The following is a 144,179-nucleotide window of genomic DNA, read 5'->3' on the forward strand; positions in this document are numbered from 1 at the left end:
AACCTGACTGACTCCTCATTACTGAAAACCCCCGATGAGAGGCTGTAGAGAGAGAGGAGAACAGTGATGGTGATGGTGACTGATTGGTAGTGAATTATTTTGAAGTCGCTCCACAGTTGCCATCTTGGATCTTGGCTGATCCAAAACAGGGCAAAGGGGCAAACCTAAGTCAAAGGACATTGTAACATGGCAATCTATGGAGACTGACTCACTCTAGTGGCCAGGAGAATAACTGCAGCTGCTGGTGAGGACAGTTTCACTAGAGCAATGTCGTTATTGAGGCTGTTGCTGTTGTATACTGGATGTCTGATGATCTGACCGAAGAGGAAGAACATTTAAAACAAAAACAAACCCTGTTTTTATGAAGAAGTGATAACAGTGAAACATGGCATTCTGACAAAATTACTGAGAAACATTAATCAAATAAAACACAATACATTATTTTAATCATTGAACGTTACCATTTTGGGAAGGAAAACTTTGTTCCTTCTTTATACTAAGCTCAATAAAAAGATTGCAATAAATAGAGTTTACCCTACCCTACATCAAAAACATAAATCTAATATTTCAAGAAGATAGTCATAATTAAAGTTATAAAATTGGATAGTTCCTGGAATCCGTATACTTTTTTATATTTAGTTGGTGAAAGAAGGGGGGCAATGATTAGTGAGCGTTAGAGCCACAATCCAGAATGGACCAAAAAAAAAAAAAAAAGAGTAGATTAAGAAGATGGCCCCAAGTGAGGAATAGCTTAGTAAACACCTTTCTCAGCAAAAGTCTGAAGAAGAAGAACATGGACAAGAGGCAAGAAGGGAAATACAAACCAACTGTATGTTGAACAGAGAGAATCAAAAGACACTGGCAAGTAAAGAAGAAACAAATGAATAGATGAATAAAGATTTTATTTGGTTTCAGGACAAATGAACCTCAAGGTATTCAGTCTATCAAATACACGAGAACATAAACTTTGTTGTTGTTATTTGACTTTATTCAGGAGGATTTATCCGACCTGACTGACTCATCATTCACTCATCAGAGGACGTAGAGAGAGAGGAGAACAGTGAGGATGACTCCGGTGGCTGGACTGACACTGGAGGAGGCCGAGAAGGTGACTGATTGGTAGTGAATTATTTTGAAGTCCACACTTGCTATCTTGGAAGTGCCCGACTCCGTCACTCAAACTCCTGGCAAGGCAAGGCAATTTTATTTGTATAGCCCGTTTTTACAAACAGTTTGTCTCAAAGGGCTTTACATGGCATCATAACAACATCCTCTGCCCTTAGACCCTCACATCAACTGAGGAAAAACTCCATGGAAAACCCTTTTAACAGGGAAAAATCGGAGAAACCTCACGGTGAGCAACAGAGGAGGGATCCCTCACCCAGGACGGACAGACGTGCAATAGATGTTGTTACAGACAAGAAAACAGTTTATAACAGAGAATATGGGAAGCATGAAAGTGTGTTGGCTGATCCAAAACAGGGCAAAGGGGCGAATAAGTTAAAGGACATTGTAACATGGCAATCTAATCTATGGAGACTGACTCACTCTAGTGGCCAGGAGAATAACTGCAGCTGCTGCTTCTGCTGTTGTATGGTTGATTATGGGTCACTGTGCAGCACTACTCATCAGGATTCAGACCTGATTATGTGTGGCCTCCGAGGTAAACCATCAAGACAACATGTGACAACTTTTTAATTCCTCTGTTTGGACAGTTTAGGTGTATGCTGTGTCAGCTCACCTGGCTAAACACTGAGTAGCCATCAAAACCCACTGGTTGTTAATGAAGGAGCCTCCACAGATAAATGAGCTTTCTACACTGGCCTGCCATGGCCACACTAATGAGCACATCAGGAGGATGGTCTGAGTTGCTTGGTGAACACCCTGTACAGCAGAAGCCTGAAGAGGAATAACATTTCAAACAAGAACAACCCTTGTTTATGAAGAAGTAATAACTGATTAATATAAACATGACATTCGGATAAAATTACTGAGAAACAGGATTGAAATAATAATAATATAAAACACAATGCATTATGTTAATCATTGAACTTTTAACCCATTTTTTGGGGGAAGGAGGACATTGCTCAATAAAAAGCTTGCAATAAAGAGAGTTACACTGAAGTTGAGGCTTTTTACATCAAAAATAAAATTCTAACATTTCAAGAAGATATTCATAATGTTATGAAAATAACTGGACAGTTCCCTGGATCCTTAAACTGTAATGTTGCACATTGCACTTGTTTTTTTTTTCAAGATTGTTCCTATTTCATGTTTGCTTATTTCTATATTTAGTTGGCAAAAGAATCGGACCAAAGATTAGTGAGTATTAGAGCCACAATCCAGGATGAACCAAAAAAGATCCATGAGTACATCAATAAGTTTTTTAAGTTAGTGAACCTTTCTCAGTAAAAGCCCGAAGAGGAAGAACATGGACAAGAGGCAAGAAGGGAAATACAAACCACCTGTGTATTTTGCAGAGAGAATCAAAAGACACCCGAAAGTAAAGAAGAAACAAATGAAAATATGTGTATAGATTTTATTTGGTTTCAGGACAAGGTATTCAGCCTATCAAATATACGAGAATATAAACTTTGTTGTTGTTATTTGACTTTATTCAGGAACATTTATCCGACCTGGCTGACTCATCATTAAACCTCCTATGAGAGGACGTAGAGAGAGAGCAGAACAGTGAGGAAGACTCCGGTGGCTGGACCGACACTGGAGGAGGCTGCTGTGATGAAGCCCGGCTGGTTGGTGGTGATCTGGCTCTTGATCCAATACTCATACTCTGACACTCTAGTGAAGCCTGATGGAGATTTGGGCATAGCACAGCCTTCTGCGTTTCCAAAAATCGTCACTCCACCCTGGATCCACCTGGAGCCATTTGTCGTCATCATGGGGCCGCCAGAGTCACCCTGCACAGGATCAACACAACAGTTAGAAAGACAAACTCAGATTTATAACTTGAGTAAATGTAGTGATACCATTGGATTCCTGCTATTTTACTAATAGACTAATACTAAGCTAACAGTACATGTTTACAATACTGTCTCAAAGGGAATATCCACACACTGGATTAAGGCTCCCATTTATTGGATAATTGCAAGGTTTCGACCAAACGTGGTCTTGAGGAAGACCACGTTTTGTCGAAACGTTGGGCACTTCCAAGATGGCGATCAGTAGATCAGTAGATACAGGCTCTCTCTCTTCGACCAAATGTGGTCTGTGCCTGAGGAAGACCACGTTTGGTCGAAACCTTGCAATTATCCAATAAATGGGAGCCTTAATCCAGTGTGCGGATATTCACTTTTTTCTTTTTCAATGATCCTATATGACTATCTGGCACTTGGCCTAAAATAGGCACTGGATGTGCGCACAACTACTCTGTTTTTCTACAATACTGTCTCAACCATGCAATAATCATTATTTATTATAATAAACCAAACAAACTCACTTTACAACACTGACAGGTAGCCGTCTTCACTACTAATTATGAATGTACTGTTAGCTTAGCATTCACCTTTCGACGGGTACTTTCTAAAGTTGCAGTGGGTTGAGCCTTCAGGGCCACCATATTTTGGGCGTCACTTTCAATAAACCAATCAGATTCCTTTTATAATGGTAAACTGCCAACAGAATGTGAAGCTAAGTGTTCAAGACGTGTGGTTATGTTACACAATACCCAATATATGATATACTTGATATGATTTGATATACATGATTTCAATTGGTACAATAATGTTTTGCATTTTCATTGTCACTCAGTACAGAAATATTAATCCCATATGAGCCAGTACACAGCCTTGGATCCTGGATCAGGATGTGTCTGGTTGTTCCCCAGTTGAGACCTTAATGTGAAGGTGACCACACCTCAACTTTGGAACGACCAGCCTGAAGAGACGAGGTAGCGTCACACTCTCATGATGCTGTCTTTCTTTATTATCTTTTTATTGTCTCCATATCATCCCTTTATTGCTTTTATTGTCTTTGTGTGAGTGCGTGTGTCCTTCTTATGGACTTCGATTTGTCCGTTGAAGCACATAATAATTCATTATTCTTATTATTATGGTGTCATAAAAAACAAGAGAAAAGCTTCCAGTCAAACTCACATTGCAGATGTCTTTCCCTCCTGATGCGCCAGCACAGATCATTTTGTCCGTGACTCCTGATCCGTAGAATTTCCTGCACTTACTGTTGGAGACAATGGGAAGTTGTACCTCCTGCAGCGGCTTGTTAGGAGGAAGAGGCACTGAGGAAGAGAAGAGATGTTAGTGTGAACAGAACATTAACTGAATGTTTGAGAAGAATCAAGTCCTAACATCTCACATTATGGGGTGATGTGACCCATTTTATCGAAGGAGAGAGCTTGGATCTACTGATCGCCATCTTGGAAGTGCCCTGACTCCTAACTCAAAGCTGCTCTAAAACAGGGCAAACAGGCCTATGAGGAGCTGAGACCTGGGTGCATGCTGGCTTGTAATAATAACAATAATACATTTTATTTGTTGGTGCCTTTCAAAGCACCGAAGGTCGCCTTACAGAGAAAAGAACAACAATAGAAAACAACAGCACAGATAACAGAAAACATTAGAGCAGTACAGTAGCAAAATAAAGTAACAAATAATTAACATGCAAAATGGATGGATAAACTATTGGGATTAAAGGGAGTCACTACCCATTGATATTGATTTAGATATTGATACTAACAGTGAGTCCGCAGGTCTCCCCAGCCGGTGACCCAGACCTTCTTCCCGTCCTTGAAGACGCTGTCAGCTGCTGCCAGACACACAGGTCTGATGTAGTTGGTGAATGTAACCGGTGAGGACAGTTTCACCAGGGCAATGTCGTTATTGAGGCTGTTGCTGCTGTATCCTGGATGTCTGATGATCAGGCTCACTGTGCGGCGCTGCTCATTAGGATTTGACCCTGATTGTGTGTGACGCCCGAGGTAAACCGTCACACCTACAGTGCTGGTGCTGAGAAAAACAACGAGACAACATATGACTACATTTTAATTCCTCTGTTTGGACAGGTGAGGTGTTTGATTGATGTGTCAGAGCTCACCCGCGGAAACACTGAGCGGCCGTCAGGACCCACTGGTTGTTGATGAGGGAGCCTCCACAGATATATACGCTTTCTACACTGACCTGCCATGGCCACGCCCCCTGAGCAGCATCCTGACCTCCTACGATCTTTGTGTTGAGCGGCGCGACGCCACAAACTGAAGGTAAAAGGTCAAAGTTCATGTGTGTTTGCAGCTTATCTGTGAAAACTGTGGTTTTATAATGATTGAATTAAACAACTGAGCCAAACTCACCATTTAACTGAGCGTTGATTCCTGTGGAAGAGACACAAGAAAAACACATAAATCAATAGAAATCACAGTATTATGTTTATGTTGTGTTTTTATTGGTATAATAAAAACTTCATTTCACATTCAGAGTTAATTTGTCAGATAAGAAAAGCACAATGTGTGGGGAAAAAAAATTCTAAATCCTATATTGATTTTCTTTCTTTTTTATTTATATTTATATATACTGTAACTAAATTAAATATAACTGCTCTGCAGAGGATTAAGTTTGCATAGTTTATGACCTTCATGTTGTAATATTAGATAATACGCCCAAGAACTTTACGACCACTTCCTGTTCTTCTCCAATGTCTAATCACATGAAACCTTTGTCCATGAAAAAGTGATAATCTAACATAATTCCTGCTGAACAGGGAATCAGTGTACATATAATATTGTGTACATATTTTTTCTTCATTATATCTGTCTTTATTTTTTAAAATAAATATTTAGTTGCTCATTTTTTGTACTTCTAATTATTTACCCGTCAAAATCCTTGTGTGTGTAATAACTTTGGAAATAAAATCTGAAATATCTGAAATCTGAAATAAAGGCATAGTTTAACAGGAACAAAGTCACAATTTAAAGTGAATTTAGTGTTAATTTAATGTTTTATGTTGATTTAGTGTAGAAAGTGAGTTGACTCTATTGATAAATACACAAACAACACAGTGGGGATAAAATCATTAATTATCTGACGTTATTAAATCTCTTCAGTTAAGATATTTTTCTTCTGTCGTCACTATAAAGCCAAATCAGCTGATCAACACTGATGCTCTGCTGAAACCAGGTCAATTTAATATTAATATATATATATATTTTTTTACAATATCTATTTATAATATGGAGCAGGCAGCGCTCACCTGTGAGTGTCGACACCAACAGCACGGCAGCACAAAGCAGCTTCACCTCCATGATGGAAACGTCTCCAGACTGAGTCGATGTTGATGGAGGAAGAGGTGACTAAATACCTGTACATATATATTCACCTGGCCCCACCCACAAACCACCAACTCTAACACTCTATCAATGATCCACTGACATCCCGTAAACGACTATATGCTGAATCTGATAAAATATTTTATGAGTTCTTTAATCCAGACTGAAACTCTCATAACTGTGTCTATATAAATAACACCATGATTAGTATCAGCATAGGAAAATCCAACTCCAACTTTGCAACATTAAAGTCAAATTTTAGCTCAACGTCATTTATACAATTTATTGTACATTGTGCATAGGAAATGATTCTATCAGCGTCTTTCAGGTTGCAACATCTTTGTTCCAGCTTATCAGTGAGTAAATGAATGTGTGACTATATATCAATGTTTAATGTTTATGGTGGCATCGTGTCGATGAGCAGAAGGTAATTCTTCATGTGAAATGAAACTCAGAGAAAAAGCTATGAGTTTCAATTCCTCCCTCAACAACCTAAGAAAACGAAACCTGAGCTAAGGAAACAAGAACGGCTGCTATAATATAATATAATATAATATAATATAATATAATATAATATAATATAATATAATTAGTTATGACCAAAAATGTTTACAGTACCTGGATGACATACTGTTTGACATACTTGCCAGTGTGAATGTATGTACATATCAAAATTCAGCGGCAAATATTTTGCATCAAAACCATTCATACCAGTGTTAATGCGAAAATGTGACAGAAGCGATAAATATTAAAGGGACAACGAGGAGTTTTGGAAAAGTGAAGCCTCTGGTACAATAATCCTACATTTCCCAGCTGGCAACGCTGGTTCACTCATTTGTCACATCACGCATCGACTTCTGCAATGCCCTCCTCACCGGACTCCCACCAAACTCATCAACAGACTGCAGATCATTCAGAACTCGGCCGCCCGGATCATCACCCGCACCAAATCATCTAACCACATCACCCCTGTTCTCATCCAACTTCACTGGCTCCCGGTACAATACCGCATCCAATTCACCTTATTCCACCCCACCCACTTCTACTTCCGGGTTTTGTCATTCGACTTCCGGGCTAACAAATTAGCATCGCTATCGCCGTTCAGCAGCAACCGACAGTGATAGCAGTAAAGCTGCTAAAAGTTTTAATATTTTTTCATGCGAGAAAGTCACCGTTAAATCCCCAGTCTGTGGTCAGTTTATCCAGATATCGCCTGTTAGGAAATTTGCTCCGACGTTTGTTTTATGAGAAAGAGGGAGCAGCAACCGGGAGCTAGTAGGCTACATTCATGCTACCAGAAGCTCACAGAAGAGCAGCGCTGCCTCAGGCTACGTATAGATAACACCACATTTACATAAATAAATAAACATTTTTACAATGAACCGATCAGTGTACATTAAAATTTGTTTTTTATTTAATTAACAGTGTTACAGTACACAGCAGAACCACTTTCTGGTTGTTATTTCATCAACTTAGCCAGGAGTTTCTCGCTGTGTAGCCAGGAATAGCGTGGTCCAGCGCCACTGGACTTTGGTCAGAAATGAGGAAATTAGAAAAAAATATCATCAATGTTTAAAACACAACAGAATTTACTGTTTTCTCCTCCCCACGTTACTGATCAAACTGCTGAGTAGCGGTTGACGATTCACAACAACGGCACTTCCTGTCTTCACCGGAAGTTAGATGACAAAATTATGTAAGATGGCGCCCCCCTGGTTCCGGTGGAAAATAAGGTGAATACAAAGTCCTTCTCTTCACCTACAAAGCTCTCCACAACCTTGCCCCCACTTACCTCTATGACCTCCTTCAAGAATACACTCCCCCCCCGCTCCCTCCGCTCAACCTCTGCTGGACTACTATCTATCCCTACATCACGCCTCAGTACAATGGGTGCCCGATCATTCAGCTGTTCAGCACCCAGGCTTTGGAACTCCCTCTCCCCACATATAAAACAGTAGGACACCATCACAACCTTCAAGTCACAACTCAAAGCTCACCTGTTCAAACTAGCATACCACTTTTTAATGATGCTTATGATTTTATACTCTGTAAGGTGACCTTGAGTGTCATGAAAGGCGCCTCTAAATTAAATGTATTATTATTATTATGTGAGCTGGGAACTAAATACAGCTGGCCCTGATTACCCAGTACCCCGGTCACAAGTGCTTCATGTGAATGCTGCTTATTCTCAGACAGCAGGGGGCATTCGGTGTAGTAGTTGAACCACTGAGGTCAGACATGTTTGTTTTTCCTGTCTACAAATGATGGAGAGACAAGTTCAATAAAATACCTTCTCTTTCAAGTAACAGTGTGGTTATTGAGAACCCACAACGAAAATAGTACAAGTTCAACATTGTGAGATCAACTATAGCTGCTAATGCTGCTCAGCTGTAGCACCGTGTGTTTTATAACAGCAGAAAAAAACAAAAATGGGGCCAACAGAGAATCCACTTGTTAAGGAGATCTTGTGTGTGTTTTATCAGTCCTTTATTGAGAGCATCTTAACATTTTCTTTTATTTGTTGGTTCGAAGGTCTTTCCGTCAAGGACAAGAACTGCCTCTACAATATTGTGAAGGTTCTCCAAGATAAACGGCATCTGCCAGAGAGACCTGTGCTCTCTGTGGGAGAGACAGGTGATTAATGGATAATTACCGTTTTTTACAATCTGGACCTTATTTCTATCATAAAATACAAACTCACTCTCACCAACTCACCAAAAGACACAGGAAAGTAAAGAAGAAACAAGTGAAAATATGATTACTGATTTTATTTAGTTTCAGGAAAAATGAACCTCAAGGTATTCAGCTAATATATGATCATCAAATATATAAGAGTATAAATTTGTTGTTGTTTGGGCTTTGATTTGTCTTCATTCAGGAGCATTTATCCGACCTGACTGACTCATCATTAAACCTCCTATGAGAGGACGTAGACAGAGAGCAGAACAGTGAGGATGACTCCGGTGGCTGGACCGACACTGGAGGAAGCTGCGGACGGTGAGGAAGGTCAGGAGGGTGGGGAGGGTGAGGAGGTTGAGGAGGGTGGGGAGGGTGGGGAGGGTGAGGAGGTTGAGGAGGGTGGGGAGGGTGGGGAGGGTGAGGAGGTTGAGGAGGGTGGGGAGGGTGAGGAGGTTGAGGAGGGTGGGGAGGGTGAGGAGGGTGAGGAGGTTGAGGAGGTTGAGGAGGGTGGGGAGGGTGGGGAGGGTGAGGAGGGTGGGGAGGTTGAGGAGGTTGAGGAGGTTGAGGAGGGTGGGGAGGTTGAGGAGGGTGGGGAGGGTGAGGAGGTTGAGGAGGGTGGGGAGGGTGGGGAGGTTGAGGAGGTTGAGGAGGGTGGGGAGGGTGAGGAGGGTGGGGAGGGTGGGGAGGTTGAGGAGGGTGAGGAGGGTGGGGAAGGTGGGGAAGGTGAGGAGGGTGAGGAGGGTGCGAAGGTGATGAAGCCCGGCTGGTTGGTGGTGATCTTGCTGTTGATCCAATACTCATACTGGGACACTCGGGCGAAGCCTGATGGAATATTGGGCAAAGCACAGCCTCTTGAGCATCCAAAACTCACCACTCCACCCTGGACCCACTTGGACCCACTTTTAGTCACCATGGGGCCGCCAGAGTCACCCTGCACAGGATTAACACGACGGTTATAGGGGAAGACAAACTCAGAATTAAAACTTCAGTAAAAGCTGTCAAAACCACCGTATTTCGGGCATGTGTGTTTTAGTAGGGCTGCAGGATGCAGGAAACAGCCTGTTGTGGTAATTTTACAATATGGGAGACAGGCAATATCTGTCAGTGACTTCAATATTTTTTATTGACATACTCCTGATACTATCTTTAAAAAAAAATCTTTCATCTATCTTTATTTTATTGTGTCCATGTCATCCTTTCATTGCTTTCATTGTTTTTGTCTGAGTGCTTGTGTCCTTGTGACATTTGGCTTGCCTATCAAAGCACTTCAGAATTGGTTATTGTTAGGTTATTATTATTAATAATAATATAATAGAATAATGTAGATATCATTCAATCAATCAATCAAATCTTTATAGACACAGACACAATATCTGGTCCATATTAACAAAGATACAAGATACAAAGAGGTGAAAAGGTTCCAGACAAACTCACATTGCAGGGGCCCTTCCCTCCAGAGGAGACGCCGGCACAGATCATGTTGTCTGTGATTATTCCATAGACTTTGTTGCACGCACTGTTGGAAACGACAGGAATTTCCACCTCCTGCAGCGGCTTATTAGAAGGAAGATTCTCTGATGGAGAGAAGAGATGCTTGTGTTAACAGAACATGAACCGAAGGTTTGAGAAGAACTAACCCCCAGAATTCCACTGGATACACTGGAGATAGCAGAGGAAACACTAAACAGACAAAGGAAAGGCTGAGCGACAGACTGAACTATGACTGATGTGGAAAGGCCATGGTGAAGAGATGATGTCCAGGGTTGGGCACTGTGAATATCGATAGGGAGGGAGTTCTGTAGGGTTGGAGCAGTCACACTGAAGGGGGGGTGAGAATGTAACACACTCAAACAATGTTACGTTGGTATATGACAGCCAGCCACCACCACGGCGAACAGAATGGATAGGAATAACATTTGCAGAGACCGAGTGAAATTTATCGGGATGCCTTATGAATGTAGCGGAGGCGTAGTAGTAGTCCGAGTGATTCGCTGACGTCCAGACAGAGCAAGAGAGGGGTATTTGAGCGCCATGCTGGCAGCGGCAGGTAGCAAGCTATGGTTGCTAGGGAGGGAGAGACTGGTGCTGAGGTCCCAGGAGAAGACACCTGCTTGCTAGCAGGGGTAGCTTGACAGCTAGGCTACAGACAGGCCGCTGATCCCAGAGAGGTTGAGCACCGCAATGTATTAGCAGCAGAGGTGGGAGAAAGTCCCTATGTTGCAAGTCCAAGTAGAGTCTCAAGTCTTTGCTCTCAAGCCTCGAGTAGAGTCTCAAGTCTTTGCTCTCAAGTCCCAAGTCAAGTCCAAGTCCTAAGATTTTTTTTTGAGTCCCAACCAAGTCCTAAGATTTTTGTTTTGAGTCCCAAACAAATCGATTATAATTACTGATACGTACAGATCATGACCACGCCTCAATTGTTAAGTTGTCTGTTTAGTCTGTTTATTTTTATTAATATTCTATTGTGATATGCTTTGTCAATATAAGCACTGCCTTCTCATGCCAATAAAGCTATTTAAAATTGACGTACAGTAACACGCCAGAAATCTTGCATGATCAAACGTGATCTGACGTACTCTGTTGATGGTAGCCATCAAAGATACTCTATTAAACCGTCTTTGGTAGCCATGGAGCCGTTAGCCACACTGGTTTGTTATGCTACGTGTGCTGCAGTCAGCTGCTTCTTTATTGGTTACATTAAATTTCATGTCACATTCCACGGAGCCGGTGACTCAGGATTGTCGGGTTCCCCACAAGCCGACTTTTGATCCAAACGGTCACGATTATCGGAGCCGACAATCGTAAATATTGAACATGTTTAATATTTACGATTGTCTTCGCCAACCGTTTTAGGAACCGATTGTCGGGAGAATTTAAATCTTAAAACACCACAATCCAGAACCAGAATCTCATAAGATAATCTTAAGAGCCTAAGATAATCGGGCGATTTTTGTCTTTGGTCGGAAGGGGGAAAATCGGGGCAAAATCAGCCCGATTATCTTTATGTGTGTGGTAGGCTTTAGTGTGTTGGCATTAATTATACAGCCAAGACTGATAAGGAGTGGGTTCTATAGGAATGTCTCTGGCTGATGTGACACTTTTTTAAATATTTTAATATTTGTGCTTGCTGCATGTGACTTCACTTGAATTCAAGTCAAGAGGGTTAAGTCCAAGTAGAGTCTCAAGTCTTTGGCATCAAGTCCCAAGTGAGTCTAAGTCTTTTTTTGATTTGATCAAGCAAGTCTTAGTCATCAAAATCGGGACTCGAGTCCAAGTCAAGTCTCAAGTCCCGAGTCCAAGTCCCCACCTCTGATTAGCAGAGAAGTACAATCTACAAGCTCTTGTAGTCAGATGAAAGTATGAAGTAGGGAACTTGAATTAAGTACAAAAACTTAATGAAAGCAAAACAAAACACAGTTAGACTGACCGGCTGAGAAGCACACTGAGAGGCCGATGCGCCTCTCCCACCTTGTGCTCTGAGAGAGAGAGCTGGGATCTACTGTACATTACCTGGATCCGACTGAGGTCAGGTCTGGACGTTAGACATTCAGGTCTGGTTCAGTTACTTTCACAGTAGGTAAATAAAGATGAACACAATATCTGCAATTGTTCTGGAGCCATTCAACAGTGGCCGTCTTGGATAAACTCCTGGCTGATGCAAAACAGGGCAAAGGGGCGGAGCCTGTGAGGAGCTGAGACTTTGGTGCATGAAGGCTCATGGCAAACTTGTCACTTATTTATATAATTTAGACAATAAACACTTGTAATGAGGGAAATTTTAGAGACCAAGGGTGTTTTTGTTAAAACATGTTTATTTCTGCTGTAAAGTTAAAGGGCAGACAACGAGGAGTTTGTATTTGGTTATAAAGAGTCTTATATTAATGTGGATGAATCTACGTTGCCACTTAATAATGGGTCCATTATCGATAAATATATTGTTTTGTCTCTATCGTTATTTTGTTATTATTATTAGTGGTGGAAATGCTGGGCGAGCAGGCGCGGACTCATGGGAATAATGCCGCCAATCGACGTTTATGGTCGGAACTACGATTTTATCTGATTGTCTTCCAACCTCCGACTTTCATTCCTGACGAATAAAAACATTCTTGGCAAATGTTTTCACTTTCGTCCATCTTGCGCCGCTCCAAGAATTTCACTGTGTGCGCAGAGGCTCATGGGAAATGTAGTGTGAAAACATAGCAATCTGTGGAGACTGTCTCACTCTAGTGGTCAGGAGATGAACTGCAGCTGCTGCTTCTCCATGTGTCAGTCACTACTCACTGATATTGATCTTGATACTTACCACCAGTCTGGAGTTTTCCCCAGCCGCTGACCCAGGTGTTGGTCCCGTCCTTGTAGACGCTGTCAGCTGCTGCCAGACACACAGGTCTGACGTAGTTGGTGAATGTAACCGGTGAGGACAGTTTCATCAGGGCGATGTCGTTATTGGTCGTGCTGCTGTCGTATTCTGGATGTCTGATGATCTGGATCACCGTGCGGCGCTGCTCATTAGGATTTGGGCCTGATAGTGTGTTACGTCCGAGGTAAACCATCACACCTACAGTGCTGGCACTGAGAACGACAACAAGACAACATGTGACTACATTTTATTCCTCTGTTTGGACAGGTGAGGTGTATGATGTATCAGAGCTCACCTGCGGAGACAGTGAGCGGCCGTCATGACCCACTGGTTGTTGATGAGGGAGCCTCCACAGCTGAACTTAAATACACCCATGACTGTGTTAATGCTGGCCTGCCATGGCCACGCCCCCTCAGCAGCATCCTGACCTCCTACGATCCTTGTGTTGAGCGGCGCGGTGCCACAAACTGAAGGTAAAAGGTCAAAGTTCATGTGTGTTTGCAGCTCATCTTTGAAAAATCTCAACATGAATTGAACTGATTAAATCTTTTAGGGATAACTCTACATTATCCCGCTTACAGGACACGGCATACAAGTGAAATCATTAAACTGAGAGATAATGTTGATCAAAATACGACTTTTATCTATTCATAAATTACATCATTTAGCAAATCTGCAAGTCCGGTCACTTCTCTGCTGTTTGCTAAGCCTCCTCCCAGTCGTGTGCATTTGTTTTCAATGAAGCCTTTGATAATCAATCAGTGGATCGATGGATTATCATATACAGTATGTTACCATGCGTGTATTTGTTTATTTGTATCTGTCATAAACAAGAGATTACAGGTTACAGTGGCAGTGCCACAGGGATGCGAGCTGTGACACTGATCTGATCGCAGGTTTGGTTTAGTGCTGTGGAAGGCAGAGAGCCTCCACTCTCCCTGTAATAAGCTACAAGTCATTCATCTAACATCACAATTAGTCTGAAGCTGCAACGGTGATGACAGTCTGTTATACAGAAATAACCAACCATAACACAGTGATCGACCAATCAGAGTGCAGCATACAAAAAAGATGTGTAATACAATGATTTAACAAACCTCTGCGGAGCCACCGCGTCACTTTCCACCTGATGTTTTAATTATTCAAACCTGAATTGAGAAATTAAACTGAACTGAGGAAAAACAACTGAGCCAAACTCACCGTCAGACTGAGCATCGATTCCTGTGGAAGAGACACAAGAAATAAATATGGATCAATAGAAATCACAGTATTATAGAAGATGCCTATATGGTATATGTTTTTATTGGTATAAAAACATAATTTCACATTCAGAGTAAATTCTCAGGTAAGAAAAGCACAATTTTATGCTTCTGTTACAGAAAAAATATACAAAACAAATACTGTATATACTGTACTACTTTTTTTTAACCTTTATTTAACCAGATAAAAGCCCATTGAGATCAGGATCTCTTTCGCAAGTGTGACCTGGCCAAAAACGTCTACAAATACAGCGGGGAAAATAAGTATTGAACGCATCAACATTTTTCTCACAAAACATATTTCTAATCGAGCTGTTGACATTACATTTTCACCAGATGTCTGCAATAACCCAAGTAATACATACATACAAAGAAATTCAAACATTTATGTCTATAAATTAAATAATGTGATCAGCTCATTAACATGCTGCTTTTCTTTAAATTCCTGCTCTTTTCTCTAAATTACCGTGTGAATTGTTGTAAAATACAATTTATTAATCAGTCAACACCAGATTTAGACTGTTGCAGTATAAATGGCTGATGAGAATCTATATTACGGCAGTTAAATTGAATAAATACAATAGGAATATCCCAGATACATGTACAAAATGGCAATGCAGTGAGATAAAATCTTTTTGGGAAGAGGAGGTTAAAAGAGCAATAGAAGAAATGATTTCGAAAAACATTCCAATCCTGCGTTCTTTGTCTTTAGTCTTTACCCAAATAAATACAACAAAAGTGAACGAATAATTATAGATATGTGTTTTGGAAGAAGATCAGCAGACCAAGTGTTATGTATTGAGTGAAACAGATGCTGACAACCTTTCCTTTGGAGAGAGTGACATACGAAAAGGAAGAGATATGGAAACCGTTTAATGTGTTTGTTAATGGCATCAATGTAGCAAATGACAATGAAGAGGAATAAGTAGTCATGTAAACCTTGTAAGAGGATTAATGAGTTCAAATACCCGCAATTGTATTAAGCCCTTAAATCAGGGATCCCCAATAGGCAGCCCGTGGGCCACATCCGGCCCGCGAGAGCTAAACATCTGGCCCGCACCGAACATCTGGCCCGCACCGAATGCAGTAATATTCAGAAATGCAAACTCATCTTTCGGCGAGGTGCTCGCGCACACACACACGCACATAAAGCGCCTGTTGCGCTGTTATTTTGACCTCACCCCACACCGTACATTTGATGCAGTTAAGAGCGCGTGAAAACAACAATAACAAACTGCACATGATAACATCATACAAGCACTCTGTGTTAACTATGAGCAAATCAACATCTGCACAGGAGAGCGCCACAGCTGCATCCCTGCAAGTTACATGGAACTTAGCTAAAGCTCAAAAGCCCTTTGCTGATGCTGACTTGATTAAAAAGTGTGCAATAGACATGGCTGGAGAGGTTTTAAGTCACGATGAGAAAAACAAGAAGACTGTTGTGGAGCTATTAAAGCAGGTGCCATTGTCGGCTAATACGGCAACAAGAAGAGTGGAAGTTTTAGCAGAGGAGTGTTTTTACAGTCTACTCACTGATTTAAAGACAGCAGAAGCCATATCACTTGCAATAGATTCGTCCTGTGACTGGACCGATATGGAACAATTAGCTGTGTTTGTGAGGTTCTGTGATGGGAAAACTTTCTGGGAAGAGCTCCTTAGTTTACTCCCTCTATGGGCGCACAACTGGGGAAATCATCTTTAATGAGCTGATGCAGTTCCTCGAGAAGAACGGGTTGGATGTGCGTAAAATCGTGTCCGTGGTCACCGATGGGGCTCCGTCTATGGTTGGACCACACAAGGGCTTGGTAAGAAGACTTGCCACCGTTAACCCAGCGCTCCTGACATTTCATTGCATAATTCATAAATCTGTGCTGTGCGCTAAACTGTGTGGGGAAATAGATACGGTGACCAGACTGGTTAATTTTGTTCGGGAGAGTTCTAGTCTGCAACATCGCCTTCTCAGAACATTCCTGGAGGAAATGTCAGCGGAACATCAGGATCTCTTGCTGCATAACGATGTACGCTGGCTGAGTAAAGGCCGCGTGTTGGAAAGAGTGTGTGACCTGCGCGATGAGCTTGCGTCATTTCTATCCAGCTTGCAGAGCCAAAAAGCGCCGGAATTCCAGCTGTTTTTAAGTGACGACAAGTTGATGGCACGTGTGTTTTTTTTGTGCGACATTATGTCTCATTTTAATCAGCTTAATCTGCAGTTACAAGGCAGAAATCACACTGTCGCAGACGTGTACGAGGCGGTTGATGCTTTCCAGTCAAAGCTGAAACTTTTGGAGAGGGACATTAAAGGGAGAAAATTACACTTCCTGCGACTGCGGGAGCATTGCGAGAAGACAAAAAAGAGAGAGGATGCTGCAATGAAGGATTTTGTGACCAGGCTGGCAGAAAACTTCAAAGAAAGATTTGAAAGCTCCCCTAAACTCTCAGGTGACATCCTTCTCTTCCTGAGACAGCCATTCTGCGTGTCCGCCGACGGCCAGTGGACTACAGAAGCCAAAAGACTGCTGCCTTCCATAGATGAGGCATCCCTTCAGATGGAGGTCTTGGAGATGGGAACGTCTGATTTGCTCAAAGTGCAACACCGAGATGTTGCAGAGAGTGACTTTTGGCTCAATGTGGCTCCCCAGGCTCGATTTAAAAACACGTGAGCTATTGCAATGCTCCTACTCACGAAGTTCCCCTCCACATACATATGCGAGTCATCATTTTCGTCAATGAACTCCCTTAAGACCCACAGAAACAGACTATCCAACGCACATCTTGGAGAGTGCCTCAGGATTGCTACAACAGAATGCAGGCCCGACATCCGAGGGATTACTGCCTCCCGTCGCTCTCACTTCTCTCACTGAATGGTATGGAATATCTTTTTTTTTTTTATTATTATAATTTTTTTCAAAATATTGTTCATAGATAGATGTGTTTTTATGACATGTGACATATTTTAAAAGAGCCAATCTGACAGACTCTCTCTCTCTCTCTGTCTGTGTGTGTGTCTGTATGTTTGTGTGTCTCTGTGTTCATTCTCTGACAGGGAGCTGGTGAGTTGCAGGACTGGATATGGTTCCTCAGAGCTCTTTACTAATAAGACTAGGAACACAGGTTTGAAATGTGTGTTTTTGTGTTTGTGTTTGGGACTTTTTACAGATGAGTTCATACTTGACTCTGCACTAATGTTGATGATATGCAGAAATGTTTCATGTCAAATGTATCTTAACACTGTTATGCTCCTTTCCTGTTGTGTGCCACAACAATAATTGTTTTGAATATTTTTGAATATTTTGAATATCAAAATAAATTCCACACACCTCTCATTGTCTTCCTTTATGTTAGGCCTCTATTGTTGGTGGTTGTGTCAATGTAAGAACATGGTAACAATGGCTTTGGACTAATTATTTTTCAGGAGTAGATTTTTGTGTGAACTTGTGTGAGAATCTCAGATCTAAATTATTACCTCTGCAATGCACTACTAATAATAGTAATTTAAAAAATGATAGCAGCAGCAGCAACAACAACATTATCTGTATATAAGTCAACTTTTATTGGTGCACTGGAAAAAAAACCTGGACCTGGCCCTTGGCTTGGAATATTTCACATACTTTGGCCCTTGGGGAAAACTAATTGGGGAACCCTGCCTTAAAGTATGCATAAACTGATGCTGTATACCTATGCATGTTTCACATTTCTACTGTATGCTCTTTGCAATTCTGATTTGTTCACAGCATCGTGCAAAAGAAAAATATACTACAGTCGTCTATTTACAACAAACATAAGCGAGCGCTGCCAGAGGCCACGCCCCGCCTCCGGGCAGCACCTCCAGCACCTCCCCTGCCCCTTTCCCCAGAAAAAGCGCACCAGAAGACGGGGAAAACGCAGCGGGGTGCTTGTCAGACTCAAGGCTTATCTGGCTGCCTTTTCTTCCTTCCTGATCGGCATACGCACGGGACCTGCTCCTCCTGCCCGGCTCTCAACCTGGCGTTGGATCCGCCCCATCTGTCCGGAGCTATCGCCTCCGCTCTCACCGGTGACTGGAACCTCGATCCCCGCTCTGCTGTCAGCTGTCCTGGACTCTGTCGCTCCTCTCAGATTAAAGCGCACCAAACCATCTAGTCGGCCATGGTTAAACGGAGAGACCCGTGCCCTCAGGCGCGCATGTAGGCGCGCTGAAAGAAAATGGAAAAAAGACAGACTGCTTGCCGACATATTCTCCATTGCTGCCTGTTTGACTACCAGAGAGCGGTCAAAACTGCCAAAGCGGCCTACTTCTCTGCCATAGTCTCCAACAACAGCCACAAGCCCCAGGTTTTGTTTAATGTTCTTAACTCCCTCATTAACCCTTGTGATGTCCCATCCCTTGTGCCAGTGCCTTCCCTCTGCTACCACTTCTTCCAATCTTCTCAGGGAAGTTTTTGATTCGGTTGGTGACAGTATCCGACTGCTGATCAACACCAGTCTCAGATCAGGCTGTGTCCCCGTGGCCTTTAAGCATGCTGTGGTCAAACCTCTAATCAAAAAGAAAAATCTTGATCCCTCCATCCTTTCCAACTAGGCCCATATCTCAGCTCCCCTACTTATCCAAGATCTTAGAGAGAGCAGTATATGATCAACTTCTCTCTTTTTTAACCCAGCACAACATTTATGAAAAGTTTCAGTCTGGCTTCAAACCTAGACATAGTACTGAAACTGCCCTGCTGAGAGTTTTTAACGATTTGATTTTAGCTGTAGATTCAGGTAATTCTGTCATCCTGGTACTTTTAGACTTGTCAGCCGCCTTCGATACAGTTGACCACACGATCCTGCTCCACCGCCTCGAGCAGTCCGTGGGTATTACAGGCTCTGCCCTTGGCTGGTTCAGGTCTTATCTGACCAATCAGACTTTTTCAGTGCAATCAGGTCACTTTTCCTCTCCCTCAGCCCCACTGACCCGCGGTGTCCCCCAAGGGTCCGTTTTGGGCCCTGTTCTTTTTCTGTTATATATGCTGCCCTTCGGGGACGTTTTCAGTAAGCATAAGATCCCCTTTCACTGTTTCGCTGATGACGTCCAGATTTATTTGTCCACTTAGGTCCTTAAGCAAGGACGTTCTGCAACCGCTACTCGACTGTCTGAGTGACATCAAGTCTTGGATGAGCTCAAATTTTTTAAATCTCAATGAGTCCAAGACGGAGGTTATCTTGTTTGGAGGCAACACGTCCCCGGACAGCTCCGCAGATTTCCTGAGTCCCTTGAACCCTAAAATTCAATCCTCTGTAAATAACCTTGGGGTGGTCTTCGACAGCCAATTTAAACTAGCTAAACAGACCAGTGCTGTCGTTAAAACTAGCTTCTTCCAGCTACGTCTTTTAGCCAAGACCAAGTCTTATTTCTCTGCCGCAGACTTCAAAAGGGTGATCGATGCCTTCATAACCACTCGACTAGATTACTGTAATTCACTGTATGTTGGTCTGGATCAGTCCTCCCTTAACCGTCTGCAGCTTGTCCAGAACGCCGCCGCCCGCCTATTCACTGGCAAGAAAGAATGTGACCACATCACGCCAGTCCTAGCGTCCCTTCACGGGCTTCCGGTCAGTTTCCGCATTGATTTTAAACTTATTTTAAAAAATTGTTTTTAAAGCCCTTAATAGTCTGGCCCCACTGTACCTCTCCGAGCTCCTTGTGCGCCACACCCCAACCAGAACCCTAAGGTCGTCTGACCAGCTGCTTCTGGTGTTGCTAAAAAACAGACTTAAACTGTAACTGTAAACAATATTACTGTGTTCTGTAAATCATTCTTGCACATCCAGATGTTCCTGTCTGTCTGGCCACATGTTTTCATCTACATCACTCTGTAAATTGTAACGATTGAAACAGATTCAATATTCCCAAAGACATTGTCATCCTCACTTTGTATCTCTCTCAACCTTATGTCATTGTTTGCAATCACCGTTGCACAAATGGCTTCTTCTTATTGCAGAGTAAAAAGGGCTCAGTCTCCTCCAGCTCTGTGAGGTTGTCTTGTAATCCTATGTGATGCAGAGTAAAATTACTGTACAGTGCATATACTGCATCAACCCATATTACTGTAAAAGTGCTTCCCACTTTTAAAATGCTGTTCAGTACCGTACTGGAAAGATGGCAATTCTTTACTGTAAGTAGGTTGCTGTAATACACTACAATATAGTAAATCTGTACTGAATTAAAGCTGTAAGTCTAAATGTAAAAAGTAAAAAGTTCTTGTCCCACTGTAAGTTTACAGTAATGCCTGACACAATGACAGTAGTGCAGTGCAGATTGTTTAGTGCTGAATTACTGTCCAATACCATATTGTACTGTACATACCTGTTCTCCCTGAAATATTTGAATAATTGAATTCACAGTGCTTCTCCCAACATTTAAAATTAGTTTGACAGATTTTGACAACTAGTTCAACAATTTGTTATGTAATGACTCAAGCAATGAAATGAGGACTATTAGTTTTATAGGGAACTATTCAACATTCATAAGTATAGTTCATTTTGACATAAGCAAATGATAATGTTATAAAACAGCAGAGAACTGTATGAAAGCATCTGATACATGTCCAAAAGCTTTTGCAATTTGTTCAGAGGAAGGGGAAACTGCTACTATGATGAGCACAAATGACTAAATATTGTGGAGGTTGAACTAATAGTTATGAGAACTTTCATTCTGATCTGAGAAAAGCACCAAAGCGATTGAGAAAAACTGTAATATGGAGCAGGCAGGGCTCACCTGTGAGTGTTGACACCAACACCAACAGCACGGCAGCACAAAGCAGCTTCACCTCCATGATGGAAACGTCTTCAGACTGAGTTGATACCGAAAGTGACGGTACCTGTTATTTATTTAAATACCAAACCTGGCCCCGCCCTGAAAACCACCAACTGTATTTATTTAATGACGCTCTATCAATGACCCACTGACATTTTATATTATTAAGTACAATGCCCCCCCTTTTGGGTAAAATGTATAATCATCTTATTAGTGGGTTTAAGCTTGTGTGGGAAAGAGACTTGGGAATAACCTATGAGGAAGAAGAATGGAGCAGGATGACTGGGGAGATGCTAAGCCCAATGAGAGATGCCAGGTCCAAACTCATATTCCATAGACCAGGGTTCCCCAATTAGTTTTCCCCAAGGGCCAAAGTATGTGAAATATTCCAAGCCAAGGGCCAGGTCCGGGTTTTTTTTCCAGTGCGCCAATAAAAGTTGACTTATATACAGATAATGTTGTTGTTGCTGCTGCTGCTATCATTTTTTAAATTACTATTATTAGTAGTGCATTGCAGAGGTAATAATTTAGATCAGTGATTCTCACACAAGTTCACAAAAAAATCTACTCCTGAAAAATAATTAGTCCAAAGCCATTGTTACCATGTTCTTACATTGACACAACCACCAACAATAGAGGCCTAACATAAAGGAAGACAGAGGTGTGCGGAATTTATTTTGATATTCAAAATATTCAAAAATATTCAAAACAATTATTGTTGTGGCACACAACAGGAAAGGAGCATAACAGTGTTAAAGCAGATAACAGCGGCACGGCCGTTTCGGCTAATGCTGTGTTCAAGGCAGGCTTTTGAAACCGTAAGTTACAGCTTCAAGTCACAACTACGACTTGGTAGCGTTCCAGGTAACCCGTAGCTCGTGTTTTTACCGTCCTGTTGTCTGTGAAAGTTCCCTATAACGGCCACTCGTAACTTCCGACCCGTGAACTCGTACCAGATCGAACTGGTATGACTTCACAGGAAGGAAAAACACAAAGTACGAGTTTCCTTGAACGCACCATGAGTTAGCAGCCCCCGCCCTTGTCAGGCATCAATTGGTCCTCGTGCTACGTCACCACATTCACGCGCATCCCTTGGCTGCACACACAGCCCTTCATGCCGTGCTCTCCCCTCATTGGATAACACTTGTATCCCACAAGGAAAATTTTCTCCTCGGGTTACAGCAGAGCAGAGTGACGGAGAGACTCGTGTTTAGGCTGAAATACTTCATGTAAGTGATTGCTGACGGAAAATAGGACTATTTAGGACTTATATTAACAAAAACATTCCACTGATATCTGCTTTAAGATACATTTGACATGAAACATTTCTGCATATCATCAACATTAGTGCAGACTCAAGTATGAACTCATCTGTAAAATATCCAAACAGCTCACAAACACAAAAACACACATTTCAAACCTGTGTTCCTAGTCTTATTAGTAAAGAGCTCTGAGGAACCATATCCAGTCCTGCAACTCACCAGCTCCCTGTCAGAGAATGAACACAGAGACACACAAACAAACAGACACACACACAGACAGAGAGAGTCTGTCAGATTGGCTTTTAACATATGTCACATGTCATAAAAACACATCTATCTATGAACAATATTTTGAAAAAAAAAAAAAAAAAAAAGATATTCCATACCATTCAGTGAGAGAAGTGAGAGCGACGGGAGGCAGTAATCCCTCGGATGTCGGGCCTGCATTCTGTTGTAGCAATCCTGAGGCACTCTCCAAGATGTGTGTTGGATAGTCTGTTTCTGTGGGTCTTAAAGGGATAGTTCACCCTAGAATGATATTTCGCTCATTATCTACTCACCCTCATGTTGACTAAGGGCTGGAAGAAGTTTCAGAGTCCTCCGTCCCTTCTCTGAGTAACAGGGGGTCTTAGCGTAGCAGTGCATTTCAAGGCAACGGTTGTAAAGGGACACCAGAGCTCTTCGTAAAAAAACACACACAAAAAAACATCCAAATACCTCCATGATGCTCGTATGTAATGTCCGTCTTGTGCTGAAGCCCCAAATTGCGTAATTGTCCCGAAAAAAATTAAATAAGTCCACATTCCAAGCATGTTTGTAGCATTAGCTCTGTGTCTGTTGTCCGGTCTTCCGCTGCCAGCGCGCATGCGCAACCAGACTCGAGTCGGTCTCAGTGCGAACCTTGCGCATGCGCGCTGGCAGCGGAAGACCGGACAACAGACACAGAGCTAATGCTACAAACATGCTTGGAATGTGGACTTATTTAATTTTTTTCGGGACAATTACGCAATTTGGGGCTTCAGCACAAGACGGACATTACATACGAGCATCATGGAGGTATTTGGATGTTTTTTTGTGTGTTTTTTTTTACGAAGAGCTCTGGTGTCCCTTTACAACCGTTGCCTTGAAATGCACTGCTACGCTAAGACCCCCTGTAACTCAGAGAAGGGACGGAGGACTCTGAAACTTCTTCCAGCGAAATATCATTCTAGGGTGAACTATCCCTTTAAGGGAGTTCATTGACGAAAATGATGACTCGCATATGTATGTGGAGGGAACCATCGTGAGTAGGAGCATTGCAATAGCTCGTGTGTTTTTAAATCGAGCCTGGGGAGCCACATTGAGCCAAAAGTCATTCACTGCAACATCTCGGTGTTGCACTTTGAGCAAATCAGACGTTCCCATCTCCAAGACCTCCATCTGAAGGGATGCCTCATCTATGGAAGGCAGCAGTCTTTTGGCTTCTGTAGTCCACTGGCCGTCGGCGGACACGCAGAATGGCTGTCTCAGGAAGAGAAGGATGTCACCTGAGAGTTTAGGGGAGCTTTCAAATCTTTCTTTGAAGTTTTCTGCCAGCCTGGTCACGAAATCCTTCATTGCAGCATCCTCTCTCTTTTTTGTCTTCTCGCAATGCTCCCGCAGTCGCAGGAAGTGTAATTTTCTCCCTTTAATGTCCCTCTCCAAAAGTTTCAGCTTTGACTGGAAAGCATCAACCGCCTCGTACACGTCTGCGACAGTGTGACTTCTGCCTTGTAACTGCAGATTAAGCTGATTCAAATGAGACATAATGTCGCACAAAAAAAACACACGTGCCATCAACTTGTCGTCACTTAAAAACAGCTGGAATTCCGGCGCTTTTTGGCTCTGCAAGCTGGATAGAAATGACGCAAGCTCATCGCGCAGGTCACACACTCTTTCCAACACGCGGCCTTTACTCAGCCAGCGTACATCGTTATGCAGCAAGAGATCCTGATGTTCCGCTGACATTTCCTCCAGGAATGTTCTGAGAAGGCGATGTTGCAGACTAGAACTCTCCCGAACAAAATTAACCAGTCTGGTCACCGTATCTATTTCCCCACACAGTTTAGCGCACAGCACAGATTTATGAATTATGCAATGAAATGTCAGGAGCGCTGGGTTAAAGGACAATTCCAGGCGAATTCAACTCGGGGGTGTATTTTCATATCATTTTAGGTCTAAAAGAAGGAATCTGAAGATTTTCAGTTTAATCGCTCCTGTTTTGCGGTAGTTGCGTCTGTCCCCGCATCGCTACGGCAGCAATGAATGGGAGTGGATGTAAGTTCCGCTGTTTAGGCTGTTTACATCCCTCAAAGCCGCAATTTTTTTCCACAGACAGCATCAGATGGCTACTCAAACATGCACCGAGAAGTTTATTTACTTCAAGCAAGCCGACATGTTTGTAAAAGTCGATCTAATTCAAAGTCTCCCGGAGTCTCGCGCGAGCCCGAAGTTGCAGTGCTGGTGTGTTCAGGTGCAGTAGGAGCTACCGCTTGTGTCATAAACACAGGAATATCAACTCTTTACTTGCTTCAAGTGTACATTTTTTTCCACAGACAGCGTCAGGTGGCTACTCAAAGATGCGCCGAGAAGTTTTTTTTCCTTGAAGCAAGTAAAGAGTTGATATTCCTGTGTTTATGACACAAACGGTAGCTTTTCCCACTGCACCTGAACACACCGAGCACGGCAACTGGGTCTCGCGCGAGACTCCGGGAGACTTTGAATTAGATCGACTTTTACAAACATGTCGGCTTGCTTGAAGTAAATAAACTTCTCGGTGCATGTTTGAGTCTCCGTCTGACGCTGTCTGTGGAAAAAAATTGCGGCTTTGAGGGCTGTAAACAGCCTAAACAGCAGAACTTACATCCACTCCCATTCATCGCTGCCGTGGCGATGCGCGGACAGACGCAACTACCGCAAAACAGGAGCGATTAAACTGAAAATCTTCAGATTCATTCTTTTAGACCTAAAATGATATGAAAATACACCCCCGAGTTGAATTCGCCTGGAATTGTCCTTTAACGGTGGCAAGTCTGCTTACCAAGCCCTTGTGTGGTCCAACCATAGACGGAGCCCCATCGGTGACCACGGACACGATTTTACGCACATCCAACCCGTTCTTCTCGAGGAACTGCATCAGCTCATTAAAGATGATTTCCCCAGTTGTGCGCCCAGGTAGAGGGAGTAAACTAAGGAGCTCTTCCCAGAAAGTTTTCCCATCACAGAACCTCACAAACACAGCTAATTGTTCCATATCGGTCCGGTCGGTTACATGCTGCCACTCCGACATATCGCCATTCCGACATTCTACTATTCAGACATGTCACCATTCAGACATACCACCATTCCGACATGAAAACGTCCTGCCATTCCGACAGTTTCGTCCCGCCATTCCGACAAGGCTTTTTTTTTTTTTTTCATGTTTTAAGACATGTGTACAGATGTGATACAGTCAGTGGAAGCTTAATAAATAAACACAAACACAAAGTCTCGCCATGTACAATCACACACTCCGATGTCAGTTTGTAACAATTTCCCTTACAATAAGGATATAAGGGGAACTGGCACAACGCAGTCCTGCTGCAGGCGGATCTAGGATCGCGCTACTGGTGCGTCCAGGGAAGCAATAATCAAAGTCGCTACTTAGTCTGAGTCTCTGTATTTCACTGAACTCAAAACGTGCCCATCACAGGCGGCATATAGTAAACAATTAGGCTTCACACAGATCAACAGAACCCGAAAGACCTCCTCCCTCCCACTGTCCATTAAGTCCGAGTGGGAATGAGTGTGTGTGTGTGGGTGTGTGTGTGTGTGTGTGTGTGTGTGTGTGCGCGCGTGCGTGCGTGCGTGTGTGAGTTGACGCGTGGTGAGGGTGAGTGAGAGAGAGTTTGTTTGTCCTACTGTCCACACGGGAGAGACGCCGCGGCTCCGCCGAGGTGACCACCAGTCCTCTCCCTCATCCCGCTTGGCTGAGAACGGGTTGTGAGGTGTCCAAACGGGCCTTTATGATCCACAGGGTAATCCACTGGGAAAAATAATCCACTATGCCGCCTCTCCTCCCCTCTCACCACGTCACTTCTCCATTTAAACCCTCGGTCCCACTAATGCACTTTTACGCATTACGCACACAACTTACAGCAAAAAAGAAACATTCATTCATTCATTAAAGGTCCGCACGTCCCCGTGCGCAAACCACAAGGATAATTGATCATTTCCCTGGCCTAATACACAATGAAAAAAGCCTGCAGCAAACCTGCAAAACTACCCCAGCTCCAATAGACTATGGCCAGGCAAAACCCAGTGGATCACTACAAGTTGTTGCAACTTTTGGGAATTTATTCCTGGTAAAAAGGCTTATAAACATGGACCAGGACGGCTCCATAATACGCACAAAAATCCAAAGGAAACGAAAAGTAAGTTTTAAAAAAATAGCAACAGCACGAAGTAGTCAAAATATGTGTTTTACGCATGCCTCTGTGCGTCTGCAGATCAAATTGTCTATAATTAAACTTGGAGCCAGACCCGGCCAGGCTACAGGAGAGATCAAAAATATGCAGGGGTCCAGGACCCCCATGAGAACCACTGATCCTGTTGAACGTACTGTAACCACTGTGATACAATAAAAAACAACATCACTGATGTTGAGATCCGCTCGTGTGGATCTCCCCCGGGTCGGGAGGCAAGACACAAAGTGGAGGAGGCGAAGGTTGAATCAAATAAGTATTTAATCGCAGTCTGCAGAGAGCGGAGATCATACAGCACACAAAGACAGTGTTACCAGGAAGAGCTGAGCATGATCTGATCTGTGTATGTTTCTGTTCAGTCTGACACACTGTGGGTTTGGTCCCTCCCAGCGTGCAAGGCCTGTACTACTGTGATTGGTCTATGTGAGCTCTGACGTGTGCTGATGTGCAGGCCTATGGTCACATGATCTACAGATGTTACTGGTTCAAAATTGCGGGGTTTGTCCTGCAATGCAAGATCGTGTGAACGCGTGTCTTTTCACCACAACTGTTTTCCTCTAGGTGGCAGCACCGTACTAAATACTGCTCAGACGTTTTGGGGACAATGATGGCACGTCACACAATGTAGCCGCGATTAGGAGTGGCGCTGTTCATGATACAGAATACAAGAGGATGAAAGGAGAACTAGCTGCAGACAGTAAATAATATAGTAGCCTAGTTTTTCAATGACAAAATGTAACGACGGCAGCTACAGTAGACCAGCGGCGCCGGATTCATTTTAGAGGTGGGGGGCCATGGAGGTTGGGTTGTTACGGGGCATAGATTTACACACTCACTGTCGGTGCAATAGTCATTTGTAGTGTCCGGTCGTGATGCGTAATACCAGCACAATGCATGCGTAATCCCCCTCCGCCAGCATCTCCCAGACCGTCATGCCTACCGTAACTTCTCAAAAAAAAGAAGAAAAAAAAAAGAAAGCCCTATACTCCGGTCTCCTGTGCTGGTCTGGCTGCAGGTTTAAGTAAATAAAATGTTGTGAATACACCTCTTAAAGCCCGTTTGAGCAGTTTCTATAAACTGCTAGGTTCTCAACGACCCGACCCGGTCCGATCCAGGTGTTGAAGCCTGGACCTGATGCAGCCGGACTCACGAGCAGTCTCTCAGCTGGACCACGGCAAAAATAAAAAAATAAAAGAAGCCCGTGGTCCGACCTGACCCAATTTTTAATCAGAATTTTAATAATAGAAAACATAATTTGTGAATTTGAGATCTCTAAAATATTAGTAATGTTACTTCTACCATGCATTTAGTTTTTCTGTAGGTAAATTAATCATCATGGATCAAGCAGAAAATCAGCCTTTGTAAAAGCCGAAGTAACAGTTTACAGTATGAGCACTCAGGTCTGTGGCGCATCAGTCTGCAGCGGCTACTTTTCACCTCTTTTCTTGTCATTCATGTTTTAATAATAGGAACAATGCTTAAGGTCAACGTCTGCTTAGACAGACGTTTGGACTTTATGTAGCTAAATAACTTTGTCTCAGTCCGTGACTGTGCTCGCTTCATAAAGACAGCTGTTATAGACCACTCGGGCCAGCTGTGGCCACAGGAGTTATTACAATGTTTCCATTTTGTTGTTTTCTGCGTCTCTTCTTTTTCTCACAAGTTATGGTTTTTACTGGCAAAACGAGCCAGTTAGAAATGAATAAAGGAAAAGAAAAAATAATATCCAGGAGACTTTGTCCCGTCCTCAGGACGTGCGCGAGGGAGGATCAGCTGGTGGCTCAGGTTTGGTGATGTCATGGCTGTCAGCTGCACATCTGTCAGCAGGTCCGCTTGACCGCTCCACACACACTTCACAAACTTTAGGAATAAGCTAGATGGTGATTTTGTAAACAGACAGTGACATGCTGGAAATAAGCAGACACCATACTCGCCCTAGTTAATATTGATTATTGAATTACTGTACGTAACGTCATAAATCTCTCGCCGCTGTAGTCCGGTTCATCACCTGGCATGTACGTCATCTCCAGGTGAAACGACTGTAACAACTGTAAAACACCTGGAATTGAAAATAACTAAAGGCATATCACCAAAGCTGAACTAGCCTAGGCTATTAACACTTAAGGTTAAATTAATTCATCTTTTCCTCGCATTTTTTCAAAGTAAACTTCCCTTCGCTCACCGGCAGAGCAGAAGTTGCACTTTCTGAGATGGTGCACTTGGTCAGAGACGAGACATTCTAATATTGATTAATTAGGAAGGACTTTGACTTGGTCCACAGTGTTTGTGGATGAAGCCTACAGGATGAGAAGGTGACGAAGGTGAAGGTGACTAATAAGCGGAGGGAGGACGACGGAAGCCGGAGAAGCTTCGTTCAGCTGTGCATTCACGTGGGCATAAATAACTTTCCCTCGATAGAAGACGCGGCCGATACAAAGTCGATAGGTTTCATTCATCCATTTTTTGACAGACAACACAAACAGCCAGTGATAATGAGAGTGGTGACACCGTCAGCCATGCAGCCGGCCTGGACTTTTTATTCTTAATTATGAAGGATCATCTGCGCAAGGCAAAGATGATAGCATCAACAAAACACGGCGTAACACACGCGGCTGTATGGGACAGGCTTTTATTTAATTCAGAACAAACTGCTTAGCAAAAATGGAAAATATAGTCTAGAATAATTGATCTGTTGTTTGGCCACTGTTTGAAAATAACCCGAATTATGAGCAAATAATCTGATCCAGAGCAGCAGTCATAATCAGACTTCTTCTAAATAAACCTAAACATTCAATAACTGGGTCAGGTCGGACCATGGGATTCTTTTTTCTCTTCTTCTTCACAGGAGAAAATGAGGTGCGCTGCGCTCACGGACGCGTTGATGTTTTGTGATTTATCTGCTGCCTTGACTCTGCCCTTGACGTTATGTAAACAAACATTTTTATCATGTGATCAACAACTCACATGTCTATTCTCTTAGTTACATAGGCTATAATTTAACACATATGTTGGATGATCGCGCTGTTTTATAACTTTAAACGTATGTTGTTATTTGTCTCAAACGTCCCACCTATGCGGGTCGTTTGAGACACAGAGGAGGGACGGTTGAAACAGCGTTTTAAACAGAAACTACTGTCATTAGGCTACTCCCGTTATGAAGCTTATCTGTGAAACGTGCGCTGCTCAGAGATGGGCAGAACGGTCCCACTTGCTTTCTCCGTTGGTGGAGATCTCCCACACAGTAAAAGATTTAGGCAACACATTCTTCCAGCTGGCTGTTTTTCTTCCAGTTACAGAAAGTAGCCTATGTGCAAAGTACCTTATGAGACACATTAACATCTGTATTCATATAACGCCCATCGAAACAGCTGATTTACATGTCGGCCGTTAACACATGGCGATTGGCCATTCACGCGGCTTTGTTCTTGGCCAATCAGCTTATAAGCACATGGCTAATTATCAGCTTTCAACCAATCGCACTGTTTTAATGTGTGTGTGAAAGTTATTTTCTTTAGTTCATTTTCGTTTCTTTTGGATTTTTTTTACAACAATGTATCAATATAATATTGTTTTCGTTTCATTTCGTTATAAAAATCAATCCCTTTTCTTTGAAACAATGAGATTGAGCAGCTAAAAACCAGACCAGTTCAACTGTAGCGATTTTCATACTAGTGTACTCGTTATTGCCAAAATGTCACATAATTTCTCACAATATAAATAGGTCAAATAAATATTTTTGTCCCGTGCGTAATTGTCAAGATCCGCATTTCGATTAAACTCGCCTTTCTTCTTCTGTACGAGTTGTTGGACGACTGCATTTTCATTTCATTTACTTATTTCCCTGTCCTAAGTCATGTTTATGGATACACAGTTGAACATATTGTCATTTTCCCCTCGGCATTTTCCCCTCACTTTGCTGAATATCTGTTGATTCATGTCATAAACACGAACATTAAAAATATGTGGTGTTTATTAAAAATACATGTTGTTCATTCAAATCGGTTGTTGTTCATTGCAAAACAGTTAGGCTATTAATTTGGTGATTTATATACAGATATTGATCACACTATGTGACCACAATCACTACGCACGGTGGGGTGAGGGACATTTGAAACAGCTGTATCAATCGTCCCTGCAGCGACTACTGACACTTCAACCTGTTTTGCCCCTAAACTTCAAAACTATGACATTGCATAGTTTAGGACATCTGTTGTTAGGTCATATTATTATTGCATGAAACACACAATACAACTTTTGATCACAAAAAAACTACCGCACCTAACATTTTACTTTCCGTAGGCCTACAATAGTTTCTGTGATTTAGGCAGGGTATACAGTAGTTAGTTCTAGTTTAATAGCCTAGAGTTTAAGCTGTGGATTACTGCACAGATCACTGAGTCATCCGCCTGTCGTCCTCCGTTCTCACAGATGCCACCTGGTGGTTGTTTTGGCACATTGAGGCTTTTCATTAAAACCTCTTGTCTCGCCAAAGAAAAAAATGCCTGAGTCTCGCGTGGACCACGCGTGAAGTCCGCAATTTTGAACCAGTAACATCTGTATGTGTAGTGAAATTCTGTGTGTAACTATCTTAAGGTCATGGTGACTCTCAGTTCTGCTCTTTCTGATACATTCTGTTATGCACATGTCATTTTGTAACATAGCTATTATTATTCACAATCCCCCTTTTGATCTCTGAACAGAGATCACACAAACGAATAGAAAAACATCTCAAACAACCTCAAAACCAACACCACATATAAGGCACTCTGTGAAACTGAGCTGCAAGCAAAAAATCAACACTCATTCACTTTATTATTCCATTCAGATATATCACAGACCCCTTGGTAGAGCTGCACATGCTATCTGTGAGGGTGGCTAGCACCAACATAATTATCATGAACGAAATAAGGCAGTGCGGCTACATGTACGTCTAATTACTTTGGCACAATAGCAAAAAACAGTGTGGAAGACTTGAGTGAGGAGTCACACGTCCTTCTCAAACGTGAAACATGGAAAGGTCAGTATATGCAGTTTGATGGGTGCGTTCACACGAGTTATCATTGGAGATGCTGCGTTTGTGGGGAAAGGAAACATTGTGTCCCCCTTTTTGAGTGGAGTGCAGTGATGTAGACCATTCGCATAAGGCAAATATCAGCGTAACTGTGGCTAATGAGAAAATACTGAGTCTCAACAGAGGTTTATATTTCCCATACAGTAACATTGTGGCAAGCTTTTAATACTTTCTGTGATCTGAGAATCTCTACAAGATCTCTGGTGGGTTTACCCCAGAGACAGCTTCAAACCTGCTGTTCAACACAATAAAGTGTATCACACAACTCTTTAGCAATATGCCTAGAACTTTTAAAACATAGTAAGGTAAAATATGACAAGAAGATAAAATGTACCCATCAAGATGTAATGCTATAGGTATTATAATGTAGTTGTTCCTGTGGTGTACAGGTGGTGGAGACCCCAAGCAAAAACCAACATTACCACAAACCAACAGATGATGAAGAAGGTGAGCGGCATGTTCTCCTGGGCGCCTCGACGATCCTGGTTGGTGGTTTGGCACACCACTTGTTGGAGAGGAACGCTATTTCACTTCCTCCCTAGGGGTATTGGTTAGACTACCTCACCCTTTTGCCACCAGGGGATTATTCTGCCCCTTGTTGATCGGTGGGCTTTGCTCCTTTGTTCTGCTCACGCAGCGTTTCTTGGATTTCCCCCAGGGTTCTGGCGGGGGCTTCAGCTGCTGCACATTGGCTCCAGTGGAACCACGTGTCTCCTTTGCCGTTCAGCCGAACGGCGTGTGAGGTGCGCTCCTTTACCTGGAACGGACCTGTCCAGCGTGGCTCTGTCCACTTTCTCTTGGTCACTTTCAGCAGTACCCACTCGGAGTCGGGAGTTGTTGTTGTTTCTCCTCCAGTGTTTTCACCAACCTGCTTTGCGTATTCTGAAACAAGAGTCTGCAGAGCATGAAAGTACTGTTTTGGGGTTAGAGACTGATCATTCAAAGTTAACCCCACGAGCTTTGTTTGTGGCCCTGGAAACATTCTTCCAGTAGATAACTCGAATGGGGTGAACCTTGTACTCTGATTCACTGAGCTACGTACCAACATAAGTGCCAGTGGGAGTGCATCCAGCCAGTTCATCTTGGTCTGGGCACAGATTTTAGCTATTTTACTTTTAAGGGTCTGATTCATCCTTTCAACCTTTCCCTGAGACTGGGGATGATATACAGACCCAAATTTGTGTTTGAGTCCCAGTACCTCCTCCACCTTCTGTAGATCATGGTTTTTAAAGTGTGTGCCATTGTCAGACCTAATTCGTTCCGGAAAACCATGTCTTGGAATGTACTGATTAATGAGGAACTTTATCACCATCTTACTGTCTTCCCTCCTTGTGGGAAGAACCTCTGGCCAACCTGTATATGCATCAACACATACTAACATATATCTACAACCTTGAACCGAGTTTACCATATCTGTGTAATCTATGATAATTTCTCTCCCTGCTTTTGTTTCCAGAGGGTAACGTCCAGGGTGGGGTCTGACCGTTGGTCTGGCGTTGTACATCATACATTCAGGACAAGTATTTACATGATATTTACACATTTGCTTCATAAAAGGATGCCACCAATTTTCCAAATTTCTCACCATCTGTGCTGCTCCGACATGCCCCACCCCATGTGCCTCTTTTAGTGCTATTTCTCTGATTCCTGGCGGTAAAATGATCCTTCCATCAGGACCTCGCCACAAACCTTCTGTTTCTGTGCAACCCCTACTTTTCCACATAGATTTCTCTTGTGGTGAGGCTTTTCTTTGCTCAGTTTTTATATGTTCGATTTCAGCATGTTCATTTGTGTCTGTGTCAATGTCTTTCTCTGGACAGATCATCATCATATTATGTACATTAATACTTTCCTCTCTCCCCCTTTTTTCTGGAACAACACCCCGTTAACACAGTGTGGTGTTCCAGAAACATCAAGGTAGAAAGTGCTGGAGTAGTGGGGCATACGCGAGTACGTCAGCTGTCTACCGCGATAGGTGAATGAGAAGATGTCTCTGCAATCTTCAGCTAGAGGAAGACAGAAAAAAGCATTAGCCAGGTCAATGCAGGTGAACCACTGGTGCCGGGGGTCAAGATTGGTGAGAGCAACGTAGGGGTTTGGGACAGGTGTCGTAGCGGTACGTAATGCACTATTAATGGAACGCAGGTCGTGAACCATCCGATATTTGCCGGTACCTTTCTTTTCCGTAGGTAAGATGGGTGTGTTCCATTGAGAGTGTGAGTCAATCAACACCCCCTTTTTGTACAACCCCTCAATGGTGTCTGCAATACCGAGTTCGGTCTGTAGTTTATGCGGATATTGAGGAAGCCAGATTGGATCCGTGGTGTTCAAAGAAAATGTGACAGGTGGGCAGTCTACCAAACCCACATCAGTGGGACCAGTGGCCCACAGAGAGTTTGGGAGAGAGTCCAACATGGCGGCGGAATCTGGGTGATCTGTCTTTTCACGGCCGTGGTGGCGGGAGATCTGAACATGTTCAATGAGTGCCTGATCTGTGCAAGAAACCTGTATTTTATATGTTTTAGCAGTAGAGGAATACATTATTTGTGGCGTCAGCTGTTTCCAATCTGTCTGTTGTTTTGCAGTTTTTACAATAGAACCTAATTCTTTAGCTTGGTGGTCAGGATGGAGAGCGAGGGAGACATGTGGTGCTGCCTCATCCTCCATCATGTACCATTGTAACTGTGCAGGTAGTAGGTTAACACTGGCTACTACACCTATGGGAGCAACATAGATGCTGTCTGTGGCTATACTCCAATCAGTACCCTCTATCTGACTGCTGAACTGTTCTTCATACCACTCTGTGTTTTGTCTATCATAAAACAATGTAACATGCGGAGGATCAGGAGGGGCCACGTAGGGGTGTAGCTGGGCTATCCAGGGCCTCCATTGTAGGTAGGCCGACAGGATCCCACCATGCTCTCGTGTTTCACTATGTAGTAAGCCCCAGTAGATGTCTGCCGCCATGTCCACTACTGGAGACATGAGGTATTGTCCAGACAGAGCAGTGTTGGTGCTGTTGCAGTTCATCTGGGTACCATCAGGGAACGAGACAGTTAGACCATCAGGGGAGCATAGAATGTTAGCTCCCAGTCTGGTCAACAAATCTCGGCCCAGTAGGTTTGAAGGGACATCAGGAGAGACCACGAAGGGGTGCAGCACAGTCTGGTTCCCCAGCTGCGTGGTAAGAGGCTTGGTATATGGCAGAGTAGTAGGAACCCCAGAGAAACCCATGACTGTGATGACTTCAGATGAGAGCAAGTTCTTTTGTACAGTCTGTATAGTGGAGACAGTAGCACCTGTATCCACTAAAAATGGCTGGCAACACTGGTTCTGCCGTTAAGTGTTGGTCAGGACTTCTCTGTGGGGTGTGTCACTCTTCAAATAGCTGGGGGAACTGCCCAGTAGCTCCCCCTGTGGTGGGTTGGGGATCATGTCTACCCCTGCCTCCTCTGTTTTGAAAGCCTCCCCTCTGCTGACGGCCGCCCCTTTGCTGGTTGTCATTGTTTTGTGGACATTCCCTCGCCCAGTGGGACGGATCTCCACATAGGAAACAAGCAAGGTCTCTTCTCTGTGACCTCCCCCTGTAAGCTCCTCTCAGGCCCCCACCCCGTGAGCCTCCCCTTCCCCTACGCATGTTATTACCTCCCTTATGGTGCGGCTGTGACTCCCACGGGGGAATAGGATTCATGTCAGGAAAAACAAAATGATCATCCCATTACGGTCCCTGTGCTGACTGCATCATTACTTTAACTTGCTCCTTTTTCTTTTTCTTATCATTGACGTCATCCCTGGCCTTGGCTAGTTGCAGTTTAAGTAGCTGAGCTTGGAGGTCAGAATGTTCTTCTTTGTCTTTCTGTGTCTTATCTTGTGCGATAGTGAGGTGGTGTATGAGATGCTTCTCCCACTTACAGGAGTCGCAGCCTAGCATGTCAGGGTTATTTTTCATGGTGTTTTGCACAGACTCAGGGAGGCCGTTCAATACAGCCTGTCGGTACCACTCATACTGTCTATCTGTGGGTGATGGCTCTGCTCCTAGTCTGCGGCTAAGAGGAAAGTACTGTCTGGGTCGTCCTTCTGCTTTATTCCAAAACAACTGGGGATGAACAGCCCACAAACAAGAGTTACACATGTACCGTATCTAAACTACACATGTACATCCTGAACGCCCAATTCGTCTTGGGGCACTGTTCTGCCTCCAATAGCACCTTCTGCTCTCGTTCTACTTCTGCTCTGTCTACCCTATCTTGAAACGGTGGGGGCTGTGAACCGGCTGATGACGCCTGGGAGGGTGCAATCGATGCTGGGTAGACGGCGGTGGGTGCAGCCGACGCGGTGATGGACGGTGGAGACGAGTTAAAGGCGGAGGTAAAGACGGAGGGCGGAGCCGACTGTGTGTGTAATGGCGCAGCCGGTGGATGGGCGGACGTGAAGGGGTTAGTGTGTACGGCCTGGTGTGCATGCAACTCAGCAGTGGGGTATAACTGGGCCGTCCCCGTGCGTTGTTGGTCGGCGTCATCTAACTCGTCTTCTAATGTGGGCCCACCTACGGGCATAATATGCATGGTGCCTTTACCAATCCTATATGTGGGAAACATGCCAGGTGGGTTTAGTGCATATGGGGGTGGACATGTGGGCGAGCATGAGAGGGTGTCAGGTGCAGTTACCATTTTGGAGGGAGTTGGACTCCTGTGTTTGTGTTTCATCCCTTGCCAGCAGATAGCCAACTCAGACCAACCTCGACACTCCTCCTCCCACGCGTCCTCCTCCTTTTTCCACCCATTCCTGTGAAACCAATTTGCTGTCTTTCCCTGCTCTACAGCCTCTTTCTTTTTTCTGTTGCTGCTTTTACTTTAGCTACTAAGAGAGTATGTAAAGGTTCTTTATGTTGCAATGTTTTCCCCATATCAGTGATTAATGTATGCATCTTTTGTTTGGCTCTTTCAATCTTCTTTTCTCTACTGCCCTGTTTTGTGAGGGCGCCTAGGGCGTCTGCAGTGGTGTCTACTTGGACTAAGAGGGTCTGCCAGGGACCCCAACCACTGTCATCCATTTCTCTATCAAATTCTCCATCCATATTTTATCTAGACTCTGAGCTCCACAGCTGGCACGTTTGCAGGGAATGAAGTGATAGCTGCGTTAGCCCCTTGCAAATCCTCAGGAGACAAGCTTCTAGATCACTCTATAGTGACCCGGTCTCACTCTGGGTGTTCTAATCACAAGGATTTTGCAAAGTTTACACTCATACCCCACACCGTTTATCAACTGGGTGTTTTAGCCTCCAAAGCGCACAGCTGGGCCGCAGAGTGGCTTTTACGCACTCGCTGCCCTAAACAACAGTGAACTGGTGACGTTTGTTAACACCGCTAGGTTACCCCGCCACTGAGACCATACACTGCTGACGCTGAGCGAAATGGATATTCACACAACGAGTTTTCTCAGAGTCTTATTCTTCCCCACCCATATATTGCTCACAATAACTCCAACAACACAGACAAGTTAGAACTTTTTCATAGAAAAAATAAATTTCAGCGCTTTCACAAAGGTATATCAAACTGTGCATGCTTCAGAAGTATTTGTAAGAAATTATTTTGTTTTTCCTACGGGCCTCGCACCCTTTAATTTTAGACAGACAGACGTGCTTGGTTTGGAAGCCTGTTCTTCCTCCCCGGGCCTTTCACCCTTACCGCAATAATTTAACCAATAGATAATTTAAGTATCTTCCCATAAGATACTAAGGCCTTCAACCTAGTTTAAATGTTAAATGTACTCTCAGGAGACAGTATTTAACAAGTAGTATTTAGGGACCTCACCCCCGGGCCTCCAACCCAGCCGCGGTATCAACCGCTCCTGGACCCCGTCGGGCCGTCAGGTGGAGTTACGCCACTCTCAAGGTTTTATCGTCTGCTGTTTTATGTCTTTACCTTTGTCTTTAAGTTTTAAAATACTTTTCTGATTCTTTTGCTACTTTACTTACATGTACATTGGACAGGACACAGTTCTAGTGATAGTCAATATGCAGAATTCGTTATAACAGGTTTTCTGCGTACCTTTTATGTGCCGGCTTGTGTCCTTATCCTCTGTCCATGAAGAAAAGCTTTTTTAGGTCGAATGGTCCATCCACTTGTTCTTTTCTCCCTTTATCACGGGACGAGCCCCCATTTGTTGAGATCCGCTCGTGTGGATCTCCCCCGGGTCGGGAGGCAAGACACAAAGTGGAGGAGGCGAAGGTTGAATCAAATAAGTATTTAATCGCAGTCTGCAGAGAGCGGAGATCATACAGCACACAAAGACAGTGTTACCAGGAAGAGCTGAGCATGATCTGATCTGTGTATGTTTCTGTTCAGTCTGACACACTGTGGGTTTGGTCCCTCCCAGCGTGCAAGGCCTGTACTACTGTGATTGGTCTATGTGAGCTCTGACGTGTGCTGATGTGCAGGCCTATGGTCACATGATCTATGTGTAGTGAAATTCTGTGTGTAACTATCTTAAGGTCATGGTGACTCTCAGTTCTGCTCTTTCTGATACATTCTGTTATGCACATGTCATTTTGTAACATAGCTATTATTATTCACACTGATCTGATTCACCGGCGTAGCGGTCCCTCTCTCCATTAACTCTCTAGCTCTCTCGACCACAGCTGCAAACTAAGTAGCACAGTGCCAATAATAATAATAATAATAATAATAATAATGCATTTTATAATCGAGATGGGATGTGACAAGGGCGTTGACCAGAGTCAAAGTGCTGTTAGAGGAGAGAGATGGGCAGGCAGGGACGCGGTGATCATTATTAACCTACACATTTAATGACCTTATGTCGGAATGGCGGGACGTTTCCAAAAAAGGAAAGTACCGCCATTCCGACAATGGAAACAAAAATTGTCGGAGTGGTGGGACGTTTTCAATTAATGGAAGTGCCGCCATTACGACAATTAGACGTCAATGTCGGAGTGGCGGTATGTCGGAATGACCCGCGGATACCGGTCCGGTCACAGGACGAATCTATTGCAAGTGATATGGCTTCTGCTGTCTTTAAATCAGTGAGTAGACTGTAAAAACACTCCTCCGCTAAAACTTCCACTCTTCTTGTTGCCGTATTAGCCGACAATGGCACCTGCTTTAATAGCTCCACAACAGTCTTCTTGTTTTTCTCATCGTGACTTAAAACCTCTCCAGCCATGTCTATTGCACACTTTTTAATCAAGTCAGCATCAGCAAAGGGCTTTTGAGCTTTAGCTAAGTTCCATGTAACTTGCAGGGATGCAGCTGTGGCGCTCTCCTGTGCAGATGTTGATTTGCTCATAGTTAACACAGAGTGCTTGTATGATGTTATCATGTTCGCAATTTTTTGTTTGCGTTGCTCCGACTTTGCAGGGTAGTTTGCAGTGAAACTTGCTTAATGCATTGTGTTGAAATGCCGTTTCAGATTTTCTGCTTTGCAGACAGCTACAGTCTGCATGTGAGGCATGTTGGCTTAGAATTGGCGTGGTCAGGCAAAATGAAACAAAAATTATCAGTCCAGTCAGTTTTAAACTGTCTGTTTTCTTGGTCAACTTTCCGCTTTTTACAGGCCATGTTGTTCTTTGTTTCTTCATAGTCTGACTTACTTTGATATGCCCGGGGATGGCAGGCTGGCGCTGCTTAATCAATGTGCATGTGCAGTTTGTTTTTGTTTTCGCGCGCTCTAACTGCATCAAATGTACGGTGTGGGGTGAGGTCAAAATAACAGCGCAACAGGCGCTTTATGTGCGTTTGTGTGTGCGCGAGCACCTCGCCAAAAGATGAGTTTGCATTTCTGAATATTACTGCATTCGGTGCGGGCCAGATGTTTAGCCCGCGGGCCGCCTATTGGGGATCCCTGCCATAGACTATACTGGACACCAGTGAGGATGAATAGACTTGAGTCAAACCTGTGCTGGCGCTGGAAAAAAGATAAAGGAGACCTTCTCCACAAGTTCCTTTACTGCCCCAACTATGCTGCCTACTGGCAAACGAGACATTAAATGAGAAAAAAGCACAGTGGCTAAAGATAGCACTTAGCACTGCTAAAAGAGTTATATTAAGGCATTGGGCAGGAAAAAATAAATAATTGGGAGAGGGGGGAGGGTTGCTGGTCTTAGTTATTTTGTGTGATGTGTATTTGTTAACACAAAACTAATAAAAAGTAAAATAGGAAAGAAAAAGAAAAAATATCCACTGACATCCCCCTATAGACAGACAGACAGACAGACAGACAGACAGACAGACAGATAGATACTTTTATTGTCATTTTCACAACAATCTACTTAGGAGCTATAAAGTTCAATTCAAAGTGGGGTGAGTGCAGCCGACGATATTTTAAACCATTTTTTGGGGGGGAAGGAGGATTTTGTTCCTTGCAATAAAGAAAGTTATGCTGAAGTGGATCCTTAAACTGTGATGTTGCACATTGCACTATTTCACATTTAGTTGGCGAAAGAAGGGAACCAAAGATTAGTGAGCAATTAGAGCCACAATCCAGGATGAACCAAAAGAACATGGACAAGAGGCAAGAAGGGAAACACAAACCAACTGTGTGTTTTGCAGAGAGAATCACAAGACTTTGGATAGTAAGGAGAAACTGAAAACTTAAAGTATGAATGTAGATTTTATTTAGTTTCAGGACAAATGAACCTCAAGCCTATCAAATATATGACAGTATAAATTTGTTGTTGTTTTAGCTAAATTCAGGAGCATTTATCCGACCTGACTGTCTGCTCATTAAACTTCCTATGAGAGGATGTAGAGAGAGAGCAGAACAGTGAGGATGACCCTGGTGGCTGGACCAACACTGGAGGAAGCTGCGGTGATGAAGCCCGGCTGGTTGGTGGTGATGTGGCTCTTGATCCAGGACTCATACTGGGACACTCGAGTGTAAACTCCTGGAATATTGGGCGAAGCACAGCCTCTTGAGCTTCGAAAACTCACCACTCCACCCTGGACCGACCTGGAGCCACTTTTAGTCACCATGGGGCCGCCATAGTCACCCTGCACAGGATTAACACAACGGTTAAAATTGGTGATACCACTTAATTACTGTGATTTATTTTAAAATTACCGTGGCCCTGAGAGCTCAACTGACTGTAACTTCAAGCTATTTGCTGGAACTGTCACTATATTCTGATAGTCGGACATTTCATGGGTAATTTAGGACAAAATCCAACTCCTCTGACTCTACCTACAGCCTGTAATCATATCTGCCGAAATCCGACCGACCAACGGTTCTCCTCCAGTCAGGTAGAGGGAGCAGGAGGAGCAGCCAATCGCAACTCCTACACATGTAGAAAGTGAAAGTAAAGTCCATGACAGTCGGACATTTCAAGATGGTACACACAGTCAGCTCTAGAGTTCTCAACGGGCCTGAAAATTACAACCCGAACCGACCCGACCTGCGGGCTTTTAAGCCCGAATCCGACGGAGCCCGACAAAAAAAAAAGAGCGGCGTGCTTTCTTTGCTTTGAGCGGGTGGTGCCGCGGCCGGTGACGCAGCACTCGTCTTCTGGCCCCTCCGGTACCAGCTCGCAAACAGGCGGGACTTAACGTACTGTTGTAGGCTGCATTTGCCCTTTGATCAGTGGGCAGCGGGCACAATTGATTACATTTCCGCCACGGGAACGGTGTGCCTCTGTGGAGATTTATCCACCAACCAGTGCGCAGCTGTTGACGCACCGCAGCTGCGGATCGTCGGCATTTTCTGGCAGTAAAGTTTCAGTTGTTCTGCCCACAGCAGCACAAGATGCAGAGTTGGATATTCGTCTGAGACTCACACATGAACAAACAACAATTTGCACCAAAAAACCCCCCTCAGAGTGTGGGCGGGGGTAGAAACTATCGATTGAGACAAAAAAACGTTCTGACACCAGGCTTTTAACATGTTTACTGAGGATGTAAAATCATTAACATGGGGGTCTATGGAGAATGCTGCTTTCTGACACCAGCCCCCAGAGGAAGCCGAGGGGATTGCAGTTTTTTGAACACGGAAGTGAGCTTCACTTCTCAGACCGACAACTGCCCCCTTGGGCCCAACTCGTTGAGAACTCTAGTCAGCTCCCTCTTTTCACCTCTGTCAGCCCCCCCCCCCTCCCTCCACACACAAGAAGAGTGTGTTTCATGGTGAGAGAGACATGAGATCTTGGAGATTTTGGAGTCTCCGGTTGCTATGGATACGGTACGTCTTTTGCGGGTGCGTTTATGGCTACTTTGTGTGTGTGCACCTGCACGTGTGTGTGTCTGTGTGTGCCTGTGTGTGTGTGGGGTGCTTGGCAGAGGTTCATAAAGAGACCTGATGGAGTATTGTATTGAAATTTCCCACCAAGTCGCGGAGTTTACTTTCACTTTCATCAACTTCGGCTACCAACTGGAGCTTTAAAGAACACACGCAACGACCCAGTTGAAGGTTAAGCTAACGGCACTTAGCAATTGACAGGCAGGCACAAACGTAAAAGAGTGAAAAACACACGTCGCCGGGCCGGGAAAAACTCAATAATGAGACGACAGAAGACCCGACGCCTGCCAACAAGAAGAAAGCTGTTCTAAAAGAAAAACCACAAGTCCTGTTTAAATTACGGGTTCATTGCAACAGGTGATTCACATGCTCCAAGCTCCACTGTGTGTAATACAATGTGCGGGACCCAGCTGGCTCTCTGCCGCTTCATCATTTCGCAGAAAATTTACCCTGTGTTCTGGATTTAAGCAGAATATCCTGAGATCGCCACAAAAGCACGGAAAACCTGCTTCCATTACAAACATATTATGTTTGTGAAACTGAGTTTTCTGCAGCCCCAGCAGCAAAACGAGATGACAGAGTAGACAGGAACCGAGATGACAGACGGAGCATCACCCCCGGATGACTGACATTATTATTGTGATCCTATATTATGGTGAGTTGTAACAAAGAACGTAAACGTAAAAGAAAACTATGTGAACGTCTGGTCCTGTTCATACGGACATGCACACAAATTTACATTTTAGAAAACATTTTTACATATAAAACAAATGTACAAGTCCTGAAACACATTTACATTACAGAAAGTAAATTAACAAGAAACTAATCACTTTTACAAACCATTACCGGTACAGGCAACGACTACAGCTAGGAGACTGGCCACGGCGCAGGTACCAGTAGTGACGGCGGTGCCCGCAACCGGGACCACTGATACAGGTAAAGGTAATAGTGGTGACCGTTATGGCACCGGTACCGGTGCTGCCGTCATTACCGTTGCCGGTACTGGCAGCAGCACCGATCGCTGTCCATCTTGGGTCACCATGAACTCCATCAAGAGGTGAAAAGCTTCCAGACAGACTCACATAGCAGGTGCCCATCCCTCCTGAGGAGACGCCGGCACAGATCATGTTGTCTGTGATTCCTCCATAGACTTTGTTGCACTCACTGTTGGAAACAACAGGAACTTCCACCTCCTGCAGCGGCGTATTAGGAGGAGGAGGCGCTGAGGAAGAGAAAAGATGTGAGTCATTTCATTTATTTATTTATTGAGTTGGGACAATGCACATTCATCAACATTGATGCGTTAAGCATCAGTGTAAATGCGCTGGACTTAGCATGACTGCTAAATTTCAGCCGAGTCCCAAAGCAGGTTCCTAGACAGCATAAACAACTTGAAAGACTTGAAAACCACGCAATGGACAATTACAAATTAACATTAACTGAAGGTTTGAGAAAAAATAAGTCCTAACTTAGACATGTTTGTTTGCATCAATCTGATCAGATTTGTTGTGATAAGTAACTACAGGTTGCCGTAGTGACGTCACGACGTGGCGTATACGTGAGGACGTTTGTACGTGCCTGTGTTATGCTCAGTTATAGTCCATGAGCCAAGACCCCAAAATTGGCCTCCCGCAATCGAACGGGTGGGCAATTTCTAGTTTGTTTTTTTGACTTGGTAGACATCTCTAGTGAACAGTTTGGCATGATAACCATTGCAAACAGGTAGCTTAGTGGTGGTTATCATGTGTTGAATAGGTGGACCGGTAGAGTGGAAACTTGAAAACTGTGTATAGCGCTTGTTCGGTATTATGCTGTTTGTTGACCACTCAGGGTGCCTAAATCACTTCAAGGATGTTTTTCCCTTTTATCAAGACCCTACTATTAATAATAATAGACTCACCTCAGGAATATGTGAATCAAAATGTGATAAAAAATTAGAACATACATGAAATAGCCAACGTTTTTAGAGTGTTTTACTTTTCATGCAATAACAAGAACAAACAAACATTTTTTTTACATAATTAAAATCAACTAAAGAGCTTGCTCCTCCTGTCACAAATAATGTGGAGCATACTGTCAGAACAGTATTTCAAGTGTCCCTCTGTCAACGACCTACGCCTGGCCAACAGCCTTAATGAGTTCTACTGCCGCTTAGAAAGACAATGGGACAGACCTGATATCCCCCACACCTCCGACCACCAGCCATCGATCAGCAACAGCTCCTCCACACCTGGATCACCTACACAGCCCCACACCCCAGTACCACCCTCCCCCACACCTCTCACGCCTCTCTCCATCATACAAATCAAATCAAATCAAAGAAGGAGAGGTGAAGAGACTGTTTAAACGGCTGAACCCCTGCAAAGCTGCAGGCCCAAACTCTAGCCATGTTCCTACTAAAATCAGCGGGTCAACGCAGGTTTTTTAAATGTGGGTCGACCCGCTAACAATCGGCTTTGGCTCCTTTCCCATTGACCAAAATGAGCCGGGTCTGTCTGTCTAACCCCCGCATAAACCAGTCGCCCCGCTTTCATTCGCAGTGTGAGAAACACCGTGTCATGCCCCAGCCACCCGCCACGGAGGACAGCGAGTCTGCCGCGGCCGCCTTATGATGCACATCCGCGGCACAACATGTCAGTTAAACAGACTGTCGCTTCTTTTTCTTCAATCTTTTTTGGTCAGTGTTCTTTGATCTTTTGATCAAATCCCAGTCTTGAATGCAAGCAGAGTTTCGCGACTGGTGCGATGATGTGGCGTCACGTAACGCCCAATGTCATATAAATTAGCAGGTTGAGCCGGGTCTGGTGTTCCCACTGCAAGCCGATCAGAGCCGGGCCGATTTAAGGCGATTTTAACCCGCGTCTCTTGCCGAGTCATTTGACGCGGGTCGACGGGGGAGCATACATCAGCCCGACTGCCCAAAAGTGCTACAGTGTTAAGGTTAGGTTTAGGGTAAGGTTGAGGGTTAGGGCTACTTAAGTCAGAGAAATGGGAGGTCGGACTAATGGACGCAAAAATAAAGAAATGTATGGTCGGAGAAATGGGTAGTCAGACAGATGTCCCGGGTTGACGCGGGTCGGTGCGCCTTTCTCTCTGCCACTAAAAGCCGATTGTTTCTGGGTTTAAACTGGTTTTTTGGCCAGTGGGAAAGGAGTATAAGTCTCCCCCTCCACCCTGAAGCACTGAGCCAATCAGCTGTCTCCGGTGTTCACACACATTTTTAACACCTCACTGGAGACCTGTCATTTGCCAGCTTGCTTCAAGGCCTCAGCCATTGCTCCAGTTCCCAAAAAGACAAGGCTCACAGGCCTTAATGACTACAGACCCGTTACTCTGACTTCTGTGGTCATGAAGACTTTTGAGTGCCTCGTCTTGACCCACCTTACATTACAGTTCACCTACAGAGCCAACAGATCTGTAGATGATGCTGTAAACATGGCCCTCCACTAGCACCTGAACTCCCCAGGATCCTACGCCAGGATACAGTTTGTGGAGTTCAGCTCTGCCTTCAATACGATCATCCCAGCTCTACTCCGTGACAAGCTCTCCCAGCTTAATGTGCCTGACTCCATGTGCAGGTGGATTACGGACTTCCTGACAGACAGACGGCAGTTGGTGAGGCTGGGGAAGCATGTCTCTGACACCCAGACCATCAGCACTGGATCCCCTCAAGGGATTTCTCCTCTGCTGTTCTCCCTGTACACCAACAGCTGCACATCTGGACACCAGTCTGTCAAGCTCCTGAAATTTGCTGACACCACCCTCATCGGCCTCATCTCTGATGGGGACGAGTCGGCCTACAGGAGCGAGACGGACCCTCTGGTGTCCTGGTGCAGCATGAACAACCTGGAGCTGAACGCTCTGAAGACAGTGTAGATGATAGTGGACTTCAGAAAGGACCAAGCTGCCATCCCCCCTGTCATCCTCTGTGACTCTACAGCGACCCTGGTTGAGTCCTTCTTCTTCCTGGGCACCACCATCTCCCAGGAGCTCAAATGGGAGCAGAACATCAGCTCCCTCACCAAGAAGGCTCAGCAGAGGATATACTTCCTGCTGCAACTGAAGAAGTTTCACCTTCCTGTGAAGATGCTGGTGAACTTCTACACTGCCACCATTGAATCCATCTTCACATCCTCCATGACAGTCTGGTGTGCTGCAGCTCCTGCCAGAGACAAGGCCAAACTGCAGCGTGTCATTCACTCTGCCCAGAGGACGATCGACTGCAGCCTCCCATCTCTTCAAGAGCTGTACATCTCCAGGACCCGGAGACCAGAGCCAGAATTGCTGATGACCCCTCTCACCCTGGACACAAAATCTTCCAGTCCCACCCCTCTGGCAAAAGGCTCTGGTCCATCCGGACCAGGACCTCACACCACAAGAACAGTTTCTTCGTCTCTGCAGTCAGCCTAATGAACAATGCCCCAGTTCCCCCTAAATAACCCTAAACCTATGGATGTAACATGCTATAATGTTAATGTCATCTTTACTCACTACATCTTAGCCTTCTTAACCTTGGATGTATATATAAACCATTAAAAATGTTCCCTGTATAGACCTTTTCAGAGAGTATAAACAAAGACAGGTGTGGCTCATTAGAAAACGCTCTGGTACACTAAATGGAATAGAGCCTTAATTAGTATCCTTGGTAACACCTGTATTTGTTTATACTCTCTGAAAAGGTCTATAATATGATTTCACAAAAGTCCTCTGCTACTTCCAGCTAACAGCAGTATTAAAGCTGATTTTCCCCCTCGCTCCCTCATGCACCTAGTGGAATTAGCGCCAACTAGTGGTGCAAACAAATATTATCTGCAGGGCCTTTCTGCAACTGCAAAGGTGCTCTAAATCATCAGTAGTGGCACACAAATTATGAAATGTGCAACATCGGAGAATGGCCATAATTGGTGTATATATGGCATTTTTATGGTCAAAATAGTGAATGCATGATAAATATTGTTAAGCTACTCTTGTGCAAAGGTTATCATACCAATTAATAATATGGACATATATAGGAATAATAAAATAGCAACAAAAATTTGCCCACCCTTTCGATTGCGATTGGTGGTCTGGCTCATGGACTATTAGCAGTATAATGAAGCCAGTGAATAAACCAGCTCTATATCAGCACAACGGTTTGGTTCCTCTTTTATTAACATCGACACATGACAAGATTAATAATTAAAATCCACAAATCCCAGAACAGGATGAAAGCAAACACAGACACTGAATGCATCACAGTTCCCTTAAAGGCCGTTACAGATCTGTGAGGTGTAGAGACTGAATGTGAGGATGGAGGCCTGGATGGTTCAACGTAGCAGCAGATCTGAGACCAGATCTGAGACCTGGGAGCTGGAATCTACCGTACATTACGTGTTGGGTTCAGGTCCTGTTCAGTTACTATCACAGATTGTAAATAAAGATGGACGTAAACTCTGATTATTTTGAAGTCGTTCCACAGTGGCCATCTTGGGAGTGCCTGACTCCGCCCCCTAACTCCTGGCTGATCCAAACCAGGGCAATGAGGCTGCTCCAAGTTTCAGTCACTACTCATTGATATTATATAGATACTTACCGCCAGTCTCGAGTTTTCCCCAGCCGGTGACCCAGGTGTTCGTCCCGTCCTCGTAGACGCTGTCAGCTGCTGCCAGACACACAGGTTTGATGTAGTCGTTGAATGTAACCGGTGAGGACAGTTTCACCAGGGCGATGTCGTTATTGAACGTGCTGCTGCTGTATTGTGGATGTTTGATGATCTGGCTCACTGTGCGGCTCTGCTCATTAGGATTTGACCCTGATTGTGTGTGACGTCCGAGGTAAACCATCACACCTACAGTGCTGGTGCTGACAAAAACACGACAACATTACTACTTTTTTATTCCCCTGTTTACCCAGGTGAGCTCTGACACATCATACACCTCACCTGTCCAAACAGTGAGAGGCCGTCAGGACCCACTGGTCGTTGATGAGGGAGCCTCCACAGAACCCTCTGTTTGTTATTACACTGGCCTGCCATGGCCACGCCCCCTCAGCAGCATCCTGACCTCCTACGATCCTTGTGTTGAGCGGCGCAATGCCACAAACTGTGAAGTAAAGGGTCAAAGTTCATGTGTGTTTGCAGCTTATCTGTGAAAAATCTCAACATGAATTCAGTTTAAAATCTTTTATAATGATTGAACAAACCTCTGTGGAGACATCGAGTCACTGTCCACCTGATGTGTTTTAATTATTCAAACCTGAACTGAGAAATTAAACAACTGAACTAAACTCACCGTCTGACTGAGCGTCGATTCCTGTGGAAGAGACACAAGAAAAACACCACAGATCAATAGAAATCACAGCATTATAACACCACTCACTACAATATATTGTTGACACTTGATGATGTTTGACAGGTCCAGTTGTTATCTTGTATATTCTTCTGACTTCTTTTCATACTAATAGTCCCATAAAACATGTCACTACAGTATGTATTGTACAATGGGTAATTGTGCATACATACATGAATGAAAATGAAATGTAGGCTTATGTAGGTTACTCAGGTTTTAACTCTCTGGACCCCAGATACCACTGCCTGTTGATTCTATTGTTGGAAAAATACACAAGTCATGCTCTGGACTCCAAGCAACAATGTGTGGCCATCTTCATCGACCTGGCTAAGGCCTTTGACAACGTAGTAAACAAACAGCTTTTGACCGGGTCTATGGTGTTGAAGGCAGAACTAAAATCCATGAAAAGGGTGCGGGTGTAGGTGTTGGGTGTGTCCAGGTGCTGGAGTGAGCTGTGAAGGGCCAGGTTGACTGCATCTTCCACAGATCTGTTAGAGCGATATGCAAATTGGTGAGTGTCCAGTAGGGGGGAGGTGAGAACTTTCAGGTGGGAGAGAATGATGCGTTCAAATGTTTTCATAATTATAGATGTGAGGGTGATGGGGCGGTATTCATTGAGGCAGGAGATTTTGTTGGATTTTCGCCTAAATTCCATCGGTCCTTCAAACAGCTCGTTAGCCTGGTTCGATAGCTAACTCACCAGACGCTCCCAATTTGTGAAATCTGACTGCATCTCGTCGCAACCCCTTTTTCATCTCAAAAGGTGTCCCACAGGGCTCAATCTTAGCCCCATACCAGTCCTTTTCTCAATATACATAAACGACATCCTCTCCTCTCCTCTCCTCTCCTCTCCTCTCCTCTCCTCTCCTCTCCTCTCAGCACATTTTGAACTGTCATTATCATTATCTGTTGTACTTTGTAGTTTGGCCTTGGTGTCTCGCACTCTCTGTGTTTCCACAGATCCACCGGAGCTCCATCTCTCTGCACCAGCCGGCGCCTGCATCGTCCCCTGCCTACCTTTCCCCTGCTGTTAGACCGGCCTCCCCTCCCTTCCCATGGACCAGTCTGCCACCCAGTCCTCCCATTAAGCTGGCCAGCTCTCCCTGCCTCTCCTCCCACCGGAAGCTGCCTCCATCAGCTCTCCTTAACTTTTCCATGTTTCGCACATTCTGTGTCATAAACTGTAAACAGTTTTCTTGTCTGTAACAACATCTATTGCACGTCTGTCCGTCCTGGGTGAGGGATCCCTCCTCTGTTGCTCACCCTGAGGTTTCTCCAATTTTTCCCTGTTAAAAGGGTTTCCATGGAGTTTTTCCTCAGTGGATGTGAGGGTCTAAGGGCAGAGAATGTTGTTGCGATGCCATGTGAAGCCCTTTGAGACAAACTGTAAAAACGGGCTATACAAATAAAATTGCCTTGCCTTGCCATAGTTAAATCAGCTGGCAACTCATCTATTCACCTTTATGCCGACGACACAGTGCTCCATGCCAGTGGCCGCTCCCCTGACATCACTCTGGAAACACTCCAACAGAGCTTTCAATCCATACAGGCTGGCTTCTCTGCCCTCGGCCTAGCCATAAACTCCAGCAAAACCAAGGTCATGTGGTTTGGTCGTAAGTGTGCCGCACAAGATGGTACCATTCTGGCCACTGATGGCCAAAAACTTGATTTGGTATCCTCCTATAAATATCTGGGAGTCTGGATTGACAGCAGCCTGTCTTTCACCGAGCACTTGTCCTCTCTGCAGTCAAAAGCAGAGCCAGCACTCACGTGTTGTCCGCCAACCTGGCATACGGTGTTCAACGTGCATTCGCCACCACACTCCCCTCCAGCCACTCCAAACCTACACAGACTGACCCGTCCGCTGCTGATTGATTAGATTAGATTAGATTAGATTAGAAAACTTTATTGATCCCCAAGGGGAAACTGCTTGGGGGATGTCCCCCTGGTCCCTGTTCCTATGCATTCAGTTCCACCTCTGATCACATCATACACAATACTGGACTCGGACCTTCTGTTTTCATTAACAACTCACCAATTCCTATCATCATCACTGAACGTAAGCAAACCAGACCACACCATGTTCACTCTGTAAACTTTAATAACCTTAAACCTCTCCCAAAACATCAACAATCCGTAGGTCACCTGTCACCATCAATATGGCACTTTTAAATGTTCGTTCCCTTTTAAACAAATTGTTTATTATCAATGACCTGATTTTAGATAAAAAGGTTGACTGTTTATTTATAACTGAAACGTGGCTGGGCACAGACGCGCCAATTATTCTCACTGAGGCCTCCCCACCTAATTTTAACTTTTAACAGTGAAAGTGAAGATTATGAGTGGAGATGATCTTTCCAAGAGGCAGTAGATAAAGGGTAAAAAGAAGAGGGCCGAGTATGGAACCCTGTGGGACCCCACATGAGAGGGGGGCACGGGAGGATGAAAGGTCTCCAATCATAACAGAGAAAGACCTGTTTCTGAGGTATGAGGAGAACCATTCCAGTACTGGACCCTGAATGCCCACGTGGTTGGACAGACGGGAGATGAGAATGGAGTGATCAACTGTATCAAATGCTGCTGTAAGGTCTAGGAGGACTATCATGGGATTTTTATTGTCAGCTGAAAGGAGGATATCGTTATGGATTTTAAGTAGAGCTGACTCAGTACTATGGTGGGATCTAAAACCAGATTGAAATTTTTCAAAGATGGCATTGTTTTCCAGAAAAGATTGTAACTGAATAAAAACAACTTTCTCGAAGACCTTGGATAAAAAAGACAGGTGAGAAACGGGCCTAAAATTAGATAAAATTGAGGGATCCAGGTGAGGTTTCTTAAGAAGGGGTCTGACCACGGCATGTTTAAAAACATCTGGGACGGTATCTGAGCTAAGAAACACGTTTATAAAAACAAAAAAAAAGTATGAAAAACCTCTTTCAGCACCTTAGCAGGGACAATGTCTGAGGGACAGTTGGTCGCCTTTAGCTTTTGCATGATCTCAAAGAGGAGGGGAAGGGAAACAGGGTCAAAATGATTAAAGACAGCAGTCGGGAGCACAGAGGCAGAATTCAGCCCATTATCTGCGACGTCGGTGTTAGCAGTCATTTTTTCCCGAACAGAAACAATTTTGCCAACAAAGACTTTTAAAAACTCTTCACATGTTGCTGTTGAAGCATCCGTGGGGCTACTAGCGGATGGATTAATAACAGAGTTTATGGTACTGAATAATACTCTTGGACGATTGCTGCTCGTAGAGATGAGTCTGGACAGATAAAGTGATTTTGCGTCTCTCATAGTTCTTTGATAAGTAGCTAACTTGTCCCTCCAGATACCCAGCAAAATGGGAGATTTGTGCTTCTTTCATTTCCGTTCTGCCCGTCTACAGTCTTGCCTAAGAGCACGGGTGTAATCATTCAGCCACGGATCAGCCTTGGACTTTGAGGATTTTATCCTTACAGGAGCTACAGAGTCAAGAATTAAAGTACAGGTAGAGTGGAAGGAGGTGATGAAACAGTCAGGAGAGGCAGGATAAAACAGGTTGTCTAAGGTAGTGGGATCACTATTTTGAAATGCTGATGCAAAGTCACTAGCAGTGGATGAGGTGACAATGCGGCGACGGCTAGGAGGTAAGAGGGGCTTAGTTGCAGGAGATGGCACTATTAGGTAGAAGAGTATGGGAAGATGGTCGGAGAGGGGAGTGACACTGATTTCTTTGACTGACACCGCAAGACCATAGGTGATTATTAAATCCAGTGTGTGACCAAGGTTATGCGTTGGTCAGGCCACTAATTGAGTGAGATCAAAAGAATCTAAAAGATTTCTGAATTCATTTCCCAATTGATTGGCTGAGCAGCAGACATGTATATTAAAATCTCCGCAGATTAGGATCTTGTCAGATTTTGGTAAAAACTCTGCTAAAAACTCGTAAAATTCAGAAATAAGATTCTGGTTTGCCTTAGGAGGACGGTAGATAATGGCACACAGGATGGGACAGTTACTATCTAACACGAAGACCTGGAGCTCAAAACTAGAGTAAGTATTTGTTGTGATTAATCTGCATTTGAATTTATTTTTGAACACAGAGGCTACACCACCAGCTCGGCCTATGGCTCGTGGACAGCTGAAAAAAGAGCAGCTAGGAGGGAGGAGCTCAGAAAAGGCACTGACATCACCTTCGGTTAGCAGCAAAAAATCCAAAGTGTGAGCAGAAAAAAAGTCTCCTCAGCCCCCCCCGGCTGGTTCAGTTGTTATCAGTCATGCGTTCAATACTGCGTGCTGGAGGTTGCCAGACAGTACGCGGCTGCCCAGCCTGTTTGGATGGATACCATCACCCTGGTAACGTCCACCATGAACCAGTGAACACCATGGAGACTGAATGTCTCTGTCTGGTGGCGAACATCAGCTGGGCTTGGTGGGGGGCCTATGGCAGTGCTTCGCCGCGCTGCTGTGGGCCCCTCGCTGGCCTGTAGCTGGGTGGACGCCAGCCACATGTTTTTAAGATCAATTTTATTTGTGTGTGTGTGTGTGTATGTGCTGGGGTTGGGGCCTTGGGTGCGATAGGGCGGGATGGGGGTTGTTTTTAAAACATGTAAAGCACTTTGTGCTACATTTTTAATGTATGAAAAGTGCTTTAAAAATAAAGTTATTATTATTATTATGCCAGACTCAGCTTTCTCTACCAAAACCGCTCCTCGTTCACTGCCTCTGCCAAACGCTCCCTGGTCCAGCTTACTGTACAACCACACGGCGATGTCATCTACAGATCCGACTGCAAAGGAGCACTCGAACGGCTCAATTCCTTTTGTGTCACTGTTGTCATATGTGCTTTTATTGTCTATATTTTACTGTTATACTCCCCCTCTCCCTTTGCCCCTTAGGAGGTCTTTCACCTCCTGCATCACCCCCCCCTCCGGCCCTTTCCCCTGCTGTTAGACCGGCCTCCCCTCCCTTCCTATGAACCAGTCTGCCACCCAGTCCTCCCATTAAGCTGGTCTGCTCTCCTTGCCTCCCTTGCCTACCAGAAGCTTCCTCCTTCAGCTGTTGTTAACATTTCCATATTGCCCACATTCTGTGTCATAAACTATAAACTGTTTTCTTGTCTGTAACAACATCTATGTCCCGTCTGTCCGTCCTGGGTGATGATCCCTCCTCTGTTGCTCACCCTGAGGTTTCTCCAATTTTTCCCCATTAAAGGGTTTTCCATGGAGTTTTTCCTCAGTGGATGTGAGGGTCTAAGGACAGAGGATGTTGTTACGATGCCATGTGAAGCCCTTTGAAACAAACTGTTTGTAAAAACGGGCTATACAAATAAAATTGCCTTGCCTTGCCTCCTACCAGGCCATTGCCCAAATAAGAATGTATTCTTCGCAATTTCTGCAAAGGTTTACTACTACTACTACTACTACTACTACAAATGGCACAATGGGAATAAAATAATGAATTTTCTTAAAGGTATATTGTGTAACAATTCCTCCCATCTAGCGTTGCGGTTGTATATCGCAAGTAACTCAGTCGTATTTTTCATGCTGCATTCACGTGAAATTGCAGGTAACGGCATAAACAAGCCTCTATGTAAACAAGTGGTCCGTCAGCACGAGGCAAAACAATACACGTGACAATATGTTGTCATGGCGATGTGGTATTGTTGATGAATGAAAAACGTACTTTTGAACGAAATAATCGATTTTCGTGAATAGATAACAGGAGAACTTACACAATGTCCCTTTAAGTTATTCACTCTGTTAAATAATAAATAATAAAGACAAATCAGCTGATCATCACTGATGCTCTGCTGAGACCAGGTTGATTTAATAATATTTTTTACAATATTTACTTATAATATGGAGCAGGCAGAGCTCACCTTTGAGTGTCGACACCAGCATCAACAGCACGGCAGCACAAAGCAGCTTCACCTCCATGATGGAAACGTCTCCAGACTGAGTTGATGCCAAGTGTGAACTGTTATTTAAATACCAAACCTGGCCGTGCCCATTAACCATCAACTCTATTAATGATCCACTGACTTCCAGTGAGCAACTAAATGCTGAATCTGTGTCAGAGCCATTTTTATTGTCCCTAGACACATTTTATTAAGTTTATTAATCCAGACTGTAACTTTTATAACTGTTTAAAAAAAAACTCCAACTTTGCTACATTTAAAGGGACAACGAGGAGTTTTGGAAAGCAAAGTGTTTTCACACTACATTTCCCATGAGCCTCCACGCGCACGGTGAAATTCTTGTACCGGCACAAGATGGATGTCTTGCCAAGAATTTTAATAATAAATTAAATAATAACAAACTATTTATTTAGTTATTTCCTCTCTCATCCATGGCTGAATATGTGCTAATTTATATTTTTCAATATAAATTAAATAATCTATACCTCTAACGCAGTGGTTCTCAAACTTTTTTACATCAAGGACAAAATTTCGAAGCAAACACTAAAAATATACAAATATTTGTTCTGAGACTTAACTCATTGAGTGCCAACCACGTAATTTCTCGTTTTTCGTTCCCATGCGTTGAGTGCCAAAAACGAGATTTTACGTTTTTTGCTCTTTTTTTTTAAATTATGAAACTAGAGACTTTAACACACCTTATGTGTAAATTTGGGGACTCTACCACGAGCAGAACTGAAATAGATGACGATCAAAGTCTCATGACAGCTCATGACCAGCTCATGACCCCCCCCCCAAATCACAGTTGGTTTTGTGAATAGAACAACAATTGTTGTATATATTTATCTTATACGAGCCCTTTGATCCAGAAATGCGAGTGTCAGAAGAGCGACAGCCACAAACAGAGCACCTTTCATAAAAGACGCTCTATCTCCTTTTCTAGAAAAAAAGGAGGGATTTTGGTGAAACCCAGCCATGTTTAGCTTGACTTTTCTCAGGAACGGAGGCACGTAGAAACAAACGGTTTGTGGCCATTTGAAGCAGAAATTTTCACCTTTCAAATGAGCCACAGTATGTGTTGGTGGCAATAATATAGAATACACTGTGGCTCTACAAAAATCGTCAAAAATGGCCTAAATTGCCGGTACACTTGACTAAAACTTTGGAAAGGAGCGCAGCACTCAATGAGTTTAAGAACTTTACTTTTTTAGTCAATGTGCATTCAAATTAGAGCCAATGGCGTGAATTTGTGGAAATACTGTAGAGAAATTTCTGGAAATAGTTATTTCTTAAAATATGGTCCTCGTCCCTACGTCACCACTTTCATGCGCATCCCTTGGCTGCACACACAGCCCTTCATGCCGTTCTCTCTCCTCATTGGATAAAGGTTGTAGGATACAAGACTTTTTCTCCTCGGCTCAGAGCAGAGCAGAGGGACTGACAGACCCGTGTTTCGGTCCAAACACTCTATGTAAGTGATTGCTGTGGGAAGATATAACTGTTTAAGACTTATATTGACACAAAGATATTGCTTACTTCTGCTTTAACACTGTTCTCTAGAGAAAACAGCTCATCACACTGTTAGGTTTATATGTTGTTTAATGTAACTAACAGAGATGGGGACTCGAGTTTGCGACTCGAACTCGAGTCGCACTTAAGTCGCACCCACAGAGACTTCAGACTTGACTTGGACTCGTGCCCTAAAGACTTCAGACTCGACTCGGACTCGTGTTTTGAGACTCGTGAACAATCATTATTTTTTTTGGCTCGTGCCTCCCTCCTGACAGGACGACCGACGACCTTTTTTTTAATTTGCCGTTAACACACCAGTAGCGGAGCAGCGCCACATGACCGGTAACGTTATTCAGATGGAGGTTAGATCTTCATATTGAACTCCTTCAGAGTGCAACCAAACACCAGTGTCTAAAGAGAGAGGAACAGCAGAGCTCCTCTGACAGCGCAGTCAGCTGCTGTGGGTGAACTGGCTTTTTATTTTTATTTATTTTTTTAATAGCGGCACCGTCCGTAGCCTACTACATGTGAGGTACAACGTCCGTTTGTTGTCAGACCTTCCTTCACGGGGACTAGCTACTGCATAACTGGCACATATCAGGCTACTGTAGGCTAAATCCTCCTGTTTATTTATGTTTTTGCTGTGAAATATGACTGCAGGCACGTATGGAAGTCTGGACGTGTCGACACGCCCCCATGAGTTGACGGAGCTAATTAAAAAAAATAATAACAACCAGTTCTTCTCTCAGAAACATGTGGTTCCAGAAAGGTTTTGCTGCACATAAAGATGTGAGCTATACCATCCAGATTCCAGATCTTATGACCTATAATTAACAGCCTAAATCATTTTCCATGTTGTTCATCTGGGTTTTCTGAATTCAACAAAGCAAAAAAAAAGAGAAAAGGCCAGTGCAGAGGGGCAGAGCAGCCTTGATTCTTTCTTGACTCAGAATACAGTTTCCTTTAAAGGAAAGCTTTCATTGTGTGTTTTCTTCATATTGCATTGCAATATCCTGTCTAAAGTGATCATATAATAAACAACTTATCAATACTGTATAGATAAAGGAGTGATAATAACCTACAGTAAATGCTTTGAATTTCTTAGATATAGCTGTGCAGTATCCTCCTTAGTAAAGGGTCATTACAACCAGAGGAGACAGGAGACTTTTATTTTTTAGAGACTTGAGACTTGACTTGGACTCGTGACCAAAGACTTGAGACTTGATGAAGTCTCACCCCTCAAAGACTTGAGACTTGACTCGGACTCGTGACCATAGACTTCAGACTTGACTTGGACTTGCAAAAAAAGACTTGTGAACATCTCTGGTTAACTAATATTTGCATCACATCATGGTTCTCTCCGTCTTCATGACTTTGTATGAGTTTTTATCACCACTGTTACTGGAGTTTATACAATAAATCTACCTCACAGTTTTTATCAGCGTCTCTCAGGTCAGAACATTTTTGTTCCATCTTATCAGTGAGTAAATAAATGAATGCGTGACTGTTGATCAATGTTTAAAGGGACATTGTGTAACTTCTCCTGTTATCTATTCAGGAAAATCGATTATTTCGTTCAAAAGTATGTTTTTCATTAATCAGTATTATACCATGGTCTGGGTGAATCCTCGATTCTGATTGGCTGCTGGGTGTCCATTAAAAAGTGATAATGGACACCCATAAAGATGTTCCGGTAAAATTGCCTGATTACGTTCTAAATATTACTGCGCTGGCTCAAACGCTTGTTGGTAACCACGGCAACGCAGCAACGGACACTTGGACCATAACAACTTTATTTTTTTCAGCGCATCACGGCACTGGAGTCTGTAAACACACCAGCGGTAAGAAGTGCACTGGACCTCTGAAAAACTTTGTGTCACGTAACATTTAAGCCGTCACCTCACCTCCCTTCACTGATCAACTACCAGGCTGTGGCAGAGTCACCATGGCAACACGCTGCGGTCACAGCAGGTCCCTCTTTTTTTTTTCTTTTATCGCCGACGAGAGTTATTAAATAGTCCGCTCGGCTCAGCCACTTAAAGACGTGTGATTTTAACGGTAAAAACAAAACAACAGTAAACGTAATTGATTTAATATGTTTTTATCTCGTAAGTGACCATGGTATAAGCGGGATAATGCCCTTCGAGGTGTCCGATTATCAGAAATTAATGGACTTTGCGTCGGACGGTTCACGCCTCTGCGTCATCCATTAATTTCTGATAATGGACACCTCGTCGGGCATTATCCCTTACTTAATCCCCCCCATCAACTGAACTGAAGTGTTCTGGTAAGCTCTGAATGGGCTCCTTGTACAGCTGCACTACTTCCTGAACTTGATGCTGCTCCTTTGTTTCCTGTCTTACATTAACAGACAGACTGATTAATCCAGGTGTGTCTGAGGAGTCACGATGGTCAGACACACCTGGATTAATCAGTCTGTCTGTTAATGTACGGCTGTTGTGAACCAGCCGTTGTGAACAGGGCTGTTCAGAGAGGATGAAAAGAGCTGTGACGTTTGATCCTTGGGGGATTTTTTTGACCAAAGCAGGTCACAGACATGTCTTTAAGACACCTGGGAACTATTTTAAAGGGATAGTTCACCCTAGAATGATATTTCGCTCATTATCTACTCACCCTCATGTTGACTAAGGGCTGGAAGAATTCTCAGAGTCCACCGTCCCTTCTCTGAGTTACAGGGGGTCTTGGTGTAGCAGTGCATGTCCATATAACGGTTGCAAAGGGACACCAGAGCTCTTCGTAAAAAAACACACACAAAAAAACATCCAAATACCTCCATGATGCTCGTATGTAATGTCCGTCTTGTGCTGAAGCCCCAAATTGCGTAATTGTCCCGAAAAAAATTAAATAAGTCTATATTTTAAGCATTTTTGTAGCGGAAGCTTCTCGAAGCTCCTCTTCCTGGTCCGTCCAAATGCTTGGAATGTGGACTTATTTAATTTTTTTCGGGACAATTACGCAATTTGGGGCTTCAGCACAAGACGGACATTACATACGAGCATCATGGAGGTATTTGGATGTTTTTTTGTGTGTGTTTTTTTACGAAGAGCTCTGGTGTCCCTTTGCAACCGTTATATGGACATGCACTGCTACGCCAAGACCCCCTGTAACTCAGAGAAGGGACGGTGGACTCTGAAACTTCTTCCAGCCCTTAGTCAACATGAGGGTGAGTAGATAATGAGCGAAATATCATTCTAGGGTGAACTATCCCTTTAATTTGTGGAAAAGCGACAGAATATGTCTCCTTTAAACATTTCATTTTAATATTTCACCCATTCATTATAGACGTGTGTTTACTGTTCAGTCTCCTCTCTGTCTCTCTTTCTCAGTGTCCTTTCAAATCCTGTTCGAGCCTAAGGGTGTTGGGTTTTGTGGTATGCAAACTATACCTTTTCCTCTTAAAAATGCACAAATTGATATTTATAGTTTTACCCATAAGATGGTAAAACTGAGTATTTTTGTAAGAGAGGCAAATATAAACCTTAAACTGTGTGTTTTGAAGAGAGAATCAAAAGACACCGGAAAGTAAAGAAGAAACAAATGAAAATATGATTACTGATTTTATTTAGTTTCAGGAAAAATGAACCTCAAGGTATTCAGCCTGTCAAATATAGGAGAGTATAAATTTGATTTGTCTGCATTCAGGAGCATTTATCCGACCTGGCTGACTCATCATTGAACCTCCTATGAGAGGACGTAGACAGAGAGCAGAACAGTGAGGATGACTCCGGTGGCTGGACCGACACTGGAGGAGGCTGCTGTGACGAAGCCCGGCTGGTTGGTGGTGATGTGGCTCTTGATCCAGGACTCATACTCGGACACCCGGGTGAAGACTGATGGAATTTCAGGCAAAGCACAGTCAGTGCTTAGAAGAGGCATCACCACTCCACCCTGGACCCACCTGGACCCACTTTTAGTCATCATGGGGCCGCCAGAGTCATCCTGCACAGGATTAACACGACGGTTATTAAAGGAAGACAAACTCAGATTTATAACTTCAGTAAAAGTGGTGATACCACTCGATTCCTGTGTTTTATTCTAAAATTACAGTGGCCCTGAGGGTTTAACTCACTGTAGCTTAAGAAAACACATGCAAAGACCCAGTTAAAGCTGAAGACTGAGGTTAAGCTAACTGCATTAGCCCTTTACCCATAATAATATACCTCAAACATTCGGAAAATACTGCAGTACTTAGTCTACTCCATAGTGATAGAAAAAAATATATATAATTATTATTATTAATAATAATAGAATAGAATAATCAATCAATCAATCAATCAATCAATCAATCAATCAATCAATCAATCAATCAATCAATCAATCAATCAATCAATCAATCAATCAATCAATCAATCAATCAATCAAATCTTTACTGCAGACACAATAATTAAAAGGTTCCAGACAAACTCACATGGCAGATGCCCTTCCCTCCAGAGGAGACGCCGGCACAGATCATGTTGTCTGTGATTATTCCATAGAGTTTGTTGCACTCACTGTTGGAAACGACAGACATTTCCACTTCCTGCAGCTTATTAGGAGGAAGAGGCACTGACGAAGAGAAGAGATGTTAGTGTTATTAACAGAACACGAACTGAAGGTTTGAGAAGAACTAACGTCCAGAATTGTGGCCCCTAATTTTAGGAGTGCAAGCAGAAAATTTAGGGGTGCACACCGAAATTGACTTGCAGTTGCAAGTAAATTTTCATATTTCCTCTAATTTTCACTGTATTACTGATAAATATTTTGATAAATGCAGAAACTAAAATGTTTTTAATTCACATTTAATTGTGCAACAGTTTTAATAATAAATAATAATAGACAAGTTATAGCCTACAGCTTAAATACTAAAAATATGTTAATGTTTGTAAATGTTTAAGTAGTCTCGCTTGCCAGACCCTCGTCCAGAGAAGAAAGGTCTGGCTGCTCCGCCTATGATTCTGCGATCTGAGAAAAAAATGCTCCGGCCGTTTGAAATTCTTTCAACCAGTCACAATCGTTGCGGTCGGTGCCATAGCAACGGTGCGCTTGCAAAATATTGCCGGTTGGAAACTGGATTTGGGTCCGCGGTGTAACGACGGTCGCCAGCCGTTGACGGATATGTCTTCTTCTGTTCGGTTCATGACACGGATGTATAATAGATCCATGGTTTGGTTCCAGTTGTTGTTTGTTGATGTTTCCCTTGACCGGGCGGACTGGGAAAGTGAAAGTCCGCCGGGTGGCTCGTTAGGGCCAATCAGAGGCTAATCGCAGCAACACACTTCGAGGACGTGCTTGTGAAAAGAGGGGGAGATCATAGACTTTAAAAAGAATGGACGTAGCACCCATGTAGGCTACTGCGCCATCTTGGATTTTAGATCAGCTGAGACCGAGCTCAGTGGATGTGGCAATCAGCTGTTGCAGCGCAAGTGTATGTTTAACGGCAAAAAAAAAAAAGAGCGATCGCACCCGCGAGCGTTGTAATCTCATTGTGTATTCGGTTAATGAGCGTCGGTTATCGGTCGGAAAGAAAATTCTAAATGTGCATCCCTAATTGGGAGTCCATGGTCCAGTCCATGTACAGTAGGTATATTTATATAAGCTACTGTGCCACACATTGGCGAGTTTATTACATAATGCACCAAATTATTATATTTTCTTCATTAAAAAAGTGCAACACCAGCAATTTGTGATAACTGATGCAAAATGTAACAACCTATTACAAAATGCGGCAAAGTTTATTACATATTGCGTTCAAGATTTTTATAACAAAATTAGATTATTACAAAATGCGGCATTATTACAAGCCTCAAAACACGTGTGCCAGACGCACAGAGGCATGCATAAAACACAAATTTTGACCAATTCATGCTGTTTAGTTGCTTTTTTAGTTAACTTTAATTTGTTTTGGATTTTTTCGCGTATTATGGAGCCGTTTTGGTCCATGTTTGTAAGCCTTTTTTTCCTGGATTAAATTTTCTAAAGCTGCAACAAGTGGCGTCAGAGTGTGTGATTGAAAACCAACACGGTCTGTTTCCCGCTTTCCTCCTTCGGATGCTTTGTGAGACTTTGTGTTTATTAAGCTTTCACTGACTGCATCACATCTGTACACATGTTTTAAAACATGAAAAATTCATGAACAGGAGCCAGACCCTCAATGCGCTTTTGACTAGACTGTGGGGCCGTCAAAATGATCTAGATCTGGAGCCACTCAACAGTTGCCATCTTGGAAGTGTCTGACTCTGCCCACTAACTCCTGGCTGATGCAAAACAGGGCAAAGGGGCGGAGCCTGTGAGGAGCTGAGACTTTGGTGTATGAAGGCTCGTGGTAAACATAGGACTGACTTGCCTGTCACTCAAAGAGGCCACGCCCGTAATTACATAATTTAGACAATAAACACTTGTCATGAGGGAAATTTTAGAGACCACTGATATTGATCTTGATACTTACCACCAGTCTGGAGGTATCCCCAGCCGCTGACCCAGACCTTCTTCTCGTCCTCGTAGACGCTGTCAGCTGCTGCCAGACACACAGGTCTGATGTAGTCGTTGAATGTAACCGGTGAGGACAGTTTCATCAGGGCGATGTCGTTATAGAAGCCGTGATAAGATAGAGGATGTCTGATGACCTGGGTCACTGTGCGGTTCTGCTCATTAGGATTTGACCCTGATTGTGTGTGACGCCCGAGGTAAACCGTCACATCAGAAGTGCTGTTGCTGAGAAAAACAACGAGACAACATGTGACTACTTTTTATTCCTCTGTTTGGACAGGTGAGGTGTTTGATGTGTCAGAGCTCACCTAAACAAACAGTAAGCGGACGTCAGGACCCACTGGTCGTTGATGAGGGAGCCTCCACAGATGAAACTATTGGATATGTGAATGCTGGCCTGCCATGGCCACGCCCCCTCAGCAGCATCCTGACCTCCTACGATCCTGGTGTTGAGCGGCACGGTGCCACAAACTGAAGGTAAAAGGTCAAAGTTCATGTGTGTTTGCAGCTTTTCTGTGAAAAATCTCAACATGAACTAAAACAGCAGCGCTGTGGAAGTTACAAGTCATTTATAAGAACGCTGAGGACGGCTGACTGTCGAAACGCGTCCGTTTTCTCGCTGCTGTGCAGTTTCATGAATTTAAAGTGTTAAACTTATAGTGAGTGCTGTCAAAAACTTTTTTGTACTCAGTTTACTTTTCTTATACTTGGAGTTGAGCACGCCGAGTCTGCTGATTACCAAGTCATTTATCTAACATCACAATTAGTACGAAGCTGTTTAATGAAGGTAAGAATGAAACATAAGGTAAATATCCTGAATAAACTGAGCCAAACTCACCGTCAGACTGAGCGTCAGTTCCTGTGGAAGAGACACAAGAAATAATTATAGCTGCTGTGCAGCGATGGGTCGGGTCCAGGCTATTTTTTGGCAAATTTAGGCAAATTCTGAGCAACAAACAGGAGAATAGGAAGACAGAACAGTTGACCTTATAATGTTCATTTTGCACCAGTTGAGGATTGAACCCACAACCTCTAGAACCAAAGACCATTATCTATCGTATTGAGCTAATTGACAGGTAGCAGCTCAACAATGGCTTCACAAAATGAGTAAGTCTGTAAAAAGAGCACTGAAAAATCAGTTTCTGAGGTAAAATTCTGATATGTATTTGTCAAACATCATCCACTATGACTCTAAGATTTTGTATATTTGTTTCCCCAAAGACCATCTGGTATATTTATGTGTTATCATCAACTCCCTTGTTGGTCTTGAACCCACAACCTCTGACAACCAAGAAACAGCACCGAACTCACTGAGCTAATTGTCCAGAAGTGAAACGTGCTGTATGTTGTCTCAAATAGACTCAGGGAGTCAAAGCCAGGAAGCAGGTGTCAAGGCAGATTTAAAAAATGGTCAAAATGTACATATACCACGGCCTGTCGTGATGTATTGCTTAAGTACACCACAAATAAACTGACGCCCTGGGTTATTCCAAATCCTACTCAACAACCTCAGTTGTGGGACACCACCACCAGCCGACTCCACTGCAGTTTTTGAACAACCTCACTTTAATAGGATGGCGTATTCTTAAAGGGATAGTTCACCCAAAATTCAAATTTCACTCATTATCTACTCTCCCACATGTGGACTAAGGGCTGGGAGAAGTTTCAGAGTCCTCCGTGGCTTCTCTGAGTTACAGGGGGTCTCGGCGTAGCAGTGCATGTCCATATAACGGTTGCAAATGGATACCAACTGTCTTCGTCACAAAAAAACACACCAAAAAAACATCCAAATACCTCCATGCTGCTCGTATGTAATGTCCGTCTTGTATTGAAGCCCCGAAATGCAAAATTGTTCCGATGTTTGTAGCGGAAGAGGATGGACCCTGGTCTGTCCAAATTGGACAAACCGGGAAGAGAAGCTTCTGCTACAAAACAAGCTTGAAATATAGACTTATTTAATTTTTTTCGGGCCAATTTCGCATTTCAGGCTTCAATACAAGACGGACATTACATACGAGCAGCATGGAGGTATTTGGATGTTTTTTGGTGTGTCTTTTTGTTACGAAGACAGTTGGTATCCATTTGCAACGTTATATGGACATGCACTGCTACGCCGAGACCCCCTGTAACTCAGAGAAGCCACGGAGGACTCTGAAACTTCTCCCAGCCCTTAGTCCAGAAATTTCAATTTTGGGTGAACTATCCCTTTAACTATTTCCTGATCTTGTTTAATTTTTATACTATATACTTTATTTATTTCTCACGACCACGCAAGTGGTATGGAGCACAAACAATAAAACAGTACAAATAATCAGACATAGCAAGAGGCAGTGGGGGCTGTACATACTTTGTACATACATCTCTGACCAGGACAGAGCAGAAACTATCACTTAAACAGAGGAAGAACACATTTCAGAAAAGCACCTAGCTTATAAATAACTTTTCTTTTATCAGACTGTAATAACAAAATTAGTTTAAACATAGATGGGCGACAAACATAGTATTTAGGGAGGTATTTTTCTCTTAGATATACAATACATGTGTTCTTGCATTCAAACAATGCAAAACAATTATTTTAACATTTTTTTCATTGTCCGTCCTGGGTGAGGGATCCCTCCTCTGTTGCTCACCCTGAGGTTTCTCCGATTTTTCCCTGTTAAAAGGGTTTTCCATGGAGTTTTTCCTCAGTCGATGTGAGGGTCTAAGGACAGAGGATGTTGTTACGATGCCATGTGAAGCCCTTTGAGACAAACTGTTGGTAAAAACGGGCTATACAAATAAAATTGCTTTGCCTTACTTCAAAATCCTTGTGGGTGTAATAACTTGGTACTGTAGTAAAATCTGCTCTGATTATGAAAAAAAGAGGTAGGCTAGTCTAACAAGAGTAAAGTTACAATTTAAAGAGAATGGAGTGTTAATTTTAATGTTTTGTGTTGATTCAGTGTATAAAGTGAGTCAATTATATTGTTAGATAAATACACAAACAGTACTGTGGGAATAAAATAATGAATTATCTGAGGTTATTCACTCTGTTCAGATATTTTTCCTCTGTCGTTACTATAAAGACAAATCAACTGATCAACACCGATGCTCTGCTGAGACCAGGTTGATTTAATATTAATATTTTTTACAATATCTATTTATAATATGGAGCAGGCAGAGCTCACCTGTGAGTGTCGACACCAACACCAACAGCACGGCAGCACAAAGCAGCTTCACCTCCATGATGGAAACGTCTCCAGACTGAGTTGATACCGAAAGGAGAAATGAGGGTCACTGTTTTTAAATACCTCTACATATTAACTTACCTGAACAAACCTGGTCCTGCCCACAAACCACTAACTCTAATCATTTATGACACTCTATCAATGATCCACTCACATCCTGTAAATGACTATATGCTGAATCTGCTATTACTGTATATTACGGATGTTTTTATGAGTTCATTAATCCAGACCAAAACTTTTATAACTGTGTCTATATAAGTTACACCATGATTAGTATCAGCGTAGGAAAATCCAACTCCAACTTTGCAACATTAAAGTCAAATTTTATTTATAGCTCGATGTCATTTATACAACTTATTGTACATTATGCATAGAAAACAATTCTTAGAAAACACAGCACTTGGTTGAAGATTAAATCGGCAGTTTTTTAAAGTTCCTAAATATTTCCCTTCAAATCAAAATTGTGTCGTATGATGAAAGGGATAGTTCACTCAAAATTGAAATTTCATCTACTCCCCCTCATGTGGACTAAGGGCTGGGAGAAGTTTCAGAGTCCTCCGTGGCTTCTCTGAGTTACAGGGGGTCTCGGCGTAGCAGTGCATGTCCATATGACGGTTGCAAATGGATACCAACTGTCTTCGTAACAAAAAGACACACCAAAAAACATCCAAATACCTCCATGCTGCTCGTAGGTTATGTCCGTCTTGTATTGAAGCCCCGAAATGCGAAATTGTCCCGAAAAAAATTAAATAAGTCTATGTCCAAAGGCGCAAATCTCCAGGAAGAGAAGCTTCCACTACAAAACAAGCTTGAAAAATAGACCTATTAAATTTTTTTCAGAACAATTTCGCATTTCGGGGCTTCAATACAAGACGGACATTACATACGAGCAGCATGGAGGTATTTGGATGTTTTTTGGTGTGTCTTTTTGTTACGAAGAAAAGTGGTATCCATTTGCAACCGTCATATAGACATGCAGTGCTGCACGGAGCCCCGCTGTAATGCTGCGTTCACATGGAGTCCGGTAAACGGCAGACGGCATGCTGGACTCCATGTTAGTGGACGAGAGAACGACGGTAAAACTTGGGGGAGCACGGCAAAAAAATACTGTGCACGGCAACGGCAAACAGCAATGCCGTCCCGAGTTCAAATATTTTAACTTTTGCCGTCCGCCGCAACGGTAAACTCAACCGAACGTGACGTGTGAGTACGAGTATGTTGACATTGTCATAGCAACATGGTGAGGCGTCTTGCAGTCGTGCCGTGCCGTCCGACAGTTTGTTTGTTTTTACCGTTCCGTCCAGCGGCATTTGCCGTTTACCGGACTCCATGTGAACGCAGCATAACTCAGAGAAGCCACGGAGGACTCTGAAACTTCTCCCAGCCCTTAGTCCACATGAAAAAACAAGAAAAAGTTGGGGACCCCCTTGAAACCTCTCAAGGACCCTCAAGGACTTTGAGAACCAATGCTCAACAGACCGGAAGAGACAAACTGACCTGAGGCCTGTTTGAAGTGGCGCACACACATGTCCATGGTGGCGATGCGGCTGCTGAGCGTCTTGGTGCCTGACACACAGAGAGAGAGTTCAATAGAGAATCAATTAATCGATCAATCTCATCAATCAATCAAGGTCAAGGTCAAGGTTTCTTTATTAATACCAGCTGGTATCAATCAATCAATCAATCAATCAATCAATCGATAGATCGATCCAACTCCCTGATCATCAGACCAGACCTGCTACGTAGGCGTGAAGACCCTGGATCTCGATGACCTGCTGACCCAGAGTGTGGCGGCCGGGGGGGAGACCCATCGCCGCGATCGCATCCGTCACCAAGGTACTGTGTTTTCCCAATGACATGGTGTCTGATGTTTCAAAAAAGATCCTGAAGATTGTTGCTGAGCATCCAACATTGAAATCGCTCATCATACACACAGGAGCCCCTGATGTTGTGAAGCAACAATCAGAGCTATTAAAACGAGACTTCATGGAACTGATAAACAAAGTTCAGTGTTTGAATACTGAGGTGTTTTTCAGTGGACCTCTGCCAACAGTTCGGCGAGGAGATGAGAGATTCAGCAGGCTGATGATGCTGAACAGATGGCTTAAAGATACATGTACTGCTCAATCACTGAACTTTATTGACAACTTCAACATCTTTTGGGAACGCAGGCACCTCTTTAAGGCAGATGGATTTAGCCTTAACAAGTCAGGAGTACAGCTGCTAAGTGCCAACATCTTTTACTTTTTGCGTCAGGCACCAGCAGTCTCTGTCAAGGACAAGAGACAAAACAATCCAAAACAGCAGATAAGACGGCACTCTGGTGAGGGCGCTGAGATAAGGATTGACAACGGAGGACAGCAGACTCAGAAAGAACCTGCAACGTCATCATCTGCACCCCAGCAACTGGATTATCCACCAGCCCCAACAACGTCATCATCTGCACCCCAACAAGTGGATTATCCACCAGCCCCAACAACGTCATCATCTTCACCCCAACAAGTGGATTATACACCAGCCCCAACAACGGCATCATCTTCACCCCAACAAGTGGATTATACACCAGCCCCAACAACGGCATCATCTGCACCCCAACAAGTGGATTATCCACCAGCCCCAACAACGTCATCATCTGCACCCCAGCAACTGGATTATACACCAGCCCCAACAACGTCATCATCTTCACCCCAACAAGTGGATTATACACCAGCCCCAACAACGGCATCATCTGCACCCCAACAAGTGGATCATCCACCAGCCCCATCAACACAACACAAGGAGTCTCCCTTAGCCCCAAAGGGGGAGTCTCCCCCGGCCCCAACAGGAGACTCCCAACATTCAACCCCCCGAACCCCATCCAGCCCCCAACTCTCTTCATCTAGTCCTGACTCCCCATTTCTGGATTTCCCTGACAGGATGAAGAGCTTTCTCACTAGTGGAATCCAACTAACACCACGCCAGGGTCTCATATTTTCCCCAATTAACCCCCCACATCGTCCACCCCCTCGCATTCCACCACGTCAGAAACAACCCTCGACCAAAAGTCACCGAGCCCCCCCACTTCCTCTGAATCATCATATCATTGAATCTGAATGATATGTGCCGGGTCCAGGCTGCAATACTGATATCAAGAATGTTCTTTCCCAGGAAAAGTCAGGGCCCTATGGAGTTCAGGCAGCTTTCTCAATCCCTGTGGTGACGGGTAACAGAAAAGTGATCAAACTGGTGAGAAATAAAAAGGGTTCAATTAAATCTACCAATCTAGTGAGTATAGCTTGTCAACCTCGAAACTCACCAGTGTCTCCTGTTATCTCCACAAGGTTAGCTCTACTTAATATCAGATCACTAGCCAACAAATCCTTGTTAGTAAATGACATCATTATCACCTATAATCTAGACTTCTTACTTCTTAGTGAAACATGGCTGACTGAATGTAGCTGTGCTACCATTCTCAATGAGGCTGCACCAACAAATTTCAGTTTTATGAATAAGTGTCGAAGTGGTAAGAAAGGCGGGGGAGTTGCTGCCATTTTTAAATCTGTATTTCAGTGCAAGTGTGGCAATACGAGGGAGTACTTCTATTATGTTATATACTAAATTTGTCGCCAACAACGCCACCTTGGGTTAGGGCCCAAGGACCCGTACTAAAGGTCAACTATCACCTATCAAAGGACACTCAGGTTCGTTCACTCAGGGAGGGTAGGAGACGGAGTTCAATGATCACATACAAAAGTTTATTTAAAATTGATGACAAGGTTTGCAAAAAGGAAATTAATAAACAGGAGGCCCAGGAGAAGGGGATTGCAGGCTGAGGCTTACCGGCCGGAGGAGGGGTCAAAAGGGGGAAGGTGAAGCCAAAAGAAAAGGGAGAGCACCCCACTCACACAGCAAAAACGTGATGTGCACACAAAATAAATCTTGAACGGGGGTCACACACACACGGGGATCACCACCACCCAGGAGGACCACCACCACCACCGTCGGCCTTCAGCTCTAGGAGGGGGAAAGGAAAACACAATTAAGAGGGCTCTGTCAAACAAATCAATGATAAACTAATACAAATAAATTCCAAATGAAAACTAAATGAAGAAATTATACCATCAATCACATAACACATAACCAAAACAATATAACCAACCCTTGTCTACCTCCACATTCACACACACATACGCAGTCCAGGTGAGTGGCTGAAAGTCCAGGTAGAGCCCGTAGCAGCGCACACGAGCGGCAGCCAAACACACACATACACCAACCGGCACCACGCGCAGTAGCAGCGGGAGCAGGGTCAGTAACAGGAAGGAAGTCGGTCAGTAGGCCGACAGGACCCCGAACCAAGCCAAAGCAGCAAGGAGGGCAGAAACATAGTAGCAGCAGACTGGCAGCGAAGCAGCGGTAGCATGTAGCCGTGGCTAACTATCCATGACGGATAGTGCTCTTCTTACTCAGCTTTAGCGTCCAAAAACCCCGGTTCAGTCCGGTCACTTAACGTCCCCTCCAAAGAGGGAGAGGGGTGAAGAGGGTCGGCGTGGCGGGGGGAGTAGGCCACCACGCGCCATACAACCGGCCGGCTGTTAGAGGGAGAGGAGCGAAAAGACACTTAGCACCTGGCTTACAGCGATTAAAAACAGAAACTCTCAGTGACTCACCTACGCGCCGGTTGGCGGCAGTTAACGACCCATTATGTCGCCTCGACCGCGGCGGAGATGCCGGATCTATTAAGGAGTTACGGTTTGAATTAAATTAAAACAACGCTCACAATGTACACAAACAGCACGCTAAAGTGTGCCTACCTGTGCTCTGCTGGGAGCAGCCATGCAACGACCTGTCAGTGGGCGGGCCGAAGAAGCAGGAAGCGAGAGGTCAGGAGGAGGGACACGGCCTACTTTTATACTCTAGGCTTGAGCAACGATTGGCTACAAGCTAAAAAGGAGTGTCGGTGTAGCAGAACCCTGTGTTCAATATAACAGTGGTGCCTCATACCACTACAATCCATCCCACCCATTTTCATCGTCGACCCGACGATGCTCTTTAAATAAAAATCTAAAACCACGATGCCCTTTAAGCAAGGATCTCGACTCTAAAACCACAGTTTAAAGAAAGCGAGACAGCAATTGAATGGACGGCCGAGGGCCCAGGCTAAACAACCAGCAGCCCACACGCCGGCAAAGTCCTACCACCGAGTTCGACTACGAGCTCAAGTGGCCAAGGTATGGGACTGGCAGTCCATTGGTCGCCTGAAGCTGAAGCCAATGGCAAGATTGAAGTTTCTCTCCGTCCTAAGTCTCAAATGTTGCCGGAAAAAGCCTTCTCTGACAGTGGACACATAAAACTCATTAACGCAAGGGAGAACTCTTGAAAGATCTCCCCACTTTGCTGTCGCGTCAAAAAAACGCCTCTTTATTTCTTCAACCACCTCTCCCTCTGAATTTCTTAAAGACTATAAGCTCTGAGCACTAATACTACGGCTACTGCTACAAAAAAACAAAAACAATGGACTCACCGCTGGTTCGCCTTAAGCTGCAGTTCATTCACACACAGGCAATCACAAGCAATCTGAAAACCAAAAAAAGAGAACATAGAACACACGTCTCCACCTCCACTGAGTATATCCTGCCGACAACGCCAAGTGTGGCAATACGAGGGTGTACTTCTATTATGTTATATACTAAATTTGTCGCCAACAACGCCACCTTGGGTTAGGGCCCAAGGACCCGTACTAAAGGTCAACTATCACCTATCAAAGGACACTCAGGTTCGTTCACTCAGGGAGGGTAGGAGACGGAGTTCAATGATCACATACAAAAGTTTATTTAAAATTGATGACAAGGTTTGCAAAAAGGAAATTAATAAACAGGAGGCCCAGGAGAAGGGGATTGCAGGCTGAGGCTTACCGGCCGGAGGAGGGGTCAAAAGGGGGAAGGTGAAGCCAAAAGAAAAGGGAGAGCACCCCACTCACACAGCAAAAACGTGATGTGCACACAAAATAAATCTTGAACGGGGGTCACACACACGGGGATCACCACCACCCAGGAGGACCACCACCACCACCGTCGGCCTTCAGCTCTAGGAGGGGGAAAGGAAAACACAATTAAGAGGGCTCTGTCAAACAAATCAATGATAAACTAATACAAATAAATTCCAAATGAAAACTAAATGAAGAAATTATACCATCAATCACATAACACATAACCAAAACAATATAACCAACCCTTGTCTACCTCCACATTCACACACACATACGCAGTCCAGGTGAGTGGCTGAAAGTCCAGGTAGAGCCCGTAGCAGCGCACACGAGCGGCAGCCAAACACACACATACACCAACCGGCACCACGCGCAGTAGCAGCGGGAGCAGGGTCAGTAACAGGAAGGAAGTCGGTCAGTAGGCCGACAGGACCCCGAACCAAGCCAAAGCAGCAAGGAGGGCAGAAACATAGTAGCAGCAGACTGGCAGCGAAGCAGCGGTAGCATGTAGCCGTGGCTAAATATCCATGACGGATAGTGCTCTTCTTACTCAGCTTTAGCGTCCAAAAACCCCGGTTCAGTCCGGTCACTTAACGTCCCCTCCAAAGAGGGAGAGGGGTGAAGAGGGTCGGCGTGGCGGGGGGAGTAGGCCACCACGCGCCATACAACCGGCCGGCTGTTAGAGGGAGAGGAGCGAAAAGACACTTAGCACCTGGCTTACAGCGATTAAAAACAGAAACTCTCAGTGACTCACCTACGCGCCGGTCGGCGGCAGTTAACGACCCATTATGTCGCCTCGACCGCGGCGGAGATGCCGGATCTATTAAGGAGTTACGGTTTGAATTAAATTAAAACAACGCTCACAATGTACACAAACAGCACGCTAAAGTGTGCCTACCTGTGCTCTGCTGGGAGCAGCCATGCAACGACCTGTCAGTGGGCGGGCCGAAGAAGCAGGAAGCGAGAGGTCAGGAGGAGGGACACGGCCTACTTTTATACTCTAGGCTTGAGCAACGATTGGCTACAAGCTAAAAAGGAGTGTCGGTGTAGCAGAACCCTGTGTTCAATATAACAGTGGTGCCTCATACCACTACACAAGGAAACTATATTTGGTGATTTTAGCTCTTTTGAATATCTCTGTTTTTTAGTAAAGGGTGATCCAAAAGTTCTCTTCCTAATTATTTACAGACCACCAAGATACCCAGGAAAATTCTTTGATGAGTTTGCCGAACTGCTGTCAGTTATCTGCACTGACTACAACTTTTTTATCATAACAGGGGATTTTAACATTCACATAGACAATAACATGGACACAAATGCCAAAGAACTTTGCTCTCTTCTTGACACTTTTGGCCTCTCCCAACATGTGAAAGGGCCCACACACACCCGAGGCCACACTCTGGATCTGGTTATCTGTAGAGGTGTTGACATTACTTCTGTTGATATCAAGGACTTGGCTCTTTCTGATCATTTCTGTGTGTTCTTTGACTTACAGATAACTCCGGACATGCAGTTACCCTCTGTATCTGTTAAGAAAAGGTTCATAAATGAGAATACCAGTGTTAAGTTTATGGAGGCTATAGTCATGTCACCAACTGTGAGTGCAGAGACAGTTGATGAACTCCTGGATAATTTCAACTGCAAAATCTCAAATGTCATTGATACCATTGCACCTATTAAAACTAAGATGACCTTGGCCAGACAGAGAACACCATGGAGGAACACTTTGATGGTAAAGGCTCTGAAAACAGAATGCAGGAAAGCTGAGCGTAAATGGAGAAAAACTAAACTTCAAATCCACCATGACCTCTACAAACAAAGTCTTTGTAATTTTAACCATGGGCTATTCAAGGCTAGACAGCAACACTTTACTGAAATGATTAATAAGAATATCAACAACACTCGTGCTCTGTTTGCTATGGTTAATAAGCTTACAACCCCCCCAAAAGAGATAGTTTCAGAACTCTTTTCCACAGAAAAATGCAATGAATTTGCTTACTTCAATGAAAAAATCAAATCCATAAGGCTAAATATCAACACAAATCAGCAAAATAATACAATGATGCAATCCCTAAAATCACCTAGGAATAAATCAACTGTAATGTCAGAGTTTAATACAGTTGACCAAAAAACCTTAGAAGAAACAGTTCAGCATCTTAAAACATCGACATGTTGTCTTGACACAATACCATCTGACTTTTTTAAAACTATTATAAGCTCTGTCCAAACAGATCTGCAGCAAATAATAAATTGCTCACTTCAATCAGGCACGTTTCCTAAACCCCTGAAAGTAGCTGCCATCAAGCCGCTCTTAAAAAAGAGAACATTGGATACTACCATTTTAACCAATTACAGACCCATCTCAAATCTTCCCTTTATAGCCAAGATCGTTGAGAAAGTGGTTTTTAATCAACTCAGCAACTTCTTAAACTCCAGTGGACTCTTTGACAAATTTCAATCAGGCTTCCGACCTCACCACAGTACAGAAACAGCTCTTATTAGAGTGTTAAATGACATAAGGTTGAACACTGACTCAGGCAAGGTGTCAGTTCTGGTCCTGTTGGATCTCAGTGCTGCGTTTGACACTGTGGATCACAGTATACTGCTGGACAGGTTGGAAACCTGGGCAGGACTCAGCGGGACAGTCCTAAAATGGTTCAGGTCCTACTTAGAGGAACGGAGTTATTTTGTGACCATTGGTAGTTATCAATCCGATCGAGTGGCTATGACATGTGGAGTTCCTCAGGGGTCAGTCCTTGGACCCCTTCTGTTCAACCTGTATATGCTGCCTTTGGGTCAAATTCTACAGAACTCTAATGTCAACTATCATAGTTATGCAGATGACACACAGATATATCTCACACTGTCTCCAGATGACTGCAGTCCAATAGAGTCATTATGTCACTGTTTAGAGCAAGTCAAAAATTGGATGAGCCAAAATTTCCTTCAGTTAAATCAAGAAAAAACTGAGGTCATTGTTTTTGGAAATAAAGAGAAGAGGGTTGCTGTCAGTAAACACCTTGAGTCACTGTCTTTAGAAACTAAAGACCAAGTCCGAAACCTCGGCGTGCCGTCAGATCTGACCTTCAACAGCCATATCAAATCAGTCACCAAATCAGCCTTTTATCAACTTAAGAACATATCCAGAATTAAGGGTTTTATGTCCCAAACTGATCAGGAGAAGCTGGTTCATGCTTTTATCTCCAGTAGACTTGACTACTGTAACGGTCTTCTGACTGGTTTCCCCCAAAAAAGTATCAAACAGCTGCAGCTCATTCAGAACGCTGCAGCTCGAGTTTTAACCAGAACAAGAGATCAGATCACATCACCCCGGTTCTTAAGACCCTACACTGGCTCCCAGTCAGCTACAGAATAGATTTTAAAGTTCTGCTCCTGGTTTACAAATCACTGAATGGTTTAGGTCCAGAATACATGAATGACATGTTAGTAGAGTATAAACCCAGTCGAGCTCTGAGATCTACTGACTCAGGTCAGATAGTGGAGCTCAGAGTTCAGACCAGACATGGTGAAGCAGCATTTAGCTGTTATGCTGCTCACAAGTGGAACAAACTACCAGCAGAACTGAGATCAGCCCCAACTGTCAGCACTTTTAAATCCAGGTTAAAAACATTTCTCTTTTCACGTGCTTATAGCTGAGAACTTTAAACTTATCTATTTTTTTTTCTTTTACTTTTATTTGCTCTTGCTTTTAACTCTGTTTTTAGTGTTTGTTTTTATTCTGTCTTATGCTTCTTTTTTTAATGTTTTGTCTTTATGTAAAGCACATTGAGTTGCCTTGGTATGAAATGCGCTATATAAATAAAGATGCCTTGCCTTGCCTTGCCTTGCCTTACCAGAACCAGACCTGGAAGTTCAACCACGACACGACGACACGACGACACGGTTCTGATCAGCAGATCAGATTTTACTAATATTTGCATCACATCATGTTTTTTTCAATTTTTATGACCACTGTCACCACACTGTTACCGGAGCTAATACAATAAATCTACCTCACAGGTTTTATCAGCGTCTCTCAGGTCGAATCTTCTTTGTTCCAGCTTATCAGTGAGTAAATAAATTAATGTGTGACTGTTGATCAATGTTTAATGTTTATGGTTTATGTGAAATGAAATGAAACTCAGAGGACAAGCTCTGAGTTTCAGTTCCTTCCTCAACAACCAGAGAAAACTAAACCTATTATAGATTATAATAATGTACTACTTTTAGTCGATTTCGCTGTGTTTACGGAGATTTTTATCAAAACGTTTTTGGTGAAGCTGCGTTTTCGTGTGGACAGACGGCCTGAAAACAAGATGACCGCTCGCATAAAAACATAAAAACATAAAAAAAACATTCCTTAGTGTTAATCATCACCGGGGTGGGCTCATGGATGTATTATATTAACGGGTGGGCTCGGTGTGCGATGCGCAGAGCAGCCAGGTTGGTGTGGATCCCGTCCGCGATCATCCCGTAGAAGACGGTCCGACCGGCGGGAACCTGGTTGCTGGGCAACAGGCCCACGATCCCGGGGTCCCGGTGGTGGAACTGGGTCAGAACCAGAACAAATAATCTTTATTTACACTGATCCATGTAGGCTGTTCTCCACTGATTCTGTTTTATTTGTAAAAAGGTGCTACGTAAAAAAGGTTTGTATTATCATGGTTATTATTTTAAAAAACTTCTGTTTTAATTTGCCTCTGTATTTATCTACCTTCATATTAAACCCCTTTTTCATTATTACATATAGCTGCTGGTTTAAATCATTTCCTATTTTCATTTAATCCGTTAGTCATGTTTGTTTGTTGTGATATTTTAGATAGATAGATAGATAGATAGATAGATAGATAGATAGATAGATAGATAGATAGATAGATAGATAGATAGATAGATAGATAGATAGATAGATAGATAGATAGATAGATAGTGTAGGAGAATAAATGATGCAAATCGTATCACAATCAATCAATCAATTTGTTTATTTCGGGCATGTCAATTTAAATCATCATCATCACACTTCATCTTAGTTCTTTTTCTTTTTGCTTTTTTTTTTTTTTTTTTACATTTTGATATAACATTCTTTTACTTATGATATTTTGACATCACATGTTACAGCAGTAATTTAATTTAATTTCCTTTATTTGTTTAAGAGGGACAGTGTACATCAATGAACATTTTAAAAAAATAAAATGTAAATGCACCCAATTATAGCCAAAAGGCTAATTTCCGTTGGCAGTCCCCCTGCCTGATGGAGCATGGCAATAAAACATAAAACAAAGGTATATAAAAAGTTACATTAAGACACATTAAGACAGATATATATCACACAGATATATATCACACAGATATATATCACACAGATATATATCACACATATCACAGATCGCTACACAACAATACACCTTATCCCCCACCCCTCCGACCCACATGCACGTACGCACCTATAACACTTAACACATTACAGTTTCAAATATACATTAACAGGTAACAGTACCACAGTATCAGTACGCAGTACCACAGTATTAGTACACAGTTACACAGTGTTGGTGCATTAAAAGTGATCACATGCCTGGTTGGCTCTAAGCCATAACTTCAGGCGGCCCTTAAAAGTAGACAGAGTAGGGCACTCCTTTATGGGCAAAGGTAGTGTGTTCCAAACCGTAGCTCCCATCGTAGACAGGGCATTTCGACCGAAAGAGGTCTTCCTGTACGGAACCACACAGTCCCTGTTAGTGATTGACCTGGTGGTCCTTGTTTGTTTAAATGCAATGAACTCTTTAAGTGGAGATGGCGCCAGGCCATGAAGTACTTTATATATTAGGCATGCAGAGGAGAATTTACAAAAATTAGAAAAACTCAGCAATTTATATTTCACTAGAATATTACAATGATGGTAAGATACCGTTTTTTTGTCTAAGATTTTGAGTGCTTTTTTGTACAGAAGCTCAACTGGTTTCAGGATAGTAGATCCGGTCATAGACCAGCTGGTGATACAGTAGCTTAAATGAGAAAAAATCATAGAGTGCAGAAACATCAAAGCGGCTGCTTGTGACAACGAACCTCTGATTTGCTTAAAGTTGCTAAGGTGATATTTAATTTTTTTTGATAACGTTTTAACATGATTTTTAAATGAAAGTTTAGAGTCTATAACCACACCTAAATATTTGAATTCACTAACAACCTCCAACTCGTCAGTACCCAAAAAAACCCCTGAGCGAGAAGGCATGGAAGAAGCAGATTGCTTCGACAGAAATAGACAAACAGTTTTTTTTGCATTCAGAATAAGACATGAACTTGTAAGCCATGTTTGTATGTGTGTAAGTGCTGTAGAAAGCACCCGTGCTGCCTCCTCAGGATTTTTAGCTTTAGTAAAAATTACCGCATCATCAGCATAGAGCTGAACGTCCACATTTAGACAGAAATCGGGTAAATCATTAATATACAGTGTGAATAAAATGGGCCCCAGTATGGACCCTTGGGGGACCCCTACTGGACAACCCAAAAAAGAGGAGCTGGCACCGGCCACCACAGTTCGTTGTTCTCTATGTGACAGGTATGAGTCAAACCAGAGTATGAGTAGGTAGTATACAGAGCTGAAGTTTAGCTCTAGACAGTACATACAGATTACGTGTGTGTTTGCACATGTGTCCATATTTGTCCGTCATGAGTGAACAACAGTCTCATCTTGTAGCCTGACATGTCACAAAGTCACAGAATGGTCCAATTGACAGAGAGCAAAGTCCAGTGTACTGATTATTTGTTGGGATGGTGTGAGAGCCCTTTTATGCCATCACCTCATGTTCTTAAGGCACCATTAGGATTGCGAAACCCAGGACACCTGAGATTTGAACCAGGTTACCATGACCATACAATATTGGGAAATACACCACACACATAGTGATAAGAGCCAAGTTACGTGACCAAAGGTCCAAGATAAATGATATTGAGCAGCCCCCCCCCCCCCCCTTTTCCCTTCTGGGTTACAGAAGTCTGGTAAACAGGATAGCACACACACACACATAGCCTGGGTTTGGTATAAAAAGCCATGTCACTCTTTGAATTGTTGAAAGATATCTCGACCCTACGCTGGTTACGGTGCCGTGTTGGAATAAAGAGATCCCCATCTGATACCGGTGTCTCGATCGTCTGATTCCTCTTTTGATGCACCTCTTTCTGCCACAACGATACATAGATAAGAATATAAAGAACAAACTAGTAAAATAGTAAAATATAAAGAACAAACATAAAATAGCAATAGCTAAAAAAATGTAATGTACAAAAGTATATACAAGAAATTAGCATATATTAGCAGTAAAGACAGTAAATATTATTTTTAGTATTAGTTGTATTTGTAGTATTATCTTAATAAAAATCTCTTTGTGGTAAAGCTGGTTCACTTTAACTCTCTGCTTCATTTAAAGAGGTCATAGGTCAGAAAAAGGTGTGTGTGTGCGTGCGCTCATTCATTAGGCCTCAACCTCCTGTACAGACTAATCACTAGACACAAACAGCCCCATATAGATTTATACAAACAGTGACAATCCACCATGGATACATTTTATCATTATTATTATTATTATTATTATTATTATTATATCACATAATATGACCTGGTTCAGTAGATTGGCTCCTGATCTGCTGTGACCAGCTCCATGTTGTGTTCGTGTGTTCAATAAATTCTGCCTCGTCTTTTCATCACATCAGTAAAATCTGAGCATGTTTTATATTTTCTACGTTTTGTTTTGTTGTTAATGCCAACACTTTTAATGAACAAGTGTTTGTGAGGAACTTCATGATCTTCTGATCAATTTGTGACTTGTGGTGGGTTCAAGGCCCGTCTTTGTTCTATACAACAAAATGTTTATTATTGGTTAATGGGTAAAGAGTTGTTGGTTTTGCAGGACTAGAGATAAGACAACATGAGTCTCAACAGTCTCATTTAGTTTTGTTTGACTGACAGGGATCAATTATTCATCTCTGAGGTTGTTGTTGATCATATGTCCGTCCACCCTCCACTGTGCTCATATAAGGGGCGAAACGTCTTCTAGACAAAAACTAAAAAAAAGTCCAGTTGACTTGATTCAATTGCAAACGCAACATAAACAGTATTGCTTCAAAAATGCACCCATAAGATTACCCATAAGAAACAAATGAAAATATGATTACTGATTTTATTTAGTTTTAGGAAAAATGAACCTCAAGGTATTCAGCCTATCAAATATAGGAGAGTATAAATTTGTTGTTGCTTTGGCTTTGGTTTGTCTTTATTCAGGAGCATTTATCCGACTTGACTGACTCATCATTAAACCTCCTATGAGAGGACGTAGACAGAGAGCAGAACAGTGAGGATGACTCCGGTGGCTGGACCGACACTGGAGGAAGCTGAGAAGGTGATGAAGCCCGGCGGGTTGGTGGTGATCTTGCTGTCGATCCAGGACTCATACTGGGACACTCGGGTGTAGACTCCCGGAGCATTGGGATCACCACAGCTGTTGTTCTTTCCAAAACTCACCACTCCACCCTGGATCCACCTGGAGCCATATGTAGCCATCAAGGGGCCGCCAGAGTCACCCTGCACAGGATCAACAGATAAACAAGATGGTTAGTAGAGGGAGACAAACTCTATAGATTTATAACTTAAGTAAAAGTAGTGATACCACTTGATTCCTGTGATTTATTCTAAAATTAAAACTATCCCTTATGTGTTAGGTGGCAATCAACTCATTTTACTCATACTCTGCGGTGTGACATGTCTCCCAAATGATCTCTACAGGTAATAAATATTTGTATAGATATATCTAAGTCCACTGGGGGGAGCTAATATTATACAAATAGGTCAGATGTAACCTGACCCTTTCATCCAATCCCATGCCATTATGAGCGGCGTTGCCCACCGGTTAGGTTACTGGGGGGAGGTACTGTTGTTGTTTCTCAATGTCATCTCTGATGTGAGATCCGACATTGTGGGCTTCCCTATTCTACATATAGGCTGTATATCAGACCTCAGGTCAGAGATGAGATTTACAGTATGTTGCATTGACATGGAATCCAGCAGACAGCAAACCGGATGTCATGTTAGCAGACGAGAGAACGATGGGTAAAACTTGGCCATAGCAAAAGTTGCAGTGAGTTGAGCCCTCGGGGTCACCGTTTTTTGGGCATGTGTTTTAGTAGGGCTGCAGGATATGCAGTAAACAACTATTAACTAACTATTGTGGTAAATTTTGGCCGATACAAGGAAATGTCAGTGACTTATTTCAACATTTTTATTGACATACTTTTACTAGTGATGTTCGATACCACAAATTTGCTTTCCGATCCGATACTGAGTAAAATTCAGGCTGGTATCGGCGATACCGATCCGATACCGATACTTTGTGCAAATGCACCTGATGTGCCTGGTAAATCTAATAAAATAAAAAAAGTACTGTATTTCAAGTCATAGCTTCCTAAGGATGCAAGACTTCAGAGTAACGTCTTTATTTTAAACTATGAACTATGTAGTGGCCTCGTTTAGAATATAGCCGAAAATAGTGTTTCAAACACTAAAAAAATAACATAAGTAAAATAGTAAAACCATGAATGAAATAAGAAAAATGATAAACAAACATATTTTTTTTAATTCATGCATTTATAATATTATTCATAATTTTCCCACAGATATTCCAGACTTCATCTTCACTGTTTGTGGTACTGAAATAGCTCCACACCTGACTCCTTTCCGCTCCGCCATCGACTCTACACAGACTTTGTGAGCAGCTGCATGCCGCTGTGCTCACACGTTACGCACTTAGGTGGAAGAAGAAGTAGTTCCTAGCCTACCAACCGTGTGTCATTTAAACAAGATCTGAATAGTTTAGTTACTTTCCATGTTAATGATGCATAACCACAAATGACTGAAGTATCAAAAGTATCGATATTTTCATTTGAGTATCGATTCTAGAGCATACAGACCTGGTATCGGAAGTATCGATATTTCAGTATCGATCTGCACATCACTAACTTTTACGACCTTTTTTTTTATTGTCTTCATCTTTTTATTGTCTCCATGTTGTCCTTTTATTGCTTATTGTTTTTGTCTGAATGCATATGTCCTTATGACCTTTGATTTGTCTGTCAAAGCATTTAAGAATTAGTTATTGTTATTATTATTACAATGGTACAAAGAGGTGAAAAGCTTCCAGACAGACTCACATTGCAGGTGCCCTTCCATCCTGAGGAGACGCCGGCACAGATCATGTTAGCTGTGATTACTCCGTAGACTTCGTTGCACTCACTGTTGGAAACGATGTGAATTTCCACCTCCTGCAATGGCTTGTTATCAGGAAGAGGTACTGGTGAAGAGAAGAGATGTGAGTGTTAACAGAACATTAACTGAAGGTTTGAGAAGAACCAAGTCCTAATTTCTGGGAGATATGTTTGTTTGCATCAAACTAAACAGATTAATAATTGAAATCCACAAATCCCAGAACAGGATGAAAACAGACACTGAATGCATCACAGTTCCCTTAAGGCCGTTACAGATCTGTGAGGTGTAGAGACTGAATGTGAGGATGGAGGCCTGGATGGTTCAACGTAGCAGCAGACCTAGATCTGAGACCTGGGGTGACCTGATCCTCTTTATGAAGCAGAGAGCTGGAATCTACCGTACGTTACCTGTTGGGTTCAGGTCTGATTCAGTTACTATCACAGATTGTAAACAAAGATGGACGTAAACTCTGATTATTTTGAAGTCGTTCCACAGTGGCCATCTTGGGAGTGCCTGACCCCCCCCCCCCTAACTCCTGGCTGATCCAAACCAGGGCAATGAGGCTGCTCCAAGTTTCAGTCACTACTCATTGATATTATATAGATACTCACTGTCAGTCTGGATGTCTCCCCAGCCGGTGACCCAGACATTCGTCCCGTCCTTGAAGACGCTGTCAGCTGCTGCCAGACACACAGGTCTGATGTAGTTGGTGAATGTAATGGGTGAGGACAGTTTCACCAGGGCGATGTCGTTATTGTTCGTCTTGCTGTTGTATTGTGGATGTTTGATGATCTTGTTCACTGTGCAGCTCTGCTCATTAGGATGTGGGCCTGCTTGTGTGTGACGACCGAGGTAAACCGTCACACCTACAGTGCTGTCGCTGAGAAAAACAACAAGACAACATGTAATTTTTTTTTGTGATTTCATTTTAATCCCTCTGTTTACCCAGGTGAGCTCTGACACATCATACACCTCACCTGTCAAAACAGTGAGCGGCCGTCAGGACCCACTGGTTGTTGATGAGGGAGCCTCCACAGTGGAACTCATATTCACCCTCGACTATGTAAATGCTGACCTGCCATGGCCACGCCCCCTCAGCAGCATCCTGACCTCCTACGATCCTGGTGTTGGGCGGCTTGATGCCACAAACTGTGAGGTAAAGGGTCAAAGTTCATGTTTGTTTGCAGCTTATCCTTAGAAAAATCTCAATATGAACTGAAAAGATGAAATCTTTTATAATGATTTAACAAACCTCTGTGGAGCCACCGCGTCACTCTCCACCTGATGTGTTTTAATTATTCAAACCTGAACTAAAATAACTGAGCCAAACTCACCGTCTGACTGAGCATCGATTCCTGTGGAAGAGACACAAGAAATAAATATGGATCAATAGAAATCACAGTATTATGACACCACTCACTACAATATATTGTTGACACTTGATGATGTTTGACAGGTCAGTTGAAAACTGGGAGGGGAGGGAGGCAGGGGGATGGGATTATGTTTATAAAAGTTGTTTGGATGCTACTGTATGTTTCACTCACAGAGGTTCAATAAAAAAAAGTTCTTCACAAAAAAAGAAAAGAAATCACAGTATTATAGAAGATACCTTTATCATTTCACATTCAGAGTAAAATCTCAGATAAGAAAGCACAATTTTATGCTGTTAGATAAACAATTCATTTCTGTACCCCCATCTTAGAGGTCAGACATTTGTGATTTTTCACAGACTAGTACAGTAAGTAGCTTTGGGTGTTTTGCAATTTGTAAGAATAGAAGAGTTTAATGACATTTTCACACTAGGACCACCAGAAAACATCCATCCCAATGGCCTACATCAAACAACAAGTAGTAGTGCATTTCACTCAGACACTGGCAAAGGAAATTAATGCATATTATGCACACAAAAGTTAATTAATGCACACAAATGCACACTTAATGCTTTGTCACTAATGGACAATAGAAATAAGCTGCATGTCCAACTTTTTATATTGCTATAGGTATTGAAATCGTTAACAGCTGCGTTCATTCTCCTTCTAACACAACTCTGCAGGCTTCCGTAGTGGCCATATAATCCGAGCTAAACAAGACTTTAGGAGGAACATGTGAGACTTGAAACATATTATTCAACTCCTATTTAACAGTTATAGACTTTGAATATATTGAATATTAATTTTGAATAATATTTGCTCAAGGAAATGTATAGTCAACTGATACACTTTAACAAATTAAACTAGGATCAGGAAGAGAAATTGTTAATAAAAAGAACCTATTATTGGTAAGTTAAGTCTCTATTGCAGTAATGCAGTTATAAAGCAGAAGTAAGTGGTCCGGTCGTTTTCGCTAATGCTGCGTTCCAGGCAGGCTTTTGAAATCGTAAATTACAGCTTCAAGTCACAACTTACGACTTTGTAGCGTTTCAGGCAACCCACTCGTGTTTTTCCGACCTGTTTTACCGGTGAAAGTCACTATAACGGCCACTCGTAACTTCTGACCCGTGAACTCGTACCAGATCGAACTGGTACGACTTCACGGTCGGAAAAATACGAGTTTCCTTGAACGCACCATAACAGTCCTCGTCCCTACGTCACCACATTCACGGCGTTCCTTGGCTGCACACACAGCCCTGCATGCCGTTCTCTCTCCTCATTGGATAAAAACTGTAGGATACGATAAATGTTTTCTCCTCGGCTCAGAGCAGAGCAGAGTGACTGAGAGACCCGTGTTTCAGACCAAACACTCTATGTAAGTGATTGCTGTCGGAAGATATAACTATTTAAGACTTATATTAACACAAATATATCACTTACTTCTGCTTTAAGTCTTATTGAAGGATGCTCTCGTGCTGCACCCCGCGGCGCACATGGAAAACACCGTGTCCTGTGAAAAGCGCTTTATGGTGGGGTGGCATGAAGCGTGAGCATGAGCACCTGCACACACACATTACACACTCAGGTATGCACATGGGCATGCAAACACATGCCCACACAGGTTTTGGCCATACCTGGTTTTGTCTGCAAAACCTATATCTACCATATTTACCCTGCTGTGTTTGTGACGTTCAGAGTCTTTCATTCTTGTGTGGATATATAATAATACATGCTGTGGTTAGAATGCTAATAAAACCAGCCTTTTCTTAAGAAAACTAAATGGTATGTTTGCCAATCCAGATAACCTAAATGACTAATGCACCTTAACACACAAAATAAAAAAAAGTTTCTAAATTATCACAGTATCACTGATACAAAGGCAAATAATTTCATCCTTACATTTAAGTAATAAGTTCAAACATGAGAAAAATCTGGAACAGGATTTTACCTACCCATGTGTAGCCTACAGCTGAAGCTGAAGGCTCCAGCTGTACAGCTTTGATGACAAGCTGACCTCATCCTCAGTATTACTGCTGCTCTGGCCCTGCTCTTGCTCAGCTACTCTGAATGTATCTCGTATATTCTTCTGACTTCTTTTCATACTAATAGTCCCATAAAGCATGTCACTACAGTATGTATTGTACAATGGGTAATTGTGCATGCATACATGAATGAAAATGAAATGTAAGCTGACTGTGTAGTGGAAAAGCGCCATAAGTGTGGTTACCAATTTTAGGGTGGCACAAGGGGTGGCCAATCAGATTTCAAGGTTGGCCTGTGCCAAGTGAGTCAATTCTATTGTTGGAAAAATACACAAACGGCACAATGGGACTAAAATAATGGATTTTCTGAAGTTATTCACTCTGTTGAGTTAAGAGAATTTTCCTCTGTTGTTACTATAAAGACAAATCAGCTGATCAACACTGATGCTCTGCTGAGACCAAAATAATAACATTTTTTACAATATTTATTTATAATATGGAGCAGGCAGGGCTCACCTGTGAGTGCCGACACCAACACCAACAGCACGGCAGCACAAAGCAGCTTCACCTCCATGATGGAAACGTCTCCAGACTGAGTTGATACCAAAAGTGAAGGTCACTGCTTTTAAATACCTCTACATATTCACTCCTACCTGTACAAACTCCGCCCACAAACCACCAACTCAATCAATGATCCACTGACTTCCCGTAAACGGCTGAATGCAAATCATTGAACACATTTTATGGGTTTATTAATCCAGAATGAAACTTTTATAACTGTGTTTTTAAAAAAAATTGAATTTGAGCCCACTCTAAGTCATAAAATTAGTGTAATAACTCATCTATCAGACGATGGAGCCCAAACTTTGTGCAAAATTCTATTTTTGAGTAAATCCGGGATGAAAGTGTGTATTTTTTTTCCCTATTGGATAATGCAGGCACACGGATTATACGTCAGCCTGCTCACGATTCACCAGCCGCTGATAATGGATCCGTCATTCAAACGACTGAGACACACACACACACACAGAGCTCGGTCTCGCCCCAAGCTTTGAATATCCCGCCCGCTCGATAACGACGATCAAATTTGTTTTCCTCACTCGGGTAAACTCGTGTTGCAGCTCGTGACAACTCGGCGCGACAAACAGGACAAACGGCCATTTCTGTACACTTTTAAGCCAAATTTTAGCTCAATGTCATTTACACAACTTATTGTACATTATGCACAGAAAACAATTCTTAGAAAACACAGCACTTGGTTGAAGATTGATTCAGCAGTTTTTTAAAGTTCCTAAATGTTTCCCTTCAAATCAAAATTGTGTCGTATGATTAAAATAAAACATCATAGAGAAATGTTTGGATCCAGGTAAAATAAAAACCTGCGTCAGTCTCACTAAGTGCAGAATCATTAATTGAAAAAAAAAAAAAAACCTTTTCAACATTGTGTCATAAATTCAGAGACCAGAGTTGTGTTGATCCAACCAGTTGACCTGAGGGTGGCGCTAGAGAGAGGCGTCGTGGTTTTACCTACGTTGTACAGTTTGTCCTCTGTACGGTGGCCTGTTCAGGACATTTAGATCATTTCTATCACAGTCTCAGTCTGAGTCGACCTGGTTTTGATTTGGTCGTAGGTTTGTGGTTCTGTGGGGAACGACGTCCCCTGAAGGCACCGCGGGGTCTCTTCTTCTTCTTCTATGGTGCTTTTCTCCAAACCTCCTCTCCAGAGATAAAGGTAGCTTTGATGTGGAGGGCGTCATCCAGCAAAACGAGGTCTGCAAAACAGTGTGAGTGTGTATCAGTGAGTGTGTGTTTTGAACAGTGCAGAAATGATGGTGTATTTTATTTTGAAGGGCTGTGACCTGCGTCTGAGCCGTAGTCTGTAAAAAATTTGGACGTAGCGTCCGTGACGTCACCCATTGGTTTTGGGGAGTTGCTTTTGTGACTCCAATATGGCGGCCTGAACAGCGCCATGTTGGATTGGCCGGCCGAGAACCCGCCCACTGGCCTCGAAGCAGCTGTCCACGGAGCTGCTCGGACCTGTCACTCAATGTTTCCGCGCCCTAATTGGCCAGAGTTTTAACCTAATAACAGTAAAACGGCAGAGTTAAAAAAAAATTCACCCCCCTCAGAGTGTGTGCAGGGGTAGAAACTATCGATTGAGAAAAAAAACGTGATGACACCAGGCTTTTAACATGTTTATTGAGGATGTAAAGTCGGTGATTTTAACATGGGGGTCTATGGAGAATGCTGCTTTCTGACACCAGCCCCCAGAGGAAGAAGAGGGGATTGCAGTTTGTTGAACACGGACCGACAACTGCCCTCTTGGTCTGAGCCGTAGTCCAGGTTCCCCTTCCTGTGGCTGATCCCCAGGAGCTGAGCCGGATGGAGGGAGGCGGCTTCCAGAGCTTCTTCTAGGCTGCAGCCTGGAAACACACACACACACACACACACACACTATAGAGCTCCAGGAGACGACGTCACGCAGCCCCGAAACTGACAGCGACGCCATTTTGGCAGTAATCAGCAGATTTTCGTAGAGTAGATACAGGGGAGAGCCGGGTGCGGAACGAGAGTAACAAAGCGGTTTTCTCCGAGCCCATACAAGTCTTACATGTCTAACTTTGTCAGCATGTAGTATGACCTAACAGAACTGCTAAACATATTGAGGATACGTCTCACTTTAACCAAGTTACGTTCAAGAACCAGCCGTTTTCAGTGATGGAAAAAATTCACTACAGCTTAATTTTTTTCGATCGATCAGCTGCTTGCTTTCAGTATAGAAGCAACTAGGTTTACGTGCCGGGAGTCACTGTGGGGAGTAACAACTGTCATTTCATCCCTCTGCACGGGGACAGCTCTCCATTCCGACACCCCCCCCCCAGCTGTCCAAGGTGCTGAACCGCGTGACGTTGTTTGTGGCTTGTCTGTGAAATGTGCTGCTCAGAGACTGGGCAGATCTGTCCCACTTGCTTTCTCCCCGACTCCGTTGTTGGAGATCTCCCACACAGTAATAGAAATACACCCCCCCCCCCCCCCCCGGCTCCGCTCACACGGGCGCGAGGCAGCTGCAGCCGCTGCTCGTGCTGACAGCTGACTGAGGGAGATGCTTTGGTTAGGCTTAGGCAATGAAGAAAGGAGTTGAGCACAAAGAGCATAATAATAATGACAAATAAAAAAAGTGGTAAAAAGTTCCCCAAAAAAAGTTTAAAAATTCTAGAAAAAAGTGGTAAAAAACAAGAAAAAGTTGGGGACCCCCTTGAACCCTCTCAAGGACCCCTGGGGGACCCCACTCTGACCTGAGGCCTGTTTGAAGTGGCGCACACACATGTCCATGGTGGCGATGCTGCTGCTGAGCGTCTTGGTGCCTGAGACACAGAGAGAGAGTTCAAACAGAGAATCAATCAATCAATCAATCAATCAATCAATCAATCAATCGATAGATCGATCCAACTCCCTGATCATCAGACCAGACCTGCTACGTAGGCGTGGAGACCCTGGATCTCGATGACCTGCTGACCCAGAGTGTGGCGGCCGGGGGGAGACCCATCGCCGCGATCGCATCCGTCACCAGAACCAGACCTGGAAGTTCAACCACGACACGACGACACGGTTCTGATCAGCAGATCAATCATTTACATTAACACTGTTTTCTAGAGAAAACAGCTCATCACTTTGTTGGTTCGGTTTATATGTTCTATATTTTACTATAATTTGCATCACATCATGGTTCTCTCCGTCTTTATGACTTTGTATGAGTTTTTATCACCACTGTTACTGGAGCTTATACAATAAATCTACCTCACAGTTTTTATCAGCGTCTCTCAGGTCAGATCATCTTTGTTCCATCTTATCAGTGAGTAAATAAATGAATGCGTGACTGTTGATCAATGTTTAATGTTTATGGTGCCGATGAGCAGAAGCTGCTCAGAAATGAAATTCAGAGGACAAGCTCCGAGTTTCAGTTCCTTCCTCAACAACCAGAGAAAACTAAACCTATTATAGAATATAATAATGTACTACTTTTAGTCGATTTCGCTGTGTTTACGGAGATTTTTATCAAAACGTTTTTGGTGAAGCTCCGTTTTCGTGTGGACAGACGGCCTGAAAACAAGATGACCGCTCGCATAAAAACATAAAAGAAACATTCCTTGGTGTTAATCATCATCGAAGCTCAGTGGTTTGTAATCTGACAGTGATGTCACAGAGAGGGGGCGGAGCCTAGCGGCCTCAGACCTGAGGGGAGGGCTCATGGATGTATTATATTAACGGGTGGGCTCGGTGTGCGATGCGCAGAGCAGCCGGGTTGGTGTGGATCCCGTCCACGATCATCCCGTAGAAGACGGTCCGACCGGCGGGAACCTGGTCGCTGGGCAACAGGCCCACGATCCCGGTGGTGGAACTGGGTCAGAACCAGAACAAATAATCTTTATTTACACTGATCCATGTAGGCTGTTCTCCACTGATGTAAAAAGGTGCTACATAAAAAGGTTTGTATTATCATGGTTATTATTTTTTTAAACTTCTGTTTTAATTTGCTTCTGTATTTATCTACCTTCATATTACATCCTCTTTTTCATTTATGTGATATTTTCTCCAAAGCTTTGTTAATAAAAGTGCTAGATGAATAAAATATTGTTGATATTTTCATTATTTTATTGTTGTTATTTTATAATGATTATTAGCAGTAGTATTATTTGCATTGGTAGTAGTATTAGTAGCAGTAAACAGTAGCCTATTAGTAATAGTTTTAGTATTAGTTGTATTCGTAGTAGGCTATTATCCTAACAAAAACCTCTTTGTGGTGAAGCTGGTTCACTTTAACTCTCTGCTTCATTTAAAGAGGTCATAGGTCAGAAAAGGCGTGTGTGTGTGAGTGTGTGTGTGTGTGTGTGTGTGTGTGTGTTCCTGCGACCACCAGGGGGCAGCGTCTGATCAAACACCTGCTCTCAGCTGCAGAGGATTTATCCTTCCTGGATAAATAAAGGTTAAAAAACAGAACAAAACAAAAAAACAGGAAGCTCAGATGACAGAAATATAACAGAAAACAAAAAGGTTTTAAAGGAGACATATTATGGAAACATCACTTTCTGAAGGTTCTTTAACATATATCAGGGTTTTTGTTTTGCCTTCCGGCCCCAAAATGTGAGAATTGGCAAAATAAAATTTTCAGGCTCCCGAGGTTAAAATCCATGTGGTTTTATGATTGTGATATGATTTTAAAGGGCTGTGTGTGCAGCCAAGGGATGCGCGTTAATGTGGTGACGTAGGGACGAGGACCAATAGTTCCATGACGAGGGCGGGGGCTAAGTTGGCCAAAACGACCGGATCGCTTACTTCTGCTTTAAGTACAACACACAGTGTCCTTTCAAATCCTGTTCGAGCCTAAGGGTGTTGGGTTTTGTGGTATGCATAAGATGGTAAAACAGAGTATATTTGTAATAAAGAGGCAAATATAAACCAACTGTGTGTTTTGTAGAGAGAATCAAAAGACACCGGCAAGTAAAGAAGAAACAAATGGAAAGATGAATAAAGATTTTATTTGGTTTCAGGACAAATGAACCTCAAGGTATTCAGTCTATCAAATATACAAGAACATAAACTTTGTTGTTGTTATTTGACTTTATTCAGGAGGATTTATCCGACCTGACTGACTCATCATTCACTCATCAGAGGACGTAGAGAGAGAGCAGAACAGTGAGGACGACTCCGGTGGCTGGACTGACACTGGAGGAGGCTGAGGGGGGTGAGAAGGTGACGAAGCCCGGCAGGTTTGTGATGATGTGGCTCTTGATCCATGACTGATACCGGGACACTCGGGTGAAGCCTCCTGGAGAGTTGGGCAAAGCACAGCTGCCTCCGACTATGAAAATCGCCACTCCACCCTGGATCCACCTGGAGCCGGTTTTAGTCACCATGGGGCCGCCAGCGTCGCCCTGCACAGGATTAACACGCCGGTTAGTAGAGGAAGACAAACTCAAGTAAATGTACTATGATACCATTTGATTCCTGTTATCTGCAAGTATTTTAAAATAACGGTGGGCCTGAGGGCTCAACTCATTGTAGCTTAATGGGATAGATCAACATTTTGGCAAATTGGCCCATTGCCATAATCCCTACTGTTGTTGGTGCAAGCTATTTTTAGAACAGCGGAGCAGAGCCGCGAGCTGCTCAGAGCTAATAAAGTTCCCTCTCATAGTGTGCAGCACCTTCTTGCACCACTTCCTTCCATCGGTGCCTGTTCAGAGCCATGTTCTCCCAGTGAGGAGATAAAATACAGAATTTTTAAAGGTTTTTCTTGATGTTGTCCTTGAACCGTTTCTTTTGCCCGCCTGGAGCTCGCGGACCTCTCTCCAGTTCGGAATAAAGAATTTGTTTTGGGAGACGGGTGTCGGACATGCAGATGAGATGGCCGGTCCATCGGATTTGGCGTTTCATTATTGTGGTGGTGATGCTGGGCATTTTGGCCTCTGCCAGAACGCTGATGTTTGTGCGTCCGTCCTCCCATTTGATCCTCAGTATCTTCCTCAAGGTTCTCTGGTGGTGCTGCTCCAGAGCTCTCAGGTGCCTGCTGTAGATGGTCCATGATTCTACCCCGTACAGCAAGGTGGGGAGAACCACGGCCTTGTAGACCAGGAGTTTGGTGTCAACCCTGAGATTTTGGTCTTCAAAGACCCTTATCCTGAGTCTGGCATCTACTCCATTGGCACAGCTCAGGCGATGGTTGATCTCAGAGTCAATGTCCACTTTGGAGGAGAGAAGACTGCCGAGGGAAGGGAAGTGGTCAACATTCTCGAGAGGGGTGTTGTCCACTTTTATAATGGGTGGAATGAACGGCTGATTGGGTGGAGGTTGGTATAGCACCTGGGTCTTCTTGGCAGCAATAAAGACAGAAAACAGGGTGGGTGCAATGATGCATCCCTGTTTGACCCCTGTCTCCACGGTGAAAGGCTTACGGGGTGTTCCCACCAAAGGCGATGACGCTTCATCGCACGTCGAGATTACATGTAAAGTCAATGCAAACACGCGATTAGAAGCGTCATCGCGCCGGGCGATGCAATGGACGCGATAGCGCGGCGCGATGGACGCGTTGGCCGCGAAAAATCGCCTCCATCGCGTCGCCCGGCGCGATGACGCTTCATCGCTCGAGTTCAAATAATTGAACTTTTGCGGCGAATTCGCGTGAAGACGCGGCGTGACAGCCTATCAGCTTTGAGATCGTCACCGACGTGCTGACGTACGGACGTACTGGTGTTCCCTTGGCAGTTTAGTCAGATACGAGTCTATTGACAATATTAGAAGTTTTCTGGTTTAGTTTAGTTTATTATTCAGATCCCCATGAGCTGCAGCAAAGCCACAGCTCTTCACTGTTGCTTTTCCGGTGCTGTTACAAACGTTTCTGATTTGGAGATTCGGACCTGAAAGCCCGTTATCACTGCTGTTTTCAACCAGCGGGCGCTGCGAGCCGGCCGCCCCGTCCCAAAGCACTCAACAGGCGGTCAGTCACACAGTAGTTCACGGAGCCGTCTCCTCCTCCTGCAGCCAGAGACCCACACCGCTGTTCCTCTCCCATCTACAGGGACAGGAACAGTGCAGGAACAGTGCAGCGACGGTGGTTATCTCAGCCAGAGAATGAAATAGTGGGAGAAATGTTGTTGTTTGGGCGGGCTCGTCGCGCGACGCGATGCCGCGACGAGGCGTTTTTTGCATATTGAACCAGCGTCAAAACTGGAGCGTCTAGCGCGACGCGATTTCATTTGACGCGCGATTCAATCGCGTTCATCGCGTTTGGTGGGAACACCCCGTCAGACATGGAGCCGCTGTTGTTGAGCACTGTGGCTGTCATTCCATCATGGACTAGCCTCAGGATTCTGACGTATTTGAAAAAACAACCCAGCATTTCTTTGTGTGTAGTAGGCCTGCAGGATATGCAGGAAACAGCCTATTGTGGTCATTTTTGGCTGATATAGAGGCAAGACAACATCAGTGACTTATTTCAAATCAGTGCCCAAACACATTTTTTAGTGACATACTCATTATCTTTTCATTGTCTCAATGTCGCCCTTTTGTTGTTTTTATTGTCTTTGTGTGAGTGCATGTGTCTCCTTATGACCTTTGATTTGTATGTCAAAGAACTTAATAATTGGTTATTATTAGGTTGTTATTATTATTATTATTATTATTATTATTATGGTTACATAAAGAATAATACAGATACCAAGAGGTGAAAAAACTTTCAGACAGACTCACAATGCAGATGCCCTTCCCTCCTGAGGAAACGCCGGCACAGATCATGTTGTCCCTGTCTCGTGAGTTTTTGTGGCACTGCACAACGGGAAGTTGTACCTCTTGAAGCGGCTTATCAGAAGGAAGAGGTACTGGCAAAGAGAAGAGATGTTAGTGTTAACAGAATGTTAACTGAAGGTTTGAGAAGAACTAAGTCCTTACTTAGACATGTTTGTTTGCCTCAATCTGATCAGAATAGAAACTGAAATCCACAAATCCAAAAACAGGATGAAAACCGATACTGAATGCATCACAGTTCCCTTAAAGGGATAGTTCAACATTTTGGCAAATTGGCCCATTGCCATAATCGCTATAGTCATAGAAGTAGGTTCATTACCTTTAATTGTAGGTGTAAGCTATTTTCAGTACGGCGGAGCGCAGCAGCTGGCTGCTCAGAGCTACGCTATGGAGGCTAAGGGAATTTCTTGGTTTCCCTCATTAAACTCATCAAATTCAACATCCCAAAACTCCACAGCGCTTTTGTAGACAAGTTGTGACCTGCACAACCACCACGCTATGAGATAATGACGGAACGATACGAAACGGAGCCGTTTTCGAGGTAAATACAGGGTAAATACGGAGACTGCTTGCTGAAAAACTGTCCCTGAACGCAACGCGCATCAGCGGTTTTGTATGAATTTACCTCGAAAACGGCTCCGTTTCGTATCGTTCCGTCATTAGCCTACCTCATAGCGTGGTGGTTGTGCAGCTCACAACTTGTCTACAAAAGCGCTGTGGAGTTTTGGGATTTTGTATTTGATGAGTTTAATGAGGGAAACCAAGAAATTCCCTTAGCCTCCATAGCGTAGCTCTGAGCAGCCTGCTGCTGCGCTCCGCTGTACCAAAAAGTAGCTTACACCTACAATTAAAGGTAACGAACCTACTGCTATGACTATAGCGATTATGGCAATGGGCCAATTTGCCAAAATGTTGAACTATCCCTTTAAAGGCCGTTCCAGATCTGTGAGGTATATAGACTGAATGTGAGGATGGAGGCCTGGATGGTTTAACGTAGCAGCAGATGTGAGACCTGGGGTGACCTGATCCTCTTTCTTGAAGCAGAGAAACTAACACTGAGTTAGATCCCCCCTTGAGAGATGAAGTCTGCTAACCGCTAGCTTCTCTAGTTGTGGCAACTTTAGCAATGACCGCACCATAACAAACAGCGCAGTGTACGGATCCACGTATGACCATGGCTTAAACTTACACCGGAATATCCCTTTAACCTTTTTCTTTTAAAGTATATTTTTGGGGCTTTTTTTGCCTTTATTGGATAGGAGAGTTGAGAGAGAGACAGGAAATGGGAGACAGAGAGGTGGGGAATGACACGCAGGATAGGACCGCTTGGCGCGGGATTTGAACTGGGGTCGCCTGTAGTGAGGACTATAGCCTCAACACATGGGGCAGGTGCTCTACCAACTGAGCTAAACACCGCCCCAACCTTTTTCTTTTGTTGTATTACAAGTTATTGTCTATTTTATAAGTTTTATGTTGGTGAACACTTTTACTTTGGTGCGCTGTGTATTATGGTGTGGTCATTGCTAAAGTTGCTACAACTAGAGAAGCTAGCGGTTAGCAGACTTCATCTCTCAAGGGGGGGTCTAACTCGGTGTTACGGTGCGTTGGACCATGGGTTAAACTTACGCCGGAATATCCCTTTAAGTTAATGGCTCTGGGATTTTCTTGTAAATCATATTCCTTAAATTAAAAAGTTTCACCGCATTTTATTAGCTTGGTGCTTTTATTTTGACGGAAAGGCCTGTCTCTCTCGCCCTGGTTCTGGTTGCTTACCAAAACAGCGAGTAAACGGCCCCAGACTAATGTTTCATGGTGTTTTCCCACCTGACAGTCTGAACCCAACTTCAAGGTGTTTCTGCTCCATCGTCTACATCTGATCCAGTTGGTTCTGGTTTCACACCAAAGAACTGTTTATGACAAATTGACGTCCTGTCCTCATCACCTACGTACGCTGCGTCTCCCTGTGCTTGACATTGGTTGGTTTGTAAACAGGCATATGACGTAGTCGCAAAGTCACCAAAGCTCTGCTCAATTTGCTCAAATCTCCTGGCAGTAGAGCTGCTATACCCTATCATATGGTACTGTACCCCCATCATTCATATGAGCTTTTGTTCTGGGTGATGGTCCAGACGAGCTTTCACACCTGTACATTTGGTTCAGATCAACAGAAAGTTCGGACCAAACGAGGTTGGTGGGAAAGCCTCCTCAGTCAATACTACTACTCATTGATATAGGTACTTACTTAAAGTATGGAGGTATCCCCAGCCGGTGAACCAGGTGTTGGTCCCGTCCTTGTAGACGCTGTCAGCTGCTGCCAGACACACAGGTTTGATGTAGCTGGTGAATGTAACCGGTGAGGACAGTTTCACCAGGGTGATGTCGTTATTCAACGTGCTGTTGTTGTATCCTGGATGATTGATGATCTGGCTCACTGTGCGGCGCTGCTCATTAGGATTTGGGCCTGATCGTGTGTGACGTCCGAGGTAAACCGTCACGCCAGAAGTGTTGTCGCTGAGAAAAACAACAAGACAACACGTGACTACTTTTTAATCCCTCTGTTTGGACAGGTGAGGTGTTTGATGTGTCAGAGCTCACCTGCGGAAACACTGAGCGGCCGTCAGGACCCACTGGTCGTTGATGAGGGAGCCTCCACAGATATAAAAGCTTTCTACACTGACCTGCCATGGCCACGCCCCCTCAGCAGCATCCTGACCTCCTACGATCCTTGAGTTGAGCGGCGCGATGCCACAAACTAAAGGTAAAAGGTCAAAGTTCATGTGTGTTTGCAGCGTATCTGTGAAAAATCTCAACATGAACTGAATCAATTCAGATTAAAATCTTTTATAATGATTACATTAAACAACTGAACTAAACTCACCGTCTGGCTGAGCGTCGATTCCTGTGGAAGAGACACAAGAAAAACAACATGGATCAATAGAAATCACAGTATTATGTTTATGTTGTGTTTTTATTGGTATAATAGAAACTTCATTTCACATTTAGAGTAAATTTGTCAGATAAGAAAAGCACAATTTTATGCTGTCGTTCCTGAAAAATATACAGAACAATTAATACTACAACAATTAAAAACTAGAAAATTTCCTCTGAGGAAATTTTGAAAGGCCCACGGGGCTACTGCCGGTTTTGCCATCTCTGTCAACATGGGAATCAAACCCACGATCTTAAGGTCAAGACAGAGCTGATCAGACAGACACATGATCATCTTTCTATAAGCACTGATATGGAGGAGCTGTAACCACATTAGGTTAAGTGTGTGTGTGTGTGTGTGTGTGTGTGTGTGTGTGTTTGTGTGTGTAACTGTAATCACATGAAGCTGGCTCTAGAGTCTGTGTGTGTGTGTGTGTGACTGACTTGTCACATAGTTAGTTAGTAGCTGCATCCTGTGTCAGTCTGATTTAGCTGTGTCTGTGTTTATAAACATTTAAACGAGCGCCAGGTGGATTGTTTATGAAGTTAACGAGCTCTGGCCTGAGGATCAAAGAGGTTACCACGGCGATAGGGGCCCCCGCAGGCTGAGACAGACAGAAACGTGGAGAAAAATAGCCATTTTCTGCCTCTGCACCGGTCTCACATTTAGGCTTAGGGTGAGAAAACGGTAACTCCTATCAGAACAAAACACAGATCAACGTTGCTCTAAGGACTTCCTGAAAAAGTTGGTACGATTTGGTGTTTCTACAGTAAATATTTTGGAGACGCTGGCAGTTTTAAAACATCAGGCCGTTCTGCTTCTCTCAGAAAATCTTTGTATTGGACTCAATGAGGAGCAGGGACAGACGTGGCCGCACTCAGAGGCTCAGAGTTTAAATTCTGTAAGTCTCTCTGATATTTTGAGCACATGATGAGAAACAGAATAAGTTTGTCTTACAAATTCTGAAACAATTATGTGTATAGAGTGTAAATTGTGGCCGGGCCGAGAGTGGAAAGAGAAAAAATCTGGAGTTTTTCTGGCCTCTCTCCCACTCTAACTGATGATGTCACGCACTCTGACACGAACATTCCGTGCAATACACACCCATTATAATCTTATAATTTCTGCAAAAATGATCATGGTCATTGATCAGGGATTGATCAAAAACTGTACAACCTATCAAAATGTGGAATAATACACCAATACGCAAGACTTGTGCCTACTGTTTAAAGTTCAAATTAAGTCTCTAGGTGAAAGTATGCCTGCAGTAGACGTTTGAAAAACTCCAATGATTGTAATTTTTTGCTCTTTTTTTCCCGCCCGTCCCATTGACTTCAATGTAAAATTTTGCGCAGTTTTCGTAAATTTGAAAACTGTTGAGAAAAGTAATCGCACACCGATCCCGATCGAACCGCACGTTTTGATATATAATTTGTCCTGTTGCGAACCGAAAATCATCCAGATGATGAAAAAATATAAGTTGAGGAAGAAAAAATCCACACAATAACAATAGTGCCCAGGTCCCTACAGCTATTTTCATAGCTATTTCATAGCTGTAGGGACCAGTGCCCGGTGCGCTTGCTCCGTGGCCCTAATAATAATAATCACAGTAGGCATAAAATCATTTAGGCTATTATCTATTGTTATTAAATCTCTTCAGTTCAGATATTTTTCCTCTGTCATCATTATAAAGCCAAATCAGCTGATCAACACTGATGCTCTGCTGAAACCAGGTCAATTTAATATTAATTTCTTTTCTTTTTTTTTAAACAATATTTATTTATAATATGGAGCAGGCAGCGCTCACCTATGAGTGTCGACACCAACAGCACGGCAGCACAAAGCAGCTTCACCTCCATGATGGAAACGTCTCCAGACTGAGTTGATGTTGGCGGAGGAAGAGGTGACTAAATACCCGTACATGTACACTCACCTGGCCCTGCCCACAAACCACTAACTCGAATCATTTAATGGCGTTCTATCGATGATCGTCTGACATCCCATAAACGACTATAAAATATTTTATGAGTTTTAATCCAAATTGAAACTTTCATAACTGTGTCTATATAAATTACACCATGATTAGTATCAGCGTGGGAAAATCCAACTCCAACTTTGCAACATTAAAGTCAAATTTTATTTATGTAGCTCGATGTCATTTATACAATTTATTGTACATTATGCATAGAAAATGTTTCTTAGAAAACACAGCACTTTGTTGAAGATTAAATCAGCAGTTTTTTAAAGTTCCTAAATGTTTCCCTTCAAATCAAAATTGTGTCGTATGATTAAAATAAAATATAATACAGAAATGTTTGGATCCAGGTAAAATAAAAACCTGTGTCAGTCTCAGTAAGTGCAGAATCATTCATTAAAAAAAACAACCTTTTAACATTGCGTCGTAAATTCAGAAACCTTGTGAAAAAGTTGTGTTGATCCAACCAGTTGGCCTGAGGGTGGCGCTAGAGAGAGGCGTCGTGGTGTTACCTACGTTGTACGGTTTGTCCTCTGTATGGTTAGCCTCGTAAACCAGCCTCTCGCGGAAATGCATTTCATTTCATTTCTCGGGAGAGTCCGGCCTCATCCCCCCTGTAAGCGTTTGGGGGGCGGGAGCTGGGCGGGAGTAGTAGCAAAGACGGTTAAATATCTTTGGTAGTAGCGTTGACAGACAACCCTTTGCACCAGTCGGTCCCTGATTGGCCAACGTGCTGTGTCAATCACAGCGGCGACGCTGATTGGCTCGGCCTTCTGAGGGTTTCAGTCCAAACGCTTACAGCGGCAATGAGGCCAGACTCTCCCTCGGAATGAAATGAAATGCATTTCCGCAAGAGGCTGGTTTACGAGGCTACTGTACGGTGGCCTGTTCAGGACATTTAGATAATTTCTAACACAGTCTCAGTCTGAGTCGACCTGGTTTTGGTTTGGTCGTAGATTTGTGGTTCTGTGGGGAACGACGTCCCCTGAAGGCACCGCGGGGTCCAGAGCTGTCAGCGTCTTCTTCTTCTTCTATGGTGCTTTTCTCCAAACCTCCTCTCCAGAGATAAAGGTAGCTTTGATGTGGAGGGCGTCATCCAGCAAAACGAGGTCTGCAAAACAGTGTGAGTGTGTATCAGTGTGAGTGTTTGTGTGTTCCACTTTGAACAGTGCAGAAATGATGGTGTGTTTTATTTTGAAGGGCTGTGACCTGCGTCTGAGCCGTAGTCCAGGTTCCCCTTCCTGTGGCTGATCCCCAGGAGCTGAGCCGGGTGGAGGGAGGCGGCTTCCAGAGCTTCTTCTAGGCTGCAGCCTGGCAACACACACACACACACACACTATTATCATTATTATGCTGTTAAATAATCTATACCTCTAACGCAGTGGTTCTCAAACTTTTTTATATCAAAGACAAAATTTCAAAGCAAACACTAAAAATATAAAAATATTTGTTCTGAGACATAAGAACATTACTTTTTTAGTCAATGTGTGTTCAAATTAGAGCCAATGATGTAAATTTGTGGAAATATTGTAGAGAAATTTCTGGAAAAAGTGGTACAATTTCTCCAAAAATGTTTCAACATTTCAATTTCAATTCTAGTAAAAAGTAAAATTTCTCAAAAAAAAGTTTAAAAATTCTAGAAAAAAGTGGTAAAAAACAAGAAAAAGTTGGGGACCCCCTTGATCCCTCTCAAGGACCCTCAAGGACTTTGAGAACCTCTGCTCTAACAGACCGGAAGAGACAAACTGACCTGAGGCCTGTTTGAAGTGGCACACACACATGTCCATGGTGGCGATGCTGCCGCTGAGCGTCTTCGTGCCTGAGACACAGAGAGAGAGTTCAAACAGAGAATCAATCAATCAATCAATCAATCAATCAATCAGACCAGACCTGCTACGTAGGCGTGAAGACCCTGGATCTCGATGACCTGCTGACCCAGAGTGTGGCGGCCGGGGGGGAGACCCATCGCCGCGATCGCATCCATCACCAGAACCAGACCTGGAAGTTCAACCACGACATGTCATTAACACTGTTCTCTAGAGAAAACATCACACTGTTGTTAGCAGTGGCGGCTGGTGACTGAAAAAATTGGGGAGGACAGGAGGAACACCAGTCCACGGTGTCATGTTATTTTATACTAGTTGACTACTTATCCCTACTTTCTTATATTCAATGAAAATTAAACAATGTCTTACAAGATTTCTTAAAAACAACATAATTTTATTCAATCCTACTGTTTTCAGATTAACACAGGCCTAATGAAAAAGACAGAGCCTTTATCATGGATGTGGGATGTAATAAAAAAAAAATGTTGTTCAGTGACTTGCCCTGATCTGGCTTCGAACACAAGTCGCCTGCACCATAAGCGACAATGCTAACCACTTCACCCTAAACAGGTTGGTTAGCATGTCTTTTATGGGTAAGTGAGTTTACCGTCAGTACCACTAACCACCACACGCTGTCACATCTCCTTACTGGTACCTCCTGACTGCTTCTCTCTGATATCTCCAAACAGTTTATCCAGAAATCTGCTGATATTTCCTTTCAAATCGATGCCAATATCTCTAAAAACTCTGTATTTTTTGTCCTAGCAGCAGCATGAGCAGCACAGCTGGGAGTGAAAGTTTAGCGAGAACTGTCAATCTTGTGTTCTGGTTGGTGATTGGTAAGGGAGGACGTCCTCCCTTAGCGCGTCATTTTACGTGTCTTGGCCAATCATAGATCAGCATGAAAAAATCCTAAATGCATTGAGTGAATGGAAGGAGATCCCGCCCCGAGGCGTCTAGAGGAGGACAGAAGCCCACCTTCCTGCTCCCTGCTCCTCACACAGACTACTCTGTCTCCTCCGCCTGCAGGCGGCGCTGTTGAGCTGTTTTAAGTGGATTTAGTGGATTTTCTTCCATAAAAGAGATTAAAAAATATATTATAAATGATTTGGTAAAGGTTTATTTCAACCAGTTACTCTTTCTTAAAAATATGTTGATCTTTCTCTTGCCTCTCAAAAATAGAGGAGGACCAACCTCCTCTGCCTCTATGGACCAGCCTCCACTGGTTTATATGTTGTTTAGCTCAGGTGAAGCTACGTGCAGCCAAAGATACTCCATTATAAACCGTCTTTGGTGCAGCATAGTAGGAGGCTCAGGGCTGCTAGCCGCACTGTCTCTGATGCTAACGAGTGCTAGCACGTCTCTCTCTCAGCAGCAGCAGCAGTCAGGACCGGAAAGAAAAGGAAATACAGTCTGAGTGAAGCACTGAAGCTGCGGACCGATTCCCCACCGTCACCGACAACTAAAGCCTCAACTGGTAACAAGTATGAGGACCGTTGTAGTGAGCTAGCTCGATGCTAACTTCGGCTAGCGGTAGAGATTAGCATCCGCCGCTAACACCGTCTTCCCAGCTCACCACAACGGCATAACAACATAACACCAGAGGCCCCCGGTGTTGGTGACGGTCGGCTATCGGCCTACGGCTCCAGCGCTTCACTCAGACTGTATTTCCTTTCCTTTGTTGTCATGACAACCGCTGCTGTCTGGGGCAGGAGGCTACACAGCTTAGTTTGAGAGGAGGGACGCAGTTTCAATGTTTAGTTTACAAACTGCAACAAACAAAACTCCAGACCCTACCTTTAACCAATATTTTCATCACATCATGTTTTTCCATCTTTATGACTTTGTATGGGTTTTTATCACCACTGCTACCGGAGCTTATACAATAAATCTACCCGGATCATCTTTGTTCCATCTTATCAGTGAGTAAATGAATGCCTGACTGTTTAACAATGTTTAATGTTTATGGTGGCAATGAGCAGAAGCTAATTCTTCATCTATCATGTGAAATGACACTCAGAGGAAAGATTCTTAGTTTCAGTTCCTCCCTCAACAGCCTGAGAAAACTAAACCTATTATATAATATAATAATGTACAACAGCGTTTTTAGTCGATCTGTGTGTACGCCGATATTTCTAGAAACGATGCTGTGTTTACGGCGATTTTTTTTGGTGAAGCTGCGTTTTCGTGCGAACAGACGGCCTGAAAACAAGATGACCGCTCGCATAAAAACATAAAAAAAAAACATTCCTTAGTGTTAATCATCACCGAAGCTCAGTGGTTTGTAATGTGACAGTGATGTCACAGAGAGGGGGCGGAGCCTCGCGGCCTCAGACCTGAGGGGTGGGCTCGGTGTGCGATGCGCAGAGCAGCCGGGTTGGTGTGGATCCCGTCTGCGATCATCCCGTAGAAGACGGTCCGACCGGCGGGAACCTGGTTGCTGGGCAACAGGCCCACGATCCCGGTGGTGGAACTGGGTCAGAACCAGAACAAATAATCTTTATTTACACTGATCCATGTAGTCTGTTCTCCACTGATTCTGTTTTATTTGTAAAAAGGTGCTACGTAAAAAAGGTTTGCATTGTCATGGTTATTATTTAAAGGGACATTGTGTAACTTCTCCTGTTATCTATTCACGAAAATTTATTATTTGGTTCAAAAGTCTGTTTTTCATTAACCAGTAATCCCCCCATCAACAAAGTGAAGTGTTCCTTTCAGCTCTGAATGAGCCGTTCATATCATTCATATCTCCATGGAGCGGGTAAGCTCGGTGCTGCTGCCATGTGGTGCCGCCATGTTTTTACGTTCAGTGGCAGCGTGACGGTAGGAAACCACGGAAACTCAGCGGAGACACCGGAGCTGTCGGCTCAGTCACCGCGGTAACGCAGTGAGGAGGAATGGAGCGTTACACTGATGCTGCATTCACCTGCAGTCGGGCAGACGGCCGTCGCTAACAAACCAGATGTCATTTTAGTCACAGAAGTCCAGAGAAAGACGGTAAAACAATACCACATCGCCATGACAACATATTGTCACGTGTATTGTTTTGCCTCGTGCTGACGGACCACTTGTTTACATAGAGGCATGTTTATGCCGTTACGTGCAGCGGCTGTCGTCCGTCTGCCGTCTGCCCAATTTCACCTGAATGCAGCATGAAAAATACCATTGAGTTGCTTGAGGTATACAACCACAACGCTAGATGGGAGGAATTCTACACAATGTTCCTTTAAAGGTTAATTAGTTATTGTTACTAGTTACTTTCCCCAAGAAGTAACTGAATTACTACATTATAAAAGTAACTGAATAGCAGGAAAAGTAACTATTGCGTTAAAGCCCCAGTATGTAGGAATTCCCCCCATCTAGCGGTGCGGTTGCATATCTGAACGTATTCTTGATGTTGCATTCAGGTGAAATGGGGCAGACGTCAGACAGACAACAGACGCTGCATGTAACAGGATAAACAAGCGTCTATGTAAACAAGTGGTCCGCCAGCACGAGACAAAACAATACAGGCAATGTGACAATATGTTGTCATGGTGATGTGGTATTGTTTTACCGTCTTTCTCTGGTGGAGTAAAGTGACATCCGGTTGGTTTGCCGACGGCCGTCTGCCTGACTGCACCTGAATGCAACACCGGTGCCTCCGTCCTTCCTCACACTACACAGTGGTGACAGTTTTAACAGGCCGAGCCCACAGCTCCGCTCAGTTTCCGTGGTTACCTACGGTCACGATGCAACATGGCCGCCTCGGTTCGGTGCGTCGCCCACTTATGTATTTGTAACGACTTGTAACAACTCATTCTAAGGAACCAGAAAGCTTTCATTTGTATGCGGCTGTGATTCCACTTCAGTGAAATACGGATTTATGAAAGACATATTTGATTTTTGCTAATAAAAAGCCAAAGAAGTTACACACTGGGGCTTTAAAGGAGACATATTATGGAAATATCACTTTTCACTGAAGGCTCTTTAACATATATTTAGGTGTTTGTTTTGCCTTCTGGCCTCAAAATGTGAGAATTGGCAAAATAATCAGTAATTTTCAGCCTTCCGAGGTTAAAATCAATGGGGTTTTATGAGCCGTCCCCTATGTGTCTGACAATGATGTCATTAGTTTTCAAATTTGCATAATCCCACCTCTACCTGATAGCAGTAGAAGGGGCGGGGCAAGCAGTGGCTCATTTGCATTTAAAGGGACAGGCACTGAAACCAGCCGTTCTGAACAGGGCTGTTTAGAGAGGATGAAAAGAGCTGTGATGTTTGATCCTTGGAATTTTTGGACAGAAGCACGTCACAGACATGTCTTTAAGACACCTGGGAACTATTTTAATTTGTAGAAAAGGGACAGAATATGTCTCCTTTAAACATTTTCATTTCATTTTAATATTTCACCCATTCATGTTTAGTCTCCTCTCTGTCTCTCTTTCTCTGTAATAAATGTTATTTAAGTTATTTTACAGGTAAATTTCATATCACGTAACAATCATTCATTAGGCCTCAACCTCCTGTACAGACTAATCACTGGACACAAACAGCCCTATATAGATTTATACAAACAGTGACAATCCACCATGAACAATTTCTACATTTTATTATTATTATTATTATTATTATTATTATTATTATTATTAAATCACATATGACCATATAATTACCTGGTTCAGCAGATTGGCTCCTGATCTGCTGTGACCAGCTCCATGTTGTGTTCGTGTGTTCAATAAATTCTGCCTCGTCTTTTCTCACAAGTGTTTGTGAGGAACTTCATGATCTTCTGATCCGCTGAAAGTTCAACTTCAACTTTATCAATTTGTGACTTGTGGTGCGTTCAAGGCCCGTCTTTGTTCTATACAACAAAATGTTTATTATTGGTTATTGGGTAAAGAGTTGTTGGTTTTGCAGGACTAGAGATAAGACAACATGAGTCTCAACAGTCTCATTTTGTTTTGTTTGATTGACAGGGATCAATTATTCATCTCTGAGGTTGTTGTTGATCATATGTCCGTCCACCCTCCACTGTGCTCATATAAGGGGCGAAACGTCTTCTAGACAAAAACTAAAAAAAAGTCCAGTTGACTTGATTCAATTGCAAACATTGCAACATAAACAGTATTGCCTTAAAAATGCACATATTGAATATTTATAGTTTGTTTTAACCCATAAGATGGTAAAACTGAGTATTTTTGTAATAAATTGGCAAATATAAACCAACTGTGTGTTTTGCAGAGAGAATCAAAAGACACCGGAAAGTAAAGAAGAAACAAATGAAAATATGATTACTGATTTTATTTAGTTTTAGGAAAAATGAACCTCAAGGTATTCAGCCTATCAAATATAGGAGAGTATAAATTTGTTGTTGCTTTGGCTTTGGTTTGTCTTTATTCAGGAACATTTATCCGACCTGACTGACTCATCATTAAACCTCCTATGAGAGGACGTAGAGAGAGAGCAGAACAGTGAGGATGACTCCGGTGGCTGGACCGACACTGGAGGAAGCTGCTGTGACGAAGCCCGGCTGGTTGGTGGTGATCTGGCTTTTGATCCAATACTCATACTGGGACACCCGTGTGTAGACTCCCGGAGCATTGGGATCACCACAGCTGTTGTTCTTTCCAAAACTCACCACTCCACCCTGGATCCACCTGGAGCCATTTTTAGGGTTAGGGTTAGTAAGGGACAATTAGATAATAATAATAATAGTTATGTTTATTGTAGTTTTTCTCTCTCTCTCACACACACACACACACACACACACACACACACACACATATTAGGCTATACCTGCAAACTGAGTAGGCTAGAGGTGTAATAGGTGACAAAATATATCCCTCTAGGGGGGTCTGGGGGCACCCCCCAGGAAAAAATTGTGATTTTAAAGCAGAAGTAAGTGGTCCGGTTGTTTTCGCTAATGTTGCGTTCCAGGCAGGCTTTTGAAATCGTAAATTACAGCTTCAAGTCACAACTTACGACTTTGTAGCGTTTCAGGCAACCCACTCGTGTTTTTCCGACCTGTTTTACCTGTGAAAGTCACTATAACGGCCACTCGTAACTTCTGACCGGTGAACTCGTACCAGATCAAACTGGTACCACTTCATGGTCGGAAAAATACGAGTTTCCTTGAACGCACCATACAGATGTTACTGGTTCAAAATTGCGCGGTTTTTCCTGCACTGCAGGATCGTGTGAACGCGTGTCTTTTCACCACAACTGTTTTCCTCTAGGTGGCAGCACCGTACTAAATACTGCTCAGACGTTTTGGGGACAATGCTGACAGTCACACAATGTAGCCGCGATTAGGAGTGGCGCTGTTCATGATACAGAATACAAGAGGATGAAAGGAGAACTAGCTGCAGACAGTAAATAATATAGTAGCCTAGTTTTTCAATTACAAAATGTAACGACGGCAGCTACAGTAGACTATAGCCCACGTCTCACTCACAATGAGCCAACTACAGTACTGTGCAGTAGTGCCGCAGATTTCTCACTCCGCACCTTGTTTGAGAGTGCAGCTGGATGATTTCTTGTGAATGAACGGGTCTGTGTCACTTTGGGGCTGGGCGATAAAACATAGGATAAATAACTTTCCCTCGATAGAAGACGCGGCCGATACAAAGTCGATAGGTTTCATTCATCCATTTTTTGACAGACAACACAAACAGCCAGTGATAATGAGAGTGGTGACACCGTCAGCCATGCAGCCGGCCTGGACTTTTTATTTTTAATTATGAAGGATCATCTGCGCAAGGCAAAGATGATAGCATCAACAAAACACGGCGTAACACACGCGGCTGTATGGGACAGGCTTTTATTTAATTCAGAACAAACCGCTTAGCAAAAATGGAAAATATAGTCTATAATAATTCATTGATCTGTTGTTTGGCCACTGTTTGAAAATAACCCGAATTATGAGCAAATAATCTGATCCAGAGCAGCAGTCATAATCAGACTTCTTCTAAATAAACCTAAACATTAAATAACTGGGTCAGGTCGGACCATGGGATTCTTTTTTCTCTTCTTCTTCACAGGAGAAAATGAGGTGCGCTGTGCTCACGGACGCGTTGATGTTTTGTGATTTATCTGCTGCCTTGACTCTGCCCTTTATACATGTGCGTTCAGATTAACAATAAGACAAGCCATGGTTGAGTTTATTTAGTTAATAATCAGCATCTTAGTACCTCTGATCCGGAGCGATAGTGTTATGAAAATCGCTACAGTTGAACTGGTCTGGTTTTTAGCTGCTCAATCTCATTGTTTCAAAGAAAAGGGATTGATTTTTATAACGAAATGAAACGAAAACAATATTATATTGATACATTGTTGTAAAAAAAATCCAAAAGAAACGAAAATGAACTAAAGAAAATAACTTTCACACACACATCAAAACAGTGCAATTGGTTGAAAGCTGATAATTAGCCATGTGCTTATAAGCTGATTGGCCGAAACCAAGAACAAAGCCGCGTGAATGGCCAATCGCCATGTGTTAACGGCCGACATGTAAATCAGCTGTTTCGATGGGCGTTAAATGAATAGAGATGTTAATGTGTCTCATAAGGTACTTTGCACAGGCTACTTTCTGTAACTGGAAGAAAAACAGCCAGCTGGAAGAATGTGTTGCCTAAATCTTTTACTGTGTGGGAGATCTCCACCAACGGAGAAAGCAAGTGGGACCGTTCTGCCCAGTCTCTGAGCAGCGCACGTTTCACAGACTCCAGCACCTTGGACAATGCTGCGGGGGGAGGGAGGGGGGCTGTCGGGGTGGAGGTGCTGTACTGTAGGCTACAGTAGGGTGAGGATAGGACCCTCAGATGATCTTCTCGGAGTTCGCAAGAACTCGTTGATCTTATCTATGCAGTCTTTCAAGTCCTTTCTGTCCATGCCTGGAAACTCCGTTCTCAGTGACTGCACTACAAAGTTCTTCACATTTTGTGGCAGTTCATGTTTCCCCCTGGATCCGTCCCAGTTTGTTTTTTTTCTCTAGCTTTATTTAAAATATACAGCAGCTTTATATTAGGCTACAGTCACCAGCAGGCACACAAACAGCATCCCCAGGACAGGATATCGATTACGGTCACATGCCAGTCGCTCCTCCCTTCAGTTCTATAACTTTCTCAATGACACTGTCCAGATGATCGATGTACTTATTACAGATGCTGATGGTCAGCTTCTCCATCCAAAATGTCTGGATCGCTGCTTCCAACTCCTCCCTGTTAGTTGGTTTCGCCTCAGAGCGGATGTAGTGCTTCATCGAAGCCCAGACCAGCTCTATCGGGTTTAGATCTGGTGACCTAAACAACAATGTATCAATATAATATTGTTTTCGTTTCATTTCGTTATAAAAATCAATCCCTTTTCTTTGAAACAATGAGATTGAGCAGCTAAAAACCAGACCAGTTCAACTGTAGCGATTTTCATAACACTATCGCTCCGGATCAGAGGTACTAAGATGCTGATTATTAACTAAATAAACTCAACCATGGCTTGTCTTATTGTTAATCTGAACGCACATGTATAAAGGGCAGAGTCAAGGCAGCAGATAAATCACAAAACATCAACGCGTCCGTGAGCACAGCGCACCTCATTTTCTCCTGTGAAGAAGAAGAGAAAAAAAAAACCCATGGTCCGACCTGACCCAGTTATTGAATGTTTAGGTTTATTTAGAAGAAGTCTGATTATGACTGCTGCTCTGGATCAGATTATTTGCTCATAATTCGGGTTATTTTCAAACAGTGGCCAAACAACAGATCAATTAATTATTATAGACTATATTTTCCATTTTTGCTAAGCGGTTTGTTCTGAATTAAATAAAAGCCTGTCCCATACAGCCGCGTGTGTTACGCCGTGTTTTGTTGATGCTATCATCTTTGCCTTGCGCAGATGATCCTTCATAATTTGTGATAGGTAATCATCAAGTCATAAAGCAAGACAGGCTTTATCATATTACAATAGTTTCTGTGATTTAGGCAGGGTATACAGTAGTTAGTTCTAGTTTAATAGCCTAGAGTTTAAGCTGTGGATTACTGCACAGATCACTGAGTCATCCGCCTGTCGTCCTCCGTTCTCACAGATGCCACCTGGTGGTTGTTTTGGCACATTGAGGCTATTCATTAAAAGCTCTTGTCTCGCCAAAGAAAAAAAATGCCTGAGTCTTGTGGCGTCTCGCGTGGACCACGCGTGAAGTCCGCAATTTTGAACCAGTAACATCTGTAACAGTCCTCTTCCCTACGTCGCCACATTCACGGCGTCCCTTGGCTGCACACACAGCCCTGCATGCCGTTCTCTCTCCTCATTGGATAAAAACTGTAGGATACGATAAATGTTTTCTCTTCGGCTCAGAGCAGAGCAGAGTGACTGACAGACCCGTGTTTCAGACCAAACACTCTATAGAAGTGATTGCTGTCGGAAGATAGAACTATTTAAGACTTATATTAACACAAATATATCACTTACTTCTGCTTTAACATGTATTTGAAGCATTCTGGTGTACTCTGAGAAGAAAATAAAGGGAAAACACAACATTTGCTTCAGATAAGAGGGAAAAAAGCAGATCTGTGGTTCCTATCATTGTATGGCTGGAGTGTATGGAACTGGTCTAGTGGGGAGCTGTGGCTTTTGGCCTGGACCAGCCTATTGAGCCTATTAATATATGAAAGGACAGAACAGACATGTCCTGTGATTTTCAGTCTTATATTACAGCCTGATGATACAAGTCAGGTCCTGAAATGTGTGTTTCTCTTCTGTAATAAACATTCTACATACCCATTCGGAGTTTGCAGGTATGGCACACGTGCATGCATGCGCAGTTGCGCACACGTAGCCTACACACACACACACACACACACACACACACACACACACACACACACACACACACACACACACACCTGTTGCTGCTGTCTCTCTCTCCTCTGCTCTCTGGACTGAGCTGCCTGGCTGTACTTTTGGGCTACAGTCTGCATCTTGATTTGATAGTTTTCAACGGACTGGCCCAACCAGCCCGACCGCAGGCGTGAGTTCGAGCCGCGTTCAGTCTGAAAACATAACTCGGTCAGGTCAGGTTGTGTCTCGGGCTTCGCTCTCTCCCTCTTTTTTTTGGCCATCGGATTCGGACCAAGTCGGGTCCAGGCTTCAGCACCGTGCCGCTGTTGATGGGGGGGGGGATTAATCATTAAAAACCTCCAATATTAATCAATAGCTCCACTGTTAGGGGAGAGTGGGGTAATTTGTGCCATGGGGCAAGTAGTTCCACCCCTGTTATCTAGAAAACCATAGAAGAAGTTGGTCATGTGACCACATATTTTTGAAGGGACATCCATTTCACTCATCCTATCAAGAAGGGAGACACATGGCTTGAGAGGAAAGCACATTTATGTTCAAAAAACAAGTTTTTGCCCTCCAAAGTAAAATTTCTATGATCAAGGTTTTTTGATTGCCGTGTTTGAACAATTATAGATAACTTTGAAAACAGTTCACACATGTTTTAGTGCTTCATTAAGCTACACCATGAGTCTATACAGTTAGCATGATGCCAGCTCAAAACAGCTGGGGAATCCTTTTTTCTCAAAATGCTGGGCTTGGGGTAATTTGTGCCAAAGGGCCTGGGTTAAGTTGTGCCAGTGGCAGTGCTGTCTGTGTATAGGAGAAACATGGCAGTGGGCACGGATTTGCTTGAAACTTAACATGTGTGATGAGGGACCGCCCCTGAACACACCTGCCCAGTCTGGTTGTGCTCGTAGCCTGGTGGATGAACGAAACATGGCGTTTCTTTGCACCACAGCCCCCAGCGTGCCTCAGGCCTCCGCGACTGCATGGGGACAAGCGAGGGCCCGATCATCGCCGCTTCTGGCTTTAATTTTGTATTGAATGTCTTGCTTTTATATAGTATTAACATTTGTGAGATTAAAATGATCTATTTTACTTCAATTATCAATGGCACAATTTACCCCAGGGTATTCTCTCTAATGGCACAACTTACCCCGCACCGGGGGCAAGTTGTGCCAGAATTTTTTTTTTTTTTCTAAAGCTATATTTTTGAAACAGTTGATTTAAGATTCAAAGTGATTGTTCCCAGGGATGCACAACATCCTAAACTATATGTACATATATTAGTTGGGGGCATTATTATAATCCCCTTGCTTTAAAGGCAATTTAAGTAAAAATTGGCACTACTTACCCCGCTCTCCCCTATACAGTACAGAGACTCCAAAATCACCACACACACTAAGGGACTCCTCATGGTCATACTACAACAGCTGTTTTGGAGAAAACAGACTGAAAAATCCAGCGTCAGACAGGACCTAAAAGCGTGTGACACACGCCAGATGCGTGAGAGTTGGCAACCCTGCACTTACCATGTCTGCCTCCACTCGCTCATCATCGTCGGGTCCTCCTCGCTCGTCTCCCGGCGCAGCAGCACCTGTGGCTGCTGGGGGGTGGGGGGGGGTGGCGGTGGTGATCCCCAGCACTAAAGATCTGTCAATTTAGCAGCCTCCACCTCCAGAGACTCCGGCTTTTTAATCGCTGTTTCTCAGCGCCACCCGGGCGTTTCTTACACTAAATACATTTTCAAGTTAGGGAACAGTTTCGAAGACGATCACTGTACTCTTTAACTGGCTCAGCAGCAGCAGCAGCAGCCCGTCCACCGGCCCATTGAGGTCCCGCCCCACCCTGGTTCGTGTAGTGATTGACAGCACTGTCAGGGCTCTCTGAGCCTGTCAGCCCATGATTGATTGACAATGACAAACAATAGACCAATAATATGTGTCGATGCTGGCACACACGGCTAGCCCTCTGTAGCCTGGCCCAATTGGAAAGAATTTATTAAGAAAGAAAGAAAAAAAAAAACACAGCGGACCGGCCAGGCCGGCCCACATTGGGTCAACGGCCCACCGGGCATTGCCCAGTATGCCCGATGGCCAGTCCAGTTACGTCCGCGGTGTGTGCAGTATTACTGCTGCTCTGGCCCTGCTCTTGCTCAGCTACTCTGAATATATCTCGTATATTCTTCTGACTTCTTTTCATACTAATAGTCCCATAAAGCATGTCACTACAGTATGTATTGTACAATGGGTAATTGTGCATGCATACATGAATGAAAATGAAATGTAGGCTGACTGTGTAGTGGAAAAGCGCCACAAGTTACCAAGTTTAGGGTGGCACAAGGGGTGGCCAATCAGATTTCAAGGTTGGCCTGTGCCAAGTGAGTCAATTCTATTGTTGGAAAAATACACAAACGGCACAATGGGAATAAAATAATGGATTTTCTGAAGTTATTCACTCTGTTGAGTTAAGATAATTTTCTTCTGTCGTTACTATAAAGACAAATCAGCTGATCAACACTGATGCTCTGCTGAGACCAAAATAATAATATTTCTTACAATATCTATTTATAATATGGAGCAGGCAGGGCTCACCTGTGAGTGCCGACACCAACACCAACAGCACGGCAGCACAAAGCAGCTTCACCTCCATGATGGAAACGTCTCGGACCAAAAGTGAAGGTCACTGCTTTTAAATACCTCTACTGTACAAACTCTGCCCACAAACCACCAACTCTATCAAAGTTAAGTAAAGTTGGAAAGATATTCACAGATTCGGACTTCCGGGATCAATAACTCTGAGACGAAACGTTGTTCAAACACAAATGATGCCTCCCAGCAAACACGGACGGACCCGGACCTGTTAGAGAGAGCCCGATTGGGTCGTTATGACGTCAAATCACAACTAGTCCGATCAGGCCCAGAATATGACCCTATCACAACCAATTACTTGCGCACGGATCGAGAGTGGGGTCGTGATCGAGTCATATAATGACCAGTCAGAGACTATATGACCATATCTCTAAATATATTAGGCTAATGTATTTATTTATTCATGTGATGTGGTAAAAAACGTATTTGCGACATACAGTCAAAGATAAACCGTCTTTGATACAGTCAAAGATATTCAATGATTGCGACCGAGTTTTTTTTTCAATCAAACTTTATTAACATAAACAAACATGACATTATACAAGCGGAAACAACAGTGAAGTACAGAGAGTGCGTAATAATAAAAAGAATCACACAAAAGGAGCACACGACCAAGTCTTCTTGGTGAAAATCATGGATGTATGGTGAAAATACAAAAAAAGGTGAAGTGGGCGTGATCTGACCTACAACCCAGCACGTGATGCAATTCTCCAACACGCACACACGGTGCTGCACGGTGAACGTCGAGCAACAGGATTCAGCAACTCAGCGCGAGTAAACCAGCTCTGTATAACCTTTTCATGATTTCGGAGTTTGATTGAAGTAAAAAATAATACTGTTGAAAGTGGTAGCCGAATTAAGAAGAGTACACACACACTCAAAAAAAAACTAGGCCACAAAGGCCTGCTAGCAGCATTTGACCGCACTCAGTCCAACACAGCGAGGCTGAGAAAATAGTCATGTAAGTTGCTTGACTATACTGTTTTTTATGTTGAAATAAGCCAAATAGCAGATAAGAAAATACACACCATAATAACTAACTATTTCGTTATTTTCTCGCCGAATTACGAAAACTAGGTCGTTGACTAGGTGGCGAAGGCCTGCTGCTAGATGCTAACAGCATTAGCGCTTGTTGCAGTTCAAACTGGGCCCCTCCTCTCGGGCTGTGTGGCCTCCTGCCCCTGACAGCAGCAGTTCATGAACCATTTTAATGAACTGATTCTAACTTATTCTGTACAGTCAAAAGAACTGCTGTGTGTCTCAAGCGACGCCATGTAAGTTTCACATGATGGCCTCTCACAATTACAGACACTGGCTTAATTTGAAATTGTTTTTTGCATAAAGGCGGGTTTACACTGTACGATTTTGCCACGATTTTCTCGTCCCAGACGAGTCGCAGCCTAATTTGCATAATCTTACGGGGTGTTCCCACCAAACGCGATGACGCTTCATCGCGCGTCGAGATTACATGTAAAGTCAATGCAAACACGCGATTAGTCGCGTCATCGCGCCGGGCGATGCGATGGACGCGATAGCGCGGCGCGATGGGCGCGTTGGCCGCGAAAAATCGCCTCCATCGCGTTCGCGTGAAGACGCGCCGCGACAGCCTATCAGCTTTGAGATCGTCACCGACGTGCTGACGTACGGACGTACTGGTGTTCCCTTGGCAGCTTAGTCAGATACGAGTCTATTGACAATATTAGAAGTTTTCTGGTTTAGTTTAGTTTATTATTCAGATCCCCATTAGCTGCTGCAAAGCCGCAGCTCTTCACTGTTGCTTTTCCGGTGCTGTTACAAACGTTTCTGATTTGGAGATTCGGACCTCAAAGCCCGTTATCACTGCTGTTTTCAACCAGCGGGCGCTGCGAGCCGGCCGCCCCGTCCCAAAGCACTCAACAGGCGGTCAGTCACACAGTAGTTCACGGAGCCGTCTCCTCCTCCTGCAGCCAGAGACCCACACCACTGTTCCTGTCCCATCTACAGGGACAGGAACAGTGCAGCGACGGTGGTTATCTCAGCCAGAGAATGAAATAGTGGGAGAAATGTTGTTGTTTGGGCGGGCTCGTCGCGCGACGCGATGCCGCGACGAGGCGTTTTTTGCATATTGAACCAGCGTCAAAACTGGAGCGTCTAGCGCGACGCGATTTCATTTGACGCGCGATTCAATCGCGTTCATCGCGTTTGGTGGGAACACCCCATTAGAGGGATCGCGGGGTCGTGAGCATAATCGGGACGTATGGTTAGTGAGGCTCTGCGTCACGTCCCGACGTCCTAAAGACGAGTCGCCGACCTCCCGATTAATTTCTGACATGCCAGAAAATTTCTCGTCGTGACGGACAATGTATGGGGTCCTACGTCACGATTCTGCACATACGACAAGTTTTTACCATGACAGATTGTTTTAGCACAGAGCACAGAGCCTTTATGAACCTGAATGTGATGCTGAACCTCGTCAGATGGAGTTAGAACGGGCAGACAGAGAGAGGAGGGACAGGGAAGTGAGAAGCTGAAGTTAGACCACAGCTGTGACAGACAGGGTGACCGGGTGATGATCAGTAATGCAGCGCAGTCCGTGATGGAAGATCAGCCCGACAAATACACACACTATCAATCAGCAATTGAGGACGATTATTTTTTCTTGCCGTTACAGTAGCCTATAAAATAGCGAGCCTACACACCAGCCACTTCCACTGTGCTCTGGCTCCTGATCAGCTGAATTTTTAAACAAAGTGCAGGCGAGAGAGAGAATAGCGGCTCCTCTGACAGCTGCAGGTGAGCTACACGTCAGCTGGCTGGAGAGAGTAGCGCCGTCCTCTCCCTCTCTCCCTCTCTCTGCAACACCGGCCTTGGAGGTGATGCGCGCTGTCTGTGTGTGTGTTTGTCGGTCTGATCTTCCACATGGACTCTGCTATATAGGAACCAATATCAGGAACCAATGTCAATTTGAGGTTTACAATCGAGCAATTATAGAGCAGCACAAATCTCAGCGGCATCGCAGGGTAATCGTGGTGGAGAGCAATCGTAGAACGACGTGCAATTAGTGGGGGTCTGAGACTGATCTGAGACGTAGGACTGAAGAGGGACGCTCGTGCAGTTTGAGATGTGAACAGACGAATAGTCGTGCAGTGTAAGCCCGGCTTAAGGCACAATATGTGAATATGTGTATTGTTTGTTGTTCAACTGTGAATTGTGCTTTGTCAAATAAAGCAACGTTTGAGTAATGTAAGTAGTATGTAAGAATTAGCATGGAGGTTTATGTAGAAGGGTAAACCTTTTCAGTGTACCATAACAGTAGTACTTTATTTCAGTGATCGCAAAGGCAAGATGGGTGTAGCTACATGCAAAAGTTATACTTTTCATTTAACTCTAATGTCCCATGCAAAAAAATTGTATACTTGCTGAAAATATAATGTAATTAATTACTTTTCACATTGTGCTTATACTATAGTGAGGAGATCCCCAAGGAAAAGCCAGCAGCCAACCGCTTCCTTGACCTCACCAAGGAAGAAGGCGGCTGTTGGCTTGCCAGGGGGAACATCACCAGGGAAGAGGGGCAGCCAGAGGCCAACGAAAAGCACCGGCCTTCCCAGTGTCCCAAGAAAGTAAGTATAGCCATGCATATACAATGAGTTGAATTGTATAAAAATGTAATGTTTTTGAGGTGATTTGATTGCATCAATAACGAGATCCCCTCCCATCTGTTGTCTGTTACATCCTTATATTGTACTCAAGTGCTCAACTAAAATATTGAATTGCCATACTTCCTCAAATAGTAGCCAGGGCCTTTATTTACACAACTGCTCAGTATATCTGGCCTTTTTTTCTAAATACCTCAGTTTCTTTTTACACGTCAGTGACTAATCTCATCGTTCAGTAGCTCATCTTAATCTTTCTCACGTGCTGGTCTCCTCGCTGCATGGTCGGACCTAGGTCTCTGTCTCCGTTGTGCACACTGTAGCACTTTGCTCCCATTCAGGTCAATCAGAGCATTTTCACAGCGTGTACAGCAGTCTGAGCAGAGACCTGCGGTGCAAGGCTGTCTCTCTCTGAAGCAGAGGATGAAGTTAGCTTCACTCCTGTCAGTCTTCACAGATAGTCCAGAAAAGTTGAGAGATTTTCTGATCATATTCTTGTCAGTTTGTTTGTTTTGACCTGGCCTTAATATGAAAACCAGCTATTATTTAAGGAAATATGTTAAAGACACACATTTTAGTTGTAATAAGATGCATTTTCTTTGGAATTACTTTTCAGAATTTCAACGCAAAGTCATAAGGAAACTTCTGGATATTGAGGACATCCTTCACGGCCAAAGCGTCCTGTTGCAGGTGGGACAGGTGTATATGGTGGTGGTATTGCTGGCAGTAGCTAGTCTGTTGGGTGGTCTTTGTCTTTTTTGCTGCATCCGGACCGTCCTCTCCACCTCAAGTGTTTGGGTCCCATTGAGGCACAGGCCCAATTCCAACCCCTCATGGACTCACTGACTTAGAGGCGCGTTCATGGGAAGTTCATGAGTGTGTGAGGGCTGTTCTGTTGTCAGATCATCAAGTCAGTGAGTCAGTGAATGAGTCCTTTCTGCCCCCTTACCGTAAGTCAGCACCGACGCTGACTTTGGGTAGGGGAATTACCCACAGTTCATAGCGTTGTGAAGTCAAATACAGGGGCAGCCTTCTGAACGTGAGTGTAAAAAAAAAAAAAAAAGTAAATAAACAAATGCAGTCAGAGAGCTCTGCCGCTCTCTTTATTGTTAATGTACAGGAGCGAAAAAGAAAAGTAGAAGAAGTTAACTGTCAGTATTAACGTGTGCAGTTTGTGATTATTGATGATGATTTGATCAGATCTGATCCAGGAACATTTTGTTTTGAGTCTGCCCCCCTCACACACCTTGTGCGTGTTGAAAGTACGGTAAATTATCAGTCCACAACATGTTGTTGTCATGGTAATGTGTGGTGAGAGTGTGTAAGTGCTGTTCCATTCATGTTTACAGCATCTGGACCCTCACAGACTCTCACACTCTGACGTCACATAAGTCAGTGAGGGTTCAACCCTCGAGTAATTAGGGGGTGGATTGTAACTGGGCCACAGCTGCCATCAGGTGTTTTGGTGGACGGCCATGCTCACCAGTTCTCCGGGCTTGACGTTGCACTTTTTAAGTGCTGTTTTCATCTGGTCTTTAAATCGCTTCTTCTCTCTTCAGTACATGAAATTCTGATGTTCTTTATGCAAACTGAATAAAAACAATGCTACATGAAAACTCAGCTTTACCATCATTTTCCCAGTTATTGCCTCTTGTTCTGAGTTTTATATTGTTTTGTCTTTCTTCTATTTCAGATTGCTCACAAACAGCCTGATGGCATGAACATGAGGGGGAGGGGGATTAAGAAGGCCTTCCGGCCTACGGCTCTACATGCTGTTGTCTTGGGTAATTACAATATTGTTTGTTATTAATGTTTTTACTTTACTAGAATTAAAGTTTTCAAACTCTGACATTGTTATTGATTTTGTATTACAGATGCCATCAAACACTGGGACAAGTCAGCTGTTGTCATCAGCTGTTAAAAAACATGCCCCAGGAAGGTCTGGTGGAGGGGGGTACGACAAAAGGAACCTGGCAAACAATGTGGCTTTTGATACCCCTTAAATGGCGTCATTTGCAACCCTCTCCTCTCCCCATAACACTGGCGAAAGTTAAATAAAGTTTTATAATGTTGAAGTGAAGGTTTTTTAAATAAATGTTTAGTTTCATATTTTTACACAAGTGAGTATTTTTAATTGATTTTGTAAAATGTTGTTTGTTTCATTAGTGTTGTTGTGTTCAAGGTTGTTTCTGTTCATTTGTTTAACAATAAATAGTTCAGTTTGAATGTTTTGTGTCTTCAATATTGTTTATATTTTTCAAAAAATATTGTAGCTACTGAAATTAATGAAATGCTACATTTTGTAAAATATGATTGGTCATCACGTAGCCTATTGCATATTGCCTTAACTTGGACAATGATAGTGTAAAATGAAAAATTTGATTTGGCACTTTTCTCTCGCTCTGGATGTTTTAATATGACGCGAACGTTATTGCTTTTCAGCAACGTTTAGTAATAGGCCAGATCACAGCTGATTAGGGGGACATTTGGACGTCACTTCCAGGACGTGGTCACCAGGACGTCCTCTCGACGACATAAATTTGACCGGTAAGTGGTCGGTCAGGGTCATTAAAAAGCCGTCGAGGTGACGTCCTGGTGAAGACGTCCTGGAAATGACGTCTAAAACATCGCCAATTTGGCCTAGTCCGGAACGTCACCGAATGACGTCAGCTCGACGTTAACTGGACGTCATTTGGCTTGCTGGGTGTAAATGCTATTGACAACAAAGATAATTCAATCTAAACAAAACAGCCACACACAAACAAAGTAATAATGAATAGCTAAAATTATTAAAAAGCATTAGGAGACCGGGAGAACTAAAGTGCAAAAACAATGATTGACGTTGGGATGTTAATTGCAGCGGGCCAACATTTGCAGCGGGACAACAAGGTAGCAGCAGCAGCAGCAGCAGAGAGTTTCTAATAGAGACTGGCTCTGGTAGCAGGCTGCTGGGTTCACACCGGACGCCGAAGCACCGCGAACAGCGCGGAACAGAGACCGCTTCCCTTCGGTGCTCAAGTACCGGTTGTGTAGTTCAGACCAGAAGTGACTCGCGCCCTGCAGCAATCGGTTGGGCATCTGGTCAATTTTGTGCGCGAGCCGCGAGCGAAGGCGTCAATCTTGGCAGGAACACACACACATGAAACAACGAGAGAATCCGGTCAATTGTCAAAATAAAGCACTTTTCAAAATAAAACACAGCGATTGACAAATGCGATCATATTTGTGTGTGTTTTATAGCTTATGTCAGACTCGAGAGAGATGAAAACACGCACGCCCGCGCACACACACACACACACACACACACACACACACACACACACACAGAGAATTGACTTGAGGCAGTTTCAAGCCTGCAACCCTGAGCAGGGCCGGACTGGGAGACTTTTTCAGGCCAGGGGTCAGTCATGTAACCAGGCCACCCTGGCTTTGCCCACACGCGAACGTTCACGCCCACACCTACATGCATTGCACGCATACACGCACATGCACGCATGAACACACAGGCACACACACACACACACATACCCACACACACACACACACACAGTGCATTCCAAATAGAAGTTCAAATATGAGACCTATGTACAAACTAAGTTAGGAATATACAGTAACTTTTGTGTTTGGGGCCGGGCTGGTAAATACAGTAACACAACGATCCTCAGCAAAATCCACTAACACACTTACTAGAAGAGAATAAAGGTTTAACGCAGTGCCAAGGTTACATAAAAGTCATATCATGTGGAATGTCAACTGCCTCTTTGGCATATATTTTTATGTGTAGCCTACAATATAACCTAATAAACAAAGACAACAAAGTCCAAATCAAACAATTAATCAGCTATGAGGAGACAGCCTTTGAATGCATGTTCACAGAACATGCACGCACTGATAGACGCAATGTATAATACAGTCCGAGAGTATAGTTCCTAATAAGCAATCACATAATATTGACTCATGTTCTAATATAGGGCTGGGATACATAATAGCAAGTCAGCAACAGACAGCAAAATTCAACACCACTAGTGCTTAATAGAATGGCAGCTATTACCGTATTACAAATGAGAGCCATTTATGTCAAATGGCAGTGCCTGTTGGTGTTATGTCTGCAACTTGCATGTTGTTGCTCTAGAAATGATTCTGTACCTTCTGCCAACTGCTCTGCACTGGCTTCTCCTGAAGTACCAGCAGGACTCATGTCATCACCATCACCACCTTTGAATAGCAAACATATGCTTACAGTGTTTTTCCATACACTATAGTTCATACAGTAAGATAGTGTAGCCTATGTCTCACTTATATTTGCCCTTGTATTCATATACATAATAATGGAGTGATAACAGTAGCCTAAATAAAAAAGTGGCTTGCTTAATTTCATGGCCAGGGCCTATAGCCTACTGTGTAAAAGTTTCATTTCATTTTCTTTTATTTGTTCGAGAGGGACAGTGTACATTAATGAACATTTTAAAAAGATAAAATGTAAATGCACCCAATTATAGCCAATAGGCTAATTTGGTGTGTACAGCCTCACGGACCCAGGTCCCTGGACCTCAAAGCCTTCTGACAAGAACCAGTGTTTTGTTGTTGTTGTTGTTGTTGTTTTTTTTTAAATAACTTACTTGCAGAGGTATCTTGGCTGGGGGGGGGGCTGAATAAATTTCTCAACTTAAGGCATTTGGCCGCATCCTCCTCCAGCGCCTTTCTTTTTCTCTCTCTCTCTCTCTCCCTCGGCACCGCCTTTTCTTTTCTTTTTTTACCCGGGTTGGGGTCCATGGTTTAATAGTCGAAGCCTCGACTCTCCCTCTCTGCTCGGCGCTCGCTACACACCCGCAGCTGCAGCAAGTACCAGACACACCACACACACACCCCTTCCTCCGCACGCTGTCTGTGTGGTTGATACGGACTGTTGGGGCGGGTGTTAATCAAAACAAACCAATCGCCTTGTCCTCCTCACATGCTACTGGCCTGAGTGGCCTCTGATTGGCCAAGCCTGCCTCTCTGACTTAGAAAAAAAAAGTCAGATAGCCGCGGCGCCGGCTGACCGGCAGACTTAAAGAAAAAAAAAAAAAGAGAGAAAGTGAGAGAGAGAGAGAGAGAGAGAGAGAGAGAGAGAGAGAGAGAGAGAGAGAGAGAGAGAGAGAGAGAGAGAGAGAGAGAGAGAGACGCAGGCCAGCAGGCCAATCATAGGCCGGCGCTTCGGGAAACCTCCCGGTTCTCCCGATGGCCAGTCCGGGCCTGACACTGAGGATGTGCAGTGCAAAACAGGCACATTGCAGCCACTAATGCAGGGAAAGTTCACTTGTTCTTTGCACAGATTGCAAATGAAACACTGTTTCATTATTTGACTACTGTAGCCTACTTTTACTTTTCGTTTTTGATCTGCACTTTTATTTTCTCTTTTTGAATTTTGTATTATTTCATGTTTTTGATTTTGACTCATGAAATATGACTGATATAGCCTACTTGGTGCTAGTAAGTTCAATAAATTTGAAGTAATTTTTGTTGGGGCGACGGGGGGAAGTGGGGCTTGAAAATCCCCACTTGTTAAAAGTGGGGAATGACGAAAAAAGTTTGAGAACCACTGTTGTAGACACAATATCTGGCCCATATCAACAAAGATACAAGATACAAAGAGGTGACAAGGTTCCAGACAAACTCACATAGCAGGGGCCCTGGTGCTGGTACAGATCATGTTGTCTGTGATTATTTTATAGACTTCGCTGCACTCACTGTTGGAAACGACAGAAATTTCCACCTCCTGAAGCGGCATATCAGGAGGAAGAGACTCTGACGGAGAGAAGAGATGTTAGTGTAGACCGCTGATCCCAGAGATCTTGAGCACCGCCATGTATTAGCAGAGAAGTGCAATCTACAAGCTCTTGTAGTCAGATGAAAGTATGAAGTAGGGAACTTGAATTAAGTACAAAAACTTAATGAAAGCAAAACAAAACACAGTTAGACTGACTGGCTGAGAAGCACACTGAGAGGCCGATGCGCCTCTCCCACCTTGTGCTCTGAGAGAGAGAGCTGGGATCTACTGTAGCTACATTACCTGGATCTGACTACGGTCAGGTCTGGACGTTAGACATTTTGGTTTCAGGTCTGGTTCAATTACTTTCACAGAATGTAAATAAAGATGAACACAATATCTGCAATTGTTCTGGAGCCATTCAACACTTGCCATCTTGGATAAACTCCTGGCTGATGCAAAACAGGGCAAAGGGGCGGAGCCTGTGAGGAGCTGAGACTTTGGTGCATGAAGGCTCGTGGCAAACATAGGAGGGTCATTCCTACTATCCGGTGCCATTTGAGTCTGTATGACATAATATGGTATATTTTGTGTAAAAATAGACTTATACTACTTTTTAAAAGCTTATTTTACATTGTTAACCCTCCTCTACCATAGAACACAATGTTATGTGCGCAGCATTAATTTAACTTAAAATAATTACCCAGATTTTAACAGAGGTGGGCTAAATTGCCATGTCCCCAATCATTTTTGCTAAACTTAAGTTACACATACTGACTTGTCACTTATTTATATAATTTAGACAATAAACACTTGTAATGAGGGAAATTTTAGAGACCAAGGCTGTTTTTGTTAAAACATGTTTATTTCTGCTGTAAAGTTAATTACAAAAAACAGAAATGAAACAAGAATAGTAAGTGCGGGAGAGGTTAAAAAACCCTATATGGGCTTATAAAAAGCACCTCCCCAAGAAATACACAAACATGGGAAATGTCGTGTGAAAACATTAATGCGACTGTCTCACTCTAGTGGTCAGGAGAGGAACTGCAGCTGCTGCTTCTCCATGTTTCAGTCACTACTCCATAGATCAGGGGTGTCAAAGTCAAATGCATCAGAGGGCCAAAAAAACAAATTTGCTACAAGCCGAGGGCCGGACTGGTTCAATTTTTATTAAAACATATTAAAATGATTGCACATAACCTATTGAACCAAGACCTAACACAGTGCATCGTATATTATTTAATGATTAAATGAATGAAGCAATATTTTCTTATGGCTCTGTCATTTATTTAAAGGGAAAACATTTTCAACAGGCAAACAGCAAAAAAGTTAATGTCCTTCAAAAATAAAATATGCTCCTTAATATCGAGATAAATGCATAAATGAAATTGCATGCATTATAAACTGAAAATGCAATATTGTGCTGCTCCCATGCTTTCAAATAGTAAAATGAGAAAATAAAAAAATAAAAATAAAATCAGTTGTATTCTTTCTCATGGCTCTTATCTGCAATTTTCCCTGAGTCCATTAACTGAAAAATAAATATAAATAAATAAAATACAAAAATCTATGGCACACAGACAAAACAATACTTCTTTCAAAGAAAAATCATGTCTTGTAGAAACAAAAAATAAAAATAAATAAAAATTTAACTGAATTAAAAACTAAAAATAAGTTAATGCTCTGTGATGCTCACTTGTCTGAGGCTGAGCCTGATACTTGGTGGTGTCCCATCTTTTGTACAAGTTCATCAATGTTCGGGGTCAGGCTCTGAGCTGAGGAAATCCTCAGGATTGACTCAAGGTGTGTATCAGTAAGACGGCTCCTGTGTGATGTTTTGTTTAGCTTCATCAAAGAGAACATTTGTTCACACAGGTATGTGCTGCCAAACATAGAGAGCGTCTGAGCAGCTTGGATGCGCAGCTGAGGCAATGTGTCGGGGATGAAACGTGCAAACTCAGCAGCACCCACTCTCTCATATTTTTCCCTCAGTGTGTCATTGCACTGGAGCTCAATCAACTCCATTTGCAGGTTTGTTGGTGCGCTTTCCACGTCAACTCCAAAAGGATTGGCGAGCAGTTCAAACCTGCTTTTTTGAGTTTCAAAGTCAGCAAATCGGCGTCGGAAGTCGGCGGCAAGTATGTTGAGTTTATCAGCAAACTGTGCACTCGGGAACACAGCGGTAGAGATCTTCTCTTTCATTGTCTGGCAGCTGGGAAAGTGGCTCAAGTTTTCTTTCCGCATCTGTGTCTCCCACAGGATCAGCTGTTTTAAACGCCTTCACTGTACTGTACATATCAGAGATGACACGCCCCCGTCCCTGCAGCTGCAGGTTCATCGCATTCAGATGGCTTGTGATGTCGCACAGAAACGCCATTTCACACATAAATGTTTCATCTCGGAGCTCTGTTGTGTCTTTCCCTTTGCTTTCCATGAACAGACAGATCTCCTCATGCAGCTCGAAACATCTTTGCAGCACTTTTCCTTGGCTTAGCCATCGCACAGCCGTGTGATAGGGCAAGTCACCATACTCTGTATCTAACTCGCCCAGAAATGCCTTGAACTGGCGGTGATTTAAACCTTTGGCCCTAATGAAGTTAACTGCACGCGTTATGATGCTCATTACATGATCCATTTTCAAGGCTTTGCCACATAACGACTCCTGGTGTATTACGCAGTGATAAGCTGTCAGCTCACCTGTGACGTTTTCGTCCCGCATCCTCTCACGTATTCTTGCCACCAATCCACTCCTATGTCCACACATCGCGGGTGCTCCGTCTGTTGTCAATCCCACGAGTTTTCCCCAAGGCAGCCCCATCTCATTTACACATCTGGATACCTCTTCATACAGATCTTGTCCTGTAGTTGTGCCATGCATAGGACGTAATGCCAAAAACTCTTCTGTTATGCCCAGGCTGGAGTCAACTCCACGAATGAAAATTGACAGCTGGGCAATGTCACTTGTGTCGGTGCTCTCATCCGCAGCAAGTGAATATGCGATGAAATCTTTTCCCTTTTCCACAAGCTGTTCTTTTAGATTGGTGGAAAGCTGGTCTACACGTTCAGCAACGGTGTTTCTGCTCAGGCTCACGTTTGAAAATAGCTGCCTTTTGTCTGGGCACACCGTGTCACAAACTTTAAGCATACAGTTTTTGATAAACTCTCCCTCTGTAAAGGGCCGGGCTGATTTTGCAACTTCTTCTGCCACAATAAAACTAGCCTTGACAGCAGCCTCGCTTTGTGATTTGGCTTTTGTGAACAGAGCCTGCCGGGACTTAAGACCTCGTTTTAATTCTTCCACCTTCTGTAGCCTTTGTTCCATGTCCATATTCTTGTCTTTGTCTTTGTGTTTCTTAGACGTTTCATGGTGCCTTCTTAGATTATATTCTTTCATTACGGCCACACTTTCTCCACACAGAAGACACACAGCTTTGCCTTTTACCTCCGTGAACATGTACTCTGCCTCCCACCTGGCTTTAAACCCCCTGTTCTCACCGTCCACCTTCCGTTTAGCCATTATTGGGGAGCGGGGTTGCTGAAAGTTGACATCTGCCCTGAATGATGACTAATGAAGCCGAGGCCCACTTGCGGCGCTGCAGTGAGTTCGCGGGCTACCGTTGCATTGTGGGAAATGTAGTCTTGGTGCGCAAAACACAAGCAGGCGGCTGTGGCCTGCGGGCCGGTTCTAATACTAATCAAATATCATCCCGGGGGCCAAGATAATTCATTCGCGGGCCGGATCTGGCCCGCGGGCCTTGACTTTGACACCCCTGCCATAGATATACTGTATATACTGACTAGATGCCGCGTTCCCAGGCAAATCTATTGAGTGGAATACGCCATCTTGGTCCGGGGGAAGCCGTGTCTACTTCCTGCACTAGTCAACAGAGGCAGAGGTCTATCAACCATTAAAATCGCCAAAACTCACCGAACATTCAACCGATTTTCCAGCCATTTGGTTTATTATAAATGTCAGACATAGATTTATGATACAACAACAAAAAACAAATTTTTGAAAATTTTTGAATTTTTTTAAAAAATGTATTAAACATACACTTACATACTCAGACACACACCCACATGCATAAATACACTGAAATTTGTTCTACAAGGGTCTGACCGGGTCTGACTGCTGGTCAGACGTATATACAAACCAGCTGTGTGTTTGGCAGAGAGAATCAAAAGACACCAGAAAGTAAAGAAGAAACAAATGAAAATATGGATATAGATTTTATTTGGTTTCAGGACAAATGAACCTCAAGGTATACCGCCTATCAATATACGAGAATATAAACTTTGTTGTTGTTATTTGTCTTTATTCAGGAGCATTTATCCGACCTGATTGACTCATCATTAAACCTCCTATGAGAGGACGTAGACAGAGAGGAGAACAGTGAGGATGACTCCGGTGGCTGGACCGACACTGGAGGAGGCTGCTGTGACGAAGCCCGGCTGGTTGGTGGTGATCTGGCTCTTGATCCAGGACTCATACTGGGACACCCGTGTAAAGCCTGATGGAATATTGGGCAAAGCACAGCCTCTTGAGCTTCCAAAACTCGACACTCCACCCTGGATCCACCTGGAGTCAGTTTTAGTCATCATGGGGCCGCCAGCGTCACCCTGCACAGGATTAACATGACGGTTAGTAGAGGAAGACAAACTCAGATTTATAACTTGAGTAAATGTAGTGATACCATTGGATTCCTGTTATTTATCCTGCAAAGATCCAGCTAAAGACTAATACTAAGCTAACAGTAGCCTACATGTTTACAATACTGTCTCAACCATGCAATAATCATTATTTATCATAATAAACCAAACAAACTCACTTTACAACACTCCCAGATAGCAAAATGACATTGAATCAACGTTGAATTATGGTCAGAAAGGTTGATTGTTGGTTATGGTTGAAAAATCAATGCTAGATCCGTTCTAAAAATTTAATGTTGAAAATATGACATTGAATCAACATTGAAGGATGGTTGAAATTGTAAATTGAAATGCCAACATTGAATCAACATTGTTTCACTGATGCTGTTTCAATGCACTGAACTGGGTGAGACCACATAATGAGAGGAAGGGGGTGTCAAACATATTCAATTAAGCACCTTATGCTGTAGACGTGATTTTTTTTTTTACTGTTAAAATCCTCTGAAGGCTTGTTTCTAGTTCATGACAAAAACGTCTACAATTTGTTCTCAGACAGTGAGAGCAAGGAGTGGAGCAGTCCAAAGCTCCACTTTACACCTAGTGGTGGTACATCCCAACTGCCAGGCGGCAGCAGTCGGCTTTCTTTTTTTCTCTCCCCTCTTTGACAGCGCTGGACCCTGCTCCTGTTAAAGTAAGTTAAAAATATTTTTATTTTACTGATTATAAAGATAGCGGTGTTTTTTGCTTAATGGAGTTTATTAAATTTTGTTCATGATGTATTTTAACTGGCACGTTTTCAAGCATACAGCTTCGGTTTAGCTGTCCAGGTGAGTGATAAAAACTGTTAATTTGAGAGTAATAAGGGGCTGTGTCCACCAGACGCGTTTTCAGCGCTCTGGGCGTCTATTTTACATTCAAACCCTATTGAGCTGGGCGCTCACAGCGCTCAGCGCCCTCGGCGGTAAAACGCCCTCGGCGCTTGCTTCTTTTTGTCGCGGCGCTCAGAGCGCTTCGAGTTGAAATCTGTTCAACTTTTAGAACAGCGCCGCGCTCGTCAATGTCACTTTTCCCCGCACTGACCAATCAGAATCAAGAAGGGGCGGGACTTACGTTACCGACAGCAACACAACCGGAGACGTGGCTCGGTTTATCATGACCCACACTTGTATTGAAGGTAGGCCGACCTCAGGGTCCATGTCAAAAGCTGCTGCTAATGCTATTGTGTATTTCTGACACAAGCTGCTGGTCTGTGTTGTGACTGGAGCAGCTGCCGTTAGCGCAGCTCCACCTGAGCTTTGTGAATTACCGGCGGCCGGAGCGTCTCAGCAGCAGTTTGGATGTCCTGTGTCGGGGAAACGCTTATTTACGTGACAAAATAATCAATGACAATCGCCTGACATTTTGTTTGTTTTACATGTAGGTTAAAAGGTGTGAGAGGCTGAGCCATGCCCCCGTCTAGGACACAGCGCTGCCGGGAAGAGTCCGTGAAGATGATTGAGCAGATAACCCCGGACCTCCCTGTCCCGGCTCCCGGTCCCATCCCGGTTCCACTACAAAGTCCTGCTGCTGAGCTGCTCAGCCACAAGTGCATCAACAGACACACGTCTCCTTCTACAACAACTAATCACTCCACAGTCCTCCACCCGCAGACAGCTGCTCCTCCGGACCCTCACCAGGCTCTGTACCGGGGGGACACACCTCTGGAGCTGCCTCCTCATCCAGCTGAGGACAGCAGCACAAAGACTGGACTCTTTACAAACAGGCCTGAACACCTTTAACTGCTAACAGCTGTATGGATTAGGTAACGTTATGCCCTCTGGTGAGCGAGCCTTTCTTTGAATGAAAAGTGCATTATAAGTTAAATCGATTATTATTGTCATTAATAATTAATAAAATGCTGGCTGTACAATGTAATGGCTCCTATGTGTAGTTCCCTGAGTCAAGCTCTATGTTTTTGTTTTGCTCGTAGCGTTGTTATTTCATGTGCGGTGCCACGGCTCCGATCGGGAGACTGATAAAACTAGGAGAACTAAGTCATATGTTTTCACATAAACTTGCCTTTTCAGAATAAACCTTGAATATTAAAAGCCTGTTTTCTGTCACTTTTTTCAGTTATTCGAATATGTTTAGTATGATTCCATATTTTTGGACTAAAATAACATTTATATCTGCCTACAATTAACACAGATACTTCCATTTAGATAACAGTCGATTCAGTAACATGTTTTCAATGTAAAATCAACTAAAAATATAGCAGCAGATTGCTTTTAGATGAACGTTGAATCAGTGTTGATTCAGTATCGCTTAATGGTTGAAAATATGACGTTGATTCAACATCTATCATAACGAGCGCTTTCAATGTTGATTAAATGTCGGGAATCAATGTTGATTCAACGTAGCTGCCTGACCATACTTCAACGTTGATTCAATGTCATTTTGCTATCTGGGCCGTCTTCACTACTAATTATGAATGCTCTGTTAGCTTAGTGTAGGAGCCATTTTAGCTTTATTTTGTTTTCTATTTTATTGTGATAACCTCCGTTGACATTGGAAGTGACATCACACGCTTCCGGGTCGCGGGGGTGATTTAAACCCAGACAATCAGTGCCAGGTGTTGCTGGTCCGAAGGCACACAGTTTTTGACCGTGTCATCGTGTCGTTTCGTGTCATGCCTGCCACTACACGCAAGAGGTATTGTGTTGTTAATAAATGTTGTTTTTACTATTGGAACCTCGTCTTGGGCACTTTTTGATTGATCGCACATGCACGCGTCCGAACACCTGCAAGACCAGCCGCCGTGACCGTCTCCTATCACTGGGACGGGAAGAAGGCCATTTCACTTAGCATTCACCTTTCGACGGGTACTTTCTAAAGTTGCAGTGGGTTGAGCCTTCAGGGCCACCATATTTTAGGGAACCACTTTCAATAAACCAATCAGATTCCTTTTATAATGGTAAACTGCCGACAGAATGTGAAGCTAAGTGTTCAAGACGTGTTATATGTTACATGTATATGCATATGTTGGGCGTCACGGTGGCACAGTGGTTAGCACTGTTGCCTCACAGCAAGAAGGTCCTGGGTTCGAATCCCGGCCTTTCTGTGTGGAGTTTGCATGTTCTCCCCGTGTCTGCGTGGGTTTCCGCTCCGGTTTCCCCCACCACTAAAAACATGGCTAGGTTAATCCTCCAGTCAGCGCCCCTGACCAAAGGCACTGGCTCATAATCTGGAGTTGGTCCCCGGGCGCTGCACCGTGGCTGCCCACTGCTCCTCAGGGATGGGTTAAATGCAGAGAAAGAATTTCACTGTACTAGCTGTATATGTGACTAATAAAGTACCTTTACAATACCCAATATATGATATGATTTGATATATATGTATATGTATATGTACAATAATGTTTTGCATTTTCATTGTCACTCAGTACAGAAATATTAATCCCATATGAGCCAGTACACAGCCTTGGATCCTGGATCAGGATGTGTCTGGTTGTTCCCCAGTTGAGGCCTTAACGTGAAGGTGCCTGAAGAGACGAGGTAGCGTCACACTCTCATGATGTTGTCTTTTATTTATTATCTTTTTATCGTCTCCATATCATCTCTTTATTAGGGTCCGGGCAGCTAAGCTGCCGGGACACTATTGTATTCCTAGGAATTCTTCTTCTTCTTCTTCTTCTTCTTTCTTTCTTTCTTCTTCTTCCAAGGAAGTCATACTTCCCATGGGCGAAAACTCACCAAACTTTGCACAAAGGTTCAGTCCCATGCCAGATGCACTCAACTCCAAGGACATGTGCCCCCCCCTCCTAGGGGGGGCACAATAAGCGTTTAAATTTAAAAACTTTAAAAATTCCTACCAAACCAACGGTAGATGCTACAGTGTTGAAACTTCACCACAATGTAGCCTCAATACTGCTGAAACTTTTGTCCACTTAAACTTATTACAAATTATGAAGTCCATCACTCTGTTTTTTTCAATAACTGTAAAACTTTTAAAATGTATCTCCTCCCACAATTTTTGCTCAATTGTCACCAAACTTGCTACAGAGCATCTCCAGACCGTCCTCCACAAAACTTGTTTCTCGGATTTTTGATTAAGCAAAAATTGAGCCTACAGTGCATGAAAACGTACTATAAACATATACCATCAAATTCTTGCTAAATACATTTTCAAACTTCCTGAAAAAAAATGAGAATATTCTGGAGTCATGGTTGATGAAGTTTAGCAAATATCAGAATTTTATCTCAAAAACTGAATTTTCTAGAACATTTTGAATTCTGCTCTCCGTAAAAATTCCTACCAAACCAACGGTAGATGCTACAGTTTTGGAACTTCACCACAATGTCGCCTCAATACTGCTGAAACTTTTGTCCACTTACTGTGCGTTCACACCAAAAGCTTCCAAAGCGTCAAAAACGCTCGAGGCTGGGCGTCAGACAAGACAGCTCCCAAAACGGCAAATATTTTCAGCCTCTTTGCTCGTCACGTGACTGACGTCAAAGTTCGACCGCGCTGGTCATTGGGGAGCCGAAATACAAAAAAAAGAAAAAAAAGGCAGCCGACGGACATCTCTATTCTGACAGGCTGCCGCCGGTTGCCGCTTAACCGCGTCATAGCTCATTACCCTAAAGTTAGTCTCGCCTGCCAGACCCTCCTCCAGAAAAGAAGGAGAGTCTGGCTGCTCCGCCTATGATTCTGCGATCAGAGAAAAAAACACTCCGGCCGTTTGGAATTCTTTCAACCAGTCACAATCATTGTGGTCGGCGCCGTAGCAACGCCGTAGCAACGGCGCGCTTGCAAAATATTGCCGGTTGGAAACTGGATTTCGGTCCGCGGTGTAACGACGGTCGGCATCCGTCGACGGATATTTATTATTTTGTTCAGTTTAACGGCGGTTGGCAACCACTGACAGATATGTATTCTTCTGTTCGGTTCATGACACGGATCCATGGTTCGGTTCCTGTTGTTGTTTGTTGATGTTTCCCTTTACCGGGCGGACTGTGAAAGCTGCAGCACGGAGGCGGGACTTCCGCCGGGTGGCTCGTTCCGACCAATCAGAGGCTAATCGCAGCAACGCACTTCCGTCAGGCCAGACTACCCTAAAGTTAACCACGGCTCAACTTCTCGTCTGGTGACGCTTTGGAAGCTTTGGGCGCTCTGGAAGCGTGGCGACGCCTGTTGACGCTTTGGACGCTCAGTGTCGCAGGGCTCTCATTGAAAATGAATTGACTTCCGGCGTTTTTGACGCTTTGGAAGCTTTTGGTGTGAACGTACAGTTAAACTCATTACAAATTATGAAGTCCATCACTCTGTTTTTTTCAATAACTGTAAAACTTTTAAAATGTATCTCCTCCCACAATTTTTGCTCAATTGACACCAAACTTGCTACAGAGCATCTCCAGACTGTCCTCCACAAAACTTGTTTCTCGGATTTTTGATTTATCGAAAATTGAGCCTACAGTGCATGAAAACGTATGACTGTAAACACTACTGTAAACATATATCATCCAATTCCTGCAAAATACATTTTCAATCTTCCTGAAAAAAATTGAGAATATTTTGGAGTCATGGTCGATGAAGTTTGGCAAATATCAGAATTTTATCTCAAAAACTGAATTTTCTAGAACATTTTGAATTCTGCTCTCATGGGAACAACTGCAGTCAATGTGAGAGTGACATTTTTAACCATCAGATTTTCTCTTATGAAGCAAAACACTTAGGGCGCATTCACACTGTCCTCCTTTGGTCCGCTTTAAACGGACCAGAGTTCGTTTGCTCGGATAGTCCGGTTCGTTTGGGCAGGTGTGAAAGCTCATACGAACTCTGGTGCGGATCAAACAAACGAACTCTGGTCCGCTTGAAAACGGGGGTCTCGGTCCGTTTGCAAGTGAACCCTGGTTCGGTTCGTATGCAGTGTGAAAGCTCAGCGGACTAAACACATACGTAATGCATGACGTAGTGACGCAAAACCATAACAGAAAGAGGAGAAGAAGAAGAAGAAACAAATAAGGTGGCGGTTGTTATTGTCAAAGTTAGAAATTTAACAGCTTCAATCCCCGATTAACTACGTTAGCATTAGTGATGTGTAACAATGTAACGAAGCACAATACAAGTCCTGTTTATATTATTGAGTAGAGTAGAGAGTAGAGATATACTTTATTTTGTTAGGTTATTTTATTGTTACAAAACTTCAAATAATGGCCGAGTCCCAAATTGCCGCCGGTCCCAATTAACCGCCGGGTGTAGCAAAATATTTTTTATATTAAACGCCCATCCCAAATAAACGCCGGGTCAAACATTGTTCTATGCAAATATAGCGGGTGTCTCGAGACATTAAAGTCGGCCGAGGACCGACGAGACGTCAGCTGGTTGCTCCTGCCCGGTCTGTCCACTCCTCTCATCCGCACTTCAGCACCTGTCCTGGGCTGCACAGTGTCGGCTCGGCTCGGCTCGGCTCGCTCCTCGTTTTAAATGACTTTACTCCTTTTAAAAGTAGCGTAAACAGCCTTCTGTTCTCTGATTACTCATGCGCGTCTATAGGCTATACGTTGCATTATTATTAGTTATAGACCTACTTCATTCAATCAACAACAAAAAAAAAAAAAAAGGACGGTGGTGCGAGCCAACAGGTGCTGAAGTGAGGGAGAGGAGTGGAGAGACTGGGCGTCCGCGGGGTTTTTGCAACTTGCGGCGGATCAGAGAGGGCGGAGGACCGACATGACGGGGGGTCTCGGTCTCCTGGTACCTGTGCGGGCCAGGACCACGGAGGTCAGCGAGACAGAGAACAAGTCTGCTACTCCGCCCTGGCCGTATTTACAGTAATGCCTCGAGAAACGCACGTATCATTCCACCGCCGCCTGCCGCCACAGAGTGAAGCCTCTTTCCCCAGAAGGAGGTCCAGGTTGAACACTATTAATAAACGCAGGTCCCTAATAAACGCCTGTTGATTTGAGCGATTTAAGCAAATAAACGCCCGGGCCCTTATTTGGTGTTTTACGGTAGGTTATACCTTGTCCGCCGTCTGTGTAGCAACAACGCCAACAACTCGACATCTCTCATCAGTCTCCGTCTTTTCCTCTGGTACCGTTTCTCCGTCCTCAGTGCAGTAGTAAGAGCGAAATGCGCTCTGCTTCGCTGCCTTACATGGTGGTCGTACTGCACGGCTTGCTGAGCCAAGTGCAATTGGTACATAAAAAAAAGAAACAACATCCCCAAAACAGCCAACTTCACATGCTGCTCCATGTTTACTGTTACCCAGCAGGTCTGTCAGTCGCGAGCGGAGTGACGTCGACTTTTGACGCTCAGAAAGTTTGGTGCGCTTGGGGCGCAAGTTTGGTGCGGTTCAGAAGTTGCAGTGTGAACGCGGAACCGAACCAAGTGATAATGCAACAATGTTGCAACTTTCAGCCCCCCAAGCGAACTCGAGTCCACTTGGTTAGGTGTGAAAGCAACCTTATTATTAATGTAGCCGGGTGGGAAAATGTAGTGCAACTGCTTACTAACGCCACCAGAGGGCGCTTTCTCGGTTTGGTGAACTGGTTGTAGAGCAGGTAGAAAGATACCGGAGGTCGCCATCTTGCCCGCAGCGGTGCGACCACACTACGGTTTTCCGAGGTTAATGAGGGTAAATATGATATAAATGTGTCTGTTTACATGAAGTATCTAAGGGATATGTTTAAGAGTAATGCGTGTTTGCAGGCTGAAATGTTTATTGTTTATGTGGGCGTATGTGTTAGTGGTTGGCAGGTAAACGGACGACGAGAGAGACCCAATGGTTGTCATGTAGCAGGCCGTCGTCAGTGCTGTTTGTGCTAGGCCTACAGAAAAAATGCACAAGTCAGTAACGTTATGTATTACAATACTGCACATTCGTTGTGATGTTTTGACCTGTGAATGTGAGTGTTTAATGTGAATTTGTGGGCTCTTTGTGTTATAGGGTCGAGCCACTGTAGTTAATTCTTTGCACTCTATTGTTGCTTATAGGGACATTTTTGTACACTCTGATAGCAGTTTGTAGATTTATTATTTTTATTTCTTTTGTACTGAACCTTAAAGGTGTACAGAAAAGAAAATTGAATTTAAGCCCATTCTGGGTCATAAAATTAGTGTAATAACTCATCTATCAGACGATGTAGGCCAAACTTTGTGCAAAATTCTATTTTTGAGTAAATCCGGGATGAAAGTGTGTATTTTAGTGTAATTTTTTTTTTCGCATTGGATAACACAGGCGCACGGATTATACGTCAGCCTGTACACGATTCACCAGCCACTGATATTGGATCCGTAATCCGTCATTCAAACGTCTGACACACGCACACACACACGGAGCTCGGTCTCGCCCCAAGCTTTGAATACCCCGCCCGCTCGATAACGACCAATCAAATTCGTTTTCCTTACTCGGGTAAACTCGTGTTGCAGCTCGTGACAACTCGGCACGACAAACAGGACAAACGGCCATTTCTGTACACCTTTAAAAGACATTGCTTACTTTTGTACTCTTTTGTAATAGGATAATTACTTAAGATTTACGGACATTGTCCAGTGATTATAGCAGACTAGAAAGAGTTACAGTAAGCGTCCCGTGTGCCAGGCACAGTGTGGTGTCGCTGATTTTTGTTTCTACTACCGTAGTACTGTAGATACAGCTGAAGACTATCAGCCAGTTGAGTTTTAAACTTGCATCATTTATTTTATTTTACACCATATTCTTCTGTTCAGAATTAAAGACCCCAGAAGATATTTTTGTGTCCTGTGCTGGTTCAATTTAGCCAGGCTACATTAAAATCACCAACATTTCCATGCTGTCAAGATGCAATTTATGTATTATCAGATAATCGCTGGTTCGTGGTGTTGGAGGATGTGGGTTCAAGACCCAACAAGGGAGTTGACTAAAATACCAGGTGGTCTTTGTAAAACAAATGTACAAATCAGAATTTTACCTCTTTTTACAGTGGTTTCAAATCTGCCTGCATGACAGTGAATGGCTTACTCAATTTGTGAAGCCACCGTAGCACTGCTGCTTGTCAATTAGCTCAGTGCGATAGACAAAGGTCAATCCTCAACTGGTGCAAAGCGAACTTTACAATGTCAACTGTCCTGTCTTCCTATTCTCCTGTTTGTTGTTCAGAATTTGCCAAAATATAGCCCGGACCAGACCCATAGCAGCTATATATTATTATTATTATTATTATTACGGTGTCATAAAAAATAATGTAGTTACAAAGAAGTGAAAAGCTTCCAGTCAAACTCACATGGCAGATGTTTTCCCCTCCTGTTGCGCCAGCACAGATCATGTTGTCCGTGACTACTGATTCGTAGATGTTTCTGCACTGACTGTTGGAGACAATGGGAAGTTGTACCTCCTGCAGCGGCTTGTCAGAAGGAAGAGGCACTGAGGAAGAGAAGAGATGTTAGTGTGAACAGAACTGAAGGTTTGAGTCCTAACATCTCACATTATGGGGTGATGTGACCCATTTTCTCGAAGGAGAGAGCTTGGATCTACTGATCGCCATCTTGGAAGTGCCCCGACTCCTAACTCAAAGCTGCTCTGGCAAACGGGCCTATGAGGAGCTGAGACTTGGGTGCATGCTGGCTTGTAATAATAATAATAATAATACATTTTATTTGTTGGCGCCTTTCAAAGCACCCAAGGTCGCCTTACAGATAAAATAACTATAATAGAAAACAACAGCACGGATAACAGAAAACATTAGAGCAGTACAGTAGCAAAATAAAGTAACAAATAATAAAATGGATAAACTATTGGGATAAAAGGGAGTAGGCCGATGTAGTGGGAACTTTCAAAAACTGAGTACTCGCAAACAAGATGAGCGTCTTGCCAGTTTATTCACTTGGCAAGTGGGCGTTCCCGAACAGCAACAGTTAAGTCACCAGTTGGAAAGATGCGTGCTGACTCTCAGAAAGAACTTGCTTATATACACATCACATCACTTCAACACCTGTCAATACATACGTCACTTCCTGACAGCTGCCCCCTACATGGTCTGGCACTGTGCTGATTGTAACAAAAACAGCCACGGGGGGTCATAAAGTGTCGAAACACTAGACATGCATTTCAAGGTTTTACCTTACATAGGATGTACGGGGAAGACGATAAAACAGGGTACAGAACACATAAGAAAACCTCCGACAGTATATTTTCCCAATACAGCCGACAGGCAGAACTTCCTCCTCAATTTGCTCAAATCTCACCACCATTATTTCCTGTTAAAGCTATGAAAGTCTGAACCATTGAAAGAAAAAATCTTTCACACTCTCTTTTAGTCAGGTCTCTGTTCCGGAGGACGAGCTTTGTACATTTGGTTCAGATCAAACAGAAAAGTCAGAAGGTCCGTCCAAACGAGATTCATGTGAAAGCTTCCTCAGTCACTACTCATTGATATTGATTTAGATATTGATACTAACAGTCAGTCCACAGGTCTCCCCAGCCGGTGACCCAGACCTTCTTCCCGTCCTTGTAGACGCTGTCAGCTGCTGCCAGACACACAGGTCTGATGTAGTTGGTGAATGTAACCGGTGAGGACAGTTTCACCAGGGCAATGTCGTTATTGGGGCTGTGGCCGTTGAATCCTGGATGTCTGATGATCTGGCTCACTGTGCAGTTCTGCTCATGAGGATTTGACCCTGATAGTGTGTGATGTCCGAGGCGAACCGTCACATCAGAAGTGCTGGCTCTGAGAAAAACAACGAGACAACATGTGACTACTTTTTGTTCCTCTGTTTGGACAGGTGAGGTGTTTGATGTGTCAGAGCTCACCTGGGGAGACAAAAAGCGGTCGTCAGGACCCACTGCTTGTTGATGAGGGAGCCTCCACAGAAGAACCTATTGGATATGTGAATGCTGGCCTGCCATGGCCACGCCCCCTGAGCAGCATCATGACCTCCTACAATCCTGGTGTTGAGCGGCGCGATGCCACAAACTGAAGGTAAAAGGTCAAAGTTCATGTGTGTTTGAAGTTTTTCTGTGAAAAATCTCAACATGAACTGAATCAATTGAGATTAAAATCTTTTATAATGATTGAATTAAACAACTGAGCCAAACTCACCGTCTGACTGAGCGTCATTTCCTGTGGAAGAGACACAAGAAAAACAACATGGATCAATAGAAATCACAGTATTATGTTTATGTTTTATTTGTATAATAAAAACTTCATTTCACATTCAGAGTAAAAAAGAAAAGCACAATTTTATGCTGTCGTTCCTGAAAAATATACAGAACAATTAATACTACAACAACAACTAAAAATAATAATAATTATAATAAAATGATAATTTATTGTATATATCCACAAGTAAAAACAGAAAAGCTTCTAAAATTCCTTGCTTATATTGTATTCTCATTTACCATATATAGTCTAGATCAGGGGTGTCCAAACTGCGGCCCGCGGTCCAGTTTTTATTGGCCCGCAGCAAATTATGAAAATATAATTGACCATGGCCCGCAGCCCGCACATGAAGCTTGAACTCAACTCTGTTGCACTTCTCAGTTTTAACACTAGATGGAGCCAGCGCTAGTGCTTCTCCACTAAACAAAATTAAGCAAAGAAGAGCTTTTCCCGCGAGCCCGTACAGTTACCAGAAATGGCAGAACCGAAGAAACGGAAAATAGCAAGTGAGTGCAGAAGATTCCAGACACGGTGGGAAAATGAATATTTCTTCAAAGAAATCAACGGAAAGTGTGTCTGTTTGATTTGCAATGAAGCTGTTGCTGTGATGAAAGAGTATAATGTCCGTCGGCACTATGAGACCAAACATCAGAGCTACACATCATACACCGGTGCTGAACGAACACAGAAATTCAAGCAAATGGCAGCTAGCCTGCAAGTTCAACAACAGTTTTTTTCCCGTGCCAACAAAATACAAGAAAATGCCACAGCAGCAAGCTATGAAGTTGCTAAACTCATTGCCCAGCACGGCAAACCATTCTCAGACGGTGATTTCATAAAGCAGTGCCTCATCAAAGTCACAGAAATAATGTGCCCGGAAAAAGTGCAGGATTTTAACAACGTGAGCCTGTCCAGAAATACAGTGGTGCGGCGAATCGAGGACTTGTCAGCTAACTTGAAAGATCAGCTCAGAGACAAAGCTTGTGCTTTTGACTTTTACTCAATTGCATGCGATGAGAGCACAGATGCCACAGACACCGCGCAGCTGTTAATTTATTTGCGGGGAGTTGATAATAATTTTTGCTGTACGGAGGAGCTGCTTGATATGAAGAGCCTAAAAGGCACAACGACGGGCAAAGACATTTTTGAAGCTGTGTCAGATGCAGTGGAAAATATGGGGCTAAAATGGGACAAGCTCTGTGGAGTAACAACGGATGGAGCTCCGGCTATGACGGGTGAGCGCAAAGGAATGGCATCGTTGGTGTGCGCCAAGGTAAAAGAGAGCGGAGGTGAGGCTGTTCGAGTGCACTGTATAATCCACCAAGAGGCACTGTGCGCTAAGACTGTCCAGCTGGGCGATGTGATGAACACTGTTGTAAAAACTGTCAACATAATTCGAGCTAGAGGACTGTACCACAGAGAATTCCAAGCTTTCCTATCTGAGGTGGATGCTGAATACGGGGACGTCCTCTACCACTGTGACGTGCGGTGGCTCAGCCGCGGCTCTGTGCTGCAGCGGTTTTATTCGCTGAGATCAGAAATCGACGAGTTTTTGAAAGAGAAGGGCCGACCGCTTCATGAGCTGAGTGACCCTCTATGGCTGGCAGACTTGGCATTTTTAGTTGATCTCACTCATCATCTGAATACACTGAACAAGAACCTACAAGGCAAAGAACAGCTGGTGCCACACCTGCATGCGCACATCAAAGCGTTCTGTGTAAAGCTCCGCCTATTTGAGACACAGCTACGGAGCTTTAATGCTGCACACTTCCCCACGCTGTCTGAAATCAAGTCTGCGTTTCCAGAGGCCAACCTTTCTGCTAAAAAGGAAAAATATGTGTCTGTGATTGCATCTCTTGTGACAGAATTCAACCAGCGTTTCCAAGATTTTTCTGCCATTGAGAAAGAAATCAAGCTGTTCTCCACTCCCTTCATGGTGGATGCAGAAGAAGTGGAAGAGAGTCTGCAGTTAGAACTCATTGAAATGCAGTGTGATGATTCTCTGAAGAGTCAACATCAGCTTCTCTCCCTCCCTGACTTCTATCAGAGTTTGGATAATGCCAAGTTTCCTCTGATGCGACGCCACGCAAAAAGAATGATGAGCCTGTTCGGCTCAACATACATATGTGAACAAACATTTTCTCTGTTAAATCAGAACAAAAGCAGACTGAGAACCAGAATGACTGATAGCCATCTCTGTGAAGTCCTTCGTGTCTCAACCACCAAACTTTCTCCTGACATGTCAGCCATCCTGCAGTCCAAAGCACAGCATCACTGCTCCCACTGAGTGAATGTTCTTTACCGGTGAGTTAGAAATGTGTAGGAAAAAATTGTGTTAATATGTAACCAGTGTGTGGCCCGGCCCTTTGTTTATTTTTCTGTATTTGGCCCTCACTGAAAAAAGTTTGGACACCCCTGGTCTAGATGGAAACAGGGGTCTACGAGCACGTCTTGATTTTTTTTCCCCACCTGTTTTTTATTAATCTTTAAAGTGTCTATTTTAAGATTCTGACAGGTACCAGGATGAAAAAATGTCCCATGGTGTTTATTTTTAACCCTTTACTGCCCCTATCCCAAATTCGAGGCTGAAAAAACTGAAAATGAAATTGGCATAGCTCTTTCAGTAAACAACTCACAGGGACAAATTAACACGTTTTTCTACACAATTTGGGGCCAAGGAATTCAATAGAATAGTTATTTTTAAGTTTTTAACACATCCTGACTTGATTTTGGGGCAAAAATATCAAAAATTAGCTGAAAATTCTAAAATCGTATGTATATTTTCCCCTATACCAAAATCCTTTGCACTGAATGAAAACATTTAGAGATTTTTCTTAATCTTTAAAGTGTCTACTTTAAGACTCTGACAGGTACCAGGGTGAAAAAATGCCCCATGGTGTTTATTTTTAACCCTTTACTACACCTATCCCAAATTCGAGGCTGAAAAAACTGAAAATGAAATTGGCATAGCTCTTTCAGTAAACAACTCACAGGGACAAATTAACAAATTTTCTACACAATTTGGGGGCAAGGAATTCAATAGAATCGTTATTTTTACGTTTTTAACACATCCTGACTTGATTTTGGGACAAAAATATCAAAAATTAGCTGAAAATTCTAAAATCGTATGTATATTTTCCCCTATACCAAAATCCTGTGCACTGAATGAAAACATTTTGAGATCTTTCTTAATCTTTAAAGTGTCTTCTTTAAGACTGACAGGTACCAGGATGAAAAGATGTCCCATGGTGTTTATTTTTAACACTTTACTGCCCCTATCCCAAATCAAAACTGAAAACACTGAAAAAGAAATCAGCATATCTCTTGAAGTAAACAACAGAGAGAGACAAATTAACACATTTTTCTACACAATTTTGAAACTGGGAATTCAACAAATTAGTTATTTTTAAGTTTTTAAACACATCTTGACTTGATTTTGGGACAAAAAGTAGCTGAAAATTCTAAAATCGTATGTATATTTTCCCCTATACCAAAATCCTGTGCACTGAATGAAAACATTTTGAGATTTTTCTTAATCTTTTAAGTGTCTACTTTAAGACTCTGACAGGTACCAGGATGAAGAAATGTCCCATGGGGTTTATTTTTAACACTTTACTGCACCTATCCCAAATCAAACCTGAAAACACTGAAAAAGAAATTACGGTAGCAAAGCTCTTGAGGTTAACCAGGGTTGCCATAGGTTAGCTCCCAATAGTGGGAGGGACCTGGCACTGCTCGTGTACAGGTCCCGCCCACCCCTGGCTACGAAGAATTCAAGGAAGAAAACACCCCCAGAGTAGAGAATGGGAGACCTGATATACAACTATGGTGCTGACCGCTTCGGAACTACAGACAAGAAGAAGAAAACATCAACCACCCTGATGAAGTCCAGGAGACAGGAGGAGATTGAACGGCTTATCAAGGAGAGGAGGCAGCTGAAAAAACAATGAAGGGTCCAGAGGAGGAGAAGGAGGGAATTAACCTGCTACAAGCAGAAATCAATAACCGACTGTCATCGTTGAGGAGAGCTGAGAACTTGAGAAGGAGGTGTAAAACGAAGGAGCAGGGAAGATCAAACTTCTTCAAGGACCCCTTCAAGTTTGTAAAGAGTCTTTTCACAAAGAACAAAAGTGGCAAACTCAAAACAGCGATGGAAGATCTCGAAGCTTACCTAAATACCACACGGACAGCCAGCGGTCTAGTAAGACAACTCTTCCACTCGATATGCCACCAATACATCCCCCTGAACATCAGCTGGACATCAGCCCTCCCAAGTGGAAGTGGAGAGGATTGTACATTGCACTGTTAGCAATTGATGTAATTTCTACAGTAAATTTTACAACAATGCATTGTATTTGTGTTTTTACTGTAAATGACAATGCATTGTGGGAAATATATGGACAGTCCTGTATTATTACTGTAATTACCGGTAATTACCGGAGTTTTACAGTCACCGCGTTGCATCATGGGATTGCCGATTTGAATTTTTAGGCGCTAAAACCAAAACAGACGAGACTCCGACTCAGAGACCTTCATTCAACATCACGGACCAGAACTCAGGTATGTAAACCTAACATATTTTAAAATGGATAATGTTATATTAATTTGCCTTTCTGATGGTGTTGGTGACTGTTTCGTTTACTTTGATTCAGTTACGTAGCTATCAGTGAACTGAAATCAGGTTGTTAGCTAGCTTAAGATAACATTACATGTTCATCTGAGGTTGAAGCTATTAATCTGCCCCGTTTACGGTACGTTGACACCGGACACGAAGTGATTTTTTTCACGCGACGAGATTGAAATACACGAATCTCGCGACGCGAATATTCGTGCAAGTTCAAAATTCAACTTCACTTCAGCATAATATTCACGGGGCAGTGGAGAGACTGGTTTACCGCGGGAAGAGACGGTCATCTCGTCTGAAATGGTGGACAGTAAGTTAACGTTACGGTGTAATTCACCCAGATGTGTGTGAGCCTTGTTCTGATCACTGATCCAGACACGGAGGTGTTTAGTTTTCTCGTAAACGAGTGCCGCTGTAGGTAGTATGAGCTGGGCTGTCAGATCGGCTCGGGGCTCGGGGCGTGTGTGTGTGCACTACTTGTGTACCTATCTAACAGGGACCTCGTCGTGTGTGCAACGTAGCATGCTATCGACCGTTAGCGGCTCTCCGCCGGAGCCCCGCTCTGCGGCGGCTTGGAGGCGGGGTCGCCCGCTGAGCCGGGCTCCGCTGGCCGGGCTCCGCTGAGCCGGGCTCCGCTGGCCGGGCTCCGCTGGCCGCACAGGTGAGGAGCGGAGGAAGGGAAGAGCCGTTGCAAGCACCACTTTAACGTCTCATTTACCGACGGTTGACGCAGCCTACGGAGGAGCCTCCAACGCCGGTTCCTCCGGAGACCGCGTAGACTGGGTCCTCCGGAGGCTGCAGCCGCTGAATTGACCCTTTGTTGGCCTTCTGATTGGTCTGCTGATCCACCAATCAGAGCGCTTCTCCCCATGTCACATGTTGCACAACATTCTAAGGTTGGACAACCCTGGAATGAAACCCTATGAAACGAGATAGGTAGACAGCAATTTTTTTGGCAAAAAACTACTTAATAATTTTTCAATATGGTTAAAATGTGCCTGGGGTTCCTGCAATAGCAACTCACGATATCTGGAACGTATTCCTGGAGTCATTTTTATCCCATTCCCCAAACCTAAGACATCAATAAACATAGGCTACTTGGCCCATGTGTACTATAACATATTACTTTAACCTTCTGTTAGTTGAGCTTAATAATAGGGTTTGGGGGTGGTCCACTAGGGGGAGCTCTAGGCATAGGTCAGGGGTTAACTGCAAAGTTTTGTTTGTTGTTGTTGTTGTGTGCAGTGAGCCTGTTTTTTCCTGGCTGTACTGAAGTGCTATTGAAGCTCATTCATTCTCCAGTCCACTCTCTGGTCGTGTTCATAGACAGAGAGGATCTAATACCTTCAAAGTTATCTAGCAAACGTAACATTACCGCCACTAATGTCTTTTTAACTTTGTGAAGTTTTACGAGGAGAAACGGGAGATCGGCGGAGATTAAGCGTTAGCTTGTAGCTAACGTTAGCTAG

At 43.5% G+C, this 144,179-nt stretch overlaps 7 protein-coding genes and 1 pseudogene across 7 annotated transcripts; 1 reads left to right on the top strand and 7 right to left on the bottom strand.

Moving 5' to 3' along the window:
• Positions 1 to 2,537: 2,537 nt before the first annotated feature.
• On the bottom strand, positions 2,538 to 54,674 carry LOC146982382 (transmembrane protease serine 9-like). The gene is made up of 12 exons (XM_085785518.1): positions 54,611 to 54,674; positions 48,694 to 48,714; positions 13,624 to 13,795; positions 13,272 to 13,540; positions 10,406 to 10,545; positions 9,717 to 9,902; positions 6,217 to 6,286; positions 5,321 to 5,341; positions 5,068 to 5,224; positions 4,711 to 4,979; positions 4,113 to 4,252; positions 2,538 to 2,918 (listed from the first exon to the last, which is right to left on the bottom strand). Exons 1-12 carry the CDS (start codon positions 54,666 to 54,668, stop codon positions 2,661 to 2,663), a joined length of 1,761 nt encoding a protein of 586 aa, XP_085641644.1. The 5' UTR covers positions 54,669 to 54,674; the 3' UTR covers positions 2,538 to 2,660.
• A 5,189-nt stretch (positions 54,675 to 59,863) lies between these two features.
• LOC146982383 (testisin-like) lies at positions 59,864 to 65,923 on the bottom strand. Its single transcript, XM_085785519.1, has 6 exons — positions 65,815 to 65,923; positions 63,486 to 63,506; positions 62,956 to 63,118; positions 62,607 to 62,872; positions 60,591 to 60,727; positions 59,864 to 60,121 (listed from the first exon to the last, which is right to left on the bottom strand). Exons 1-6 carry the CDS (start codon positions 65,870 to 65,872, stop codon positions 59,864 to 59,866), a joined length of 903 nt encoding a protein of 300 aa, XP_085641645.1. The 5' UTR covers positions 65,873 to 65,923.
• A 14,215-nt stretch (positions 65,924 to 80,138) lies between these two features.
• LOC146982384 (serine protease 27-like) lies at positions 80,139 to 86,011 on the bottom strand. The gene is given in 6 exon segments (XM_085783378.1): positions 80,139 to 80,408; positions 82,031 to 82,167; positions 82,691 to 82,965; positions 83,063 to 83,234; positions 83,420 to 83,440; positions 85,954 to 86,011. Coding segments are annotated over 6 exon segments (933 nt in total).
• Positions 86,012 to 95,877: 9,866 nt separating this feature from the next.
• LOC146982385 (serine protease 27-like) lies at positions 95,878 to 112,941 on the bottom strand. The gene is made up of 4 exons (XM_085783379.1): positions 112,876 to 112,941; positions 96,617 to 96,637; positions 96,334 to 96,490; positions 95,878 to 96,249 (listed from the first exon to the last, which is right to left on the bottom strand). The coding sequence occupies exons 1-4, from the start codon at positions 112,931 to 112,933 to the stop codon at positions 95,961 to 95,963; spliced, it is 525 nt and encodes a 174-aa protein (XP_085639505.1). The 5' UTR covers positions 112,934 to 112,941; the 3' UTR covers positions 95,878 to 95,960.
• Positions 99,522 to 108,710, bottom strand: LOC146982386 (N-acetylglucosamine-6-phosphate deacetylase-like). Its single transcript, XM_085785520.1, has 6 exons — positions 108,538 to 108,710; positions 102,805 to 102,941; positions 100,533 to 100,640; positions 100,393 to 100,461; positions 99,852 to 99,953; positions 99,522 to 99,753 (listed from the first exon to the last, which is right to left on the bottom strand). The coding sequence occupies exons 1-6, from the start codon at positions 108,708 to 108,710 to the stop codon at positions 99,674 to 99,676; spliced, it is 669 nt and encodes a 222-aa protein (XP_085641646.1). The 3' UTR covers positions 99,522 to 99,673.
• A 10,493-nt stretch (positions 112,942 to 123,434) lies between the features above and the next one.
• LOC146982387 (general transcription factor II-I repeat domain-containing protein 2 pseudogene) lies at positions 123,435 to 126,085 on the bottom strand (annotated as a pseudogene).
• An 11,295-nt stretch (positions 126,086 to 137,380) lies between these two features.
• On the bottom strand, positions 137,381 to 137,925 carry LOC146982388 (serine protease 27-like). The gene is made up of 2 exons (XM_085785578.1): positions 137,738 to 137,925; positions 137,381 to 137,654 (listed from the first exon to the last, which is right to left on the bottom strand). The coding sequence occupies exons 1-2, from the start codon at positions 137,923 to 137,925 to the stop codon at positions 137,381 to 137,383; spliced, it is 462 nt and encodes a 153-aa protein (XP_085641704.1).
• A 1,163-nt stretch (positions 137,926 to 139,088) lies between these two features.
• LOC146982389 (general transcription factor II-I repeat domain-containing protein 2A) lies at positions 139,089 to 140,373 on the top strand. The gene has a single exon (XM_085785363.1). The coding sequence runs from the start codon at positions 139,192 to 139,194 to the stop codon at positions 140,371 to 140,373; it is 1,182 nt and encodes a 393-aa protein (XP_085641489.1). The 5' UTR covers positions 139,089 to 139,191.
• The last annotated feature ends 3,806 nt before the right edge of the window (positions 140,374 to 144,179 follow it).

The sequence above is a fragment of the Trachurus japonicus genome, chromosome 8 (genome assembly GCF_045865225.1).
Source record: "Trachurus japonicus isolate A0001 chromosome 8, Traja_1.0".
Lineage (NCBI taxonomy): Eukaryota > Metazoa > Chordata > Actinopteri > Carangiformes > Carangidae > Trachurus > Trachurus japonicus.

Bases quoted from the DNA above. Each gene is read 5' to 3' on its own strand.
- LOC146982382 (XM_085785518.1), bottom strand. From the start codon at position 54,668: ATGGAGGTGAAGCTGCTTTGTGCTGCCGTGCTGTTGATGCTGGTGTCG. The intron at 9,903-10,405 runs GTGAGTTTGTCT...AATCCTGTGCAG, and splicing joins GAGGGAAGGGCCCCTGCAAT to GGTGACTCTGGCGGCCCCAT. The intron at 4,980-5,067 runs GTGAGCTCTGAC...TGTTTTTCTCAG, and splicing joins GCCGCTCAGTGTTTCCGCGG to CACCAGCACTGTAGGTGTGA.
- LOC146982383 (XM_085785519.1), bottom strand. From the start codon at position 65,872: ATGGAGGTGAAGCTGCTTTGTGCTGCCGTGCTGTTGGTGTTGGTGTCG. The intron at 63,507-65,814 runs GTGAGCTCTGCC...TCTCTTCCACAG, and splicing joins GTTGGTGTCGACACTCACAG to GAACTGACGCTCAGTCTGAC. The intron at 60,728-62,606 runs GTAAGTATCAAG...TCTCTTCGTCAG, and splicing joins GGGATACCTCCAGACTGGTG to TGCCTCTTCCTCCTAATAAG.
- LOC146982386 (XM_085785520.1), bottom strand. From the start codon at position 108,710: ATGAAGCACTACATCCGCTCTGAGGCGAAACCAACTAACAGGGAGGAG. The intron at 99,954-100,392 runs GTCAGTTTGTCT...GTGTGTTGCCAG, and splicing joins CCACTTCAAACAGGCCTCAG to GCTGCAGCCTAGAAGAAGCT. The intron at 99,754-99,851 runs GTCACAGCCCTT...ACTGTTTTGCAG, and splicing joins GGACTACGGCTCAGACGCAG to ACCTCGTTTTGCTGGATGAC.
- LOC146982385 (XM_085783379.1), bottom strand. From the start codon at position 112,933: ATGGAGGTGAAGCTGCTTTGTGCTGCCGTGCTGTTGGTGTTGGTGTCG. The intron at 96,638-112,875 runs GTGAGCCCTGCC...TCTCTTCCACAG, and splicing joins GTTGGTGTCGGCACTCACAG to GAATCGACGCTCAGCCAGAC. The intron at 96,250-96,333 runs GTGAGCTCTGAC...TGTTTTTCTCAG, and splicing joins GCCGCTCAGTGTTTCCGCAG to CGACAACACTTCTGGCGTGA.
- LOC146982388 (XM_085785578.1), bottom strand. From the start codon at position 137,925: ATGAACTTTGACCTTTTACCTTCAGTTTGTGGCATCGCGCCGCTCAAC. The intron at 137,655-137,737 runs GTGAGCTCTGAC...TGTTTTTCTCAG, and splicing joins ACCGCTTTTTGTCTCCCCAG to AGCCAGCACTTCTGATGTGA.
- LOC146982389 (XM_085785363.1), top strand. From the start codon at position 139,192: ATGAAGAGCCTAAAAGGCACAACGACGGGCAAAGACATTTTTGAAGCT.